Source organism: Euprymna scolopes, chromosome 6 (genome assembly GCF_053919585.1).
Source record: "Euprymna scolopes isolate OS-2025 chromosome 6, ASM5391958v1, whole genome shotgun sequence".
Taxonomy (NCBI): Eukaryota; Metazoa; Mollusca; class Cephalopoda; order Sepiida; family Sepiolidae; genus Euprymna; species Euprymna scolopes.
The window spans coordinates 76,684,997-76,806,892 of record NC_136487.1 but is presented as its reverse complement, the minus strand read 5'-3'; the positions used below and the strand labels follow the sequence as shown (position 1 = coordinate 76,806,892).

General features: G+C 35.7%; 1 protein-coding gene across 1 annotated transcript; it reads right to left on the bottom strand.

Moving 5' to 3' along the window:
* Positions 1 to 1,715: 1,715 nt before the first annotated feature.
* LOC145277715 (acylglycerol kinase, mitochondrial-like) lies at positions 1,716 to 61,649 on the bottom strand. Its single transcript, XM_080129413.1, has 14 exons — positions 61,318 to 61,649; positions 47,352 to 47,391; positions 42,898 to 42,977; positions 37,974 to 38,049; positions 36,239 to 36,337; positions 34,129 to 34,161; positions 31,241 to 31,335; positions 27,563 to 27,632; positions 24,771 to 24,850; positions 21,551 to 21,768; positions 18,154 to 18,257; positions 14,001 to 14,068; positions 7,779 to 7,875; positions 1,716 to 1,896 (listed from the first exon to the last, which is right to left on the bottom strand). Exons 1-14 carry the CDS (start codon positions 61,437 to 61,439, stop codon positions 1,747 to 1,749), a joined length of 1,332 nt encoding a protein of 443 aa, XP_079985539.1. The 5' UTR covers positions 61,440 to 61,649; the 3' UTR covers positions 1,716 to 1,746.
* Positions 61,650 to 121,896: the final 60,247 nt, after the last annotated feature.

Genomic DNA, 121,896 nt, shown 5'->3' with positions numbered 1-121,896 from the left:
CTGTTCTGTCTACTGCAAACCAGTCACCTCTCAAAACTTGTTTAGAATAACGAACCATCTGAAACTAAACATGGCTTACACTTCTAGAGTTCTGCCTCTAAACAAATCAATCCCTAGCTTCTAACATGTGGATCAATACTTCCATTTTTGTCTCTTCTATACTAAAAGAAATATTTACTTGCAATTTAGCTACACAAAAAAAAAAAAAAAAAAACAATATCGAAATCCATCCAATATAAAAAGTGCAGCATATATAAACAAAGAAAATTACTTGGCTGTAAGACAGTTTCAGGCTGTTTTTTTTTTTAGTAGAAATGTGCATAATAAATAATAGGACATATTTACGCCGATTTACAACATCTATAAAAGAACTAAAATTAGATGTTAACAAAACAAAGCTAAACTCCCAAATGACTAGAAATGTAATCTGAGCATGGGCTCAGTGCACGAGTTCTGGTCAAAAAATAAAATTTATAATTTTTCTTTCTCAACCAACTAAAACACTCTACGCCCAAATTTTCCACAAATTGTTCAGAACTGATCAGAAACCTTCTTAGGGTTATAAAGACGCCTAAGCAGAGGCCACACCACCTCAGACCACAATAACCCATGGATGTAGAAGCACCATTAATTAACATACTAAACAACCCTCATGATAGACGACCCAACAGTTCAGCAGTACTGCCAGCAAACCAATGCTGTTAACCTAATCAACTATGGTAGATGAGCCAACAATTCAGCAGCATTATCAACAGGGACTACTGACATCTCGACACTAAACTAAGAATATAAATTTAACCCCTTTGTATTTTTCCTTTGATCATAAACTTATTTATAATAGACACCTTAACATATATGTTGTATATCTTTTCATTCTTAGCAAATTACTTCATAGACTCTTCTCTATGCAATTTTGCATTGTATTGTTCCTTGACTCGTATTATTTGAATCATTCCGATTACTGTTCTCATCTTGAGTGTTATTCTCACAATGTTTCAGCAGATGTAACCTTCAACCTTCTTGAGGTGTACCTTGTCGAACTCAGGAATCTTTCTGTTGAAATTAGGAATCTATATGATATTTAACATATATCCTGGGTTATGCTGGCATGTTGGAAATTGGAGTTGCTGGCAGATTGGTTAGTGCAAAAACAGTTCAAGGGATTACGGTTGACGTATATCAAAGATGGTAGCTAGGGTCAACGATGACAAGCGAGGTGATTGAGTGCGTGTGACAGAAAAACGTTGCATGAAGAAGAAAGAGAGAAAAGATTTCTTTTCGTTTGTATGAAAAATGAGTCTGCCTTTTGATTTCATGCGAGCCAGACATAAGAGTTTGCCCTCCAGCTTTGGATGACTCAGAATGCGTCAAAGAAAAAGAGGCAAGGTAAGTCGAGCGGTTGACAATGCGATGCTTCCACCTCTGGTCACTCATTAGATGAATGAAGAGCCATGCCAGAAATCGGTGTTATGGCTTTCATAAGATGTTCCTTCCAGCATCAACCAAGACGGCAAAAAAAAGCATCCCCAGAGAAGACTATGAAACAGAAAAACAGGTATGATGACTTTATCGAAATACATCTGCACACACACTAGAAGTGACACGACCACATCTGTAGACATACATCAGCTCTTGTACATTTCCATTTTTAATTCATAGCTCGTTTAATATCTATTGTTTAATATCCAAAGCAAAATAATAAAATAAAACCAAAATGACTTTTATTATTGACTTTATTAACAAGCATTATATACTAGCATTGGTTCCTACTGCCAATGGCATCATATATGATGGATTCTGCCGCCAAAATATGTTGAGTTTGTTTCTCAAGAGCGTCATTTCGACTGGACAAGATTCAAATGCTTCTCCATCAACATTAAACCACATCTGTTCATCCTGGAAAAAAAAAAGGCGAAAAATCTTTGAATCTGAACACAAAAAAAAAAAAGATGGTACTTGTACAGTTTAACCAAGACATTAAAAAATTAAAATATCGAAAAAAAAGTTTAAATTGTATGTAGCCATTATGGAACGAAGTTCTCTGAAAAAACATTTCACTTAATTTCATCAAGTAGATTTTTTTTTTACAGAAAAAAAAAAAAAATTTGTTATGATACCGAGCCAAAGGTTGGATGTTTAGGAAGAAAAGCTAGTATTAAGTATGGGGAGGGGTGTTGGCGCTTTAACTGGAGTTATCTCCCCGTGGCATGTTCAATAAATTTCGTAAGGGCTGACTTCAATGTGCTCTCATAAAAACGTGTTTTTCCGCTGTAAAAAAAAAAACTAAGTTTTAAGTGAAATTTTTTTCGTAAACGGATACGTACAATATAACTTTTTTTGATATTTTCATTTTTTAGTGTCTTGACTAAACTGTACAAGTACCAAAAAAATAAATAAAAAAATAAAGTATTGTTTATTTATTTTATTTTATTTAATCTGTCAGATATGCAACACTTATCAGAAATGAGAATAAGAAATTTTATTTAAATATTAGGTCATTTGGTGTTGCCAAGTCATAAGATACGCTTAAATATGATATTTTAATGTGTGCAGATTTCATATTTATTATTATATAGCCAATTTTCTAATAATTATTATCTTGTACCCAATACATAGTGCTCCTCACATTACTTGGTCATAAAATATGCTTAAATATATTTTAACTCATGCAGATTTCATTTTTTTTTTTTTACATAAGCATCACCACTTATCAAGGCCAAGACGCAATGCGAGGATAAGAGCTAAAGAGTGCACAATAGAAATTAGACAACATAGTAATCGTTAGTAATGGACATTCAGTAAATTTGTTAACTTATATGGAACGGCTCATCAAAAAATTATTTACGTTAGACTTGCTTACATTATTTATTATTATAGAGCAAATACTCTGTTGATTATCATATTGTACCTAATATATAGTAGTGATTTCCAAAGTTTAAAAAAATTTTGGGTGCCATCAGCTAGAATCGAAACCAAAACATATAGCACTCCAGCCTTAGTCGTTAGGTTTGAAAAGTTTGCTAGAAATGACGTCATGACCACAAAATTTGAGACAATGACAAACAAATTCAAAGTTTTAGTACAATATTAGATTAATTTTGATTTTTAAAAATGTCTTCTTTTTTAAATCTAAAAGCATTAATTATCATGTTAATTATATTATCGTCTGTAAACAATTCGTTTAAAATTTTATTTTGCATTAATTCATCTCAGTAAGATGTAAAGTAGCTACTGTGATTAGGGGCCAGACTAATAGGAGCAGCCTAAGTGGAGAGTTGTGCAACGAGATGCCTGCTCACATTACATTTAAATTTCTGCATGTTGGTACAGTTAGAAAACAGGTAGCAGGGAAGGAATTCCAAAAGCTAACAGTTTTAGGAAAGAAAAGTAGAAAGCCTTCCAACATCTGGGATCTCTACGGTGAAAAGGCAGAATTGAGCTGCTTATCGGGTGTTTTTACATCGTTGGGGCACCAGAGCAGCAAGTTTGTCAGAGCACATTTCATTGAATTGTAAAAAGGGATGCAACATTGCGGCAATGAGACGGAGGACTAAACTTTTAAGATCTATTCTCAGACGTTGATTCTATTTCTTTTTTCTATTCCAGTTTACGACTGCATGGAATAGAATAAATACAGTTTTTAGTCATCTTATCCTCTACATTAAAGAGGATGGTTCTTATGAGGGCATCAGGAAATAATATCAACAAAAGAGGTGTACCCATCAATCTATCACCTGGCTGATTCTCCTGGGGGAGTATATATTATGTATATGTCTCTTTATATATATATATATGCATCTGTATCTAAATTTGTGTATCGCCTTTTTTTTATTGTTTTTTAAACATAGGCGTCACCATTTATCAAGGCTTGGAGGCCACTCAAGGATAAGGGTTATTAAGGGTACAGCAATCAATGGGATAATATTGTAGAAATCGTTAGTAATGGAAATTTGGTAGATTGGATTACTTAAGAGAGCGGTTCATCAAGAATTTGTTTATGTTGGACTTGAAGACAACCAGGTTGTAGTCAGCTGGGAAGCAGGCAAACTGAAGAGAATTCCACAGGCGAGCAGTTCTAAGAAAGCTTTGTAAATGAGATCTATGTTTTGATTTAGACATAGATAAAGAGTGGGGAAAATTATTGACAGTGGTTTCAGCTAGACGGGTGTTTTTCGTCTAGTGGTATAAAATGTTTTTCTTATGAATGTGTGTATACAGAGTGCATATGCGTTTGTATATGCATATCACAGTCATCTATATGATGTGTGTGTGTGTATGTATATATATATATATATATATATATATATATATATATATATATATATATATATATACGTGTGTTCATCTATTCTAGTTTTTCTCTTGTTTGTTGAACTAATGTGTATATAACACTTACAACAATGTTGACATGATTAGCAGATACAGTTTAACAACGGACATGTAACATTTGCTACGGAAAGAGATAAATAACACTTCTTTCGGGTTTAAACATTAGGCCAATCGGAGAAACATACCGTCTTTGGTCTTGTTTTGATTGATCCTCAGAAAAGCTGTCATGAAAACTCGTACAACTCGGAATCATGGTGGTACTTACAGCAGCTTTATTTACTGAATGTTTCCCCCATCTGAAAACTGCAAAGCTGGTCCTAGACTATTGCCATTACTGACCCCCTCTACTCGGAGCCATCACTGTCGGTGGACCGTCTTTCTATTCCTGGCCACCGACGCCATCTGCTGTCTCTCACTCCTGACTCTTAACTAAGATAGGATACGTGTCTTTCAAGCTTTACCTCTCAAAGTCCACGTCACTTTAAGTGACCTATACGCAATGCTACATCAGACTCTAGAAGTCAAACCTATTTTTAAATTATTGTTTGTGTTCTAACATTCTTTTCTAGTAAACATCTGAACATAAATAATTTTATCTGCAAATATGTAATTTGCTATAAGAGCAATCTTTCTAACAATCTTATTTTATAAAACATTAATAACAATGATAATAATCGTTGACTAGCACACCTTCGGCGTTGCCCGGCAAATATCTAACACTCTGTAAACAACCTGTTCCATGTTTTATTTTACTTTACTTTAAAACAAGGAATATATGTAAGGAACTACTGTAATTAGAAGCCAGATTTGTAGGGGCAGACTAGGTGGGGAGTTTTGCAGTAAGATGTTTGTTCATATTACATTTAAATTTTTGCAAGTTGATACTCATACAATTAGGAAAATAGGGAGCAGGGAGATCATTCTAAAAGTGAGGAAAGAAGGTATTACAGTAGAAAGCTTTACAGCATCTGAAAATATTATGCAAGTATAAATTATGTAGAATATCTGCACAAATATAATTACATGTAATCGTTAACTAAAGATAACCATCCCATAAGAAAACCGAAAAAACTAATAGAGAATTAATTAAAATTAATATTTAAAGGAATATGCAAATTAGCTAGATCTTTTGCAGATGAATGCAATTATATGAACCATATATTAGGTTGGTGCAAAAACCATATTGTTTTCTAACATGTTACTTTATATATGATTTCTGAATTAATTCATTGATATATATATATATATAGTCATGTTATATATTATTTTTAAGCTCTATTGAATCATGTTATTTGTTACCATTTTCAATCTCTTCATTCATTTTTTTGCAGGCTTTTTGACAGCATGGACAAAATTAAAATCCGTATGATTTTCTTGTTCGAGTTCAAACTAGGCCGAAAATCTGCTGAGACAGTTCGTAATATCAATGATGCGTTTGGCCCAGGAAGATGAAGACAGTCGTGACCGGCCGACTGCGGTTGATAACGAACATTTGAAAGCTTTAATTGAAGCCGATCCTCGCAAAACCACACGAGCAGTTGATGTTGAACTTGAGGTCGACCACTCAACAGTCATTCGCCATTTAAAGCAAATAGGGAAGTCAGAAAAGTTGGATAAATGGGTGCCGCATGAATTGAACGATAATCAAAAAAATTGTCATTTTGAAGTGTCCCCTAGGCTCCTTCTGCGCAACAAAAATGACCCATTTCTCGAGCGAATTCTGACGTATCATGAGAAGTGCATCCTCTACGACAACTGGCGACATTTGGCACAGTGGTTGGATGCTGGAGAAGCTCCACAACACTTCCCCAAGTCGAAATTACACCAAAAAAAGGTTATGATGACTGTTTGGTGGTCTGCGGCTGGTCTCATCCCTCACAGCTTCTCGAATCTGGGCGAAATGATTATAGCGAAGAAGTACTGCTGAAAAATTGATGAAATGCACCAGAAACTCCAACGTATGTGCCTGAGATTGAAGGGACCAATTCTCCATGACAACGCTCACCCACATGTTGCTCAATTAATTCTACAGAAGCTGAATAAATTGAACTACGAAACTGCCTCATCTACCATATTCACCGGACCTCTCGCCCACCGATTATCACTTTTTCAAGCATCTCTACAACTTCCTGTGCAAAAAATGCTTCAAAAGCTGAAATGATGCCAAATCAGCCTTCAATGACTTCATCACTTCCAGAACTCCGGATTTCTATGTTAATGGGATAAATAAACTTGTTTCTCATTGGCAAAAATATGCCGATTCTAATGGTTCTTATTTTGATTAATAAAGTTTATCATGAAAGGAGTTCTGATCTTTTGAAGTTGAATGTCAAAAAACGACTGTTTTTGCACCAACCTCATATAACAAAAATGTAGTATATATATATATATATAAGTGTGTGTGTGTGCAATATTTTTCATATATATGTATACAAAAAGTAAAACGATTTAGAAAAATTTATAGCAAGAGTATTTTTAAAAGATTCTTTCAAATATCTTATGCAAACATTATGCTGATGCAGCGGATAAAAGTAAGTTCATCAGAGTCCATTCCAGGGATGGAACATTGTAGCGATGGGACAGGGGTTGGAGCTTGTTAGACAGTGTATAACCTATTATTGGAAACTATTTTTGAACCCTGTCCAATAGAGAAAGAGACTAGTCGTTGATGCACTGGTCCATTTGTGGCAACAATATTCCATGCATGAGCGAATGGTGGCATGTGTGAGTATCTTTCTCATATGGTAGAGAGAGCCTACCTTTTTTGCAGCAGTTTTGGTACTACCACTTTGGAGAAGGTGGGGGACAGAGTTAACTTAGGGGTAATGTTAACAAATAAGTTACTCAGCACTCCCAAACTTAGGCTATCACCACAAATGTAGTTTAATGCCATAGAAAGGTGATATTTATTTTTGTATTGTATACTAAAGCAGAGCTAAAATTTCAGCGTCCATAGCTGGCTTGTGATCTCTTTTTTTCTTTTTTTTTTTTTTTTCTTTTTTTTTTTGAGATGTAAGGGCTACTGCAGATCCTGGGCCAGATTTCTAGGGACATCCTAAGTGGGGAGTTGTGCAGCAAGATGTTTGTTCATTTGTTCACATTACATCTAAATTTCTGCATGTAGGGAGACAGGGGGCAGGGAGGGAACTCCATAGGCTAGCAGTTTAAAGAAGATAAGCTACAAGAGTAGAAATCTCTGTGGTATCTGGGGTCCTCCACGGTGATGGAATGGGATTGTTGGATGGGTTAGGTGTATTCATGTTGAGGGACACCAGAGCAACAAGTTTGTTGGAGAACATTCCATTAAAGTACTTGTAAAACAAATGCAAGAATGTAACACTGTGGTGATGGGTCAGGGGCATGAGCTTGGGGGATAATGTGGGACCTATTAGATTAGAGATTCTGTTTTATCTTACAGGAAGAGACTACATAAAATTCTTCTCACTCACCTCTTTTTTCTCGGGTTTTAATCGAATTTTGTGGGCTTTTAAACGTTCATTTTGTTCAGTTCCAAACAGCAAACTCTTTGACTTGATTCGGCGCCACCTGGAAAAAAAAATTGAATAAGGACAAAAATTTTTGATAAGAGAGTGTTGTAGTTTGTTTGAAGCATTGCGCATAAAAACCTTTCCATCTATAAAACTTGATTATTATTAGTAAAAGAAAATCTTCCATTAGTTTCCTAAGTACAATCTATCTATATATAAAAGTAAGAATGTGTGTGTGAGGACAATTCTCAACCTATATACTCAACAAATATTTGATCCACAGACTTGAAATTTGGTAAATAAGGTATTCAGACGCGTGGAAAACTTTTTAATCAGTTTTCATCCAGAAAAAAGGGCTGCTAAGGGGTTGAAATTGAAAAAATGGTACATAGAGGAGGCAAAAAATTTTTATGTTTGTCAACCTGTTTGACGAACACGCATGCATGAATTATTTATGTGACAGGTTTCTTATGTAAAGAATAAGTAGGTTTGAAAACATTTTTTAAAGATCATATCAAGCTATTCTAATGGTTATTGTACTTGACTGCTGTCTTTAGGTTTTGGTTTTGATCTTAGCTTGAGTATTTTTTTTTTTTTTACTTATATGAAGTGAACTGTTTAGAAAAACATAATAATTGCATGCACATGTCTCAGTTTTTGTATGAATTAAAATATATTTATGCGTATTTTATGACCGGGCAACCTGCTAGTTAGTAAAAAAAAAATGAAACTATTTGTGTGTGGAAAACTGGTTCTTGTCTAGAATTTCGTCTATATTAAAAAAACAAAAATAAGAATAAAATCTGTATGGTGTAACGAAACGAAAATATTATATTCCAAAAATCATGTAAATTGATCAAACATTTTTTTATTTATAAAGAAGGTCAAATTTTATGAGTAACTGAGTTTGATAACCTGACAAGTTTCGATTATTGATTCCCAAGTCTGATTAATTGTCCCAATACGAATACATACTTTATTTTTATTTATTTTTTTTTTTTTTATTACATTTTCACCCCAAACAAGGCACATTGCCACTCAGGTGTAGGGGGTTACTATCAGGGTCAGCAACTACGGGGGCACTATGTAGGGATTTGGGCAGCAAGATGTCGGTTCACGTTGCACTTGAACTTCTGCATGTCAGTACAGTTAGGGAAGCATGATCCTGGAATGGAATTCCAGAGTCTAGCGGTTCTGGGGAAGAAACTACTGGAGTAGAAAGATCTTTTGCATCTAGGGATCTCTACTGTGTGGGGGTGGGATTTAGCTGCCTGTCGGGTTTGTCGAGGGTGTCTGCGTCGTGGGGGCACAAGTGTCTGCAGTTCGTCAGAGCATTCACCATTAAAATACTTGTAGAACAAGCAGAGGGATGCAACGTTTCGTCGATGGGACAGAGGCTGAAGCTTAGATGCCAGTTCAGGGCCTATCAGATTGGCGACTCTTTTTTTAACCCTGTCTAGGAGCGAGAGACTAGTAGTAGACGCACCAGCCCAGATGTGACAACAATACTCCATACATGGGCGAATGGTGGCCTTATAGAGATACAGGATACTTTCAGGTGTCAGTAGTTTTCTAGCACGGTAGAGAGAGCCTACCTTTTTTGCAGCGGCCCTGGCAATGTTTTCAATATAATTGTTCCAGCTCATGTTTCCTGTGAACGTTAGGCCAAGCAATTTGAAAGATGTACTCTCAGACAGGGAGTCACTGGCCATTGCTATTGGTGGCAGAGAAGGTTTCTTGTAGTTATTGAAGGAAACCAGTTTGGTTTTGGCAGCATTGAATGTGACCATCCATTTATGTCCCCATTCCACTACAGATTGGAGGTCATCCTCTAGTGTTTTTGTCATTTCTTTAGATATGTGTTCATTTGTTTTCCTATCATGCCTTTTATGGAGTGTAGTGTCATCAGCATATATACCCATCTCAGAGGCAGTTTTGTCGGGGAGGTCATTAATAAATATCAGGAACAATAGAGGTCCAAGAATAGACCCATGAGGCACTCCCGCATTTATATCACACTGTTTAGATGTTCGACCGTCGAGGACAACCTGGATTTTTCTCTTGTCTAAGAAGGATTCAATTATGCTAAGTATTCTACCAGTGATACCGTATGATTTAATTTTCCTGAGGAGACCCTTGTGCCATACCCTGTCAAAAGCCTTAGATATATCTAGAGCTACCGCTCTGCCCTCCCCCGCTTTGTCCAGTGAATGGTATATACGTTCAGAGATTACAGTGAGAATGTCAGCTGTGGAACGGGCTTGTCTAAATCCATATTGTTTGTCAGTCTGTAAGGTGCCGGACTAGAGCATGGTTAATTATGGTCTCAAATATTTTGGCGAAAAGTGGGAGGAGGCTAATGGGGTGATAATTTGATGGGTCAGTTCTTTCGCCAGAATTCTTGAATATTGGTACCACAGAAGCGGTTTTCCAACAGCCCGGAAAGCATGATTCATTAAGGCATTTGTTGAAGAGTTTGGAGAGAACTGGAGCTAATTCGGCTGAGCATTTTTTTAATAGCACAGCTGGGATGGGATCAGGTCCACATACTTTTGAAGTGTCAAGGGTTTTTATGATAGCATGTACCTGAGCAGGGGTGATTTTTAGATCGTCTAGCGTGGCGTCTGTCCGCAAAGGAAAGTCAGGCAGGGGGTGGTTGGTAGGGTCCAGTGTGGAGTTCGAGGCAAACCGGCTGGCAAGCATATTAGCTTTATCGGTTGCTGAGCAAACAACCTCATGATTGTTGGTTAGTGGGGGAATTGTTGATTGCCCATTGTTTACTACATTGTTGTAGATTTTCCAGAAGTCACGATTTCCTAATTTTTGTGCTTCGATGCGTTTTTTAGTGGTTTCAGTAAATTCTCTCTTGGCTGTCGCTATTTCTTTCTTAACGTTATTTCTCACTTCTATGTACTTCTGTTTGTTTGAACTGGACTTATGTCGGTTAAATCTGCGGTATGTATGCTGCCTTTGAGCAATGGCAGTTGCGCAAGTCGAAGTAAACCATTGGGGAGAGTGGGGCTTACTATAAAATTTCCGCACGGGAACATGTGCTTCCATTGCTGTTTTGAACCATTCAGTGGTCTCATTTGCGCACTGTTCGGCAGGAAGAGAAAAAATATTTCCCCATGGGGCATCTCTGATAAGATCTTTGATGGCTTCCCAGTCAGCCTTTTTAAAATATCTCGTTGTTTTGAGCACTGGCTCTTCAGTTTTGGGTCTAGAATTTAGGGCGATTTCTACCATTATCACTGCATGGTCAGCGTTCCCGAGTGAGCTGTTAGCATTTGTTGTATAATCCTCGGGAACTGTAGTCAGAAACAGATCTAGAAGTGATGCTTGTTGTTCTTGCTGGTCAGGGAAATGGGTTGGAAACGTAACCATTTGTGATAGAGAGTGAGATATAGCAAAACTATGTGTTGTGCTGCTCGCTGCATCCGTGTGAGTAGAGAATCCAAGCCAGTTTTTGTGGTGAACATTAAAGTCGCCAAATACATGGACTTGGGCGCTAGTGTCAAGGGAGAGTGCTGTGTCTATACTGTCGGAGACTTTGTTTATTATGGTGCAGTCCTGGGTCGAGGGAGAGCGGTAGAGAAAATACAAGTAGCTAATGTTGCGTTGTATGTTTAGTCTAAAGCACATAAAGGCTTGATCGTCCGTTTCTAGGTTTGTTGTATTACGAATGTAGACTCCAAGTCCGTGCATATGTCTGCTAGAGTCCTTACGGCAGAGTGGGAGATAGCCAGGCATGTTAAAGTAGTTAGAGGGGATGGAAGAGTGTAGGTTAGTCTCGCTTAGTGCTAAGATATCTAGGGTATTTGTTAGGAGAAATGCTTCAACATCAGCTAAATTAGTTCTAAGCCCACGGATGTTAGTGAATGCAAGCCTCAAGGGAGGAGGCAAGTTGAATTTGTTTGTCCCTAGGCCTGGTTTAAGCTTATTTTTAGATTTTAGTTTCATCATGTTTTTAAAGAGTTTCAGTTAGGTGAGGGGGATCTGAAGAAGAGGTTATGCAGGATATCAGACATGCAACACAAGTAGACAAATTGGCTGACCTTTCTTCAACTAGGACTGTGGCCTCGGGAAAGCCCATCGGGGATGAGTGCAGGGTCCCTTTCCATGCGTGACATGGCACTACAAACAACCCGATATTATACAACTGTTGATGGAGCAGCCGCTCTAAGCGCTACCAAAGAGTTAGAGCTCCTGTACTACCAGTCGGAAACAGCAGCCAGGAACTGTCAATCCGGTACCCTCAGCCCATCAGAAGAAGATCACCCCAATCTAATTGCACAGGCATGCATGGTACTCAAGCACTCCCAAGTGCCCAGTTATGAGGGGTGGGATGTGTCGGGAGTGGGGGAACGGCATTCAATGCCCTAGACAAGAAACAAGATCTACCACTAAATGTTTTGTTGATTCACCTGTGATAGTGTCTCTGCGCCTGACTAATAGGCAAAGAAGGAGTATGGAAGCCGGCGATAGACAGGGCCTATCTACTCCTTAAACAATTTAGGTTTGCAGACCGGTAATTTGTTTGAGTCACCAGCTCTAGGAAGGTTGTCGTCCAAGACTGGAGAGGCCTCCCTCCCCTTTGGTTTAGTTTCAGAGTTTTCCTTCTCCTAGACGGTGATCTGGGAAGATCTACTGGGTCCATCAGCCCTGAGAGGGTTTGCTCCGCGCCTGGGTCCTACTCCAGGTATTTCTGCGACTCCGCGTGGTTAGTTGGTGTTACAGGGTTAGCTTGTAAAGGTTATTTATCAATGAGTAGTTACACTCCTCAAATAGATTTAGGGGCATGCAGTGGAAGCGGTTTTGTGGGGAGGCTTGTTTGTTAATGTTACAGGGTTAGTTTGTAGAGGTTATATATTTAATGAATAGTTACACTCTTCAAAGTTATTTATGGGCATGCAGTAGGAGTAGTTTTGAGGGGAGGCTTGTTAGAGAAGCGTTAGTGCGGATTAGGACATTTACCTTAGGTTTTTTGTTTTTATTTTATAACTTTTGTTAGTTTGGGTTCCGGATAACGTAATAGTTTGAGTAGGTATTAGGAATGGAGCTAAGAAATTTTGCCCAGTCACTGTATATTTAGGTTTACGGAGGTTAGGGTGTAGGTGCAGTACACCCAGGGTGTAACTGGAGGTACATTTTAGGTTATGGTGTATTTCGTATGTATAATTAAGTAATATATATTTGGGCAAGTTTTCAGTAGATGCAAATAGGAGTTGTCAGTGTTTCCACTATTCAGGGGGAGATAGTTTCAGTTTTCATTTAAGAATCATAGCGAGTTTTGCATGGCAGTGAGTATCGGCTTGGTTTAGTGTTGTTTGTTGCAGAGCCGTCTAGGAAGAGGCAATTGCTATGTAACGAAGATCGGTTTGCATCCGAGTGCATACTTGGCTGGTAAGTACCTAATTGGATAGGAGTGACCTCTAATGTATAGCAATTTTATTTTTACCAACACCTGTCTTAGGTGATACTAAAGCTGAATATAATGGTTTATAGATATTTTTTTGATAGTTTTAAGCGGACACACACAGACAACCTATCTCTATAGTAGATATAGTTCACACAAAATTATAGAATATTAGCGAGGAGACCCAACTTTTCCGGTCGTAAAATATGCTTAAATATATGTTAATTCATGCAGATTTTGTATCTATTATTACAGAGCCAATTCTTTATTGAACTGATTTCAAAAGATGAAGAAAGTAAATGACTTGGGTGCTAACAGATAGAATCAAAACCAAAACATTTAGTGCTTCAGCCATATTACCTACCATTTGAGCTATCGAAAGATACATTTAAAATTAAACGACTTCAAGCAAGGAATAAATTTGTACGTGTGCATAAATAGAAATATGTTAGCAAGTTGAAATGAACATTTCAACTTGCTAACATATTGAAATGCGTCGAGAAGTTGAAATGAACATTTCAACTTCCCGACGCATTTCTGTATGTGCTATTCATCCATCCAAATCAAGATTTTACTTGTTATAAATAATCTTTGATGTATGATTACTGTTTCCTGTTAATTTCGGTGTTTAGGTTAAAGAGTTTATTGGTTAAATATTTTCACACATAGACACACACACGAGTACATGCACTATTTTATTTATATAGATGAGAATCCATTATGAGAACTGTGCAGCAACATTACAATTAATTGTATTAAAAACTCACCCTTCTCCAATAAATTCAGTTTTGTTTGGAGATGTTGGTCCGATTCCAATATTCAAGGATTTTTCAGTCTGAAAAAGAAAAACAAAGAAAGAGTGGTTTTAAAAAAATTGTGTTATGGTTTCAAGACAAAATAATATGAGCTGGAATACGTGTTTCTGGATGAGTTCATAACACTGAAGATGTTTTTATAACAAGTAAAAATACTGATATAATTAGTCAAAGTGGCTGGTCACTTTTAATGCATCCAAAACCAAGCTTCTATCTTTACATCATCAAAGCTCTGATCCCCCATCTGACATCAACTGAACTAGATGGCTCTCGTCTTGGAGAGGCTCCATGTTTTGACAAGCTTCTGGGTTTGACCTTTACTCCTGATCTGAAATGGAACACGTACATCAAATCTGTTGCCAGGAACGCTGGGAAAATGGTGGGATCCTTCTACCGCTCAAGAAGATATCTCACTACTGATGCAATTCTCTATCTGTATAAGAGCCAAGTACGTCCAAGGATGGAGTACTGTTGCCACATCTGGGCAGGAGCTGCTAAAACAGCCTATCCTGCCTTGACAGAGTACAAAATAGACTTCGTGGTTTATTGGGGAACGCCCTTTTCTCTTCCCTGCAACCTCTCTCCCACAGAAGAGACGTTGCGAGCCTGTCTTTGTTTTATCGCTATTTCCATGGCAGGTGCTCGTCTGAGTTCCAATCCCTCGTCCCCCCTCGCCACGAGAAACATCCGTCTGGCTGAAACTACTGTCAACAATTTTCCCCACTCTTTATCTGTGCCTAAATCCAAACGTAGATTCCATGAACAAAGCTTCTTTCTTAGAACTGCACGCCAGTGGAACTCTCTGCCACTTGCCTGTTTCCCACCTGACTACAACTTGGACGTCTTCAAGTCCAACATAAACAAACTGCTGACAAACTGCCGCCTTAAGTAAGATACTCTATCAAAACCCCCAATACTAATGATTACTACAATACTATCTCATTGATTACTGTACACGCAATAACCCTTATCCCTGAGTGGCCTTCGGGCCTTGATAAGTGGAAACCCCCATGTAAAAAAAAAAAAGAAAAGGATGATGACGTGTTTTTTTTGCGTCATATCATCCTTTTCAGCTCATTTAATACCAAATCAAGTTGAATTTATAAATCTTTAGATATTTTTATATAGATTAACTACTTTTAAAAAGTTCATTATTGTGTTACATTATGTTTGACTGAGGTCATTAAGTGCTGTAGGAAATGACAAAAGGTGGGGGACAAATGAAATAATATTTTTTTAAACAATGGTCAGTAAGTCGGACAAAGGAGTTAGGGTTAAGTTTAAATTCAGGTTGTGATAAATGATTGGGTAATCAAATGACCAGTAGGTAGAGAACAACAGACTAAGGATCGAACAATGCACTTGTAGGTATTTGAGGGAAGAAGGTTACTATGAATCAACAGAAAAATAGGAACGACACCTGACGGGGAGGCGGGGAGGGGCATCAGTCGGCCACTTAGTTAGTTGAAGCCTGAACTTTGAGGTTGGCAGTTAACTACAGTTGGTTGGTTGTTGGTTGGTTGTTTTTGTTTTACGGCATATCAACCTTTTTCAAATTATTTAATGCCGAATCTAGTTATTTTGAGGAACAATTTTTAATAGAGTATATTTGTTTTTTAAGTCGGATTCTATTTAACCCATAGTTGGGACCCTAACAGGTACTACCACTCCGGGCCAGAGTGGACCTGGGAGCAATGGCAATTAAAGGGTGGCTCCACACTCCCCAAGGCCCGCAAGGTGGTGCCTCACCATCGGATATAGTTTTAGGTCATATCCAGGACCAACTACAGTTGGAGACAGATCATGGCTTAGGCCAGGTCGGAAAAGCTTTGGGAGATCAAAATGTACTAACGGCAACAGACACACACACACAGTCCAACTCTCTATGCTTTTCTTGTTTCTCCATGTTTATTTTATTTTTATACTTGTGAACCCATCTGGTCCCCCCTACGACAGCCGCCGACGTGAGAGACTATAATGATATGGCCATAAGATGTGGTGATGAAGAATAAATCAATGGCACACAATGTTTGAGGTTGTCAGCCTGTCAAACGGGGTAGCATGTGGTGTCATATCTCTACTTTATTTTTTATAATAGTTTCTTCATTCTACTTGCTCTGTAGAACATTTCTCTAATAGATCAATGTATTCAATAAGAACATGCTTCGCTGCATATTGATTGTTTCTTCCCACTTGGAACTCGTATTTCTATGCATTCTTTTTGTGGTTCTGTTAGTCATAAATTTGGTTTTGTATCTTCATCATTCCTGCTCCCTACCCACAATGCAGTCCGATTTCGTATTACGCATGAAATCTGAAGAAAAACAATTTTTAAATGAGTAAATATGCATAATTAATGGATTTCCATAGATTTACAAGATGGCAGCATACATAATGATTGCTTTTTGCTATCACTCACAGCGCATAAAGTATTAAAATGCATTATTTTTTGTTTTATTTGCATTGTTCAGACTATTGCTCTCATCCTGATTATTATTCTTACAGCATTCCAACTGATGTAATCTACAACACTCTTCAGGTGTATATAAACACCAGATGTTATTAGTGAATGTTTGTTTTTGTTTGCTAACATCCTAGAGCCGTTAGAAATCAAATAGGAAAAGCATCCTTTTGTGTGTGTGTGTGTGTGTATATATATATATATATATATATATATATATATATACAGCACAATCACGTTGACACACTGGTTCTCACCAGATCCCCAAAGTTAAACAACGACAAGCCTAGCCAGTACCAGATGGGTAAGCATTTGAGAAGGCTAGGTGCTGTATGCATCATTTGACCCAACCATCTGTGATGGTTGAAAATTGCCTCAGTAACGGGTGAATTATAGCTGAATTAAAAAAGCTTTTATCATGTGAGCAATCCTGGGCAATAACCAGATGATCTTGCTGATCCAAACTGTTGGATTGGAAATGCAAAAAGAAAAAAAACATTTTTGGAAACATCAATAATAATCTTGTTTTGTGAAAGAAATCACTACGTAATGTTGAATAGAAATGTTTTGTCTTGGATATAACCGTGAGGTCAAAGCTTTTAGGATTTCGCCGTATGAAAAACTTGTGTGGAAAAGTAAATTTATGTGTGGAAAGTTACAAAATTAATATGCACAAGTGGATTGGTCAATTAGTCAATCAGGGCGAATTCAAGTTTGATGCAATGAAGATGGATTGGCTAGATGAGAAGCTCAGATTCCTCAAACCCTACACCGCCACCTTCCAATAAAAGGATGCGCAGAGAGGTTTTTTTGTCAGTCGAGAACAGGAATTCCCAGATAAGGTTGAGAATTGGAGCTGTCCCCATTCCCGGTTCATTGATTGTCAGAAAAAGAGACAATCGGTTGTCGCAAAAAGATTCTGTCGAATCACTGTTGAAACAGGCTGCTTGTTAAAAAAAAAATATTGCATATTCTTTTTTTTATTCTTCTGTTCATAGCGGTGTTGTTTTTGAAATGTTAAATATATATATATATATATATATATATATATATATATATATATATATATAAAATACTGACGAAGGAGTAATACTCCGAAATATATATTAAAAATAAACACTTGTTTATTTTCATAATTTTGCGTTGTAATTTGCCTCAAACGTTTTTTATACATATTTTATTTTAACATTCAAATTTCAATCAACACTTCTAACATGGATAAAAAACAAAAAACTACACTCGTTTTACAATTAATGTAGGCAGCCAAGCATATTCTTCCAGCATTTCAAAAACAATGCAGTTAACATCACGTGGACTCTTTATTCAACTTTCCTTCAATTTAACATCATGCCAAGGAAAAAGAGAACAACAAAAAAAAATACTGACAAGGGAGTGATACTCTAAAATATATACCATATATTTTTGCATATAAGATGACTCTTAAAGTTAAAAAGTCATCTTTAAAAACCAATATTTCTTAAGATATTGGGTGTTGCACTTTCTAGCCTAGGCTAAACAAACATGGTTTTGTGGTTTAGCAGTCATTTTATACAATCGATATATGATACATTTATTAAAATTTGGTTCAAAACTAACCTATGTTTTTTTTTTTATTTTTGTCTTATAAAAAAAACTCAAACTTACACTTTCATCATAATTGCTGGACATTACGGTCAGCTCAACTGTAGACAGTTCACGTTTCACCCAATCTTCTTCTGTTATTTGATAAATTTCTTCATAGTCTTCATCTAAACAAAAAAAAAAAAACATATTAATGTCTTGCAATGTTTAATTTACAGCACATGATGGGGGAAAAAACCAAAACAAAAAACATAGGGCTAAAAAGACATTCTTACATGTGACACTATTTCCGCATCGAATTTTCTTTTTTTTTTTTTTTTCAAAGTTTGCTGCAATTATAACTAATGATGTTACGATTCCACTTTTTTTCCAGATTATGATTCTTTTTAAATTTATAAATATCAAAAGTTGTTGCTTTTGCAAATTTTCAGATCACTGTCGTAAATTCTGCGTAATGTGCACATATATTTTCTCAAAAATAAAAATACAATGGCGGATTGAGGGGTGTGGTGGGGATGGGGGACAGATATTACAGGAATAAATATTTATGACTATTTTTCTCAGTTTTTCCTCATAATTGATTGAAAATAGTGATTTTAACAATTCATTGTGACATTTTCATCTATATTTTTCATTATCCACTCATGCTTTTACCTGTGCCATTTTTATTTGTGCCATTTAATCCAGTTCAAAATTTATCTGTCGTTATTATAATATATATATATATATATATATACTGGCTGGCAGCCCGATGTTGTCCAGTAATACAATACGCTTAATCATGATATTTTAATTTATGCAGATTGCGTATGTATTATTATAGAATCAATCTTCTATTGGATATTATATATTACGATGAATAATTATTAAATAATAATGATAATGTTGTTCATCAAATTCTGTCTGTATTTGTTTATAATATCATGTCAGCTGATATTTGGGCTTGATGATGAATACCCTGGACCAGTCACTTCTGATTAATGTTTAGTTTTAAAATATGCAAATGAACAAAGGATTGGCAGTGATTTTAAATGATACCTCTTCTTTTATTGTTAATGGAACTCATTAATAATTTTATGGTCTTTATCCACGAGGCTATCTCCCCACGTCCTCCACCCGGCTGGAAAAAACGTGTCGGTGGCCAGCTAAGAACGTGGCTCGGGACTATCAAAGCCGATGCTGAGCTTATTTCGGGCCCGCTCATCTATGGCCTGTCTCGTTGGAGACGTGACTGGCTGTTGCTCACTCGGGATCTTGCCTCCGATCGCCGGGCTTGGGCTGCAGCGATACGAGATGTGCATCTTCATGAAGCCGACTCAACTCCTCCAGGGTGAATGTCGTTTCACGTACAAGTAAGTATTAATAAGAAAAAAATTAAAATAAAATGGTGAGGTACACCCAGGCTTAAACAGGAGGGTATTCGATCTGTAGTCGAAGGCCCTACCACTGAGCCATATCTCCAGATTATAAGAAATCTGTTTTTTTGTTTTTTTTAAGAAGCAATGATTTGCTGAGATTTTATTTTCTCACTTGGCTGAGGTAGCATAAAATATTCCTTTGTACAAATTATTATTTTTATATATTTAACTATAAGAGAGAAAAGCTATTTTTAAGATTGTATTTTTTCAATTTTCAATACTTATCATATAAATTTCTGTACAAAACATATCTAAGAACACTGCCAGATGTATAAATTAGCTTTGTGTGAAATTTGCAAAAGATAAGCTCAACTGTTTCAGAACCTATGAGGAAGGAAATCACACACACACAAAGTGACTTTTATATAATAGCATATTATTATTAAAACAAAACATATATATACACACACATATATATATATATATATATAATAGCATATTATTATTACACACACACACACATATATATATATATATATATATATATATATATATATATATATATATATTGTAGTTTTACTGGTATTTTAAAAATAATTGATACTTATCATTTTATCATTAGTAGAAGCAATACAAAAAAAATAAACATTTGGAGAAATTTTGGAGGTGCAAGTACACTATAATAGTGAAATTTGACATTTTTAATATTGAATTTGAAGGCACACCAATAGTCTCTACTTAATTGTCATGTTACAGTAATGAATATATCCAAAACTTATGAAAAACGATAATGTAGAAAAAAATTATTAAACAAAACATTTTTTTGGACGAAAAGTAGCGAAAATATGAGTAAAATGTTTGTCTAAAAAAGACTCTGGAGAGTTCAAAAGAGGAGGTAAATAGTGTGTAACTATTGACAATTCCGGAGAACTTTTTAATAAATTATGTATTAACAATCATAAATATAAGTTACTTATCTTGTTTTTAGCATAACAGAGTTACTTCCCTTGTTAGTATGTCATGTGTTCCCAAAGCAATATAGTGTTTTTAGGATACAGATTGAAAACTTGTGGTTTCTTTTTTAATAATGCTGTAATGTTTAAGTACTTCTGACATGCCAATTAAGTAGATATCATTTTTTTTAGTTGAAATTAACACAAAAAATCAGTAGATACTATCATTTATTTTTCTTAATCAAACGTTTCGTTTTCTGAATTTCACTATCATAGTATACTTGTACCAATTCATCATTCTAACATTAATTTCAGCCTATTAGGTTGTAGCATAAGCTTTTCCAGTTTTTAAGGCACAATAAAAACAAAAGTATCCTATATCTTCACAAAGACATCATTTGCTCTATGCCTGGAGTATTGTTATTACATTTGGGCTGGTGCATCAATCACTACTCTCTTCCTTTCAGATATGGCCCAAAAATGCTCTTTTTTCTCATATTTTGAGGGTAGCTCCAAAAGTAAAGCCTCCTATTTTTTTTTAACTCACAAAGTTGAAGAGTTACAAAAACGGGAGTGGTATCATTAAAATGAGCGACCTTTTTTGTTCCAACATTTATTTATTTTTCACATAGTCACCACCATTCTCAATGCAATTTTGCCAGAAATTCAATGACGTATCTCTGCTTCTGATGCACGTCTATGATGGGTATTGCTTTCTTAGAGTTTCACACCATCAATATCTGCAATAGAGAGATGAAACTTTCAAGTCATAAATGCATAAGTTCATTCATCATAACAATGCAATTTTCAATCTCCTCTGATCCATTTGGGCAGAACAAAAAATAGGAGGCATTACTTTTGGAACAACCGTCGTACATTAACAGATTGCTTAGTTTTCATTTTCTTTTTCTATAAAATCTATGGAAATACAGACTTTTGCAACACCAAGTCGCCCTGCTAGTATAGAAGAGTATAATATTGTAGTCAATCTTGTAGCTAGACATAGGAATTAGGATTCATTATTACCATTAGAAGAAAAGTTATTGAATTACTGAATGGAATAAAGAATAAGTTGAAATCCTTAAGTTTAACTACCTTATTAGAGAAAAGAATGAGGGGTGACTAAACTAAAATCGACAAAATAATTACCTTTGGGAACCATTCTCGATTTGAAAAACAAACCGAACAATGACCACTTATTTCCTTTTTCCAGTTGCTTAGCCTTTTCTTCGGTAAGAACTCTCTTAACTTTTATGGGTGCAGTCGCTGGAATGTACTCCATATCTAGCTTCACATTGGGTGGCCATTGACCCATGCTTGCTCGTACATAGGTCCAACGTGACTTCAAGGGCCCAAAGTACCAGTACCTTGATGTGAAAGGGATTAGAATCAAAAAGTACATAAAAGAGTAAAGATCAAAAAGAGAAAACACAATTTAATTAGGAAACATAAGAGATACATTAACAGATTTATAAACCTGTATGCAAAGTAACCATAAAAAATTAATCAGTTATATCCTGACCAATGTTGCTGGCCTTAGAATTCCAAAAACATTCAACTCCGACTCCTGGGATTTCAAAAACATTCAACTCCAACTCCTGGGATTCCAAAAAACATTCAACTTCGACTCCTGGGATTCCAAAAACATTCAACTCCGACTCCTGCCATTCAAAATCATTCAACTCTGACTCCTAGCATTCAAAAAACATTCAACTCTGACTCCTAGCATTCAAAACGGATTCAACTCCGACTACTGGCATTCAAAAAACATTCAACTCTGAATCCTGGCATTCAAAAAACATTCAACTTTGACTCATGGCATTCAAAAAATATTCAATTCTGTCTCCTGGCATTCAAAAAACATTCAATTCCGACTCCTGGCATTCAAAAAACATTCAACTTCGATTCTTGGCATTCCAAAAATATTCAATTCCGACTCCTGGGATCCAAAAATTATTCAATTCCAACTCTTTGGGTTTAAAACTTATTTCATTTCAACTCTTGAAATTCGAAAAATATTGAACTCCAGCCTCCTTTTTTTTAAAGTCTTTCAATATTCACAATGAAAAGACTTTAAAATTTTTCAGTGAGTGATTCCTCTCACTATAGCTGGCGACAGATGATCACCCATGACCAAGGATTGTTGTTTGATAACTAGACAAATCACAGACATCCATAAGATTTCCAAATCAACTTTGGAAAATGCATAAACTCTGTTTTAATATCCACTTTAAAATAAATGAACAAACTTTTTGGTCAACTCAATACTAAAGCAGCATTAACATACATAGGTTTATAGGCATCTATAATATAAATCTCACTTCTCTGTTTAAATGTATGTATGTCTGCCTAAAACTTTCAACAGAGGCAACGGATTTTCACGAGATCGGTATCATTTTGAAGCTCGACCCTTCGGACGACAAATATTGAAAAATTGGCCAAAAACATTAATTCGTTCACCCTCAACTGGGCACTTTTCTACAGGAAGGAGTTGCTTTTTTTTGCCGATATTTTTGAAAGTCATCGCCTCTCTTCCATTGTCTAGTCTTAATTTAAACCTATGTCACTTCCAGTTTGGCAATGGGCACAACAGCTAACCTGTCACATTTTTTTTTTTCACTTTCTTTTCCTCCTTCATGGTACGGGTTCGAGCCTGCCTGCCTACTACCCCTTTTTTTTTTTTTTTTTTGCTCAACACACACCTCCAAACACCTTGGCAACGCTGAGCACCCAGACTAGTTAGTATATAAAAGTTAAGTTCAAGAAGTGAGGCCAAAACAAAACATGAATACATCCGATAAAAAAAAAAAATCCAGAACAGTAAATGACGAAAAGGCAGAAGTAGAAGGAACAAAGTGAAAAACCATGTAAAAAGAAAAAAGTGAAAAAAATCTAGGCCAATGAAATAGGTGGACATGACATCACTCATTCTTAGGCTGACGAGATTTTGAGAAAATAATCAGCATCGATAAAAGCTTGTATGAGACAAGACAAACTAAAAATGATCTAAGAAACTTATAATAAAGAAATGCACTTAAAATATTCCCTTGGAACTTTTAGCTATAAGGCAAGCATCTAGCTAAATTAATCCTTTATTCTTATATGCATGTGTTTCTTGAGTAGATTGCATGATGATTAATGTGAGAAATATACAGCCAACCTTTCTCAGTTCTTGGAGGAAAGCAATACACATGCACCCATGACGATGTCAAGCAGTACTGAATGTATGGATCTAAAGTTGATTAAATGACTTGTTGGAACTAAATGATTGTTTAGGATCATCTTTATCTTTAGCTCGGTCTTATAATGTTACATGTTATAAAACTGAGCTACTATTTAGGAGAAATGGAGAAACAAAATTATAGATTACTAGCAGTTCAGCCCAGACCAGCTTTGCTTGGGCCCTATGTACTGTTCATAACTTTATGTGCATATGTATATATTAAAAAGTTTGACTCATGTCCATGTAACCTACATTCAAAATTTCAAGTGTTTAGACCTAAAATTGGCAGAGGAGTTTGATAGAGCCTGCAAAGGGTAACTCTTTCAACTTTGACCTCTTGGCAGCAAAATTTTCCCCACAAAACTGATTAAAAAGCTTGCTGCATGTGTGAATACTCTTTATGTAAAATTTCAAATGTTTAGACCCAAAATTTGCTGAATAGTTTGCTAGAGGTCAAATCTTTTTAACTTTGACCCCTTTGGTTAGCAAAATTTTCATCCAAAAACCAATTAAAAAGCTTGCCCTATAACTGAATACACTTTACGTAACATTACAAATGTTTAATCCAAAAATTGGCTGAGAGGTTAAATTTCTTTAAACTTTGATCCCAATTTTGACCCCCTTAACATTTATTGTTTTGGGCTCAAATCAAGTTAAAAAGTTTAATCAATGTCCAAGGAACCTACATCTAAAATTTCAAGTGTTTGGACCCAATATTGGTGGAGAAGTTTGATAGAGTTTTCAAAAGTCAAATCGTTGAACTTTGACCCCTTGACAGCTAAATTTCTGGCCGAAAACTGACTAAAAAGATTTTCCCAAATCTCCATACCCCTTATGTCAAATCTTGAGTCTGTAGACTGAAAATTGACAGAGTAATTTGGTGGGAAAATGTACACACACAGACAGACACACACACACAATTTTACTTTTATAGATGTATGGATTGTGGCCTTCCATAACGAAAAAATGTTGGATTTTTATAAATAATTACTTATAGAGTACCTTGTAAAGCATGTCATGCCACTGGTTTTATGTTAAATATTACTTAGGTTTCTTTTTAACATTGTATGGAAGAAGACAAGGACATATATAGAAAAAAGGTAAAAGTAATAAAGAAACACCTTGGGAGCTAGAAGTGATACTCACTTAGATTTTCGTTCTTCAGCATCATTGTACGCTCCAAGCTGTAAACCAGACAATGCATATGTGTCTTTTCCATCTTCTGTCTAAAGAAAAATATAGATTCACATTATTTAAAATCGCTCCAGACAAGGCATGAAGTCACATGTAAAAAGTTGAAGGTCAAAAACTAGCCAATGAGGTGTTAGATGGAAAGATTCCGACCCAGAAAACAGCAATTCTTCCCCCTTTGTCAGAAACATTGCTCATGGAATGTGAGAACTATAGGACAAAATAAGAGAAGCGAGAGTTATGACTAGGGCAAGGATAACAAAATATTCTTTTCATTGTTTTGACTCTCGAGTGTGTGTATCCGCTGATATCTTATATGATTTTATATAGAGTGACGTGGTTCTTGGTTGATTAACTGTGTCTGTGTCGGATGTATACTCGAGAGTCAAAACAATGATAAAAATATTCTGTTGTCATAGGCCTAGTTATGACACTGATAAACGTAAACAACAGGTAAACATTCTACTCTCCTAAATAATATTTTTGCTAACTATTTACGTATGTAGTTATACCCTGCTGCAAATTGGTGTAAATAAAAGTTTTAATTTTCTGTGGCAGTGTCATTTGATGTAACAATGATGATGATGATGGAAAAAAAAAGACCATTGTTAAGAAAAGTTGTTATGGTATTGATTTAATACATACGCACACTTATTTGTGGATATTGATAAAGAAGAAATCTGTTTTCTTACATGATAATTTGTGTTGACATAAACAGCCAAAAAAAAAAAAAACAATAGCCGAAAACATTGACGTTTAGAATATAAAGATATTGCCACCCTGTCAGAAATAGTACCTTTTGGTGATTTGACAAGTTTCATCTGAATAGGCCATTCTTGTTAAGTAAAAAAGTTACCCAAATTCTTTGGTGATCAAAATTTATTGGTGAGACACCCGAAATATAGGCCAGATAGGAGTTTTTTTGGATAAGGAAAAACAATATGGTGGATACATATTATAGTGTCTATTAATTATTGTTTTTTTTTGTTTTTTTTTACATAGGCATCACTACATTATCAAGGCCAAGAGGCCACTCAAGGATAAGGGTTAAAGAGTGTACAGCAGAAATTGGACAATATAGTAATCATTAGTAATGAAAATTTGGTAAATTTGATAACTTATATGGAACGGCTCATCAAGAACTTATTTACGTTAGACTTGAAGACAACCATATTGTAGTCAGCCGGAAAGCAGGAAAACGGAAGACAATTCCACAGGCGTGCAGTTCTAATAAAAAAGCTTTGTTCATGGAATCTACGTTTAGGTTTAGGCACAGATAAAGAGTGGGGGGAATTATTGATAGTGTTTACAGCTAGACGAGTGTTTCTTGTGAAAGTTTGGTGAGGGGGAACCATAGATTGAAGCTCAGTCGAACACTTTCCATGAAAATAACGATACATCAGAGACAAACTCGCAACATCTCTTCTGTGAGATAGAGGTTGCAAGGAAGAGAAAAGGACATCTCCTACGAGGCTACGAAGTCTATTTTGAACTCTATCAAGGCAGGCCAAATCCTTTCTAGCAGCTCCTGCCCAGATGTGGCAACAGCAAATTATTGTTTGGGAATTTGATTATTAATCACTTGAGGCCCCTAGCACCGCTCTGCGACTTTTAGTTTCGGAGAGATAGAGTTTAAAAATAAGGAGACAGACAGACAGTGAGCTTTATAAATCAGATAAATAAAGGTGAATCTGCATAGCTAATTCCACCATCGTATCTTAATTTGTTTTAGCTATTTGTTTGTCTATCCGCTATACCTCTGCATTGGATTGCCTTTTTTAAAACTTCAATTTCTTTTATGATAAAAAAACTTTTTTTTTTAATTTTTATTTTGGAAATTCCTTATAGGACCGAAATTCTAGACTTAGAACATTTCAAACAATTTTCTTATCCAGAATTCCCCCTACATTAAAAAAAAAAAATTTAAAAAAATCTGTACGTCATACTCATGACAAAACGAAAATTAAATATTCCAAAAATCATATACATTGATCAAGTAGTTCTATTTTTTAAAGAAAATGATTTTTAAGTCATTTATAGGACTTCATAAATCCAGTATGAATTATTGTTGGGTTATCTCTATTTGTTTCTTGAAATTTTTTTTTCAAAAATAGCGAACGAGACAGTCACTCTTGGAATTTAAAAATTTTATCCTATTCAAAAATAAAACTAGTGACTTTTGGAATACAATATTTTCGTTTCGTCATGGGTACCTACATCATACAGATTTTTCTTCAATTTTGTTTTTTAATATAGGGGAAACTCTGGACAAGAACCAATGATTTTGTATCTTGTGATATTATTTTATACCTATTCTTTTTTTTTTTTTTTTAAATAGGAGTCACCACTTACCAAGGCCCAGAGGCCACTCGAGGATAAGGGTTATTGAGTGTACAGTAATTAATGGGAAAATATCGTAGTAATCGTTAGTAATGGAAATTTGGCAGACTGGATTACTTAAGTAGCGGTTCATCAAGATTTTGTTTATGTTAGACTTGAAGACAACCAAGTTGTAGTCACCTGGGAAGCAGGCAAATGGAAGAGAGTTCCACAGGCGTGCAGTTCTAAGAAAGAAGCTTTGTTCACGGAATCTACCTAGGCATAGTCAAAGAGTGGGAAAAATTATTGACAGTGGTTTCAGCTAGACGGGTGTTTTTCGTGAAAGATTGGCAAGGGGGGGGGCAGAGATTGGAGCTCAGACGAGCACTTGCCAGGGAAATAACGATAAAACAAAGACAAAAACTTACTTTAATTTCAAGAATATCAATTGGTTTAATTGTTGCTTCAACAATAGCCATAGCCGCATCCATAATGAATCTAAAGAAGAAAAAAAAGTAGAATTGTCTTAAATGAAAACTATTATAAATGGCAAAATGTCTAGATTCCAAATTCCAAGATGTTGTTCCTTTTACCATTTATTTCTTTTAGCATGTGAAAATGTTAAATTCCTGACAGCATCTGTTTCATAGTGCAGAAACAATCATATAATTATTATGTCAATGTTTTTTTAATATTTTCTGCTTTCACTCATCAGATAAAAATCAAAGATGACATAAACACCATAAAACACAATGCAACTAATCTTCGAGTTTTTTTCGGAATCATATAATCAAACCCAAATTCTTTTTTTGCTTCATTTTTAAAATTAACGAGTTCTTTTTATTCTATCGTTCTTTTTATTCTATCGTTCTTTTTGTCATTTATTTGTATATGCTCTGTAGTCATATTCAACATACATCACACTTTATAAATAAAAGGATTGATATAAATAAAGGGTGAAATATAATTGAATAAGTACATTTTTTCCATAAACATAGATATATATATATATATATATATATATATATATATATGTATATAATTTTGAGGTTAATTTTCAGAGGAAAGGTAACCAGTGAAGTATTATGAGGTTAATATAAGAGTGCTCAATACCGAGGTAGAGCAAGGTATATTTTTATTTGTTTTTACAGCTGACCAAAACATACTCATGACTGTGTAGGAATACATTACTGCTTACGTAAAAACAAATTATATATATATATATATATATATATATAGAGAGAGAGAGAGAGAGAGAGAGAGAGAGAGAGACATACATACTAGCAGGCTGTCTGGCATTGCCCAGTCATAAAATACACTTGAATAGGATATTTTAACTTATGCAGATTTATAATATTTATTATAGAGCTAATTCTCTATAGATTATTATATTGTACCAAATATATACTAGTGATTTCAAAAAGCAAAAAAAAAAAAAATGACTTGTGTGCTATCAATTAGAATTGAAATTAAAACATCCTGCATTATTCTACATTTATATATAAATGGCCTTGTCTAAGGAATGGTCTCTTCAAAACTCCTCTGTCAATTTCTAGTCTACAGACTTGAAATTTGATATATAGGAGATTTGGACCTGTGGAACAACTTTGATTTGGTCCTTAGTCAGTAAAAATAGCTGCTAAGGGGTTAAAATTGAAAAAATATTGAAACCTGGCATACTCAAGTCAATTGGAAGTGTTCTTCTATACATGTGCAAATATACATTTATAAGTTAACAAGTTTTTTTTTAGCTATTTAAATGTGTATGGATGTGGCTCAGAGGCTAAAGAATAAGGCTAGAGAGTTTTTTTGGTTTTGATGCTAGCGAATGATACAAGTCATATTTTTTTTTACTTTTGAAATCGTTACTATATATTGGGTAGAAAATAAATTGATAGAGTATTGGCTCTATAACAATAAATACGAAATCTGCATAAATTAAAATATCATATTTAAGCATATTTTACAAGTAGGCAATGATGAGCAGCCTGTTAGTACACACACAGTTTTACATTTGGATTTTACCGTCACTGGATTTTTTATCTTCCACCAGACTATCCATTCATGGGTAATCACCTTTTTCTTCACCATATTCCCTTTGCTTCACTGTTTTTGTTTTCAAGTAAGATCATTTACTTACTTGTTGTTTCATCAAATACTTCTGCATGCAAAATCCAATCCCGCATTTTGCTAATTTCTACCCTCTGATGAGAAGGAAAGTATTTCTTCGAAACTCCACGGATTAAGGACTATCCATTTATCTAGTGTTTCCTTTTCAGATTAAATATGTTTTTAACTCATTTCAAAGTGTTTTTTAACATATTTCATTAACTGTTTGCTCATAATATTGAGACGATTAATCGGAATCAGGAATCGGAAAAATGGGAAGATTTTGGGGTATCAGAACAATTGATGCCTATTTTTCAATGCCAAAACGATTCTTTTAATTGTCTTTTTTTATTTGATTTTGTTTAAAGTAAAATCTTCCATTGCTGGTAAAATATGATAAAATAATAAATAATTATTGATTTTAAAATACCAGTAAAGCTAAAATCATCCCCCACAAGTGTATTTTGACGTTTAGGAAAATATCTGAATATTTAACATGAGTTTTTACGAAAATCAGATTTATAAAGAATAGGAATCGGTAATTGTATCAGAATCGGGAATTTAGCACAAAATTGGTAATTGTATCGGAATCAGGAAACATATTGGATTCGTCCCATCACTAATATATATATATAATAAAATACGCATCAAATGCGCTTGAAAGCCAAATACAACATAATATTAGGAAAATAAACAAATATTTTACTTGTTTGAAATTATATATTTGTTTATTTTCCTAATATTATCTTGTATTTGGCTTTCAAGTGCACTTGATGTGTATTTTATTTTATTCAAATTAAAACGTCTCTATATGAACTCTCATTCTTTGACACACACACATATATATATATATATATATATATATATATATATATATATATTAGTGATGATGCAATCCCAATATTTTTCCCCCGTTTCTATACTAAATTCCCGATTTTGATTCTTTATAAATCTCTAACTATAAAATTATTATTTTGTCCCGATTACCAAAACACGTTAAATATGCATCATGTCAAACATAAACACATGTGGAGGGTGATTTATTGATTTTAGTTTTACTGGTAATTTAAAATTAATAAATATTTAATTTTTTGTTATCACTTCCAGTAGTGGAAAATAAAAAAAAAAAAAAAATATAAGGAATAATTTTTTGGCATCGGAAAATAGGTACAAATTTTTCCGTTTCCGATACTCCCAACAGTTCCGGTTTTTCCGATTCCAACTCCAATTAACCATTCCAACACTAATATATAAAGAAATAGAAAAAAAATTGATGAAAAATAAAATTGAATAAGTTACAATCTTTACTGATCCATCAAAAATTCAAACAAGGGAAAAAAATAAATAAAAATTTTTAATCCATGGTTTTTCAAAGATAAGCTCTTTGCATCAGAGGATAAATATTAGTAAAAAAAATACATTACTGATTAGCATGAATTTGCAAAGATATGAAAAAATATATAAAAAAATTTTTTTGGATGGAAATAAAAGGCATTTTCAATAGAACAACAGATAAAATCAATCAATCAATCAACTAACTAATCACTTAATCAATTGATTAATGAAATAGTAATCCGTGAAAGATAAAACAAAAATCTAGAATCAAAGTGTGAATAATTTCAAGTTTCAATAGATTTTACTGTCGTTTTAAAATCTTTGTTAAAATTTGAAAAATCAGATAATTAATGAAGTTGTATTCATTAATATCCATAATGAAGAGAATGTCATCCAATAAGTGTGAAGGGTCAATAACAGTCAACAAGTCCAAAGAAATTGTACTCCATAATGTCCAAAAAGTGTTCCAGTCGAAGAATTGGAGATCTGTTTAATTAAATAAAATGTTAAAATCATTTTCATCTTTAAGGGGAAGAGAGAAAAAGGCGAAGAAAAAGAGAAGAATAAAGAAAGAGAGGAAAAAAGAGAAAGAGGCACAGAAAAAGAAAGAGAGAGATAGAAATAGAGAGAAGGGGTTAATAGAGAACATGACAGTGACATACCTCACTTGATTAGGATCTTCACCAAAAAGCCGTGTGGCGAAGCGATTTGTCCGACCCAATGGTAAAACTCCAAGGGTAACATTGCGGCAAAAAGCCTGTTAAGAAAAATGTTAAAAATTAATCAATAGTAAATGAAATAAATCGAAAATAAAATTTAAAAAATTGATATAAAAAAAAACCTGTAGCTATTCTCTTTTGGAATACAAATTTCTGTCAAATCTATCAGCTTTTGGCGACTCAATCACAAAGTAATTTCTACCAATGTTAGAAAACAAACTTTCTTTCTTTATCCATATTGTTAGAATTTAATTTCTCTATCACTTCCAAAAGCAAATAAGTTTCACATGAACGTTTTAATTCAAAGTGTTTTCAACCAATGAAAATCATTTCAGAGTTCTAGTCTGTGTGTGTGTGTATATTTATGAGTTTACCTTCTAGATAGCTGAGTTCACAGGAGAAACAGCAGCAGGCTAAAGGAATTTAAGCATGAGGCATTCAAGTCCTGTAGGATAGGCGTTGGTTGTTGACATGGAGTCGAGACGTGCTAGAGGTGTTGTAACATGCTCATTATGCTCAAACCGTGTTCTTTACAGTTCAATGCTCTCTCAAACCCCCATGCCAGCTGGCACCATCAGAAAGGAACAACAAACAAAAATAAATAAATCTGACTGCTTTTTTTTTCTTTTTCAAAATAAGTCGTTTATTACCGTTTTTTTCCTTCTCCCCGTCATGACGCCAGCTTAGAAGTCTTTCACCTGGCAGCATTTCTCTTTCTTCCGACTGCACGCTGGCCACAGCCAGCCCATTCTTGCCTTCACTTTACACGTCCATCTCCTGTGTGCTCGTTTTTCTTTTTCTTAAGACACAAGTCTGAGCAGACTTGCCAATTTGCATATGCATTTAAACACTGCTCCTGCTGCTAATACAATTGCTTGCTATCCATTTATCAGCTGCTGCTGATATTTTCATACACACTCATATGCGCTCTGTTACAGTATCACTCGGAAGACTCTGACCAAGCCACTGTTTTAAAGGAGTTTCTAAGTTAAACTTGTTACTTTTGGAGTTTGAAACAATTTTCATTGGTTGAAAATACTTTGCGTTAAGATTCCTGTGAAAACTTACTTGTTTTGGGAAGTGACAAAGAAAGCAAATTCAAACAAACCAGAGAAGAAACGAAAGTAGCAATTAAAGAAATTTGCTATTCAGCATTCAAAACTCTTTTATGTTTTACGAATCCAAAGTAACCATAGCTCATATTTGACTATTTCATAAAGGGAGACAACTGAACGTACAACTTTACTACATTTCTGAAATTGAATCTACAAAAGAATACCGTTAATACACTAATGTTTAGTCAAAAGAATATTTTTAATAAACAAATAAAATAAATTAAATCAAACATTTGGCACTTATCCAATTTTAACTCAATATTAAAAATTGTTCATAAAAAAAACAAAACGACACAAAAATTTTATTATGTACTTTCTTGCCCCAGGCATCAAAGATCAAAGTATAGTATCTGTTCCGGCAGATGCTGCACTAAAAGACCATTGCCGTTGTGGCAATCAGTTTCTGGTCCATGTAGGGGCAACCCTATATACCAAGAGGCAGCAGTACCAACTCCCTCTCCCCTCCTCTCGGGAGAGCTGGCCCGCCTTTCCCCTCTCCCCACATTAAAAAATAGCTTCATGCCTAATTTACTCAGTGGGGAAGCAAATAAATACAGGTACTTTCGTGTTAGGTTTTAAAAAGACAGTGCACCAAAAATTATGCAGATTCATCAAGATTTTTTTAAATTTTTAAAACAATAAAAAAAAAAACACATTTTAATGACAAAATGTCTCATTGGACATTTTCTTAAAACTGTCACTGGTTATCTCCTCTTTAATTACCTTAGTTACACAGTCATAATAATAATACCAGCTAGAAATTGTTTACTGATCCAATTTTATTTTATAAAAACAAAAGAGTTTTTGTCCAGAATTCCTCCTTGTATTACAAAAACTAAAATCAAGAAAAATCTGTATAATGTACAAAAATATCATATTTCAAAAATCACATGAATTAATAAAGTTTATTTTTGAATGAGAAAATCAATTTTTATTATTGAAGGGCGGCTGTCTTGTCTGCCTTTTTTTAAAACAATCTAAACAAAAACAAAAAACAAAAAACCCAAAGGCATATGCTTCAGCAATTACAAACTAAGGTCTATGTTGTAATGCCTACGATTTCCCATTAATCACTTAAAAATGATTATCTGTATAAAAATAAAAGTACTGAATCAATTTATGTAGTTTGCATATATGATATTTTCATCTCATCATGGTTACATAAACCATACAAATTTTTATTTATTTTTGTTTTTTAATATAAGGTGAATTCTGAACAAAAACCAACAAAAATTGCTGGATGTCTTTGCGAAAATTTTGGTGCACAGCTTTTTTTTTTTTTTCTTTTTAACCTAATAGGTATGTACATAATAAAGATTTTGTGAAATTATAATTTTTAATATTTCGGTAAAACTGGATAAATACCAAACATTTTTCTTTTGTAAATTTTACCTGTGATTTATTATACAAAGAAAAATATTATTAAAAAAAATTCTAATTTGTATCCCTTGATTAAGTAATCAAACAAGAGTTATGGATTCTTTGGAACGCTAAAATACAAAAGAACGAAATCATTACTATTATTTGTATTTTGATCAAATTGAAGGAGTATATTTTATTTTGTTTGTAAAAATGTAAATGTAAAATGTTTCAGATTTTTTAATGGAAACTATTTTATTTTGAGACAGTATTCAGATTTTTGTGAGCATTTCATCCTATGAATCAGCAAAGCAGTCTTTCATACATATATAACATATATAATATATATCGACCTACCTTGTCTTTCTTTCGCATCATACCTGTCACTGTCTGCAAAATGAAAAATATCATAAAATGCAATCATTAAAAATCTATTCAAATTCAATCATAAAATATTTGTTAAAATATATTCATTAAAAATCTATTAAAATTTAATCCATTAAAAAACTATTAAAAATTTATTAAAATTTAATTAAAATGCAATCATAAGCAATCTATTAAAATGCAACCATTAAAAATTATTATCAATAATAGATTGTAACTATGTATGTTAATTGTCACACTCGTTGTGCTGGCCCAAAGTCGTTTAGTTCAGTCAATGTTGCAACTCCTAAAAAAAAAACAGCTCCAGTTAAAAACAATCAACAGGGGCTTATTTTTCTTTGGAGGTTAAAAAGGACACTCATTTTCTTAGATTAAATAGCAAACTTGCAAAATTAGATCTTTAATTTTCATCAACAAGAAAAAAAAAAAACACAAGACCAACTTGACACAATAGACCTTCCGTCTGAGGCCACAAAAATCAAACGCATCTGCATACATCAAATTCCAACTAACCGCATCACTCCTGGAAGGTCAACTCTAACAGCCCTTTTTTTTTACCCATCTCCTGGAATCATTTGACAGCTGGATTCTGGGTGGTCGAATAGTGACCACTAACAAGTGGTCACTTTGGGCCAGCACAACGAGTGTGACTAACAAGTGGTCACTATTCAACCACCAAGAAGCAGACTATTAGAGATATCCACCAGAGATAATGGCTACACAGTATCCATTCAACAGGAAATCTAGGAAGATTATTTTTTGCAAAAGCATATTCTGAATGGTTGCACCCCCACCAGAGATATTTTCAAATCTCTGTGCCCATTTCCTTTTTCTCTTGGTGAGACATCTATCAAGTGCAATGTTTACCATTCGTATACAGTCAGTACATTTTTACAGCAAGTGCTAGAGCCAAATCCATCCCTAGTATTAAACATTAAGCTTATAAATTGCCAGATTAAAAATTACTCTAGATTGTCCTGCTGGAAACAGCCAATCAGATAAAAATATTAAGAGATAGTGAAATTACTTGTAGGTTGAGAGATGAATAATCAGTTTGTGTGCAAGAAGTGGAAGATGATGAAGATGGATAAGAACTCGGATGGTAATGCTATTAAGGTTGTCAAGAAGTTCTGTTGGTACTCATCCAATTTACGATCCAATCTCTGGCAAGTTCATGTAAGCAGCTGGAAGATGCCAAAGCTATTAAACAATCAGCTGTCAGAAGATGATAATGAAAATGTGAAATTTATTAAATCAAAAAATTTCTTTTTAAACCGAAAATGATTTCAAACATGCTATGTCGATGTGAAATCTTCCTTTCTCCATGTTAAGAATGGCTTCCTAAATAAATGATATTTTTAACATGAGGGAAAAAGGGAATGATGCCAGTTTTGAATTTATTATATATATATATATATATATATCAGTGTTGGGATGATTAGACAGAATAATATAAAAAAAAAAAAAAAATCAAATCAAAATTTTTGGGGGTATCAAAATCTAAATAAATTTGTGCTTGTTTTCTGATGCTCAAAACAATTCTTTTTATTGCTTTTATTTCTTCGTTTTTGTTTAAAAACTTGATTTTCCATGGCTTGTACTGATAATAAAATAATAAATATTTATAGATTTTAGTTTAAAATCTATAGGTCACACCCATAAACCTACTTTTTACATTTGCAAGAATATATGCACACACTACATGGGGTTTTTTTTAACATTATCCGACCTCCCTTTCCACATATGCAGACACAAAATAAAACAATTCTATATTTAGAAATATGAAACAAATCAGAATCGGTAATTGTATCGGAATCAGGAAAAATATTGGAATTCTTCCATTACTAATATAAATATATACATAGTTTTTTTTTCACCTTAAACAAGGCATATTGCCATTTAGATATAAGGAGGCTAATATTTAGGATTGTGCCTAATGGGGCACAGTACCGAATTAACTAGCGAGATGTCTATGTATGTACGAACATTAACGAAGAATAAATTTTTTCATATTTTGAATGAATAGAACTTACGATGAACCCTTCATTTAAAAAAAAAAAAAATCTATAATATTCATACTTACTTCAAGCAGGGTTCCATCACCACCAGCCACGACGATGGCATCTGTCTCTCCATTCTCTAAAACGGTCAGGCATTGTTTGGCTTGACCTTCATACTCCAACTGAAAAAAAAAAGAAAAGAAATCAGAGACATGAGTAGCTGAAAACATTAAAATAAAAAAGGTTGACATTACTGTCGGTTTCCCAAACTGGGGGCCGCACAAAACAAGGAAAAACATGATCCAGTTCTTGTCTAGAATTCCCCCATGTTAAGATACAAAAATCTGCGGGATATATGTGCCCATAATAAAGTGAAAATATCATATTCCAAAAATTGCATAAATTAATCAAATAGTATTTAAAACTATGAAAATTATTTTTAAGTGATTAATGAAAATTTGTAGACATTAAAACAAAAATCTTGCAAGTTTTTATTATTTTTGAGTTGTCTCCCTTGTTTCTTGAGATTATTTTTAAGATGGCAATGCAAGACAGTTGCTTCTCTCTTACTCATAAAATTTGATTTTCTTGATTAAAAATAAAGCTACTTGATCAATTTACATCATTTTTGGAATATATTTTTGTTCCTCTGGAGAGGGAATGTTAAAATATAAGGAAATAGTTTGGAGAGAGGGGGTTAAGATATAACAAAACAGTTTGGAGAGAGTGGGTTAAGATACAAGAAAATAATCAGGTTAAATAGGAGGAACTAGCCTGCAGACCAGTAAGATTTGAGGAAATATGTTGGGGACTTGTAAGATAAAACAAGATATTACATTTCTGAATTTTAGAGATGAGGATTGGTTTCTGTATTCTTTGGAATCTTCTGACTACTGTTCTCATCTTGAGTGTCATTTTTACAACGTTTCGGTTGATGTAACCGCCAATCTTTTTCATGTGTATCTTGTTGAACTCGGGAATGTTTGTCGAACTTGGGAATCTGGACGGAATTTCAAACGGCAACCTTTATTTTACTTCACGGGGATAGCATGCTCTCGTTTTGTCAGCCATGACTGGATAGAGGTTCTAAGTAATCTGCAATTGCATTTTTCGATTTCCCACACTTGGAATTGAACCATTAATCTTCAGGAGAATATGAATTTACACTTGATTTTTTTCCAAGTACTCTAACCACTGCGCCATGGATCGACAAGAAATTCCATCCAGATTCCAGAGATTGACAGAAACATTCCCGAGTTCAACATGATACATCCGAAGAAGGTCAAAGTTTACATCCACCGAAATGTTGTGAAAATGATACTCAAAATGAGAACAGTAGTCGGAAGATTCCAAATGACATGTGAAACAAAATAGTTTGGCATCCATACAAAATAAAAATAAATATCTTGAGAACAGATAAAAATAGGAGAAATAATTTGAGAAATGCAAAATAAAATAAATATTATTTATTGTCGCAAAAGAAATCAAATGATTGATTTATTATTATTATTTATTATTTATTGAATGAATTATTTTTGTCTTTACTTAAAACTGATGAAACAGTTGAATTTGGAGTAAGATCTTTTTTTTTTTTTTCAACTGACTTTTCACCTCAGATTGTAACGACCATCATTTTTTAAATAAATCATCGCCATTTCTCTCAAATATTTATTAGCAACATTATGGACATTTTTAATTTTTTTGCTCAATTGCTTAATGAGACTCAGTTCATGTTTTTTCCTATGGCATATGTTGATTATAACAATCCTTGTGCCACCGACAAAACAAAATAAAAAAATAAAAAAATCGTTAAGATACCTTTACAACATCAACCTGGATACCAGCCAGATTTAAAATGGGAGCAGCATTTTTTTCAAAGAGCTTCACACCTTTACTGAAAAAGAAAAGAAAAAAAGTATACAATTACTAAATTGGTTAAGACTCCCAGCAGGTCATGGGTGACAGTATTAGAGCATGCTACACCCGTAGATTAAATAAAAGGTTCTATTGAAAACTCCATTCGGATTCTAGAGTTCAAGATACACCTATACAACCAAACGATGAGAAAATAATATTCAATATGAGAACAGTAATCCAAATAATCTGAATTACCAATCTTCATCTAAAAAATTCAACAATGTGAGGATTAGTAACAATGGCTGAGACTAGCCAGAAATTAGATTATTTAAAAAAAAAATAAGGATGAACAACATTTGAGATATAGATACAGGAAAACATTCACATATGCGTGCACGCGTCTACATATACATACATAAAAAATACACACACAGTCTCATAGATATGTATACATATGTTTATGCATATACACACAAACATATATATATATATATATATATATATACTCACAAACTTTAAATAGGTGTAAATATACCCAGTCATATATATATATATATATATATATATATATATATATATATATATATATGTATATATTGTACAATGTGCTCCAAAATTTATTTTTCTACATATTCACCACCATTCTCAATGCATTTTTGCCAGCAATGAACGATGGCTGTGTATGGGCATCTAGAGCACACTTTGCCATACAAGGGTCATAAAAAGTAAAGCCTCCCTTTTTTTTTTTACTCAAAACTTTGAAGAGATATGAAGATGGGAGTGGTGTGATTAAAACAAGTGATCTTTTATTAGTAATACACACGGACGAAAAAACGCTTTGGATAATCACAGATTTCAAGGTAGTTCTACTAAAATAGCCATATTTTTTAAACCAAAGCACTTCAAGTCTTCAAATTACTACTGTTTTGTTTGGAAATGAATATACTTTCAAATGAATTAATATGAATGTACATTATATATTTTAAGAGTTTTGAGCAAATAAAGTGATAAAAATGTGAACGTCATAAAATGGCGTTTTCGGTAAGGTTTTGTAATGACCCCCCCCCCCTGTTTTCTAAAGGTCCGTACCGTGATTGTATGAAGAATTTCGTCATGAAATTTGGGAATCAATAAGAAGAGGTGTTAATCTTAATACTGTCAAGTGTCCGAAATATTTTTGACCATTTCTTTTTTTGTCGTGTTAAAAATAAGACTTTAATATGCCGAGTATCGAACATTTTGAAAAAAAAATTCTTCGGACACCCAGTAGTAAGTAAATCAATCTTTTTACTATCTTTATCAATTAAAAGTATTATTTTATGTTGAGTAGGACCGCGGTAATTGATAATTTAAAAGGACCTACTCGAAAAAAAAAAATTGTTTCTATTTATCGAATTTGGTCAAATGAAGTTAATATTACTAGAAGCAGCAGCAGCTACAGCCTGTAGAATCAGCCATAGCACAGTGTATAAACAAACACGCGTTCTTTAATTTTTATTCAAGAACGAATTAAGAAAAACAAAATGAAACATAATGAAAATAATTAAGAAAAACAAAATGAAACAAAATGAAATATGAATATAAATGTTCTTATGTTTAATTAGAGCTATTTTGTTATCAGAATAACATTAGTTTAGAACTATTCGGTTTTCAGAATGTATAACAATCCCAACCAATTCGGCATTATGAATCTGTTGCAATTTCTCACATTTTTTCGTCAAATTTAAAAACATGGTTAAAAAAAACAAAATAAACTTTTGTAGATATATAGCTTGCATGCACTTTTATTCTTTAAATTAGTTTTGAACAGCGAATTAAAACAATGTTTTACTGCGAACAGCCACAAATGTTTTTTTTTCAAAATCAAAATAAGTATCAAAATCTCGTTTATACATAGATTCGAAAAAGTTGTCAAAAAACAAATATATAACAAATAAATGTTATCAAAGGCAAGATAAGTTACTTTTCTACCTAACTGGATAATTTTCTAGTGTTTTTATTTACTGTAACATGTTTATTCAGCTCGAAAAACGTACAGTGTTTACCGATGTAATGTATTGGAAAATTAAAAATGGCGCCCGGCCCGACTCTCTTTGACACGGTAAGTTTGAGAAAAGGAGTTAAAAATTAAAAAAAAAAAAAACTATACAAAATACTGTTAAAAACTCACCGAATATATGTCAGCCTATGTCACGGTAACATATATTGAGCGAATTTCTAGCAGTATTTTGTCTACTTTTTATTTTTAACTCTTTTCCCCAAACTTACCGTTTCAAGAGAGTCGGGCGGCGGGCGCCATTTAAAATTTTCCAAAACATCGGTAAACACTGTTTTCAAGCTGAATAAACATGTTACATTAAATAAAAACACTAAAAAATTATCCAGTTAGGTAGAAAAGTAACTTGCTTTTGATAACATTTATTTGTTATATATTTGTTTTTTTGACAACTTTTTCGAATCTATGTGTATAGTAATACAAACCCTCAAAATCTATATCAATATTCTTGAAATTTTAAAAGCAGTTAGAAAACACATCAAACTACAATTAGGAAGCTTTTTATTTCGTTAATTTTTTTTTCTACTTATTAAGCGAAAGATATTTTTACAACCTGCTCCAGCGTAGTATAAACGGCCTATGGAATTAACACCTTCAACCTCGAAAATAGAAATCAACAAATTTATGGAATTTTCTTTGAAATTTCGCAACGCAGTTTCTTATTAAATTAAAACTAAATATATAATATAAAGCCAATAATTATGAACCGCTAACAGTAAATATGAGTGATGAACGCTCTCTTTGAAAAAAAAGCTCTCTTAACTTCACCTCTAATCCAAATTATGTGTGGCAAGTCTCCTCCTAAAACACTCTTTAACCCTAACAATAACACTAAGTTCGAGTGGCAAGCCCCCCTCCCCCTCCAACAAAATACCTCTGTAAGCCACATACAAGCATCTAAAACAAACAAACAAAAAATAGATCCTTCCTTAAAGAAAATACACATAAAAATAAATTGGTTAACTGTCCTAAAATGCTAGAATGGCCAGGAAATGGTGAATTATTTTACATTAAATTTTTGTGAAACTAACCGCTCCCCCCTCTAATATTGTTTTTGTTAGCTTTGTCTCTGTCAAGTTTTCAGTATGCTCACACATAATTTTCCTTAGCCCTACAATTAATTCAAAGTCCGAATGGCAACCCTCCACATATTCTCATTGCATAGAAACCCTCTTAAAACTACACATAATCATCTTAAAAAAAAAAAAAAAGCATGCATATTTTCCCATAGAAAAAAAAACAGTTAACTGCCCTAAAATGCTAGAATGATCTGTAATAGGAAATTATTTTACATTCAATTCTAAAATAATTTGTTTATCTTTCATTAAAGTTTTTCATGGCATTTTATACATAATTTCCTAAAAAGTTAGAATCACATTTTGGAGGGGTGGTCAGAAGGAGTTGAGTGGGGTTAAACAAAAGGTGTTAATCTACAATAATACCAAAGAAATATTGCAATATATTCATTTTTAAATGGTCTTATGTTTAGATTTAAGTTTTTTTGTACATAAAGCACATTACAATTCAACTTTGAGTTCTCCAACTTCTTTTCTGTTTATGGATACATGGCATTTTTAAGGAATTGCTGCATATTTATGCACATTTACTGCAGATTATTTGGAAACCATAAACTTTGAGAGATTTTCAGTTGCATATTCTGATTCCTTGTACAAAAATACACTTATACAGTAAATTTCATTTTTTAGTCTTGTGTTTTAACAAAGATATGACATTTTTACTGAAAAAGTAGTGTAAAAAATGTGACGAAACGCATATGGTCTTAAAGAGGGGAAAATATCCAAACGTGTGAGGCACAAAAATAGCCATAACTTCCTTAATTTTAATCAGATTTTAAAAATTTAAAAAGATTCTTTCTTAGCTCATCAAGCTCTTTCTATGCATACCAATATTGAAATATTTCAAGCTATTTCAATTTTTTCATGTGTATTGCTACTTTTATGCTCCAGAATTTTTTTTTCTGCATAGTCACCATCATTCTCAATACACTTGTCAAGAATTCAATGACGCCTTGATGCTTCTGACATACGTCTATGACAGGGTTTGCTTTCTTAGAGTCTCACTATTAATATCTACAGTAAAGAGATGAAACTTTCAGGCTGTGAATGTGAATCCTTTATATGTAATAAATATAAAAACATATTTATGGTAATTAAGCTACATAGTAACAGTTGTGTTTTAGTCCTAATGGAAATAATCAGAAAAATGGCATGGATTTACATTTTAGGATCGTTTTCTTTATTTTTTTTTATTTTTGCAGAGAGGCTGCCGTCAAAATTCAGAGTAAACATTTTTTTTTTTTGTTTGAAAGAAATTAGAACTGAAAAGATATTACACTTTGAAATATTTATTTGTAAAAATATACAAAGTAGACTTTTTGCCCATTAAAAACACAAAAACATTATAGCCAATTGTATTAGAATGTGTGCTTTATGAGAAATTGATGGTTGAATATGGTTAAATTTGTGCTCATTTTTGCCTTAATTACTAATCCCTATTAATCCCTAACTTTGCATTGAATGGATACCATAATACTTAATTCACTGTACCTTATTATAATAAAGGTCTATACAAAATTTTAGCCAGACCAGTCCAGTAGTTTTGTAGTAGTAGACTTGATTCCTTGATTTGTTTTTCATTTCATGAGTCACTAATGATTACATTGGATGTTTAAAAGCTTTTAATAGACAGATCCACTGCAATGAAACCATGGTAACATCTCTGAAATTTGTAATGTATAGTTTTTAAATAAATAATTTGGGTCATTGGAAGAGGGAGTTAGTTCCATGAAAATCTTCTTAAACCACTTACCCACGACTAACTGCGGGGTTAAGGAACACAATCACTTTACGGGGCCGTTGAGTGAGCTGGATTGACTTCAAGCCATATTTCTGAAAAAAATAAAAACCAAAAAAAAAATAAAGGTACAACAAAAAATATTAACATTAATTTTATTTTTCATATTGACAATCCTAATAGTAGATCAATTTATGCATATACTACCCCTACTATATTAAAAACAAATTTTTTCAAGTCTTTTTTCAAAATACGAGCGCGATAGTCACTTTTCGGATGCTCATAAAATTAGATTTTTTTTTTTTATTTAAAAATAAAATTCCTTGATCAATGTACATGATTTTTAGAATATGATATTTTCATTTCATCAAGTGTATGTACATCATACATATTTTTCTTTATTTTTGTTTTTTAATATAGAGGGAATTCTAGAATAGAACTGGAAAATCTTTGAATGCAGAAACCAACCCACATACTATAAACATTGATGCATTAGTTATAAAGGAGTAGATGCTAGATAAAAATGGAAATTGACATACCCAAGTATTGTACCAATGCCGCTAAAGGAATAGGTATAAACTAGTATTGTTTAAATGTTTTGAATGGTTTTCTTTATCATTTAGCTATTTTCAAAACGTTTTGGCATTTATTTGGCCATTTTTAAGGAAATTTTGAACTGAACCAGTTATTCTCATTTATTTATACCATTTATATCATTGTTTTTGCAATATTGATGATTGAACACATTATATGGGGAAGCATTATACCAAAATGGTAGAGATAAAGCAATGTTCTTTCACCAGTATAATACCCTTATAAGGGTGCATATGTATATACATACCTTTATAAAATAACTATAAAACATAATTATCTTCAAGCACATGTATAACTGTCTATGGCTCATCAGTATGGCTAGACCTAATGAGATACGAAACCTGGAGCTTAATGACTGAAGCCTGGCATTCTACCATATGGCCACAAAAATTTGCTAGCAGTGAACAAGGAAAGATGGCAAAACTATGTACCATTTGATTAGCGCCGTGTTCATCCTCATTTATGATATCACCTAGCTTCAAAAATGGAGATTCCCTATTAAAAAACCCCAAAGATATTATGAAACAGTACACTAAGCATTTAACAAGTGGTTGACGAAGATGTCATGAACAGCCTACAAAAATCTATCAACCGTATGATGGTGATGGACAGACTCATCGTTTCTAAAATTTGTGATACAATGATGAAATACAATCGTTTGTTATACAATTATGGAAGTAAATATCAGGAAAGCACCTGGCCATGATGGCATCTCTGCAGAGGTTTTTCATTCTGGGGTTGATAAGATTGCTGGAGAATCTGATGTACGAAGGGATACCTTGTATCTCAGAATTGAATAGATACAATACTGATCTCTTTATACAAACAAAAGGAGCACAGTCTACTTGTTGCAATTATTGAGGTTATAAGCCTTTTTTAAGGTAGTGGGCAAAGTTTTCTGAAAGACCTTGCTTAACTGGCTCACTAAGTTGGTTTGTCCTTCAGTTATTCCACAATGCTGAAGTGGTTTTAAATCTGGTTTATAATAGAACTGATATTTGGATGGATTCAAAAGACTCTAATCATTGTGCAAAAAATATCAATGATTCAGATAATGTGAATCAACCCAAATATTAGTTCTGTTTTATAGATGGGACTGTGTTCTTTCTACTATTAGCTTGTTACCATGCTTATCCACAATTCTAAATCTAGATACTAAACATTCCATATTTTAAACTTCCTCAATATATATATATATATATATATATATATATATATATATATATATAATATAAAGCTGAATGTCTGTGTGTGTGTGGTGTGTGTGTCTGGTCACGAATAGGCTCCTATATGGTTGACTATTTTAAAAAACTGATTACATATAATGAATCAGTTTTTTTTTTTTGAATCGGTGGTTCATTAAAATTGTGCGGTCTGTGTCCGCGCCTGGTCCACAAAGTATGGAAATAAAAAATTAAAAATTAAAAAAAAATGTTTACAAGTGTTTTTGATATAGATATACATAATAATAATACACTTTGCACTTAATCTTTCACCTATTTCTTGCAGTCGTCTAGAAACAGTCTGTCTTGACACATTAACACATGAGCCCTTTTAATTTCTGTGCAAGACTTGAAACTGTAGAATATTGCTAGGGTGAGCCAGCTAATCCAATGAAGATGTTGTGCTGAATGGATGCGATAATTGACAGAGTGTAGTTCCTGGCAGGAGTCTAGAACAGTAAAACCCCTGAATGCCAGAGCAGCTGGCATTTGTAGAGTGGCACCTGCCCCTCCTGGCATGTTTAGCCAATCAGGCGCCTCAAAATAGAACAATCCACCATCCCTGACTAATTGTAGGCTGGTCCAATGGCAATTAGCATACCGCTAATTGCTACTGAATAAATATATTGAAATTAGTTAAATGGTCCATAATGGTGGAGAGGGAAGGTAAGCGCATTCTTGATTCTTGATTCTACAGAAACGGTCCTTCAATGACATACGCTGCATTATTCAATCTTCTCTTGCCAAAGTTTTGCGGGGTCTGCCGGTTTTAAAAGCACTAACTATTTTGCCAGTATCATTGTAGGATTTAACAACCCTGCTTACAACACTCTTGGAATGTTTCACTTTCTCTGAAATCTCTCTAATGGTGTGCTTTTCCTTGTGTAGCTTAACAATAGCTTGTCTCACAGAGTAATGAAGTTTTTGGTATTTTGCCATGGTGCCGGCTGATGCAACGTTTACAAATGACTAAGTAAGACTTATTCTTTAGAGGAAATAAAAAAATTTGAATATAGCATACTGTTTACATTGTTTTTCTCAATTTTATTCCTCACTTTTGGACGTTCCTATTTTGAAAATAAATATATAATTGTTACAATTCCTTTTCTATCCTTTGCAAATGATTCAAATTTTACTATGTTATTATGGATGATAACTTCACCTTTTCATAGTTGTTATTTCTAAAAAATATTAGGTTTTAAAATTTTGTCCCTTAGTTTTGGACGCTACTATATATATATATATATATATAATATTAAATGGAAGATAAGGAATAAAAGTAATATATAACTTTAACAATAAATAAAGAACAATACGGAAAATTGAAGGGGAAAATTAAGAAAAAGAAACTCTTTAGGCCGTGTCATTTCCAAGCTAAATGTTTCTCATGAGAAGAGAAGAAGAGCGAGAATTATACAAAATGCAAATATAGAAAAAACTTTCTTAATGACATTTAGATATAAAATCAGAATGAAGGAATAGGATAATATGGTGAATAGTAATAACATACAAAGGTAAATCGGAACTATTTTAATCATCTAAAGACTCATAAAAGAACGGTCCATAAAAAAGCAAATCATTTGATGCCCCAAGTGCTGCTCTGCGACTTTTAGTTTCAGAAGATATAGAGTTTGAAAATATGGAGACAGACAGATAGATATATATATATATATATATATATATATATCATAATTTAGAAATTTAAATTTTATGATTTGAAAAAGTTAAATTTCAAATATAGAATTTTTATTGTATACAAAACAAAGATTACAGTTTAATAAGTATATTTCCTTAACCCATGAGTTTTCGATGTTTATTCATCTCCTCAGAGGAAAAATATCAGCAAATATTATAAATGGTTTGCACCTTATTTGGTAAATGCAATAAACATAGAAAATGAAAAGGTTTTAAAGTTTTTAATCATTTTAGATAGATAGAATAAGGGAAATTAGATACTGATAGCAATTTTATTTAGCTGGGATTGTCTTATATAAAATATTACATCCAATAATATTTTGTAAGATAGATAATCACTGGATTTGCAGACCAGTAGATTTATTGCATTTCATTATTCTGAAGTGTATATATATATATATACACACACATGGAGTCTCCTGTCGATTTTGATGTATGAGCTTCACACAGCAAGTAAGTTGTTTGAAAGCTTTCCTTCTCCTAGATGCATGTTTTAACAAAGATTGAGGGTGCATCTCATCCAGTGGTTTTTACATGCATCCTCGGATACGAACCTGGAAATTTCTATGTCCTGGCGCAATACTTACAGCAACTAGTATTCTCAAATTTGGTACCAGGCTCATTGTTGCTTATTTTTGGTGCTCAAATGAAAACTGGTGTGTCCACATGATTTTACCATATATATATATATATATATAACAATTTTTTTGTTCTTTTTTATGCAACATGTTGTCCCTTAGTTGTAGTCTTCTTACCAAAAACTGAGAATATAGGTCCTATTCCAGTGGTACCTTGCTCTGGTATATATATATATATATATATGAATCATGAATTAATGCAGATCTATTTTACTTTATTGATTTGTTTTTTTAATCTGTATTTTAACTGGTCTCTAAACCATTATACGTTTCAAACTTACAAATGCATTCAAACAGTGAGAGAATAAGTAATACTTACCAATGCTTCTTGGCAATATTCTCTGCGTAAAGTTTCTATCCTGAGAAAAAAAATAAATAACTTTAATAAAAAAAAAATATGAATCATCAATTCGTGATAAATTTGATGATGAAAAGAATAAATGATTACACTTACATTGGTGCAATTCAAATAAAAAAGAATTAATGTAAAAATAATAGTTTTTATTATATATATATATATATATATATATATATATATATATATATATATATATATGTATATATATATATATATATATATATATATATATATATAGTGTAGTGTTAGGGCGATTAATTGGAATTGAGAATCGAAAACTCAGAACTTTTAGGGTATCAGAATAAAAAAAAAATTGTGCCTATTTCCTGATGCTCAAAACGATTCTTTTTATTTATTTAAAACTTAATTTTCTACGGCTCATATTAATGATGAAATGATTTATATATTAATACAATAGTGTGTGTGTTCTTTTTGTGTCACACTTACATTTTTTTTCTTCCAAATGACTGTTGTTTAATTGTTATGACCTTCCATCTCGTGTAATAAATAATTTTACCAAGAATTCTTCATAAGTTTTGGTTTCGGTTATAGCTGAAGGAACTCAAGTTATATATATATATATATATATATATATATATATATATATATACATACATACACACACACATTTTTTTTTGTAAGTTTTGGTTTCAGTTTCGATTCAAGCTGATGCACCCAAGTCATATGGATATTTTTTTTTATTTTTGCAATCACAACTTTATAATATATAAGAACCGATAGAAAAGTTTGTTTTTTTTACACAGTGGTCACCACTTATCAAGGCCCGGAAGCCATTCAGGGATAAGGGTTATTGCAAGTACATTACGTTAGTGTGGAGATTTGATGATTTACTCTATAATAATCAATACGCATTCTGCATAAGCATATTTTACAACCGGGCTATGCCAGGCGTCCCTTCTAGCTTAGATAAATACTTTTGCAGTTTTGACAAAAGAGCTACAATAATATCAGGGTGTCTCCATTTATGCTGAACATCCACAGAATGCCAACATCAATATATTACATATGAAAGAGTTTACTATGGAATTTCCACAGGTTCTGCTAGTAATATAATTATTGATTTTAAACTATTAATAAAACTAAAATTTATACATCATTCCCACAAGTGTATTTTTACGTTTACAAAAAATGTATGCACATATTACATGGGTTTTTGCAGTACCTCCCCCTTCCCAACAAGCTACTCTATATTTAGAAATTCCAAAAGAATCGGAATTAGTATTTAGAAAAAAATATCAGAATCGGGAAAAATATTGGAATCATCTTATCACCAATATAGTGGTATTTGTTTCACAAATGCTGCCAACCATAACAATTCAGCCTACGAATGCATTTTTCAAATAAATTTTGTTTTGAATCATTGACAATGTCTTGGTGCATAAAACAATCTTGCAAACATTTGCGATGTATGTTTGAATGCACAAGCACAAACTCATACGCTACGGATCCACAGAAACGTCTAATGGAGCATCAGTTTTACTTAGATTTGCATAGTGTGAACAATATTCACTGCTATGTTGTATGTATTTAGCTGATAAAAATAATAATGGTGTTCATGTTACTAATTCTTGGCAACCAGTATAATATGGTCAAAGCAATGATTTGTATCAAAGCTAAAAGATGTGCTAAAGATTATGTACATGAAGAAAAAAGTGCAATAAAAACAAAATTGATGTGCAATGAAGCAAAAATCTCAAGCATTAAAAGAAGTAAGGAAATTATTGTTGCTTTTTTTTTACTTCTTAGAAATTGGCTCTAAAACGTTCTCGGCCGTTGTTTTTCATCAAATCTTTCTTGGAGTTCATATATCAGATCCACTGCATTTTTTGCTTCTTGTAAAATCGGTTTTCAATATCTTGTAAAATCGGTTCTCAATATCTTGTAAAATCGGTTCTCAGTATCTTGTAAAATCGGTTCTCAGTATCTTGTAAAATCGGTTCTCAGTATCTTGTAAAATCGGTTCTCAATATCTTGTAAAATCGGTTCTTAGTATCTTGTAAAATCAGTTCTCAGTATCTTGTAAAACCGGTTCTCAATATCTTGTAAAATCGGTTTTCAGTATCTTGTAAAATCGGTTTTCAGTATCTTGTAAAATCGGTTCTCAGTATCTTGTAAAATCGGTTCTCAATATCTTGTAAAATCGGTTTTCAGTATCTTGTAAAATCGGTTCTCAATATCTTGTAAAATCGGTTCTCAATATCTTGTAAAATCGGTTTTCAGTATCTTGTAAAATCGGTTCTCAGTATCTTGTAAAATCGGTTCTCAGTATCTTGTAAAATCGGTTCTCAATATCTTGTAAAATCGGTTTTCAGTATCTTGTAAAATCGGTTCTCAATATCTTGTAAAATCGGTTCTCAATATCTTGTAAAATCGGTTCTCAGTATCTTGTAAAACCGGTTCTCAGTATCTTGTAAAATCGGTTCTCAGTATCTTGTAAAATCAGTTCTTAGTATCTTGTAAAATCGGTTCTTAGTATCTTGTAAAATCAGTTCTCAGTATCTTGTAAAATCGGTTCTCAATATCTTGTAAAATCGGTTCTCAGTATCTTGTAAAATCAGTTCTCAGTATCTTGTAAAATCGGTTCTCAATATCTTGTAAAATCGGTTCTCAGTATCTTGTAAAATCGGTTCTCAATATCTTGTAAAATCGGTTCTCAATATCTTGTAAAATCGGTTCTCAGTATCTTGTAAAATCGGTTCTCAGTATCTTGTAAAATCGGTTCTCAATATCTTGTAAAATCGGTTCTCAGTATCTTGTAAAATCGGTTCTCAGTATCTTGTAAAACCGGTTCTCAATATCTTGTAAAATCGGTTCTCAGTATCTTGTAAAATCGGTTCTCAATATCTTGTAAAATCGGTTCTCAGTATCTTGTAAAACCGGTTCTCAGTATCTTGTAAAACCGGTTCTCAATATCTTGTAAAACCGGTTCTCAGTATCTTGTAAAACCGGTTCTCAATATCTTGTAAAATCGGTTCTCAGTATCTTGTAAAACCGGTTCTCAATATCTTGTAAAATCGGTTCTCAGTATCTTGTAAAACCGGTTCTCAATATCTTGTAAAATCGGTTCTCAGTATCTTGTAAAATCAGTTCTCAGTATCTTGTAAAATCGGTTCTCAGTATCTTGTAAAATCGGTTCTCAATATCTTGTAAAATCGGTTCTCAATATCTTGTAAAATCGGTTCTCAGTATCTTGTAAAATCAGTTCTCAGTATCTTGTAAAATCGGTTCTCAGTATCTTGTAAAATCGGTTCTCAGTATCTTGTAAAATCGGTTCTCAATATCTTGTAAAATCGGTTCTCAATATCTTGTAAAATCAGTTCTCAGTATCTTGTAAAATCGGTTCTCAGTATCTTGTAAAATCAGTTCTTAGTATCTTGTAAAATCAGTTCTCAGTATCTTGTACAATCGGTTCTCAATATCTTGTAAAATCAGTTCTTAGTATCTTGTAAAATCGGTTCTCAGTATCTTGTAAAATCAGTTCTTAGTATCTTGTAAAACCGGTTCTCAATATCTTGTAAAATCGGTTCTCAGTATCTTGTAAAATCAGTTCTCAATATCTTGTAAAATCGGTTCTCAATATCTTGTAAAATCGGTTCTCAATATCTTGTAAAATCGGTTCTCAATATCTTGTAAAACCGGTTCTCAATATCTTGTAAAACCGGTTCTCAATATCTTGTAAAATCGGTTCTCAGTATCTTGTAAAACCGGTTCTCAATATATTGTAAAATCGGTTCTCAGTATCTTGTAAAACCGGTTCTCAATATCTTGTAAAATCGGTTCTCAGTATCTTGTAAAATCAGTTCTTAGTATCTTGTAAAATCGGTTCTCAGTATCTTGTAAAATCAGTTCTTAGTATCTTGTAAAATCGGTTCTTAGTATCTTGTAAAATCAGTTCTCAATATCTTGTAAAATCGGTTCTCAATATCTTGTAAAATCAGTTCTCAATATCTTGTAAAATCGGTTCTCAATATCTTGTAAAATCGGTTCTCAATATCTTGTAAAATCAGTTCTCAATTTCTTGTAAAATCAGTTCTCAGTATCTTGTAAAATCGGTTCTCAATATCTTGTAAAATCAGTTCTCAGTATCTTGTAAAATCAGTTCTCAGTATCTTGTAAAATCGGTTCTTAGTATCTTGTAAAATCAGTTCTTAGTATCTTGTAAAATCGGTTCTCAATATCTTGTAAAATCAGTTCTCAGTATCTTGTAAAACCGGTTCTTAGTATCTTGTAAAATCAGTTCTCAGTATCTTGTAAAATCGGTTCTTAGTATCTTGTAAAATCAGTTCTCAGTATCTTGTAAAATCGGTTCTCAATATCTTGTAAAATCAGTTCTCAGTATCTTGTAAAATCGGTTCTTAGTATCTTGTAAAATCGGTTCTTAGTATCTTGTAAAATCGGTTCTCAGTATCTTGTAAAACCGGTTCTCAATATCTTGTAAAACCGGTTCTCAATATCTTGTAAAATCGGTTCTCAGTATCTTGTAAAACCGGTTCTCAATATCTTGTAAAATCGGTTCTCAGTATCTTGTAAAACCGGTTCTCAATATCTTGTAAAATCGGTTCTCAGTATCTTGTAAAATCAGTTCTTAGTATCTTGTAAAATCGGTTCTCAGTATCTTGTAAAATCAGTTCTTAGTATCTTGTAAAATCGGTTCTTAGTATCTTGTAAAATCAGTTCTCAATATCTTGTAAAATCGGTTCTCAATATCTTGTAAAACCGGTTCTCAATATCTTGTAAAATCGGTTCTCAGTATCTTGTAAAATCAGTTCTCAATATCTTGTAAAATCAGTTCTCAATATCTTGTAAAATCGGTTCTCAATATCTTGTAAAATCAGTTCTCAGTATCTTGTAAAATCAGTTCTCAATATCTTGTAAAATCGGTTCTCAATATCTTGTAAAATCAGTTCTCAATATCTTGTAAAATCAGTTCTCAATATCTTGTAAAATCAGTTCTCAATATCTTGTAAAATCAGTTCTCAATATCTTGTAAAATCAGTTCTCAGTATCTTGTAAAATCAGTTCTCAATATCTTGTAAAATCGGTTCTCAATATCTTGTAAAATCAGTTCTCAATATCTTGTAAAATCATTTCTCAGTATCTTGTAAAATCAGTTCTCAATATCTTGTAAAATCGGTTCTCAATATCTTGTAAAATCGGTTCTCAATATCTTGTAAAATCAGTTCTCAGTATCTTGTAAAATCAGTTCTCAATATCTTGTAAAATCGGTTCTCAATATCTTGTAAAATCAGTTCTCAATATCTTGTAAAATCAGTTCTCAATATCTTGTAAAATCGGTTCTCAATATCTTGTAAAATCAGTTCTCAGTATCTTGTAAAATCAGTTCTCAATATCTTGTAAAATCGGTTCTCAGTATCTTGTAAAATCAGTTCTCAATGTCTTGTAAAATCGGTTCTCAATATCTTGTAAAATCGGTTCTCAATATCTTGTAAAATCAGTTCTCAATATCTTGTAAAATCAGTTCTCAGTATCTTGTAAAATCGGTTCTCAATATCTTGTAAAATCAGTTCTCAATATCTTGTAAAATCGGTTCTCAATATCTTGTAAAATCGGTTCTCAATATCTTGTAAAATCGGTTCTCAGTATCTTGTAAAACCGGTTCTCAATATCTTGTAAAATCGGTTCTCAGTATCTTGTAAAATCGGTTCTTAGTATCTTGTAAAATCAGTTCTCAGTATCTTGTAAAATCAGTTCTCAATATCTTGTAAAATCGGTTCTCAGTATCTTGTAAAATCGGTTCTCAGTATCTTTTAAAATCGGTTCTCAGTATCTTGTAAAATCGGTTCTTAGTATCTTGTAAAATCAGTTCTCAATATCTTGTAAAACCGGTTCTCAATATCTTGTAAAATCGGTTCTCAGTATCTTGTAAAATCGGTTCTTAGTATCTTGTAAAATCAGTTCTCAGTATCTTGTAAAATCAGTTCTCAATATCTTGTAAAATCGGTTCTCAGTATCTTGTAAAATCGGTTCTTAGTATCTTGTAAAATCAGTTCTCAATATCTTGTAAAATCAGTTCTCAATATCTTGTAAAATCGGTTCTCAGTATCTTGTAAAATCGGTTCTTAGTATCTTGTAAAATCAGTTCTCAGTATCTTGTAAAATCGGTTCTCAGTATCTTGTAAAATCGGTTCTCAGTATCTTGTAAAATCGGTTCTCAATATCTTGTAAAATCGGTTCTCAGTATCTTGTAAAATCAGTTCTCAATATCTTGTAAAATCAGTTCTCAATATCTTGTAAAATCAGTTCTCAATATCTTGTAAAATCAGTTCTCAATATCACTCCAAACACATTTTCACACCCGACGCTACTCTCTATCTTTACACGTCTGCTATCAGACCATGTATGGAGTACTGTTGTCATAATTGAGTTCGTCCTATTCGCGGGTTCTTGATAAGGTACAGAAATGTATCTGTAATTTCACTGTCTCCACTCTTTCTTTTTCTCTGCAACTTTTCTCTGACAGACGTTATGTTGTTAGTCTTTTCTATAAATACTATTATGTCATGTGTTCTTCAGAATTGTCTTAGTTCGTCAGGGCATTCACCATTAAAGTTAATTCCCTGCTTCCTTTGTTCCAGCTCGTTTAATTCATCTTTATATATATATATATGTATATATAACAGTAATATGCTTTTTACATAAATATTAACAATTATTTTTACACCCCTACAGACACTAGTGGTTTAACGCCTACACAATCATCAATGTAGGAAATTGGGAGATTCAAACCCAATCACAAAGTTGCTGATATTCTACCTCAAGGCTACCAGAAATTAACACAGAAATTAAGGGAAATTAGCTACATATACATAAACAATCAAAGTGTATTCAACAACAGAAAATCAGAATGTTACATTTTGTGCTTAGGTTGACTAAGTTTTCTTAATTCCATAAGGAAGGCTCAACTTTAGTTTCTTTAACGGGTTTTTTTATACCGATATTTTTTACATAAATATTAACAATTATTTTTATACCTACAGATACTTATGCGCACATCTCAACACCACACCCGCCCTCAATGTAAACAGTAAAATCTTCGAAAAATGTTAAATGATGTTCTAATTGGTAAATGTTGGTGCATTACTTACAGAAAAACGGTTAACTAAACTGCAGAAGCACCTATTAAGCCATATAAGTTCTATAATTGAATCCCCCTCTTGCAAAAAAAAGAACGAAAAACATAAAAATGTTTGGTGCTTATGTTTTTGTAAACCGCATTAAAACTATGTGAGACTGAGACAAAAAAAAAAAAAGAAGGTCCCCCAATTTGTTGTACTTTTCTTTAATTGTAAGTCATTAAAAAATGTCAATCCATAATTTTTTGATTGATACGCCATGTGAGAATGCAGTTCACTAGGTGAAGCAAGCCGTCGGATATTTTTTTAGTTTACCGACCCCTCGGCATTTACCTTTAATTTGTTGACTTTTATAGGTTTTCGGGTATGCTGAGAACGAATATCGCATTTATTTTTTGCGCAAACATGCAGTTATCCATATTTGAAGACATTCAGTATACAACATAATCCTTATCATTTTTGCTGGCGGCCATCTTGTTTCCTATTTAAGAAAAATGCTCAAAATTTCTGGGAATTTACCCCTTCCCCCACCAATAAACCTCACATTTTTTACACCAATGCCAGTGGTGGGGAGGGGGATTTCAGTTACATGTGGCATATTTAGCTCCTTTTGGCATTTTTTCGTTATTGGAAAACAAGATGGTCGCTATTAAAATGATAAGGATTACGTTGGATACTGAATGTCTTCAAATATGGATAACTGCGTGTTTGCGCAAAAAATAAATGTGATATTCGTTCTCAGCATACCCGAAAACCTTTAAAAGTCGATAAATTAAAGGTAAATGCCGAGGGGTCGGTAAACTAAAACTTTACCAGCCGTCGTTTATGCAGCAGCAGCGTGCTCGCGTGTAGCGTAAACGGAAGCTGCAAAATGGTGGAAAGTAGTTTGTGGGTTCAGGGGTTAATACCATGCAAACGGTAAATTTGCCCCAAGTTTAACTATCAGATTCGTTGCCAGCGACCTCAATTACCTATAAAAAAAACAAAGTTAAAAGCATTTAACCCCCATACCCACCACATCCCTTAAGTACCAGAACAACCCAAATGTGCTAGCTACTAGTCAGTTTTCGAGATGACCTCGGAAGAAAGGGTCGGTGCCTTCAGAGCTAAGTTAAAAACTTTATCCATAACTGTTGAAATGTATCTTGTCTTAATTTTGCCAATTTTTGTGTATTAATATATATATATATATATTTTATTTATTTATCTTTGTTCTCTTATTGCAATCTTACTAAAAATTGAAACTCCTTAACATTATTTATCATGTCTTATCACTCGTGTTTTAAACATTTTTTTGTTAAATACGCCTGGTATTACCCTAAAGTAGCCTTTAAATAAGATGCCCCCAATCTAAAAACATAAGCTGACCTCACAAGTTGCATTATTGAAACGTAATTATAGGTTTAATCTTGAAGGTTCTATCGCGAGGTACCAAAAGCAAAAAAAAAAACTTCCACGGATTAATATGGGAGGGGAGACTATCTTCAAATTCTATTCTAAACTGGGAATGGGCAAGGGACTTTACTAAGTAGATATAAATAAGTCCCTCTTACCATTTTTTTTTTTTTAATGGAGAGTAGATAATGCAGTGGATATGTTATCGGCAGCCCCAGTAACTCTCGCTTCTCCTTTTTTGTCCGTCAGTGCTCATTTCTAATGAGTGATGTTTCTGACAAAGGGTGAAGAAAAACCTGCTTCCCAGGTCGGTAGTACTTCGTGAACAGTAGCCTGAGATGTCGGAAATTTTCTGTCTCTATGTCTATCCTTGCGGCCATGTCACTAGTAAGGGTGCTGTAGGTAAACGTTTTCATCTGGGCTGAAGTTAACCGCCTGATAGTTAGGGACCCGAACCTTGGAATAACCACTAAGGAGGCTGTCCTATCAGCAGGTGCAAACTACTGGGGCTGCTGTATTGCCATTTGGTGAATGGATTCTGGACCATGCAGTAGTCTCTGGTGGCGCCTCTCGATGCCATACTAGTGGGTAATTGTTACGGCTTTACCTTATCATGTGCTACAAAAAAAAAAAAAAAAATTTTCCTGTCTTTCCTCTCTTACTTTCCCTCTCTGTTCTGCTCTACCAAGTATGCTGACCTGTTCCACAAACCCCAAAATCCTCAACATGAAATATCTCAACAAAAGAAAACACGAATAAACCTAGAACCCCATCCTCCGACGTAGACCCCTACTACCATGTCTCCTTCTCCAACATCAGGGGTCTACGTTCTAACCTTCCAGAGGTTGAAACCCAATTACAGGAGACGAAACCTGACATATTCTTTCTAAGCGAAACTGGAATAGGGCTGACCACCTCCCTAGATGAGTTCATAATTAACGGATACTCTAACTTAAAATCTAAATCTGACCTCCAAGATCGCCACGGGCATGGAATATGTGCCTACATCAAAGATGGCTTCCCACGTGGCAGGGATATCTTCAGAGAAGACCCTAATCTACCTTATATGTGCTTCCGGGTTGCACTTATTACACCACCGCATTTATATTTGCCCTCTATCGCCCCCACAACAGCGGAGTTACTGTCTTTAAGAGTATATCAGAAAAAATTGACCACATCCTGTCTGTTCATCCCTCGGCTAACATTCACATTTGCGGTGACTTCAATGTCCATAATGTGGAATGGTTGACCCACTCAAATAAGACTGATGATGAGGGGAGGTTCTGCCATTATTTTGCCATTGCCTATGACCTCACTCAGATTGTCTGTGAGCCCACCCGTGTGCCTGATACTACCGGTCAGTACGCAGCCTTCTAGACCTTTTTCTATCCACTTCCCCTGAGCTATGCTCATGTTCCATTCTATCTCCTCTGGGATCCTCCGACCACTGCGTCGTATCAGTTAAGATAAAAATGAAATATAATAAATCTACAGACGTACCTCTCCACCGTACTGTATACCGATACTCTATGGCGGACTGGGATAGCTTCCGTACATTCATATCTGATCTACCTCTCCATTCCATGATTAAAAAGGATGTGTCCTCTATAGTATCAGACCTGACCGAATGGTTACTTGTAGGCATAGACCAATTCATACCATCCAAAATATTCCAACAAAAACCTAACAGCCAGCCATGGTTCTCCCCTGAATGTGCTGCTGCCATTGCACACAGAAATCACTTTTTCCGTAGCTACCAACGTAATAGATGCACTGAAACTAAAGCTGCTTTCAGGACCGCTAGCAACCACTGTAAAAGAGTAATAAAAAATGCATGAGAACTATATGCTCAATCCGTTAAATCCAAAGTAGCTGAGCAGCGGCTTGGTTCCCACTAGTTCTGGCAAATAGCAAATAGGATCCTGAACAGAAACATGCAAATTCTACCCTGTGTGACGAAGGCCATCAACTCCCAATATTCCCTCCTATAACAGACAACACGCTATGCAACATACAAATATCTGTGCGTGAGGTCACCAAGCTAATCAAGAACCTTGACTCCAGTAAAGCAACTGGTCCCGACGGTATTCCAATTATAGTGTTAAAAAAATTACAACCAGAACTTGCCCCCATACTTATCACACTGTTTAAGCGTTGCCTTAAGGAGAAGTGCTTCCTAACACCCTGGAAAACCTCATCAGTATGCCCTGTATTTAAGAATTCAGGTGATAAGTCATCCCCCTCTCAGTACAGACCAATAAGTCTCCTGTGTGTCATGAGTAAGAAGGTGCTGGAATCCACAATAAATAGAGAAGTAGTCAACCACCTCAGCAGAAATAACCTTCTTAGCGACATGCAATATGGTTTCCGCTCTGCTAGATCTACAGCAGATGTGCTAACAGTTATATCTCATAGGATTAGCGAATCTCTCGACAAAGGCTTTATTTCTGGACATATCAAAGTCCTTCGATAAGTTTGGCATAAAGGCCTACTACACAAGATTTCCAGCTACGGTATAACTGGAAATGTGTTCTCGATCATTAAGTCATTTCTCTCAGATAGGCTCATAAGACTAGTGGTTGATGGGCAGAAATCAGAGGCCAACAGTATTAATACTGGAGTCCCTCAGGGGTCCATACTGGGCCCATCTCTCTTCCTGATCTACATCAATGATCTTCCAAAACACATACTAAAATCTTTCGTTGACATCTATGCTGATGACACGACCATCTATGGCAACACATCAAAGGTCGTAAATGATGATCTTCTCTCTGATTCTCTCTCCTCTGATCTTGAGCGCGTGGTACAGTGGGGAAAGAGGTGGCTGGTTACCTTTAATGCATCTAAGACCAAGCTCCTATCTCTACATCATAAACGCTCTGATCCCCATCTGGCATCAATTGAAATGGATGGCTCTCGTCTAAGGGAGGCCCCAGGTTTTGATAAGCTCCTGGGTTTGACATTTACACCTGATCTTAAATGGAACACATACATCAAGTCTGTGGCCAAGGTTGCTCGGAAAATGGTGGGATCCTTCTACCGCTCCAGAAGATATCTCACTAATAATGCAATTCTCTATCTATATAAGAGCCAAGTACGTCCAAAGATGGAGTACTGCTGCCACATCTGGGCGGGAGCTGCTAAAAACAGCCTATCCTGCCTTGACAGAGTACAAAATAGACTTCGTGGCTTGGTGGGGGATGCCCTTTTCTCTACTCTGCAACCTCTTTCCCACAGAAGAGACGTAGCGAGCCTGTCATTGTTCTATTGTTATTTCCATGGCAGTTGCTCGTCTGAGCTCCATTCTCTGGTCCCCCCTCGCCAATCTTTTTCAAAAAACACCCAACTAGCTGAAACCACCGTCAATAATTTTCCCCACTCCCTATCTATGCCTAAATCAAAACGTAGATACTATGAAGAAAGCTTCTTTCTTAGAACTGCACGCCTGTGGAACTCTGTTCCGCTTGCATGTTTCCCTCCCGACTTCAACCTTGATGTCTTCAAGTCCAACACAAAAAATTCCTGATGAACCGCCCCCCCCCCTAAGTAATGACACCTTACCAATACTATTGCTACACTATCCCTTTGATTACTGTACACACAATAACCCTTATCCCTGAGTGGCCATTGGGCCTTGATAAGTGGTGAACTCCATGTAAAAAAAAAAAAAAAAAAAATTAGAGTGGTCGGTGTTCTGTTGTAGCGTATCTGTATATGTACCAAAGTTTCTTGTCCAGAATCTCTACTATATTCAAAATCCAAAATTAAAAAAAAATCTGTATGATGTATGTGCCCGTGCCCGGATGAAACGAAAATATATTCCAAAAATCACATAATTTGATAATGTAGTTTTACTTTTAAATAAAATAAAATTTTATGAGTAATAAATAATTAAAAAAAAAACATCAGTCTTGTCCCCTATTTTGAAAACAAAAAGGGAGACAACTCAATTCAAACTTGCGAGATTTATCCTGTAGTGCCTACAAATTCCCATTAATCGCTTAAAGATGCTTAAGATAGTCGGCAGACCGATTTTTTTTTTAATATGTCGTTTTAAGCAAAAACAACATTACGTACGTAATTGGCATACCGAAAATAGTAATATATCCAAAAATTACGAAAATTTATCAAATAGAAAGTTATTTATAGTTAGAAGTAATTTTTACGGAAAATTGGGTACAATCGCATTTTTCTTAGACAGTGAAAAGTTCACACACAGAAGAAATAACTCGAAACGAATATTTTATATTTCTTGTTCACGCGTGTTTTTATTCATTTTAAGTCGTTCTTTTATTTTAAGTTTGAAACACATAGTGCCTGTGGTTTCTATGATATCATGTTTTCGTTCTTCAATCAACATCCGCTTCCAAACACAACTTTGAGACGCATTATTTGTATGACGGAAGCTGGTAAAAAAACAGTCAACATTACCCGGCGCTGAAATAATAACGTTATCTAGAAAGCCAACCTTAACACGAGGGGAAAGTGTTTTGTAGCTATTCTGTACTTTCACCTAACAATTTAATAAATTATCTGTTCTTCCACTTCAATTTCTTGTTCTCAGTCAGTGGAGGAGAAATCTTTCACGACTGAGACAATTTTTATTTTTGTTCCTTTTCTCCACGTTAAAAAAAACGACCCTGGTGTCTCTGTCCCGTAGGGAGGCATTAATAAACAAAAATACCGTAAAAATTGAATTTAACTTGAAAATACGGTATTATTATACAAACACCGTGACAGCGAATTAGTAAAATCTTTTACGTAGTATTCTGTTACGTTTCGGTGTGCTGCACACGAATCTGAAAACTGGGTTAGGGTTAGGGTACATTTTTTTCTACTAATTCGCTGTCACGGTATTTGTATAAATTTACCGAAAATACTACTTAAAAATTCACAAGCACCATTTTTCTTTTTTAAATCATATTATGTTATCTGACGTCAACAAGCTCTGCTATATGACCGACACTAATCTTTGATCCTAACCTGAAGATCAAAGGAGTCTAGAACATTTTAAACCAAAACATTCCATGATCCATAGTCGGATTTCCAACTCTTTTGCTGTATGAAGGATGTACTAAAATAAACGGACAGTTATTATTAGTTATGTTAGTTATATTTACGATTACCGTTTTTACTTCACTTCCGGTCGTCCCTCTCCATGTTAAAATGTTTTCTAAAAAAAAAAAACGTTATTATTTAGAAAAAAAACTCTTCTTAAAATGTAGAGAGGGGGTTTCTTTTTACCTATTCTGTACCTAACAATTTAATATACAAAATGTACAGTAAAAATCAATAACAAACGAGGGAGCAACCGGAAGTGTACTGGGAGCAGTAATCGTAAAGGTAGCCTTTTTGTTTTTAGATCATCAGAAATCATTATTTCAAACAAAAAAATGTAAAAGGTTTATCATACTAACTTGTACAACTCTGTTGCATACTGAGCGCCGTATCCAACCGCTATACATCCAACTATTGACTTTTTCCAATGAGTTCGAATAGTTTTGCCTGTCTTAACGATTCTAGACACGATCGATGCCATCACAGCCAAATCGTTATAAAAGAAACTTTGTTTAATTTAAGGACACACTTACACGAACATAACTTTTTAAAAATATATGAGAAATGTTTAAAAACGCGACATCATAACACGTGGGAAATCAAAGGGCACCGGTTTTAGAAATGTCCTTCAAAACTGTAACAAGGGCAGATAACTCCATCACCGCCTACTCACTATGCATCCTCGGATGACAGTTTTCAATTTAGCGACTTTCCCGCTAGACCTGGAGATTTCGTCTGAAATCTAGCGGGTAAATTTTAACCTAGTGGCTAGTTTTTTTTTGTTGTTTTTGTGGGGTTTTTTTTTCTGGAAAATATGGAGATTTTGTCACCACACACTCGCAATTTAGGATTAAAAAAAACATAGGTAAATATATAGTTTAGCGGCGTAAATTATTTGGCAAACAAAAATTTATAAAAACTATTTTTTTTTATATAAAACACATTATTAGATCCAAAGGCTGAAATAAAACCAAAAAGAATTTCATTTTTATTATTTTTTCATCATTTTTTATTAGACTAAATGTTGTGGTGAATAATACATAGCTTACCTGAGTGTAGCTGCCGGAGGTGAGGATGCTCTTCCAACAATCAAGAAGAACAATAGCCTTGTGGTTATTTATACTAATAGAGTAAGGAAATTGTTATAAAAACCTTCCTTCTTTGTGAAGAGTCACTTATTCCTTTTTTTTAATTATTATCACTCCTGAGTCTACGCTGCGATTATTTTGTAAGTCTGTTATCTCCTCTCTGTCTTTTTCCTCTTCTTCCTCTTCACTGAGCCGGATTTTTTTCTACACAATTTTTCCTCCCTCCTACTGTTTTTACTGTTATTTATAACAGTTTCGTGAACTTTTTTAACCGTTTTTTAAACGGTTTGGCTATGGCCGCTTCTGCGAGCCAGACGCCTGTTATCGTCAATATGGAGACGGAGAACGGCGCAGCTGCAAACCCGTGGACCAAACCCCCGAAAGTCGACATTGACATAGACCAGTTCATAGAGAAGGCAAAACAATGCCTAGACAAAGTCACCAACACCGGACTTATAGTCGACATACCGAAACTCGAAGAGATCAACAAGAGATGCCTTACACTATTCGTCGTGGATAGAAAGTCCAAAAAAGTAATACGAGCCTCAGTCGATATCATCCTAAACCTACTAGCTAACGCAGGATTGAGACCCTTACGCGTCATCAAATGTAAGGGGTACAACACGTGGAGCGCTCTCTTCAACACCGCGCAGGAGTGCCTCACTATTTCCCAAAAGGAAATCATCACCCAACAACACATCCTCAGAACAGAGTACATGGGCAAGAGACGCACCACAGTCTCGGTTTTCCACGTCCCGCACCACATTGACGGCGAACAACTTGGTGCCTTCTTCTTAAAATTCGGGGAGATGGTCCACGTGGAAGTGGATGAGTTCCACAGAGTATGGAGCTTTGACATACTCCTCAATAAAGAGGATTTTATGAGTATACCGTTCTTCTTAGAGGTTGGCGAAGAAAGACTACCGATAATAGTGGCCGGCAGACGTCCCACATGTTGGAACTGCGGGGAAATCGGACACCTAACATGTGAGTGTCCACTTAAAAAACCCCCACCAAACCAAAAGAAAACTACAGGCCAGCACTTAGGAACCAGCATGCCAAGTATTCCCAAACAGCCAGCTGACGAAGCGACCAACGACATCCTGAAAGGAGAACCCTGGCAGAACGCTCCCGGCAAAAAAAACCCTGGACGCATCTCCCTCGACCAGATGAGGGAGGAAGCCATGCTGCAGAAAGACCCTGGTAGGGAAAAGTACCTCGAAATCATAAACTTAAAAAAAAAACTGGACCTTCAAAAAAAACAAATACCTCAATCCCCATGTAAATCACCTCCACCCAAAAACTTGAAGCTAATCACTAGTTCCCCCTCTACATCCAAAACTCCTTCCCCGTTCAAAATGCCTCCTCCAGTCACATCTCCCGTCCCTCCAAAAACACCCAAACTAATACCACTAAGCCCCATTAAGAAAAACAAATCCTCTATTCCTGTCCTAGCTACCTCTAAGTCCCCTCACAATACCCCTCCCACTTCACCTGATAAAACCTCGACTAACCCTATTAACATGGAGACCACCCCCGCAATTGATATAAAGAAAAAAACCCTCTACCTCCCTGGAAAAGATATCTGTATATTAAATGCTGCTGCATTGAACAACAACAAAAATTTTAAAGGTGCTGACCTCAGCAAGTTAATCGATTTCAGGGAGATAGGGGGGAAGCTAATAGACACCCCCACCAATTTCCCCAATGCAAAACGGATTTTGACCGTTATTAGGAAGAAAGAAGAAGCCAAGGACCTATGGCAAATGCTGGAGGAGGCAAACAAGACCTTCAACCTTTTCCCTCCCATAGTAATATTCAAAGACTCTGACATAAAAAGCCTAAAAAAATGTTGTGTTGGGAGGGTCCCGGTAAAAATGCACCCCTCCCTGTATAGGATAGCAAAACTAACCTATCCTTTGCATGTCGGTGGTATCTCTCGTGACGGCCTCATCGATACTACGATGGGTACTTATTCCCTCACGAGAGCCGTCGGCATGCTCATGACCGCGATGTTCGTTCCTGGTTCCCAACCCTAAGGCACCACCATGGATCTCAACCTTGCTAGTTTAAATGTCCGAGGGCTAAGGGCCGACTCGCGCAAATGGTGCTTGAGTTTGGACCTGCAGCACCTCGGAGTGGATATCTGTTGTGTGCAGGAAACCCACCTTATTCCTGGTGACCATTTGGGTGCACTGTCTAAGACCTTTGAGGCTTACTCAGCGCACTATAATTCTCGCTCGAGAGGGGTTTCCTGGCTAGTTAAAAGGTCTCTAGATGCGTCGTGTGACCCGTGTTACTTGGATCCGGAGGGAAGACTATGTGTTTTGGATGCTACCATAAAGGGTAGGGCATTACGTCTTATTGGGGTTTATGCGCCCAATAGCCATTTTGAGCTGGCTGGTTTTTTTCGGCGGATCGAGCAGGTCATAGATGTTTCCAGAACGGTTATCTTAGCGGGAGACTGGAACGCCGTCTTGGATCCCGAGTTAGATCGATTTGGGTTAACATCTAGGGGAACTAACAGAGATCGGGATGCTGTTTTATTTTGTGAATTTGTGGATAAGTTTGATCTTATCGACAAATTCCGAAATGAAAAGCCCCGGGACTTAGTGTGGACTTGGACAGGTAGAGGCGGCTCCGATTCGATACAGCTCTCGAGCTATATCGACCGGTTCTTAGTTAGGCGAGTCGACGTAGGAGTATTGAATTGTCCAAGTTTCCACAATATAGTTTACTCGGATCACAGATTTGTTCGTGTACGGGTAAACTTAGATAGACCTAAGCCTAGATTAGCCGGTTACTGGAAGCTCAACACGTCGTTGTTCGATGTGAAGGGCTTCCGTGACGGGCTATTACTAACCCTACAGCGGGAATTGACAGGGGCAATTATTGGGAATAAGTGGTGGGTAAAAGTTAAGGAAGCCATTAGGTCCTTTGCTGCTGACTTTAGCAAAAGACTCAAACTAGATTCTAGGGCAGCTAAAGTGACACTAGAGTCTAGACTAGATCGGGCGGTGGAGGAGGGGGATAGTGCTAGCGTTAATATAATTAGGGCTCGGCTTGCCTCCCTTGCTGAAAAGGAGCACCAAGCCTTAGCGATTAGGGCTAGGTTAAAAAGAATGCCCCAGGAAGCAACAAACATGGCCGCTGAACTGCGTGCAGAGGAGCTTAGGCAAGCGGCTGATAGGCACATCGCTCGTGTCACATTGCCGGACGGACATACCGTGACCACAAACCAGGGTGTGCTGGAGGCGTTTAGATCCCATTTCCAGAAGCTTTTTTCCATGGAACCCGGTCTGTCATTAGAACAGTTCGACACCTATTTGGCTGACTTTTCTCACCTTTCGACGACCGAAGCGGCTAGGTGCGAAGGTGGCATAACGGAGGATGAAGTCATTGAAGCCTTAAAGCGGGTCGGCCTTAATAAGTCACCGAGGATCGATGGTCTTCCCTACGAAGTGTATTTGAGGTTGTCGCACATCTTTGTCCCCTTACTGACGGTTTTGTTTAACTCATGGTTTAGGAACGGCTCAATCCCCAAGTACTTTACCATGGGTGTGATAAAGTTTGTTCGTAAAAGCAAAGATGGTGGGGATGGGTTAGGTAATTTCAGGCCCTTAACGATGCTTAATGCTGAGTTAAAGATTTTGGCCAAGATTCTCGCAAATCGTCTGCAGCTTGTCCTGGCTCGTCTTATTAGCCCCGAGCAAACGTGTGCCGTGAAAGGCAGGACAATCCAGGATAACTTGCACTCGATACGCCTGATGATAGAAAAAGTTGACACTGAGGCCGCGCTGATCAATTTAGATCAGTCCAAAGCCTTCGATAGGGTTGACCATCGGTACTTGGGGGCTGTTTTATCAGCGGCCGGTTTTGGCCCGCAATTTCGCTCTTGGGTTCATCTTCTCTATGCTAACCCCACGGTGATGGTAGAAGTAAATGGGAAGAGGTCGAGACCCTTCAGTTTGTCACGTTCCATTCGTCAAGGGTGCCCGTTATCACCCATGCTATACGTGCTTGCGATCGAGCCATTTTTGCACAGGCTAAGGGTGAATCCGGTCCTACGCGGAATCACTTTGCCAGGTGTGGATGCCCAGGCGAAGTACTCCGCCTATGCCGACGACGTAACTGTGCTTGTAACGAGCAGTGCTGAGATTAGTGTCGTCGGTGTAGAAATCAGATTGTATGAAACGGTAACAGGGGCCAAAATTAACTGCGACAAGTCTTTGGGTTTGCGCATTGGTGCCTGGAGGGGTATGCCCCTTCAGGGGCCCTTTAGTTGGAGCGATGGGCCTTGCAAGATACTCGGCGTCTGGTTTGGTCCTGACCTCCAGCTGGAGAAAAATTGGTCGGAGGTTCTGAAAGCGGTACGGTCTGCAGCTTCACGGTGGATCAGTAGAAACCTTTCATTAAAGGGGCGAGAGGAGGTGTGTAATACCCACATCTATCCAATCGCTATTTATCATCTATCAGTGCTTCCAATCCCGTCAGATACACTGTTATATTTGCAGAAGGCTCTTTTCAACTTCTTATGGCTTGGAAGGGCCCCTAAGGTCTGTCGCGATGTCTGCTACCTCCATCCTTCTGAAGGCGGTCTAGGTATGCCAAACGTGGAGATTCGGCTATACACACTACGGCTCTACTACCTAGATCGAATGTGCACACAAGATAGGGAAAACGGTGGCCTCTGGATGGAGGACACCAAGAAAGCCTTCCCGGCTTTGAGCGGGGTGCACTACTCCGAGGGGGAGGCACACAGGTTGCCCCGAGGTGAATGTCCCTTCTATCGCGAGTGCCGGCGCGCACTGAAGTCCCTCTTAAGAGTGAAGGAAAGCCTCTCTAACACTCTGCTGTTGTCCCGAAAGGCATTATATCGGGTTTTAGTGAGGGGATCTGTAACGGATGTCATCGGTGGGAGGCTCCCTTTGACGAAGGAGCAGCTCTGCTCAATCTGGCCTTGGGCGCCTGGGTCAGGATGCCTCACTAACGACGAGGCTTCCTTGACCTGGCTGGTAATTCGGGATGCTCTCTGGGTCGGTAAGAGACTCCACTCAGCTGGCTTGGTGGACTCGCCTATTTGTAAACAGTGCGGCGATGAGGACGAGACTTTATGTCACGCCTTCGTTTATTGTCGCATCGTGACGCCGCTGATTGAGTTTGTTACAGGTCTCATGGTCTGCATACTGAACACATCCTCATTAACCTTGGTTCCTATTAATGTCTGTAGCAATTGGGCTCCGACAACGGATAGGCTCAGAAAAGATTTGTGTTTGACCTTGCTAGCTGTGATGAGAGGTGTTATCTGGAACACACGTATGAAAGGGGTCTATGGATCTGAGGACTTCGCTCCCCTCGACCTTATACGACTCTTCCGTCATTATTTGAAGGATCGTATCAAGGCCGAGAGAGTTAGACTCTCTCCGTCAGACTTTGTTGAAAGGTGGGTGTCAGTTGCGCATGTGTGTCGGGTGAGAGAAGCAAGTCTTGACTGGTTCTTGGATGTTCCTTAGGAAAAAGAATTTTGGTTGACAGGAACGAACGTCAGCCCTGACTCGTTTTTAGTCCAGAGTAGGTCACGATATAGGCAAGAGTAGGACCATTATTTCGGCTTCTTTGTTCATAACCTAGCTAGTGTGTGACAGCGATCATTAGGCCCCTTTTAAGTTTGTCCCTGTGGGTTTTTTTTTTTTTTTTTTAACCCCACTCCCCGTCCCCAATTGATTCGCCAGAGATGCGGGTTCCCTTTCGAAGTTTTCGTAAGAGGTGTTTTAAATAAAGCGTTCGGACCCGCATCACCCTTTCGACTGGCGAATCGGTGCATCTGCCATAGTTTAACAACGGGGGGGTCTTTTGTTACTAACATTGTAAATATTTCATTTGTATTTTGTATATACAATTTTTATCTTCCCAAACCCCCCTTTCTTATGGGTTTTAATTAGGTTATCATGGTATGATGTTCTTATGGTGATTGATGAAGGATGTATATGCTGATGGATGTATAGTATGAATGTGGTATTATGGTGTAAGTAGAGTGAAAGTAGGAACTAGTTAGGTTAGATTAGTTAGCACTAGTCAGAGAAGACCGTCCTTTCCCCTCCCCCATCTTCGGCCTTGTGCCAAATTTTTCTGATTTTTTACTTGTAAATTTTCTGAAAATAAATACCTTATTCCTTTATTTTTATGTTACTGTGGTTACAAGACCTGAGAAGAAGGTCGCGAAGAAGATTGTATTTTTTTCGCAACCTCACGTCACGTTAGCTACTCTCAGTTATATGACTTTTTTTTTCAACAATGTACGACAATCGAAGCCGCTGTATTGCTTTTAAAATTTGTTTTTTCTAAGGTTTGACTGATTGGCGTTTTTAAGGCCAAATTTGACATTTTTTACATTCTTTCATTACAAAAAAATATGGAGGCCAAAGACATAGTTCATGAAAGAACGTGAAAAAGCCAAATTTAGCCTTAAAAAAGCCAATCTGTCAAACCTAAGGCCAAATTTTAAAAGCAATATAGTAGCTTCAATTATAGTGTCTTTTTACTCTCAGCTGAAAGACACCATTGCAAACGTCCCTGCAGTGGATAAGCTAGTTCTCCTTAGTGACTTCAATGCCAGAGTGGGCCATAACTACAATACATGGAGCCCTGTTCTCGGAAAGTTTGGAAAGGGAAATCCCAATTCAAATGGAGAACTGCTGCTCTGTTTATGCATGGAGTTTGAACTGGCAATTACGAACTTCCAACATTCGGATAACCATTACTACTCCTGGGAACATCCCAGGGTACAGAGATGCTATCTCCTGGAATATGTTATCACAAGAAGGAAGGACCTCAAAGATGCTAAGAACACAGGAGCTATGCGAGGACCAGATTGCCAAACAGACCACTACCTAATCAAGACTATCTTCAAGTTCTCCATAAAACCTGTGTACAGCAGGGCAACAACGAAGCGCAAGAGAAGGCTAAACATATCAAAGCTCGGAGATAGAAAATGGCAAGATAGACTACAACTTGCAATCAACTCAGCATTAGAACAAACCACTGATGATTCTGATTCACCAAAACAAATGTGGGACTTGCTAAGCAGACCTGCATTCTCCGCTGCGGCAGAGGTACTTGGTTACACAAAAAAGTGGAATGCGGACTGGTTCAATGAGAATGATCAAGAGATTAGAGATGTAATAAATGAAAGAAACTAAGCATTAAAATCAAAGCTAAGCAACCCGACTAGAGTAAACCAGAAGAAGCTGAAACGAGTGAGGGCAGAAGTCCAGAAAAAACTAAGAGAAATGGAAAACACCTGGTGGCTGAAAAAGGCTGAAGATATGCAGAAGCAAGCGGAGGAAAACAATTCTACAGGTTTCTTCAGATCACTAGAGCCCAGATGACTAACACCTTTTATCAGAAGATGGAAACACTATATTGACCCAACCAAAACAGATAATTCAAAAATGGCAAGAGTACTTCGGCACCCTACAGAATGTATAATTCAATACGGATGAGGAGATCTTAAGCCAGAAAATAGTCTTCCCCCAGCAGATGGACCTGAATCACGCACCAACTCTTGGGGAAGTAAGAAAAGCAATTGACAAAACTAAAATGAACAAATCTCCAGAAATTGACGGCATACCAGCTAAAGTATACAAGTTCGGTGGAGAACAACTCATAAGAAAACTTCAACTAATAGCAAAATGCTGACAACAAGAAAGGCTGCCACAGGAATTCAAAGATGTCATGATCATCCCAATCTACAAAAACAAAGGTGATTACAAAGACTGCAGTTATTACCGAGGTATATCTTTGCTGATCATTGCTGAGAAAATAATGGCTACAGTGGGGCAAGCACAGCTAGCCAGACTTGCAGAAAGGGTTCTAACCAAATCATAGTGTGGATTCAGGCATGAAAGATCTACAATAGATATGATCTTCAGATTAAAAAAAAAAGCCATTGAACAGTACCGGGAGCTCTACATAGTCTTTGCTTCTGTAAAGCATTTAATACGGTTGACCGAAAAATGCCGTGGAAGGTCCTGAAAGTATTTGGATGCCTCGATCACTTTGTGTGAATTATCAAATAATTTCACGAAGGAATAAAAAGGAGAGTTGTAGTAAAGAATCTAGTAAATCATTTGTTTTTTTGTTTTTTTTCTTCGTTTTGAACACCATGTTTAAAAATTAAAAAAAAACACCATGTTTAAAAATTAAAAAAAAAACACCATGTTTAAAAATTAAAAAAAAAACACCATGTTTAAAAATTAAAAAAAAAACACCATGTTTAAAAATTAAAAAAAAAACACCATGTTTAAAAATTAAAAAAAAAACACCATGTTTAAAAATTAAAAAAAAAACACCATGTTTAAAAATTAAAAAAAAAACACCATGTTTAAAAATTAAAAAAAAAAACACCATGTTTAAAAATTAAAAAAAAACACCATGTTTAAAAATTAAAAAAAAAACACCATGTTTAAAAATTAAAAAAAAAACACCATGTTTAAAAATTAAAAAAAAAACACCATGTTTAAAAATTTTAAAAAAACACCATATTTAAAAATTAAAAAAAAAACACCATGTTTAAAAATTAAAAAAAAACACCATGTTTAAAAATTAAAAAAAAAACACCATGTTTAAAAATTAAAAAAAAAACACCATGTTTAAAAATTAAAAAAAAACACCATGTTTAAAAATTAAAAAAAAAACAAAAAACTTAGTTTTAGTATGCTAAAAGTATGCAGGTCAATATATAATTAAATTTTGTTTTTTTTTCTTGGAAATAAACAATGGCACCAAACAAGGATGCATACTGGCACACTGTTCACCCTATTTCTGACAGCCGTCCTAATACTGCTTCATCAAAGCATTGAAGAAGGTGTCTTCATCCACACACGCCCTGATGGGAAACTGTTCAACCTTGCAAGACTGAAGGCCAAGACCAAGACAAGGAAGGAGCTGATAACAGAACTACTGTTTGCAGACGACACTGCTCTGATAGCTCACAATCAAGCTCAGATGCAAAGGATAGTTGATACCTTCTCTCAAACAGCCAGGAAGATAGGCCTACAAATCAACATAGAGAAGACCGAAGTGATGTATCAGCCCTCACCAGATAACAACGACCTGCAAGAGCCTATAATAACAATTAACGGCAAGGTGCTAAAAGTTGTTGAAAACTTCAAATATATTGGAAGCACTCTAAGCACTGATAACCTTGCTGACAAGAAATAAGCTGCCGAATCCAAAGCGCATGTGCCTCCTTTGGCAAGCTAGAAAAGAGGCTCTCGACAAGGACCGGTATCCGGCTAGAAACGAAGTGCAGAGTCTACAAAACCATCGTCCTACCAGCCCTGCTGTACTCAGCAGAGACCTACACTCAGTATAGAGAACACGTAAGGAGATTGGAAGCCGTCCAACAGAGACACCTGAGAAGGATCATGAAGATCAAATGGAGTGACTACATACCAAACACGGAAGTTCTCAGGAGAGCAAACCTAGATAGCATGGAAGCTAACCTTGCTACTATGCAACTACAATGGACCGGGCACATTGTTAGAATGGAAGACAACTGAATTCCAAAGATGATCTTCTATGCGGAACTGGAAAATTGAACCCACAAGATAGGAGGTCAGAAGCTTCGCTACAAAGATGTAACAAAGCGGCACCTGAAGGCAATGAACATCAATGTCGAGAGTTGGGAGGGACAAGCTAAAGGAAGGAGTAGTTGGCGGAACAGTCTCCACAAAGGAAAGAAAGAAATAGAAAGATTGGAGAAGTCTTAGAGCTGAGACACTATAGACGACACAACCCTGGAACCCACATATGCAATGTCTGAAAGAGGACTATGCCAACACCGAAGGATAAAGCAGTGAGGCCCCGACTAGTCATCGTCAAGACTGACGGACTGCATGATGATTGTGATGATGATGACATTTAGTTTAATAAAAAATGACAAAAAAATAATAAAAATGAAATTCTTTCTGGTTTTATTTCAGCCTTTGGATCTAATAATGTGTTTTATATAAGAATAAATCGTTTTTATAAATTTTTGTTTGTCAAATAATTTACGCCACTAAACTACACATTTGCCAAAACATAAATAAAAGCATTTTAACATACTTTAAAACATAAACAAAACTCGGTATGTAGAAAAGTAGCTTTTATTGCCTTTGGTAGCAATTATTTGTTGACTATTTGTTTCTTTCACCATTTTTGCATTTTTAAAAATCGTTATAAAATCGATTTAGTAAATGTTTACATTAGGTTCACTTCCACAATTTTATTTAAAATGACGACTTTTAAAGGTTTTCGACTATGCTGAATAAGAAAATCTAATGTAAATCTTGCAGAGACAAGTAGTTTTCGAGATATAAAGATCTGTATTTGGCACTTTAATTTACTAGCCACTTACGTTTGTATGTGCACGTGATAAACAAATCTACTTCTAGTTTGCGGGTTGGTATGCTGACAACGAATATCAGTTAAATTTGAGTCACATATTTTTAAACCCCCCCCCCAATGGAGTGTTTATTCCAAAAGCCGTATTTAACATAGGGAGGTTGGGCGTGTCTATTCCGAAAGCCGTTCTTAACATCGGGAGGGTGAGGGTGTTTATTCCGAAAGCTGTTCTTAACATAAAATTACTCAAGGAAGTGAAAAAGTCGTAATTACTGTGTTTTACACGCATGCCCAGTACTAATTTCTCGGTTTAAAAAAAAAGTTGATTTGTTTTCGCTAGGTGGCAGTGTCGATCGCAGAAAAGTAGATTTGTTTATTGCACAAACATGGCGGCCAGTGAATTACAGTGCATAATACAGGTCTTTATATATATATCAAAAACTACTTGTCTCTGCCGAATTTAAACGAGATTTTCTTATTCAGCATAGTCGAAAACCATCAATGGTTGTCATTTCAAAGAAAATTGTGGAGGTGGACTCGACCTCATGTAAAGAAATGCCATCTATTTTGCTAATAGTTTTAATTCGGATCTAAAGCCTCACCTTAATTTAAAATAAGTATTTACTCACTTGATAAAAGTTAACATAGAAAAATTTAACCCTTGCAAAAAAAAAAAAAAAAAAAAGAAAACCCCCCAAAAACTTATACCGAACAGAGCAACGGAGCAGAATTTAATTATATATTGACCTGCATACTTTTAGCATACTGAAACTAAGTTTTTTTTTTTTGTTTTTTTTAAATTGTTAAACATGTTGTTCAAAACAAAAACAAAAAAAAAAAAAACAAGTAAAATAAAATATTGTACTTTTAGTGGATAAAAATATGCGTTCGATAAACAAACCAAAAACAAAGCTAAATAACAAAGAAATTTATTCACAAGAGAATCTCGTCGAAGATGTATTGTTGAAAGAAAAAAAAGAATTGTTACTATACGCAAGATCATTTCAACCAGTTTTCGTACTAGCCTTGACGTCACTTCAATAACCTCGGAACTGTCCTGAAATATTAGACCCTTTTTTTCACTGGGATAACATCTCGTCTCACTCGGTACTAAGAAGTGCAGCACTGCAGCACCCTTCTGGGCATTACCTCCTCTTTAAAGAAGGAAAGGATGATTGTCGGTTGCCTGAGGTCCTTCGACCAGAAAATGCCGACAGGTACATTCTTTGCTTTTTTTTCCATTTTTTTTACATAGGAATCACCACTTATCAAGGCCCGGTGGCCACTCGAGGATAAGGGTTAACGGGTATATATTAGTCATTGTGATTATAGCATAGTAAACATAAGTAGTGGGAATTTTGTAAATTGGATTGCTTTGGGGGACGTTTCATCAAGAACTTCTTTACATTGGACTTGAAGACAATCAGATTGTAGTCAGCTGGAAAGCAGGCAATCGGAAGAGAATTCCACAGGCGTGCAATTCTAAGAAAGAGGCTTTGTTTATGGAATCTGCATTTAGATTTAGGCACAGATAAAGAGTGTGGGAAATTATTGATAGTGGTTTTGGCTAGACGAGTGTTTTTCATGAAAGTTTTGCAAGGAAGGACCATAGATGGAAGCTCAGCTGAGCATTTGCCATGAAAATAATGATAAAGCAGAGACAGGCTCGCAACGTCTCTTCTGTGGGAAAAAGGTTGCAGGGAAGAGAAAAAGGCATCCGTCACTAAGCTACGGAGTCTATTTTGAACTCTGTCAAGGCAGTATAAGCTGCTTCTAACTCTTCCAGAATGGCCTTCCCTCGGGGGTAGTCGCTCCTTCCACACATGCATGTTGAACTAATTTCATGTCATTCCTTGCTATGGTAGGAAGTGGTAAATAGTGAATGTTTCGAATCTAGTAGTTTGTGTGTGTGTGTGTGTGTGTGTGTGTGTGTGTGTGTGTGTGTGTGTGTGTAAGCGTGTGTGTGTGCATGTGTGTTTATAATGAATATGTAGTTAAATAATAAATGATTAACTATTTTGTACTTGCAAAAATATAGTTTGTTAACTATCCAGTACTTTCATCTAACAATTTTTGTGGTTAAAGTTGTCACAGTGCTGTCCAAGTTCACAACTCCAAATTCACCACTATCTCTGAAAAAAAAAAGCTTTCTTGTTCAAGCTGGCAGCATCTCATTTGCATATACGGTAACAGGAAATCTCATTGCTTCACAAAATCCATCACCATCTTATCAAGACGCAGCAGCCATAGTTTGTTTTTACCCGTAACCAGACCTTATATGCTGCACAAAATTAAAAGATTGTACCAGTTTTTATTTGCTATTAGTGGTGACTAGGCATTTTATCACAGAAACAGAGTGCCAGGACAACCTGGTATGAGGATAATTTCCCTGAAAGGAAACCCTAACTGAATATTCAAAATCACATAGTATTTGCAGCACAAATAAGATCTCCTCGGTTCGGTATGACTAACAATACTGGCTTTTACAAAGAATGGTGCACCTTCTTCAAAGTGGTGTTACCTCAAGTAACAGCACGAAGCGAGATACTCCCCCAAACTAGATGAATTCTTGTCTTGGAATCCAATAAGACCAAGAAACCAAGAAGAAAGATATACTATAACATTTTTACATGGTCAATTAGGGAGAGGAAAATTAACTTCCCAACCCAAGCTGACCAGGAGGGTGCATCTCTTAGGACCGAGTCAGACCATATGTTATCCTTATAAAAAAAGGGTCTGATGTTTCAGGACAACTCCTAGGTTACTAGAGTGAAGTCAAGGCAAACTGTGACTAGTATGAAAACTGGCTGAAATGATCTTGCATATACAATGTTTTTTTCTTTCAACCTTTAAAAAGATGCTTCTTAAGTGAATAAAGTTCCTCGTTATTTAGATGTGCTTTGTTCTTTATTTGTTTGAGAGGTAAAGGAGGACTTTGATGGAATATATAAACATCTATGTATCTCAAATAGAGATCAAGTGTTAGCCCCAAGAATGGTGCCCCTTGATTTCTGAGAACTTTGATTGAAGTAATATTAAAACACAGAGAGAAAATAATGCATGTGGATATCAGTGACATTGGCTACTGCCTGTGTCAGTAAAAACAGTAGTAATTGTTTTTTCTTATGCATGATGTATGAGTGTGCTTGTGACGTGTAACTAAAATGTGTGAGTCAGTAATCAAACTTAATGAAACAGTTTGACTGACTTACTCTGCACTCAAAAATTTGCATTGTAGTAGATTCAAATAGGTTACTGGCAGATTTACGCCATTTATCAATGGTTATTTTCCCTAGTAATAGATGGAAGAAGATGCATTATTGTCATAGGAGAACTGTTTTTTTTTTTTTTTCAGTTTGAAGAGCGCACATCAGAAGGGGGAGATAATGCAATTGATCCCCTGCAAAGAAAAACTCACATGCATTCCAATAATGACTGTTCAAACAATGAATTTTAATCATTATTTATATTTTATTTGTTACAACCATTTAAAAATTTTGACTTTATTGTAAAAATTGTAAATTTTGAAAAAAAATTACATGTTAAAAAAAAGAAAATCCTGTGCAATTAGAATTTTAAAAATTTTACTTTAATTAAAGGATACTCTAACTTAACATCTAAATCTGACCCCCAAGATCGCCACGGGCATGGAATATGTACCTATATCAAAGATGGCTTTCCATGTGGTAGAGATATCTACAGAGAAGACCCTAATTTACCTTATATGTGCTTCCGGATTGCACTAGCTTACACCACTGCATTTATATTTGCCCTCTATCGGCCCTACAACAGTGGGGTTACTATCTTTAAGAGTATATCTGAGAAAATTGACCACATCCTATCTGCTCATCCTTCGGCTAACATTCACATTTGTGGTGACTTCAATGTCCATAATGTGGAATGGCTGACCCACTCAAATAAGACCGATGACGAGAGGAGGTTTTGTCATGATTTTCCTATTGCCCGATACACCCGGTCCGTATGCAAGCCTTCTAGACCTTTTCCTCACAACTTCCCCTGAGCTGTGTTCATGTTCCGTTCTATCTCCTCTGGGATCCTCTGACCACTCTGTTGTAGCAGTTAAGATAAAAATGAAATGTAATAAGTCTTCAGATGTACTTCTCCACCGTACTGTATATCGATACTCTATGGGTGACTGAGATAGCTTCCATACATTCATATCTGACCTACCTCTGCATTCCATGTTTAAAAAGTATGTATCCTCTATAGTATCAGACCTGACCGAATGGTTAATTGTAGGCATAGACCGATTCATACCATCCAAAAAATTCCAACAAAAACCTAACAGCCAGCTATGGTTCTCCTCTGAATGTACTGCTGCCATCACGCACAAAAATCACTTTTTCCATAGCTACCAACGTAATAGATGTACTGAGACTAAAGCTTCTTTCAGGACTGCCAGCAACCACTGTAAAAGAGTAATAAAAAATGCAAGAGAGCTATATGCTCAGTCTGTTAAATCCAAAGTAGCTGAGCAACGGCTTGGTTCCCACTAGTTCTGGCAAATAGCAAACAGGATCTTGAACAGAAGTGTGCGTTCTATCCCAACTATCATCAATGGACTTGAGGTAATCTCGTCAGCATCGGACAAGGCCAGACTATTTGGCAAGAACTTTGCAGCTAATTCTACCCTATGCGACAAAGGCCATCAACTCCCTGTATTTCCTCCTATAATAGACAACATGTTATGCAACATACAAATATCTGTGTGTGAGGTCGCCAAGCTAATCAAGAACCTTGATTCCAGTAAAGCAACTGGCCCTGACAGCATTCCAGTTATAGTGCTGAAAAAGCTCCAATCAGAACTTGGACTTACAAAATTGTTTAAGTGTTGCCTTTAGGAGAAGTGCTTTCCAACACCCTGGAAAACCTCATCAGTATGCCCTGTATTTAAGAATTCAGGTGAAAAGTCATCTCCCGCTCAGTACAGACCAATAAGTCTCCTGTGTGTCATGAGTAAGATGTTGGAATCCATATTAAATAAAGAAGTAGTCAACCACCTCAACATAAACAACCTTCTTAGTGACATGCAATATGGTTTCCGCTCTGCAAGATCTACAGCAGATGTGCTAACGGTTATATCACATAGGATTAGTGAATCTCTTGACAAAGGTTTCCTTTCCAGGGCAATTGCTCTTGACATATCGAAGGCCTTCGATAAGGTATGGCATAAGAACCTACTTTCCAGCTACGGTATTACTGGAAATGTTTTCTCAATCATTAAATAATTTCTCTCTGATAGGTTCATAAGAGTAGTGGTTGATGGGCAGAAATCAGAGGCCCACAGTATTAATGCTGGAGTCCCCCAGGGGTCCATCCTGGGCCCAACTCTCTTCCTGATCTACATCAATGATCTCCCAAAACACATACTTAAATAATTCGTTGACATCTATGCTGATGACATGACCGTAAATGACAAAGTTTTCTCTAATTCTCTCTCCTCTGATCTTGAGCGCGTGGTACAATGGGGGAAGAGGTGGTTGGTCACTTTTAATGCATCCAAAACCAAGCTTCTATCTTTACATCATCAATGCTCTGATCCCTATCTGGGATCAATTGAAATGGATGGCTCTCGTCTTGGGGAGGCTCCATGTTTTGACAAGCTTCTGGGTTTGACCTTTACTCCTGATCTGAAATGAAACATGTACATCAAATCTGTTACCAGGGACACTGGGAAAATGGTGGGATCCTTCTACCGCTCCAGAAGATATCTCACTACGGATGCAATTCTCTATCTGTATAAAAGCCAAGTACGTCCAAGGATGGAGTACTGCTGCCACATCTGGGCAGGAGCTGCTAAAAACAGCCTATCCATCCTTGATAGAGTACAAAATAGACTTTGTGGTTCAGTGGGGGATGCCCTTTTCTCTTCGCTGCAGCCTCTCTCCCACAAAAGAGACGTTGCAAGCCTGTCTTTGTTTTATCGTTATTTCCATGGCAAGTGCTCATCTGAGCTCCAATCTCTCGTCCCTCCTCGCCAATCTTTCACAAGAGACACCCGTCTGGCTGAAACTACTGTCAATAATTTTCCCCACTCTTTATCTGTGCCTAAATCCAAACGTAGATCGTGGAGAGAAACCACTGCACCATAAAGGCAGTTGCGGAAAGAGGAGGCACCTCACCTGAGCAAGCCGTCTACTGGTATAATATGTCGCCTAGATTGAGACAAGTGCCAGAGACGGTTCCACAACTGTCAACGTTCGCATATTCCTGATGACATCCCAGGGTTTAGCTGACAAGCAGAGAGGCAGAGGCCACAGGGACCATTAAACTCGGGGATGAGGTATGGGTGAAGCCACCGGGGGCGTGCTGCACCACACAATGGAGTAGAGGTTACGTGACTGGGAGGAACACTAGAAACAACATTGTGGTGGACGGAGTACGGAGGCATATTCTCGACATCAGACCAGTGGAAGGCGAAGCAATGGAGGGGAATGTGCAGCAACAGGAGGAGGACGAGACACCTCAGAGGCCAAGTAGAGAAAGGCGACCGCCACAGTGGATGAGAGACTATGAAATATGATCTTGAGATCAGGGAGGCATGTGATTAGAAGCTAAGAAAAAACAGAAGTCTTACCGTGGGTGCTCAGCGAGTGAGTTCAGGCAGAGAAAAGGAAAAACAAAGATGGCGGCCAGCATTTTATTACGTGCGTTCTCGCATAATCTTGTGTGCGCGTGAAGCTGGAAACTAAAAAACGAGCTTCATTTTTCGGTGCTGAGTGATTCCAGATCGGGCAGGAGAGTAGGCGCAACGGGAGTGGAGATACTTTCTGAAATTATAATTCTTTTTTGTGTGTTTGAGGTGACCCCCCCCCATTACAGAGGTTCAATCTATTTCGGCTATGGCCAACACTGGCACAAGCAACATGATTAAGCCTTTTAATGGCGACAGTGATGTGGTGGCGTGACTTAATATAGTGGACCTTGTGGCAAGGATTCAAAAGTTGGACGATGTGGCCACAGTAATAGCACTGTTTCTAGAAGGAGAAGCGCTGGCCCTCTATTTGGAGCTCAGTGAGTGAGAACAGGGTGATGCAGACGCCATCAAGGGTCGACTGATCAAAACTTTTGCAGAGGGGCCTTTCGAGGCCTTTAATAAGTTGAAGGAGAAGAGGTGGACTGGTGAATCTGTTGATGTCTATGCAAACGAGATAAGGAGATTGGTTGAGTTGTCAGGCATCAGAGGACACGCCACGAGTCATATAGTCAAAATGACATTCGTTACCAGGTTCTCAGAAGAGATATCGAAACGTTTGCAGCAGGTCCTGGGAGTGGAGACACTGGATGTGAGTGAGCTGCTCAAAACTGCAAAGATCTTGGTGAGCACCCAGCCCACAGAGTCTGGTGGGACAACAGCAATGGTACAACAGGATGTGGGCAGGAGTCTGCTAAACCCAAATGTGGGGACCACACATGAGAAGAGACTGTAGGAAGTTCTTGCAACGGACAGTATGTTACAAATGCAATCGGAGAGGCCATTTAGCGGTTAAATGCACGAGTTCGGGAAACTGGGAAGGGGAAGCCGACGCGCCAGCAGCCGCACCGATTCGGGAATAGTGGCGCACTCACAGCAGATGCCCAAGCAGAAGAAGATCGTGATGGAAGGACGGGGAGTTATGGCCCTGATCGACACTGGCTGTATCACTACATGGTGAACACAACCTTGGTCAGAAGATGGAAAGGGAAGGGTGAAGTAGTGACATTCGATGGATCGCGAGTGAAGTGTCGAGGGAGGAAGACCGTCACTATTGATATTGCTGAACACCGGATGAGGGTCCATGCAATTGTCACCGATCATCCAGTGCCTGGCGTCCAAGCCATCATTGGAATGGATGTTATATGCCGACTTGGAGGCGTTACCATCACATGCAACAACGTGAGGTTCGGACTAGCTGAGGGACCAACAAGGCCAGGGAGGAAACAAAAATGTTGATCAAAGCCAAATTCGATGGAGAGCAGTGGACGGTGGAGTAGGCATGGAAACATCAAGTGCCATCGCTGACAAACGGGGTGGCGTGCTATACTAATTCACTTAGAGGAGAGGCGAGAAAGGAGTTTGAACAAGAAGTGGACCGATGGATTGGGGAAGGTATACTGCTGCTTTGGATGGATGACATTGAGTCGGGCATTTTGCCATTGATGGCCGTTCTGCAACCAACTAAAGGGAAAGTAAGACTGGTCCTGGATTTCTGAGAGCTGGAGCAACATGTTGCGTGCAATACTGGAGGCGACACCGTAGATGTGTGCAGTGAGACCATTAGAGAATGAAGGCAGATGAATGGCGCGTCTATGTTGGTAGATCTAAAATCTTCCTATTTGCAACTCCACATCGCCAAGAAGCTCTGGAAATACCAGTTAGTCGGATACAAAGGCAAAAACCTACTGCCTTACGCGAGTGGGGTTCGGGTTGAATTCGGTACCCAAGATCATGTCAACTATCCTCAGGAAGATTCTGGAGACAATGGGAAAAGGAGATGGGGCAGTAAGTTCATACATAGACGACATTCTGGTGAATGAGACTCTGGTAACTGCCAAGGAGGCGGTAGCTCATTTAAAGAGGTTTGGGGGTTGGGTTGGTCGCTCAAGCGCCTGAAATATTAGACGGAGAGGCTGCTTTGGGGCTAAGGCTGAAACGAGGTGCATCAGGCAGCCTAGAGTTTCACAGGGGGAACGAGATCCTGCAACTGAAGCAAGAGCTCAACAGATGCAAACTTTTTTCCCTATGCAGGAAGTTGATCAGACATTACCCCGTTGCTAGCTGGCTTAGACTAGCATGCAGCTACATAAAGAGGCATGCCGAAGGAAGAGGATGGAATGATAAAGTGGGAGGAAGAAGGGTCGCCATGATGGAAGAGCTCTTGAAAGAAGCAGAATGGCAAGACCCAGTCCGGGGAACCTGGAACGTACCGCAAACATTATATGGAGTCGTGTGGTGTGATGCAAGCAGCATTGCAACAGGGGTCGTTTTAGAAGTTGGAGGAGTGATTGCAGAAGATGCGGCCTGGTTAAGGAAGAAAAATGATGTCAACCACATCAATGCAGTGGAATTAGATGTGGTAATCAAAGGGGTCAATCTGGTCTTGAAATGGAGACTGCGTGACATCTGCATCAAAACAGACTCTGCCACGGTGTTTGCTTGGCTAAAGTCCCTCATTTCCAACGAAAAAAGGATAAGAACGAAAGGGGCAACAGAGATGTTAATGAAGCGCAGGCTTGGGATGCTAGCTGAGCTGATGCAGGAGTTTTGTTTGAAGCTTCGTGTAGACATGGTGGCTTCTGAGAAGAACCGAGCAGATGCTCTCATGAGAATGAAGAAGAGTTGGCTTTTGCCAAAGAAAGATGTTGCTGCATCGGATCTAGATGATGTTGGCGTGCGAGAGGACGTGATACTTGGTGAAGAAAGTCGACCCGAGTGTCACCAAGGAGCAAGTGAGACAAGTGGTCAGGACATGCGACAGATGTCAGTCGATTGATCCTGCTCCAAGCACGCATGAAGCTGGTCAATTGGGGGTGAGTGGGACCTGGGAAAGACTGCTATGCGATGTCACCCATTACAGGGGTGGACTTTACCTAACCATGATTGACTGTGAGTCCGGGCGATTTGCCCTATGGAAGGAGCTACGTGGAGGAACAGGCAATGAAATAGCGGCAATCCTCGATGAGGTGTTTTTGGAGCGAGGTCCCATGGAAGAGTTGTTAACCGACAACGGGACTGCATTCAAGTCAGTAGCAGTGACGGAAGTAATGAGGAGGCGGAATATCCAACAATTTTTCAGAGCTGCCTACAGACCCAGTGGCAACGGGATCGTGGAGAGAAACCACTGCACCATAAAGGCAGTTGCGGAAAGAGGAGGCACCTCACCTGAGCAAGCCGTCTACTGGTATAATATGTCGCCTAGATTGAGACAAGTGCCAGAGACGGTTCCACAACTGTCAACGTTCGCATATTCCTGATGACATCCCAGGGTTTAGCCGACAAGCAGAGAGGCAGAGGCCACAGGGACCATTAAACTCGGGGATGAGGTATGGGTGAAGCCACCGGGGGCGTGCTGCTGCACCACACAATGGAGTAGAGGTTACGTGACTGGGAGGAACACTAGAAACAACATTGTGGTGGACGGAGTACGGAGGCATATTCTCGACATCAGACCAGTGGAAGGCGAAGCAATGGAGGGGAATGTGCAGCAACAGGAGGAGGACGAGACACCTCAGAGGCCAAGTAGAGAAAGGCGACCGCCACAGTGGATGAGAGACTATGAAATATGATCTTGAGATCAGGGAGGCATGTGATTAGAAGCTAAGAAAAAACAAGTCTTACCGTGGGTGCTCAGCGAGTGAGTTCAGGCCGAGAAAAGGAAAAACAAAGATGGCGGCCAGCATTTTATTACGTGTGTTCTCGCATAATCTTGTGTGCGCGTGAAGCTGGAAACTACAAAACAAGCTTCATTTCTCGGTGCTGAGCGATTCCAGATCGGGCAGGAGAGTAGGCACAACGGGAGTGGAGATACTTTCTGAAATTATAATCCTTTTTTGTGTGTTTGAGGTGACCCCCCCCCATTACGGAGGTTCAGATTATACGATTGATTGTCGTGCAAGTGCAAATTTGTGCATTTTTGGCATTTGCCACTTTCAGAATAACAAAAATACTTTTCATTTTATTTTAATTGCACATATAAAAAATTAATTTTTAAAGTAAGCGAAATATTTTATAATAATAAAGCATATCTTTATTTAAAATCTCGTGGTGAATTGAAAAAAAAAAAAAAAAAAAAAAAAAAAAGATGAATATATATAAATAGGATTTATTAAATCCGGTACCCCTCTTTTGGAGTACGGCGCTGATACAAGGGAAATAACTCTCGTTGACTAATAGTTTTTTTTCTTCAAGAGAGAATTTGGGACAGTAAAATAATACAACTTAAACGAAAATGCACTTATTATTGAAAAGAAAGACAATTCATTCATAGTTGTAAAGGAATTGGAAATATTCTTACAAAAAGAAAACAAAAAACAAAAACATAAAAAAACTGCTAGTGATGATATAGCGATTAGTCAACGCGAGTTATTTCCCTTGCATCAAAGACGTATTTACAAAACCTCCGTTTTGGCGTCAACTGCAAGAAACAAGTTTAGTAATAGCACTCTTTCTTAGATTACCCAGGCGCCACGCCTTCTCAAACATAAAGCAAACGTAGAACATGTTTTTTTTTTTTTTTTTTTTAATTGAATTGAGCTACGCAGGTATAGCCTTTAATTGGACGTATAAACATTTTTTAAAGTTCGAAAAAAAAAAAAATTACTTTCAAACATAATCATGTCCCCTGAATGTATTTAAAAATTACCTCCCTTAAGAAAAGCATAACAACAAAGCATTTAAATAATTTTATATATGTGTCAGCACGCATGCGCATGCGCGCGCACACACGCGCATATATATATATATATGTTTTTAACTCATTTCAAAGTGTTTTTTAACATATTTTATTAACTGTTTGCTCATATTAATTTCCTATTTGGTTTTATCGAGCTCTTATATCTGTCTGAGATAATTTTATAAATATTAATTCTTTAATATTTATAATTTACTTTAATTTTACCATCTTGGATCATTTTGGTAAATTCAATTGTAATTTTCATTTTATTATATATATATATATATATATATATATATATTCATGTCCGCGCGGGTGTAACCATCGTTTGTTGCAGGACTGGTGGTGTAGAAAGAAAAGGAAATGTGTGTTCATTTCACTATCGTTTGTTCGCGCGTGGGAAGAGAAGTGAGTAGTAGAAATGAGAATGATAGTCCAGCGTGTAGATAAAGACAAAGGATAGAGGGTTGACATCAGTTAGCAGTCAGCTATGCGGTGGTGTTCTCTGGGACAAGTTGTATATATAGAGAGAGAAAGAGTGAGAATGTCAATCCAGTTCATGGACAGAGAAAGTGTATAAAGTGTGCGTATGGTCTGTTAGCTTTTTGTCCCACATAGTGGCGTGAGGTACGTGTGTGCGCGCGCCTGCCGAAACGGCGGTGGCTGGTGCGCCGACCAACCACCTCGGAAAGGCAGGTCGGAAAAGGAAGAAGCCGCTTATTGCTCTTTCTTTTATAGGTGTTTCTGGTGGTATTTTGCGCATGTGTGGATTTCCTTTGAAAGGGGAAGTGATGTTGTCCATGCGTGCGTGTACGCGTGTGTGAGTATACACGTGAATGTGAGTGTATGTATGCGAATGTGAATATATGTATGTTTGTGTGCGCGTATGTATATGACAAGTAATATAGTTTGAAATGTGAACGCATGTTTCTGTGTGAGACTAGAAAAGGCTCGCGCAATACTCCCCTTCCTAGGGGGGAAAAAAAAATATATGCTGTGTATATATATTTATATATTTTTTTGTAAGTAATGTTTTCGGCAATTGACTTTTCATCTTGTTTTTTGCTGTTGTTTAAAACAAAACGTCAAAAACGGAGTGTGTTCGTAAAAAAAGTATTTACTTACGCATGGAAAAGGCGTTTACTCTTTTTTTAGGGTGATATTTATTTGGTTGTTTTTTGTGTGCTGACATGTGCAACGAGTTGCTTGGACAGTGAAATGAACTGTTCGTTTGGAAGGAAAATTTTTGTTTCGTGTTGATGGTGTCTTCACGAGTGATTCTGCGGGAGAGTGTGTATACATTGTTTGGATGAGCGCTAGTTGCACATTCGTTCGTGCTGAACGAGTTTCCAGTTGCCATTGTCTTAGCATGTGAGTCTGCGGTAGTGTGTGTACATTGTCTGTACGGGCGTTTGTTGTGCATTCATTCGTGGTTGCCAGCTGTCAACGAAACTTCCAAGTTGTGAGTTTATCAGCGTGCGTGGTGCATCTCAACTCGTATTGTTGATTCAACTTCTTCCTATGTGTTGATAGGGATGTCCTGTAATTGTTTCTTTGTTGTTGCGTCTGCTGTGTGGGAGAGAATGTGTATAGGCCTATGTGATTTTGCTCCTCGCGTTTGTTGCAGGGTAATGTCAGGAAACTGTGAAAGATACTTGTCGAGCTCGAATTTTTCTTTAAATTCGGTATGAAGTCGAAAGTTCCGTGTTTGTTTTCTGCCGAGTCTGACGAGGGGTTTTATCATTGTTGTTTGTAGTAGTTATTCCTGTTGGTAGGTGTTCACTTGTTTGTCTTTGTTGAAAAGTTCGTTTTTTTCTTTATCAAATAAAATGCGTGTCTCGCTTAAAAGAATTAATTTAAAAAAAGTAGGGTCACCATGTTTGTTCGTTTCACGTCAGTCGGGTGCCAGCTTGTTGTGGTGGTGAAAATTAGGACTAATGAATTGAATTGAGAAAGAGACGAAGTACGTGTTAAATTGAATTAAACAAACTAGGATTTATTTCGTGAAGAAACAAATGAAAGAAAAAGGTACTGCACGTGTTTAGTTTGGCGTGCGTCTCTCGTTGTTAGCTGGTGAGAAAGAGTCGATAATTTGCCGTGCGTCTCTCGTTGTTAGCTGGTAAGAGGGAAAGTTTATTGTTGTAGAGAGAGAGTGAGTGCGTGCATGAGTGTTTCGTTCAATCTCATCCATTCCATTTCATTTTAAATAAAGAGGTCTCCATTTCATGTTGCGGACCAGGATATATAAATACCCTAACTCGCTACAAGAAAAAAATAATGAAACGAATTGAATGAAGGAAAAAAAAAGAACGCAAATGCTGGAATAAAATAAACATTTCGTTTATTTTCTGTTGAGAAATGAAAGCTTTGGGTGTACACGTGTTCATTCAGCCGTTGACGACTACACGCGTGGAAGGAAAGGGGAATGCAATAGAGAAACGCGAAGTGGCAAGCCGGCCTGTAGAAAGAGAGGGTTAAGCTCAGTAGAGCGCCGTGCACATGTCTGTTTTGATGGACCAAAACGAAGGGGAGATAGAGTGAGAAAGTCAGTCCAGGTTATGGAGATAGAAAGCGTATAAAGTGTACATACTGTTTGTTATCTCGTGCCCCATATATAGTCGCAGGGGGGCGCGACGCGCGCGGGCACCCGAAAGGGGAGCGAATGGTCCGACGACCGCTCACGAGAGCTAAGTCGAAATGGAAGATGCTGCTTATTGCTCTTTCTTTTATAGGTGTTTCCGGTGGTCTTTTGCGCATGTGTGGATTTCCTTTGAAAGGGGAAGTGACGTTGTCCATGTGTGCATGTACGCATGTGTGAGTATACACGTGAATGTGAGTGTATGTACGCAAACGTGAATATATGTACGTGTGTGGACGTGGGCGCATATGTTTGTGTGCGCGTATGTATATGACAAGTAATATAACTTGAAATGTGAACGTGGGTTTTTTTGTGAGACTAGAAAAGGCTCGCGCACTTATATAATTGAATTGAGCTATGCAGGTATAGCTTTTAATTCGCCGCATAAACATTTTTTAAAGTTAAAAAAAAAATCACTTTCAAACATAATCATGTCCCCTGAATATATTTAAAAATTACCTCTCTTTAGAAAAGCATCAAAACAAAGCATTTAAATAATTTTATATATGTGTCAGCACGCATGCACATGCGTGTGTGCAAACACACACGCCTATACATACATACATATATATATATATATATATATATATATATATACACACACACATATATATATACACACATATATATATGTATATATATATATATATATGTATATATATATATATATGTATATATATATATATGTATATGTATATATATATATATATATATATATATAATTTAAACTTTAAATAAATAAATTTTTGTTTATTTAAAAAAATACAGATACGCACGTGGTCGTTCTTTCTAACCTCATATTTTGAATTCCGTTTTCTCCGTGCTCCTAAAAAGTGGATTACTACTAAACTTTATATATATGTATATATATATATATATATATATATATATATATATATATATATATATATATATATATATATATATATTAAGTTGAGAAGAAAGTTCTTGTAGAAATGACGTATTTTCAAATAAGTTTTTGTTAAAATACCTTTACTTTATATATCATTTTAAAGAGTGTTTTTCGCTCTATCGAATTGTTAAACTTACAGTTGGTTTATAACAATTGGTTTAGAACAATTTTGTTTTCTTTTCAGAACGTTGAATGCAAGATGGAAAAAAAGCAAATTCGCACAATTTTCCTATTTCAATTCAAGCTAGGTCGAAAAGCTGCTGAAACAGCTCGCGATATTGACGAAGCGTTTGACTCAGAAACCCACTACTGAACGCACAGCGCAGTGGTTGTTTAATTAATTTCGTGGCGGCGACGAGAGTCTTGAAGATGAGATACGTAGTGGTCGGCTATTGGATGTGTACAACGAACAATTAAGAGCCTTAGTCGAAGCCAATCCACGCACAACTGTTCGAGAACATGCTTCTGAATTATACATTAATGTATACGACGTTTTCCAACCACTTGAGAAAGTTATGAAAGATAAAAATCTTGATAAATGGGTACCCCATTAATGAAAGACAACGAAAAGAAACACCGTTATGCAGTATCATCTTCCCTTATTTCACGCAAAAGAACGGCCCATTCCTCAACCGGGATGTGACTTGTATTGAAAAGTGGGTTATTTACGAAAACTAGCGATGCTCTTCAGTGGTTTGTTACCGACGAAGCTCCATGGCACTTCCCGAAGCTAGATTTGCTCCCAAAAGAAGGTTATGATGACTGTTTTGTGGTCTGCAACCAGTTTCACCCATTACAATTTTTTGAATGCAGACGAAATCATTACGGCGAAGAAGTACTGTCAACAAATGGATGAAATGCATAAGAAAATTCAACAACAACAACCAGCATTAGTCGAAAGGCCCAATTCTGCTCCACAAAAATGCACGACCGCACGTTGCTAAACCAACCCTGCAGAAGTTGAACTAATTGAGTTACGAAACACTGCCTCATCCACCATACTTTCCAGACTTCTCACCTACCGACTACCACTTCTTCAAACATCTCCATATCTTTCTGTGTCAGAAATGCTTAAAAAACCTAAGCGATATAAAAAACACCGTTAACGATTTCATTGTCTCCAGAATGCAAGATTTTTACATTACTGGCATAAATACACTTGTTTCGCATTAGCAAAAGTGTCTTGATTCTGATTGTTCTAATTTCGACCAATAAATTTTTGTTTGAACCGAGATATGACCACCTGAATTTAAAAGTTAAAAGCAGCAATAACTTTCTTGTCAACTTTATATATATATATATATATATATATATATATATATATATATATATATATATATATATTGTATTTTGTGTACAGAAAGTTGTTAGATGAGACAAGTCATTGGTACCGTCAGTTTCAAGCACGATAATTAGGACCGTTTAAGATATCCATATCAAGATGAGATGAGTATTGGCTGAAGAGAGTTTGATATGGATATCTTAAACGGTCCTAATTATCGGGCTTGAAACCGACGGTACCAATGACTTGTCTCATCTAACACCTTTCTGTACACAAAATACAAAATATAAATACGCTCTTATTTTCGGATTTTACTTTTAATTGAGCACTCTGCTAGATTTCTTTTTCCAAAAAACTAATCATATATATATATATATATATATATATATATATATATATATATATATATATATATATATATATATATATATAAAGTATTTCCATGTGCTAGAACATTTTCATCTTGAATTGTACAAAATTATAAAGAATGTAAAAACTATGCATAAATATTACGTAATGTAAGAGTGAGATGAAGCCAATCATCTAATAAACCATAAAAATGTATAAGTAATTAATCAACGTCCGTTTTTGCAAAGGAATATGCAAATTAGTCAACTTTTATTCAGTCGTTCACATAGCCATGACTGAGAAGTTAATTTCAATAATTTTTAAATAAAAAAAAAAGTAGGCTTTTAATATCAATATCCGAGCAAGATAAAATGGCAAGTTCATAGGTACAGAGATTATTTCTTCCTTCTTAAGTTTATGCTTTAGTTTTTAATATATTTATTAACCCTTTTATTTTATCCAGCATTAATTGTTTTTTTTTTCTTCATTCTTTCTTCCTTTCTTTTTATGTTCTTACATTTCATTTTTATTATTTTTTTTTAATTATTTATTGCTTTCTTTCTTTTTATATCTAAAAAAATATTTATTTCATCATTCAAATACTACCGTGTTTAAATATATGGTTAAGTGTTTGTTCTAATCATTTACCGTTCACTCATTTTATGACCAAATATCCAACAATTTTTACAGCTCATACGTCACCTTCTCAGCTATATTTTGAAAAAGAAATGCCAATTTTCGTTCATTAAAACAAAAGTTATAAAAAAAAAATACTTGTGTTCAAAAGTCTTCAGAATAAGTAAGGAACGTGGGAGACAGTTCCTTCTGATTGGCTGTTGGTTACCACAGCAACTTTTTCAACATTGACGTTTTAGAAACGATTACTTCTGATTGGCTGTTAGTTGTCATAGCAACTTTTTCATTGTCGACACCTTCATAAATCATAGCGGGAATGTCGTTCACATGCCATCTTATTTGTGTTATATAGAGAGAATTAACAAAAGTGATGCTCTTTGCTGTGCTAGGGCTGATAATATTTCGCTTATGACGTCGACCGTTAATTCTGTTTCTCACTTTTTTGCCGAGATTGGGCTGATTATCTTTCGCCTACGACGTCGCCCGTTAATTCTGTTTCTCTCTTTTTTGTCCCATCTTTCTATTTACTTACTTAATTACATCTTTCATTTGATTTTTTTATTGGGTCAGTTTAAGAAGTTGGTAATAATGTTTTATGGATTGTTTACAATGCGTACGATATTGAACACACAAAAAAATATTACTTTAAAGCAAAGTCTGGAAAAATCATGGATTACATAGAAACATGCGAACATGAAAACTAATATGGTTAAAATAAAACTTAGGAAATTAAAAGGGCTAGTTGTTAAAACTGGAGAAGAAAAAGACAAAATATTCTAGTAAAAATATAATAAATTAATAGCTTAATATATTGCAGCATAAAGAATTTATATATAATGTTAAATTGATTTTTTTATTTTTATTTTAATGCTGCAATATTTTAAGTTGTAAATATATTATATTTGTTTACTAGAATGTTTGGTCTTTTTCTTTTCCAGTTTTAACAACTAGTCCTTTTACTTTTCTATGTTTAAGTTTAACCATATTACTTTCCATGCTAGTATTTTTCTATGTAATCTATGTTTTACTCTTTTATTTTATTTCTATTTATCTATTATTTTATTATTCATTTTTTCATGCCTTTGCGTTTTCTTTTTTTCTCTTTTTTATTTTTGCTTTTTTCTTTCGTTTTCTTAACTTAATTTTTTCTCATCTTTATTTTATGTCCTTAACTTTAATTTCACGTTTTTTTAAAAAAATTATTATTACTTCCTTTTTTAAGTTTTCTTCTAAATTTATTTACTGTTTTATATACTTTTTCGCTCTTTGATTTTCATTTTATTTATTTACTATTTTTTATTTCCTATTTATTATAATTTTAGTAATTATTTTATTAATTTATTGTTTTATCCTGTTTTTAATGCTATAGTTCCGTTAAAGGGCTACAAAGAAAAACGGGACTTCAAAATAAAGTAACAACATGTATTGCAAAGCATACAATAGGTGAGTTGTTTGTCGTAGCCGACGAAAGACCACCGGATATCGACTGGTTATTTATTTGTTCCCCACGAAACAAAATGTGACACAAGGTCGGTTTAATGTGGGAGATAACCAGCTCCCCCTCAAAAGGGGCATTCTGCAAAAAATAAAATTGCCTTAGTATAGAAGGGGTTCCCCTTCTATTGACTAAGGACAATTTGTGCAGCATCTGAGCAGACACTACACTTCAGCCACCAGTCCAGTACGAGTATCAGATATCGACTGACATCTTACCGCTTAGTCTTCCGGTATTTATTGAGATTGGAATAGTCTATTAATAGGTAACATAGGTTTTGTGATAAATTTAATTCTCACATCCCAATTTATTCCCTGACAGAGGCAAATGAATCCACAAATACAAAAGCCATACCTTTCAAACTCAAAATTTATTCAAAAGTAACAGCAATGAAAGTTTATTTGGTTCTGGTAATGTCCAATCGCAAAACGATGGCCAATTTTGCCTCCATAGCATGGAGCCGGTAGTATGAACTATTGTCGGAGTGTTAGTTCTTTGTTCCTCAAAAGGATCCATGTATATTCATGGTGGAATCGGTGGGAATGTTGGCGCCTATAATTAGACATAATGCAAGTCGCTTTGGACTCAAGTTGAATTGAGATAAGATCCAATATTTGGTAAATAAAACATGAAGAAATGTTCATGAATGTCATCCTGTAATTAAGATAATTTCAGCAATATAAAATTGTCTCTGCTTGTAGAGATGTGATCCTTCGTTCACCAACAGATTGGTGGCATAACATGAAGGAATTGACGTAGCTCCATTGTCATGTGGGAGCTGCTGAAAAGGAGTCCTTCCCTTTGCTGAGTTCTTGCGTGGACTGAAAAATAAAAGCATGATACAAAAAAGGGCGCAAAGCAATTCACTTGACTCATTCAAAATTAACCAATCACGGCCGACCACCAAACTGCGTGGGCGGCCTAAACAAGAAAGATGGCGAATGTAAATGGAATTTCTCACAATTTGTTCCGCCCCCCCCCCTCTCAATGTGATAAGTCCGAACGGTGTAACAGTATTTCTTTTTAATATCAATTGGCCGTAGACGGTATCAATGACCTCTATTTTGTGGGGGATTAATTTTTCAGGGCGAACTTTTTTCTTTTGAACTGAAAAAAAAAAAGAAAAAGCCCCTCCCCCCCCAAAAAAAACCCGTTTTATTTCCATTTTCTCACGTATTTAATAAAACTATTGATTACTTGTGTGGGTAGACTCCACTACAAGTAATTAAGGATCAATAAATCTACCTAGGACCCTGCTTGTAATAATCCATCAAACAAGGGGTGATATTGTCATAGGGAGTTTCCACTATTGTTGCTAACTCAATGACCTGTCTATTTTGAAGAGACGCAGTATTTCTTCCATATTGTGGAAAACCTGTTTGAGTATTATTCATTCGCTGCGTGTAATATCTTTGAGTTACGTTGACTGTTAGCAAATAATTTTCCAATACTAGAAAAAATAGAGTTGCGACTAGTACCTGTTGTGGTATAGCTGAAGTTTTCGTATCCGATTTAAAATTGCCCACAGTCGCATAGTTACTTAGAACTGGCTCGGTTGGCGAGTTTGTTATCATTGTAGGATTAGCGATCGATTACTCTGTTTTTGGTTTCTTGGTTTGTGGTTAGTCGCTGTTATTGTTAGGGAAGAGATACTTTTGTTCGGTTTACAATAGTTTATGCCTTCTGTTTGGCATACTGTGGCCTAGAACAAGAGAGGTTTCTTTTTAATTTGTTTTTCAAGGCATGAGCTTCTGTTGGACTTTTTAGTTTTGTTTTGCAAAAATTATTGATTGGTTGATTCAATCATTAAAATTCATGAATCTAAGCCGAGCTCTGTAGGTTAATGGTAATCCTTAATACATAAGCTTTTAATTTTTTGTCTTTCCCAATAATGCGACGTTCACTAGAAATTCACCTTCGAAGTTAATTTGATTATCGTTAACGGCCTTTGGTGTTTTGCGTGTTCTCAGCATTGTGAGCTTATTAAATTTCTCCCAGGTATTTTAATTTACTATCGAAAGGTTTGAACCCGAATCGAGTTGCATTTTTATTTCTTTATCATGAATTTTTATAGTCACATATTTTCGCAACCTTTCTTCATTATTTTTAGTCTCCGCCAAACACACTCGAAGTTTTTATTTAATTCTGCAATGATTACCTTTATGCTGTCTCTCTCTTTTTTTTTTTTTTACATATTACGGATATTTTTTGATAAATATGGACAGTTCTTAACCCGATGCAACTTACCACATCGATTACACGTAGACGGGATGGATCTTTATTTTAAATTCTCTCTTAAATATGTATCGATATGTGGGTCCATTTTCCCTAATTTGTGATTTATTTTTTACGTATTTTTTAAAAAATTGTCTGTCTGCTTTTTATATTTTCGCGACTTCAGGTTTAATATCCATCGATTTTTTAAAATTTCTATTTCTGGTAGTCTTCCATTAACTTTTGTAGGGTTAGGTTTAGTTCATTTTCTAATTTTGTTAGGACATTCCTCCTAATTTCCGCATCTCGACCAGAAGTCAATCCTTGTGCAAATACTCAGCATTTAAAATTGTCTGCACTGACGCCTGCAAGTTTGAATTCGTCGCAATGTTTATTTACCATGGCTACGTACGTTGCGAAATCATCCGCAAATTCAGACATTCAACGCTTCTGGAATAAAAAGATTTTCGGGCTAAATAGTTCTGTAAGGAGTTCCACCATTTCGGCGAAAGTTAATTCCGACGTTTTCCGTGGTGAAATAAAATACACAAACTTGTTATGCTCCGCCGTCTCTAGTTTCCGTAATAGTAAACGATACTAAAATAAATCTTTATACCGACGAAAATAAGCTTCCAATGATTTACCTTCAAATCCGGAGCAGAAATTACCAATCGCATTTCATATTGAATCTTATGAAAAAATCGGTATTATTATCGGTGGACGCATTATGTTTTATTACTTGAGTAAGCAGCTCTTTCATGTGCTGTTAATTTTCATATTGCTGGGCCTCATTAGTTGTTCTTGTCTTTTATCTAAGCGTTTCTGGTGATCAAATGATTGTTGTCGTTTTCTTTCTATTTGAGAGTTTCTGGAGTTTAAATAATTGTTGTTGATGTTGTTGTCTTTCCTCTGCGCACTGTTGCTTTTCAATTTGCAGTTTTAATAATTGTTCCAATGTACTTTGTAAAGGGTCCATTTTTGTATCATAAGTAAAATACTGAATTATGAGAAATTTAATAAAACAGTGTTTAGATTAACTAGATTTTAGTATTTTTAGAACAACTGGGGAGGGGAGGAACAGTATTTTGTTTCCTTTAATAACTTTGTAAACGAACGTTGAGCATAAAGTTTTAAATTCCAGAGAAAAATATTTTTTTTCAAAAGAATATTTTTTTCATAGACGAGACAAAATATAACAACAGAAATATTCAATATTTTTTCAAAGCAAATGTCTTTTCCCATAGAACAGAAAAATGTTGACCGTGGCGAAAACCGTATTTACTTTTTTTTGGTAAGTAAAAAAAAAAAAAAAGTTCACGGACACACTTATTTAATGACGCGAGAAAAACACGGATAATTTATATTCACTTTTGTATTTACGGGTGCGCCAAGATGTTCTGATAGTGCCGAGGAAAGAAAACAGAAATATAAAAATGTTCTCACTTTCTACGAGTTTGCAAGTGAAACTATTATGCCCACGCACTTATTTGGTTTTCGAGAGTTCTTTTTTCTTTCTTTCATCAATGTTTTTTTTCAACAATTGTTGGGTTTAATTCAGTTCTTTTGAATGCTGAGGGTATTTTAAATTCAAGTGACCTCTATGAGTTCAAAATCCGACGTCGCCACTGTTATAACCCTATTAAAGTGTTACAAGAAAAACAGAAGGTCAAAATAAAGTAACAACATGTATTGCAAAGCATAGAATTAATGGGTTGTTCATCGTAGCCGACGGCCGACTTAGGTTGGTTCACCAGATATCGACTGACACCTTGCGACTTTCGTCTTTCGGTATTTATTGAGATTGGAATAGTCTATTCGTAGGTAACATAGGTTTGTTCCGTCACAACAATGTATCTTCTACTAATTGTTTAATTAACTTGATTATATTATTTTATTTTTTCTATTTGTTCATTATTGTATTTATTATTTTATTTATTTATTTATTGATTTGATTTAATTATTTATTTATATTTTAGATATTTATATTATATCAATTGATTTTCTATTCATCTACTATTGCATTTATTTATTTGTTCTATTTTATTATTTTATTTATATTCTATTTAATTAAATTTACTTATTTGTTTTATATTTATTATTTTATTCATTTATTTATTAATCATTTTCTATTTATCTATGAACTCCTCTCTCTTTATCTCTCTTTCATAACACGTGATCCTGTTCGCCCAATCAGAGTATTTTTAGCAACTTCCAACCAACTCTCTCATCTGTAGCATGTTTTTTTTTTTTTCACTAATCATAAATATATTTTGTGAAAAACTTCTTCGGTTCCTTGTGTGAATACAGAATCTGTAAATTTGTTTGAGAATTTCTTTGTTCTGTTGTTGTTTAATAAGGAATAAAATGTGTAGCTTTGATGGAGTAAATTATACATTTTACGCTGGCCTGACCTAGTTCGAATCGGTTTCTTCAAAGGAGCCATTATTATGTGTTGTCTTATTACGCTCGGTAATGGTCTTTTTTCGGAAGCGGTTTACGTTTCCTGCAGTGTTCCAAAGATGTTTCTTGCCTCTTTTAGAACAATTATTGTATTATTTTATTTTTTCATATTTGTTCCATATTTGCCTCTATTTTGTTTCACTTCATATTTCCTTTCTCTTTTTCATTCCTTCCTTTTTACTTTCCCCATGTTATCGATGTGTAAATGAGTAGCAGGCCGCCCGGCAATGCCCAGTCGTAAAATACGCTTAAATATGATATTTTGGTTAATGCAGATTTCGTATTTATTATTATACTAGTCTGGGTGTCCGGCGTTGCCCGGGGGTTTGAAGGTGTGTGTTGAGCAAAAAAAAAAAAAGTGATAGTAGGCAGGCAGGCTCGAACCCGTATCGTGTAGGAGAAAAAAAACGTGACGTCTTTGCCGTTGCGCACATTGCCAAACCAGAAATGGCGAAGGTTTAAATTAAGGCTAGTCAATCGAACAGAGGGGATGACTTTCGAAAATATCGGCGAAAAAAGCGACCCCTCCTTGTAGAAAAGTGGCCAGTTGAGAGTGAAGGAATTAATGTTTTTGGCCAATTTTTCGATATTTGTCATCCGATGGGTCGAGCTCCAAAACAATACCGATCTCGTGAAAATCCGCCACCTCTGTGGAAAGTTTTAGGCATAAATGCATACACACATACATAAATACATTAAAACAGACAGGTGAGATTTATATTATAGATTATATTCGATCCAATATATAGTAATGATTTGAAAAGTTTTTAAAAATTACTCGTACCCCATCACTGAAAACGAGAGCAAAACGTTTAGCTCACGATTTACGTTTTCCTTTGACGTTAATGCCTGAGCTATGAAGACACGTTTGCTGCAAGGCTAAAAATTAAAACATAAATCAATAACTATTATTTCACGCATGCATATTCGTAATGCAGTCGATCGACCTTCACCTGGCAAATTCCATTTTTTTTTTTAATTTTCACACTTTTGCATCGATTTTCTCCCGGATAAAACCCAAATATAAAGTTTAGCATGGGGTTGAATACCCTATATATTACGTTTCATGTCTGTAGACAAAAAACTGACAGAGGAGTTTAATAGGCGAAATTTTTTAAACAAATATATGCTCGCATACATAAATATATATAAAAAGAGGTTTGTATTTACTATAAACTTTTAACGCAAATAATATGCATGTATAAATCATGTAGAATATCTGCATGAATATAATTACATGTAATAGTTAACTAAATATGTTCCTCCCATAAGAAAACCGAAAAACTAGGAGATAATTAAAATGAATGTTTAAAAGAACATGGAAATTAATTAGATCTTTTGCAGATGAATGCAAGTCCACGATCAATATATAACAAGTTGGGTAACTATGCATAAAACCAGACCCCAAGTTTAAAAAATGACGGCAGGTCTATTAATTGAGGTATGGAAGCACAAAATCGATACAATCCTTCCGCTATACTTAAAAACTGTTGACTTACATATTTGGGCAATATATAAACCTTTTTTTCTGTTAATATATTTTTTCTAACATATTTACGTTTTTGTTTCGTTTTCTTTTTTAAATGTAGTATATTTAAATATACTTTATTTGCATATACTTTATTTAAACGTGCGTAGTCTATTACGATCGTCACCGATTAAAAAAAATATTATTTCTTTAGTTAAATATATTTTATGTTTATTTTTTCACTCCCCTTATAATAAAAATATATAAAAATACGTGGTGTTTTTTATCAATTGATTTTTTTGGCGTTTTTTTTAATCCCATAGAAATACCTAAACAGTTTGACAAAATATAAATATCTTCTTTGAAAAGGATATGCAATAAGCAGTTTTGAAGAATAGCGGAAGTACTGTATCCATTTTTACTTCCACACCTCAATTGACAGGCATGCCGCCATCTTTGAAACATAGAGTCTCGTTTTATGTACAATTACTCAAAGTTGTATTTTCTTTTTAAATAGAAAAAAGGATTTTTAATATAAATATCAATACACATACACATTTTTTAAAGAGTATAGAGATCGGTCTCATTCAGTTTTACCTTTTGTTTCCCGTTTTAATTTTCTTTTATTTTTAGAAATCGTTTCTTTCTTTACGTTGTTTCTTTCCCCCTTCTTTCTTCCTGTTTTTTTTATTTATTTCAAATATTTATTTCTTTTTTTAAAGAATTTACTTTTTTCATTCTTAACATTCCTTCCTTCTTATTCTTTTACTTTTTACAAAGATTTCTTTTAGATTTTCTCTCTTTTTCTTAAAATTTCGTCCTTTATTATTCGCCCTTTCTTTTTCATAAAAGGTTTAGTTCTCAAATGACTCCTTTCTCATTCATCGTTTCCATTTACTTTTTATTTACGTTTTTTAATCTCTTTCCATTTTTTTAATCTCTTTCCATTTTTTTAAAAATATTTTCCTCCATTTACTTTTTCGCTCTTTCCTTCTTTTTTATATCCGTAAAGATTTTTTTCTTTCCTTTTTTATGTTTTTCTCATTTTCTTATTAATTATTTCTATTGTTCATAAAAAATCTTGCCTTTTTTGTTGTTATTTCTTTATTCTGTTTGTTTCTTTTTATGCCACTCTTTTTGCTTTTTTATTCCAATTTTTCTTTCATTTTGTCGTTCTTTCTTTCTTATTTCTTTAATATATTTTTTTTATATCTATCTCTTTCTTCTTTCTTTCTTTCTTTCTTTCTTTCTTTCATGTTTCCTTCCCTGTATCGTTTTTGTTCCTTTTCGTTCTTTTTCATGATTTCTTTCTGATAAACATGTATTCCTTCCATATATTTTCATTCCCTTTTTTCTTTTTCCCGCTTTCTTTCTTTCATGACATTTCGATTTGCAATATTGTTCCGCACCAAGTCATTCATTGATCGATAAATGAGAACTCCGGTCGTTATAACCGAGAGCATTCCCATTGTTTTCGTGCACTCACGCATAAAAGTAGTACGTTTTCCAATCATCATCATCAGCATCATCATCATCATCATCATCATCATCATCATCATCATCATCATCATCATCATCATCATCATCATCATCATCATCATCATCATCATCATCATCATCATCACCATCACCACCATCACCATCATCATCATCATCATCATCATCATCATCATCATCATCATCATCATCATCGAAAATTTTATACAACGACAGAACAGAATATAATTACCAATTTCACTATACTTGAATAAGGGAATGTAATGTCAATTTTAACACAATCATAACAGTACCGTCGGTTTCAAATCCAAATTAATTGTTTAAATTACAATCGTTTTAAAACAATTATGCTTTCTTCTCAGAACGTTAAATACAAGATGAAAAAAAAAGCAAATGCGCACAATTTTCTTATTTCCATTCAAGCTAACCCTAAAACCCGCTGAAACAGCTCGCAATATCACGAAGCGTTTTGTCCAGGAACCACTACTAAACGCACAGCAGAATGGTGATTTAAGAAATTTCGTGGTGGCGACGAGAGTCTTGAAGATGATGAGCATGGTGGCGACAAGAGTCGAAGATGATGAACGTCGTGGTCGGCCATTGGATCAATTAAGAGCTTTAGTCGAAACCAATCTACGCAGTTGCTCGAGAACTTGCTTCTGAATTAGACATAACGTACACGACGATTTCCAACCACTTGATAGAAATCGAAAAAACAAAAAAAAAAACTTGATAAATGTGTGCCTTACGAATTGAACGACAACCAAAAGAAACGTTGTTATGAAGTGTCATCTTCATTTCTTTTTCGGAACAAGAATGACCGGTTTTTAGACCGGGTTGTGACTTGCGATGAAAAGTGGGTTCTTTACGGTAACTGATGAAACTAAGTTCAGTGGTTAGGGGCCGACGAAGCTCCATGACGCTTCCCGAAGCCAGAGTTGCACCAAAAGAAGGTCATGCTGACTATTTGGTGGTCTGCAGCCAGTCTCATTCATTTCAGGTTTTGAAATGCAGGCGAAACCATTACGGCGGCGAAGTACTGCTAACAAATGAATGAAATGCACCACAAACTTTGACAAGAACACCTAGTATTAGTCAACAGAAAAGGCCCAATTCTCCTCCACAATAATGCACGATCACGCGTTGCTAAACCAACCCTGCATAAGCTGAACAAATTTGGTTACAAAACTCTGCCTCAGTCGCCGTACTCTCCAGACCTCTCACCTACCGGCCATCACTTTTTTAAGCATCTCAACAACTTTCTGCACCAGAAATGCTTAAAAAACCTAAGCGATATCAAAAACGCTTTCATCGACTTCATGGCCACCAGAACGCAATATTTTACATTACTGGCATAAATACATTTGTTCCGCGTTGGCAAAAGTGTGTTGATTTTGATGGTTCTAATTTCGATCAATAAATTTTTATTTGAGCCGAGATGCGTTCATTTGAATTTAAAAGTTAAAAACCGCAAAAAAACATTTTTTTTTTCAACCTGATATATGGATAAAAAAAATAATCAGCGAAAAGTGACGTGTACCAACGTAAAAACCATTTTAAATGACCCATGAAACTGAATAAAGTGTATTTTCATATACGTCTCGTAAGTTTTTATTTTTTTAAATTTTCTTCCTTTGAAGATTGTAACGCTGGGTATGGGGCAGCCAAACCAGCTGCTACGACGGGCGTGCAATAAGTAATGCCCCTGACCCACTCCCAGTTGTCTGATCTTACTGAAATTTTACATGTGCAATGATTTATATCTCTACGGGTTATGTGGCAAATTACAGCTCTGAACTAATTGTGGTTTCTGTTTTACAGACGTTTGAACCGAGTCAGGTGTGAAATGGAGCCTGTTGAATGTCGAGCAGTGATCCGGTTTTTGTATTTGAAAGGACGCACACCACAGGAGACTTTTGATGAAATGAAAGAAACTTATGACGATAATGCTCCATCATATAACCTTGTAAAACGCTGTCATCGTGAATTCAAACATGGCTGGAAGTTTCTGAAAACAGCTCCCAAACCTGGTCGCCCCCCTCCTGTCATTGATGAGGCATCTGTCCGTCAAGTTGAGGTTGCCATTTTGGAAGATCGATGCATTACTATTCGCCAAATAGCCCTAGATGTCAAGATTAGTGCAGGGTATGTGGAAGCTATCATTCATGACCATTTGCATATGCATAAGGTGTCTGCCAGATGGATTACCAGGTTATTCACACCATTCCAGAAGCGAGAACGCGTCGAGTGCTCGAGGATGAATTTGGAGATATGCCAAGAAGATGAGTCAAAGTTTTTCAAAAGGCTGATTACACAGGATGAAACCTGGGTCCATCACTATGATGCAGAGACCAAAGCCCAGTCAATGCAGTGAGAGCACTTGGACTCACCACCTCCAAAGAAGGCAAAGTGCAGCCCTCTGCTTTAAAGGTCATGCTCACAGTCTTCTGGGACCAGGACGGAGTAGTGATGACAGATTTCCTGGCAAAGGGTACGACAATTACAGGAGCCTATTATGCTTCACTTTTGAAGAAATTAAGGGAAGCTATCAAAATCAAGAGGCGGGGCAAGATCAGCAAAGGTACCCTCCTCCTGCAGGACAACGCCCCGGTCCACAACTCGCATGTCGCCAGATCAGAAGCACAGGCGTGTGGTTATGAAATCCTACCCCATCCTCCATACTCTCCTGACCTTGCACCCTCTGACTTTCACCTCTTCCCATCCATGAAGTTGTTTTTGAAAGGAAAGCGTCTCCAAGATGATGTAACCTTGATTTCTGAAGTCACGTCGTTGTTGGAGGACCAACCTGGGGTGTTCTACAAAAACGGTCTCCAGAGCTGCATCAAACGATGGGAGAAATGCATAACCCTGGGCGGGTCCTATGTAGAGAAAGACTAATAACTGTGCCAAGTTTCGTTGCTCTAATGCTATGGGAAGTGGGGCAGGGGCATTATTTATTGCACGCCCCTCGTAACATTGCCCTGCTTTTTATTGAAACCAACAGAGCTCTTTTTAGTATTCTCGTTGTTCCCTGAAGTGCAATTTTCTGGATCTCTTTTGCACTTGGTTGAGCAGGAATATTAGTAAGGTAGGACTTTATGTTCTTTTTCATAAGCCCTGTGGCACCTATAATAACTGGCATGATTGATACCTCTATAAGATTCCAGTTTCTTTTCATATCATACATGAGACCTTGATATTTGGTCTGTTTCTCCCTTTCGGCTCTGTTCAGACCTCCATCATTAGAGACACTTACTTCAACCAAGGTTGCAACTCTCTTTGACTTATTCCATATAACTATGTCAGGTTTCACAGCAGACTTTTTCTATGAACGTTTCTGTGTGAGTGAAGTGGAGTCGTTCATGTAGATGAATATTTGCGTGTGGTATAAGACATAAAGAACTCGATATACACCGAAACCGTCACACATATTTTAATACACAGTATAAAGCTGTTCTGCAGTGTTGAGCGACTGTGTAATTGGCTAAAACTGTAGGCGTACGAACCAAAATACAGCTGATAATTATTGTCTATGCGTCGGTGTTATCTGTTCGGAAATTAAATCAATACACTCAGTCCAACAAAAAGCATTTTACTCTTAGTATAAGGGAAAATAGGTGTGTCAAACTCGAGGCCCGCATACTGCATTCGGGTTGTCAGAGATTTAAATACAGCACCCGACAAACATATTTCAAAACTCATATCGTCGTTGGTGTAATATTTGTGAACATCTAGGTTTCTATTTACAATTGTCTTCTAATAAATAAATAAAATTAAATCAATCGTCTTTCGAAGTTAGACAGAGATAGCAATGCATCGGCCAAATTTTTGTATTAGTTTCTCTCGAAGATTAATTATTCAAGTAAGGAATACTAATATACTTTTGACATTTGCCTTACTCATCTAAAAAAAGCTTACGCTCTTGAAAACAAAATTTTGACGTTGCGCTTTATATTCTTATTACATGCGTTTACATTATAATTATTACACTTTTTTTACTGACACTTTCGTTTATTAATCAGATATTAATAAAAAAAAACCAACTAAATAATATTTTCATGCGTGATTCTATGTTTACCTTACATATAACCGAGAGCGAAAACTGATTGTCAATAATTTGTCTTTGACGACATTGTCATAAGAGCTACCATAAATAAGTTTCCAGACTTTTATGTCCAGGCATTTAAAATTGTTGTAAACTCTTGAAAATTTAGTATGCTATTACTGTACATCTTATGAGACAACTGACCTATTTTTATGATTTCAGGTTCAAATGAACAGCTACAGCAGGAATTAAAATACACTCTACTAAATCCCGATTGTCACAGCTGGTGAATTTCAAAAATGCAACCTGGACGTGATGACACTTTAGAAGAACCATATGCAATAAAATTCTGTTTTAAACTTGGAAGAAATGCCACAGAAACGTATGGGATGCTTCAGACTGTTTTTGGACTATCTTGCACGAATCGAGCAAACGTTTTTGAGTTGCATAAGAGATTCAAGGAAGGCAGGGAGTATGTGATGAATGATGAGAAGTGTGAGAGGATTAAGGAAGTCAGAATACCAGAATTGATCCGCCAAATAAGGAATTTAATCGAAAAGAACCGTCATGTGTTTATAGAGGTTATAAGTGCACAGTTTGATGTCAGTTTGGGAACTGTATACATAATTATTCGCAAGGAACTGAGGACGCAGGAGATTTGCGCGAAGTTTGTCTCAAGGGTGTTCAGAAAATATCAGAAACATGTCCTGACAGCAGGAAGATGGTCGATCTGATCAATTCAGATCCCGCAGTCTTGATGCTCTGATGACCTGCGATGAAAGCATGATCTACTGCTATGGCACAGAGACCAAAAGACATAGTTTTCAATGGAAGACAAAGCAAATCCACCCAGAAATTTATGGTGATCCCTTTTTTGACAGCACCGGTATGATCTACATGAACTGAGTCCCCACTGGACAAACAGTGAACAAGGTATACTATGTTATGGTTTAAGGAAGTTCAGGAAGAGATTCTGTTGGAATAGGCGAGCACTCTTCAAATCGGGTCAGTGGCATTTCCACCATGACAATGCACCAGTTCACAACTCCATCCTTGTCACAAAATATTTGTCTCAGTTTCTCACCCTCCTTATACTCCCTGCAACTTTTGGTTATTCCATAAGCTCAAAGAAAACCGTAGAGGCTGTCATTATGAGACAGAAAATAAAAGAGGACTTGTATGATGCCTTCCAGAAGTTGGTGGAACGATATAAGTGCATTGCAGCCGGAGGAGAATAGTTATATGTGTACTATCAATAAAAGTGCTCATATGAAAAAAGTCTGGAAACTTATTGAAGGCACCTCGTACATTAATTCTAAGGGAGCATACGGAATAAGTAATACAATTAAAAAAAAATGACGTTTCTGAATTTTTGAGATGAGGATTGGTTATTTTTATTATTATTCATCGGACTACTGTACTCATCTTGAGTGTGATTTTCACACGTTTCGGTCGATATAACCTCCGACCTTCTTCAGGTGTATCTTGTCGAACTCGGGAATGTTTCTGTCGAACTCGAGAATTTGGACGGAATTTCGAGCGGAACCCTTTATTTACTTCACGGGGATAGTGTGCTCTTGTTCCGTCAGCCATGACTGGATAGAGGTCCTAAGTAATTCGCAAATGTATTTTTTGGTCGCCCACACTGAGGATTGAACCTTTAACCTTCAGGAGAATATCACTTTTACAATTGATTTTTCCCAGTACTCTAACCACTGCGCCACGGGTTCGCAACGTTGTGAAAATCACACTCAAGATGAGAACAGTAGTGCGATGAATAATGATACAATTAGAAATAGTTTTAGATTTAAATAAATCGCAATACTTTTATTGTAATCTATTTTTCATTCAACCAAATAGAAAATAAACGAAAAGATACAAATATCTTATAAAAAAAGATCTTAACATTTTCACTTATCGCTTCCTTTTACCACCTCTGGTAATGGGTATATTTCTGTGCGTCATCCCTCAAACTCCCTAAAATCTGGAAAAAGGAAAGAGTAGTAGCCATTCTAAAACCTGGAAAAGACCTCACATCACCTAAGACAAAAAAAAAAGTGGTATTTAAATGCAAACCCAAACAAGACCCAGGTTTACGCCTTTCATCTAAATAATCACCAAGCAAATCGGAGACTAAGAGTCATGTGGAATGACAACATGCTTACACAATAACCTTTCCCAGTCTACTTGGGGGTAACTTTGGACAGAACACTCTCTTTTAGAAAACACATTACCAAATAAGCTTGCCACCAGCAATTGGGGTGCCGACCCAAAAACACTGAGGCAAACAGCTCTCGCACTGTGCCATTCCACAGCGGAGATTTGTGCCCCAGTATGGGCAAGATCATGCCATGCCCATAAAATTGATGTAGAGCTTAACAAGGCATACCGGACCATAACTGGTGCCGTAAGACCAACTCCCTTGCCAGCTCTATACTGCCTAACTGGTATTCCACCACCACATATCAGGCGAGAAGTCATCACCAGAATAGAACGGTACAAACAGCTTAACGACCACAGGCACTCACTGTTTGGCCACCAATCAGTGAGACAAAGACTAAAATCTCGCAGTAGCTTCATCAATATAGAGGAAATCGATCCCAGGCAAGCTGCCTCCTATAGAATGGCGAGACTATAACAGCAGGAATAAAAATGAAGCCCTACCAAACCCAAAAGAAACACTCCCCCAGGGTTCAAACCTTGGTAGAAAAAACTGTGTGACTCTAAATAGAGCCAGAGCCAAAGTAGGCAAAACAAAAGACAATCTCCACAAGTGGGGCCTAGACAGCTCACCTTTATGTCCATGTGGAGAGGTACAAACGATGCACCACCTTAGGGAAAACTGCCGATTGGGTTCTCATTGCTCAAACCAAGACCTTAAGGAGACAAACAGCACCACCATGCGATGGGTGGATTTCTATTGCGATAAGATATGATGATGACTTATCGCTTCGGCCATTTTGGTTTTGTTCACAGTGTTTACAAAGGCTAAGCGTTCGAACCCCAACAAGTCCGACTTAATTCTTTCTCTCATCTTTTCATATTTTGCTTTCAGGTTTAGGATATTAGTGGTAAGGATCTTGATATTATTAGGTCTTTTCTTTCTCATCGTAGTTCGCGAGGAACTCTGGGTGTTTTATTCTCTTTTCCTGTCATTGCTGGTGTTTCTCGGGTCTCTGTTCTCAGCCCAACAATGCTTTCTCAATGATTCCAGAGAATATTATTAAGAAAACTAACATCTGTTGATGACATCATTCTCTAATCTGGTGTTGCTTCTCGACAATCTCCATCAGATCGGCGGAAATATGAACTTAATCTAGAAGTTGACCTGGGTTCAGTTGTAAATTAAGTACGAAATAAAGTTGCTTCACATCTTATCTGGGATGATTAACATAAAAAAATGATTCAATTAAATTAACAATAATTTTTATCCTATGTTCTACATAGTTTAATTAATTCCGGAAATCACGATCAACTATACAGAAATAAAAAGTATTGTTTTACATTTTATTTCTTATCTTCTTCCGATAAAATCCTATTAGTACGAGGGACGTTCAAAAAATTAAGGTCCCCTATCTTTTTAAAACTAAAACATTACAACATTAAAGGTCTATGAAGACGGGAGTGATACCATTAACACGAGCGACCGTTTGTGCTTCAGAATTTACTTTTCTACATAGTCACCACGATTTTCAATATATATTTGCCAGCCACTTTTGATGCTTCAGTCGTAAAGGCCTGGAACGCACTTTATCACTACTATTTCTGTCGCCAATCTGAAATCGACGGACACATCTCCTAACTGTGCTGACATCAACTGCATAGACTTTGTAAATATTCAACAGGCGCCGGTTCTTGTTGATCGGTTCAATTCTGCATGAACAAATTCAACGACACATCCCTGCTTCTGACGCACGTTCATGACGGGGGTTTCTTTCTTAAAGTCTCACACCGTCAATATCTGCAACAGTGAAATATAACGTTTTTGAATTTTTGAGATGAGGATTGGTTATTCGTATTATTTAGGTTCATCGGACTACTGTTCTCATCTTGAGTGTAAAAATCACACTCAAGATGAGAACAGTAGTCCGATGAATCCAAATAATACGAATGAAATATAAATTTCAGGTCATGAATGCATAAGTTTAGTCACCATAACGATGCAATTTTTAATCCGCTCTAATCCACTCAAGCGGAATAAAAGAACAAAGGGCATTACTTTGGGAATTTCCCTTGTAATTAAGACGTTAAATGACGTTCTCAGGCCTCTAGTTCCCATGTTCCCAACAAGGTAGTCCCTGAAAACACCCAAATATCGGAATGAGTCTCAAATTTCTCAATCCACTTGTCAAATCGTTTTGTTATACTCCCTAGTACACGCACCACAACAGGTACAAATTCTAATTTCTTTTTTTTTTAATTGTATTTTCACCCCAAACAAGGCAAGTTCCACTTTGATGTAGATGGCTACTATCTGGGATATAAATTGCAAGGATACTATGTAGGGAGTTGAGCAGCAAGATATATGTTTGGCTTGGTAAAGCCTGATGGTAAAGTACGCTTAAATATGATATTTTTATTCCTGCAGATTTTGTATATATTATTATAAAGTTGATGTTCTATCGTTTGTTATATGTTATAAAGTTGCGATTTCAAAAATAAAAAAATATATTCGTATGACTTAGGTGCATTAGCTTGAATCGACACCGAAATAAAAGCTTATGATATATATATATATATATATATATATATATATATATATATATATATATATATAAACTTGAGTTCCTTCAGCCAGAATCGAAACTGAAACCAAAACTTATGAAGAATTCTTGATAAAAGTATTTATGACAAATAGTATATATAGTATAATAGAAGAACATAACAATTAAACGATCCGGATGTAAGCGTGACACACAAAAGAACACACACGCTATCGTATTAATATATAGATAATATAAAATAACGTAATATCATCAACATCGTCATCACAATAGTAGTAGTAGTAGTATCGCACTAGTTAATATTTAACTGAGAACTCTATTCGCTCCCTGCCTAGATCAAATAGTTTTTGTAATGAAACTGCATACCTAAATCAACAATATATATATATATATATATATATATATATATATATATATATATATATATATATATATATATATATATATATATAAACAAACCGATGGATAAGCAACTAATGGATGGTGGATCGGCATTGTCAGATGTTAGATCAATCATGTCTGCTTCATCTGATCATCCATTTAACTTCTGATAAAGGAAACAGAAAAACTAATCCTATTGACCATTATCGTAATTTTCTTGATCTGTTTCAAGATGGCGACGATTTTCTAGTCCAGCCTGTCAATTATTCCTGCTCAGATTTATTTCCAAAACACAAAAAACACCGGGCATTTTATTTACAATATTTTATTTGTTTGTTTAGTTCTTTTTGCTATTTTTTTTTGTTATTCTTTTTTTTTGTTATTCTTTTTTTTTTGTTATTCTTTTTTTTTTTTTTGTTATTCTTTTTTTTTTTGTTATTCTTCTTTGTCCTCGCTTTTGTTCTCGTTCATTTTTGTTGTGGTCTCTTCTCTGTTGCTTTATCTCTTTTTCCGTTTTCAACTTCCTCCTCGTCTTCCTCTTCATCCTACTTCTCCATTCTCCTCTTCCTCCTTCACTTCTTTCTCCCCCTTCTTCTTCTTCTTCTTCTTCTTCTTCTTCTTCTTCTTCTTCTTCTTCTTCTTCTTCTTCTTCTCAATCTCTTTTTTTCAACCTATTTTTCTTTCTTAGCTTCTCCGTTGATGTTTCTTAATCTTCTTTGTTGCTTCATATTCTCCTTTGTTTTTCTCATATTTTTCTCTTTTTTCTTTACCTATTTTTCTTCTTCTTCATTACTACTACTACTACTACTACTACTACTACTACTACTCACTAGGTGTTTTCACACAGGCTGCTATCACACATTTTTCGCCAAGAAAACTGTGGTGTTTTCTGGAGTCGGGACGACCACAAGTCTCCTCAGATTTCCAGTACTCTCCACCTCTTTCGATAACATTTGCATTACAAATTAATTTGCGTTATCGCAAAAGCCATTTACCATTGATTTCTCATTGGTCACGACCCTTGGTCTTCACTAGAATTTGAGTGACAATAAGCCTTGCCAAGGTCCCAGTCATCTTCGCACTCATCCAGTCGAGGTCTGGTTAGTGCTTTCCTTTCTTAGTCTTTCTATATCCCTTGATCCTCTTATTATTACGTTTATCTCGCTTAAGAATTGAAAAAGAACATTTTTTCCTGTTTTTCCCTTCCATTAAACATTCTTGTTGTTGCTATTATTATTATTATTATTATTATTATTATTATTATTATTATTATTATTATTAATCATTTTTTGCTGAGCCAGCATAATTTTCCTATTTTCCCATTTTCTAATCGCAATTTTGATATATGTTTAATGGCGGCTAGACAAACAAGAACCAATTCTTTATTTTCTTTCTAAACACACCAATGATAACACTGTCATGTTTCTTTTTTGCTTTTTCCTTTGAGAAAATCGTTCCACCTGTAATAACGAACCCCTTCAGCGAGCGCCAATTCATAATTCATAGCAACTAAATCCACATGGTTTATTTTATATGACTTCTTCCTTCACTCTCATAACCAGACACTCGTATATATAGGATGTACAGGCATTTGCCCTTTTAAATTACAAACCGAATACAGGGTGTCCAGACAGTCACTGAAGGATTATGAACTTAAATAGATTCTATATTTTTGATTATATCTTTCTATAAGTTAAACACAATCTGGCTAAATCATTGCGAAATTAAAAAAAAAAAATGCAAAATTCAAACACTCTTTATTTATGAATAATAATAACGTCTTAAATGTTGCCCATTTTCAGTTTCGCATATTTGTGCGCTCCCTAAAATATTATTCATGACAGATTGCGATTAAATCTAGAATATCTGGATTGCGATTTAACTCCCTTATTTCTTTCCTGATTTTTTCCTTCAATTCTTGCAGGGTTTGGGGTTTGTTTACATAGACTCTTTCTTTAAGATATCCCCACAAGAAAAGCTCAGGACTAGTCAAGCCTGGGAAACATATGCGAAGCAGAAAATGTCAATATTTAAAATACATTATTTTTCATAAATAAAGATGATTGAATTTTGCAATTTTGTTTAATTTCTCAATGTCTTAGTCAGATTTTATCAGAACTAAAGAAAGATATCATCAAAAATGAAGAATCTATTTAAGTTCAAAACTCTTTAGTGACTTTTTAGACACCCTGTATTAACATAATCGACGCTATTAAAGTCTCCAACAGATCTGTGAAGGACGGAGATACGTCATAACTTCATTTGGATTATTCAAACAGCTGATAACTTACATCGTGAGTGTTATTTTCACCTCTCGGCCGAGATAACCTCCAACCTTCAGCAGGTGTATCTCTCTAAACTCGGGAATCTTTCTGTCAAATACAGAATTTCGAATGGAACCCTTTATTTAATTCATGAGGTTAGCATGCTCTTGTTAGCAAGAATCCGTGGCGTAATTTTACTAAGTAAAATTCAGTTCCAAGAGACACTTTTCTGGAGGTTGAAGATGCAATCCTCAATGCAGGCGATAATAAAAATAAAATTGTGAATTACTTAAAACTCTGACCTAGTCAGGGATGACGGAACGAGAGCATACTACCCCGTGGATTAAATAAAGGTTTTCCGTCCGAAATTCTTTACAGAGTTGTGTGTTAGAGAAAATAATTTCAGAGTTCGACAAGGTATACCTGTAGAAGGTCGGACGTTACATAGGCCCAAACCTTGTGAAAATGACACTCGTTGAAAACAGTAGTCCAAACAATTCAAATAATATAAAATATCAGTCACCGTCGAAAAAAAAAAATCAGAAACACGTAATCACTCTATGCTATAAGAGGTTTTTTTTTTTTTTTTTTTTTTGCTGTCGCACCCTTGGCTTCTAGAATAGACTGCTAGAGATCCCTACCCCATAAAAACATGTAAGCCTTTTTTTTTTCGAAATGAAAGAAATAAAATTATATAAAAAAAAATCAGGTCAGTTCCGGTTGGATGTGATAAAAAGATGAGAATTACAAGATTAAGAACAGGTGCGAGAATCCAATATATAAAGAAGCGGCATTAGTTGATTCTTTCAAAGGATATATATATATATATATATATATATATATATATATATATATATATATATATATATATATATATATATATATATATATACTAGCAGTTCAGCCCGGCTTTGCTCGGGTCCTATGTACTGTTCATAACTTACCCTACTTGTGAATACACTTTATGTAGGATTTCAAATATTTAGACCAAGATTTGTCTGAGTAATTTCGTAGAGACTGCAGAGGTAAATTTTTTATAACTTGGACCCCAATTTTGACCCCTTAATATTTATTATTTTGGTCTCCAATTAAAATAAAAACTTTTACTCAAGTCCAAGTTACATACATCTAAAATTTCAAGTGTTTACGCCCAAAATTGGCGGATAAATTTCGTAGAATCTGCAAAGGTCAACTCTTTCAACTTTGACCTCTGGCAGTGAAAATTTCGCCCCAAAACTGATTAAAATGCTTGAATGCCCGTTATGTATAAATTAAACATTTTTAGAACCAAAATTGGCTTAGTTTGTTAGATACCGCAAAGGTCAAATCTTTGGAACTTTTTACCCCTTGGCAGGTCAAATTTTCGACTCAGACTGGTTAAAAAGCTTGCCCTATATCTGAATACATTTTATGTAAAATTTCAAATATTTACATCAGAAATTGGCTGACTAATTTGGTAGAGACTGCAGAGGTGAAATTTGTAAACACTTTGACCCCAATTTTAACCCCTTAACATTTAGTTTTTCGGCTTAAATCAAATTAAAAGTTTCATCCATGTCTAAGTAACCTACATCTAAAATTTCAAATGTTTAGACCAAAAATTGGTGGAGGAGTTTAGTAGAGTTTTCAAAGGTCAAATCGTTGAACTTTGACCCCTTGACAGCCAAATTTCTGACCGAAAACTGATTAAGAAGATTTTCCAAATCTCAATAACCCTTATGTCAAATCTCGAGTCTGTAGACTGAAAATTGACAAATTTATTTGGTAGGGAAATGTACACACATTCACATACACACAGATACACACACACAGAGACACGCATTTTCACTTATATATATACATACTAGCATGCATTACGGCATTGCCCGGTCGTAAAATACGCTTAAATATGATATTTTGATTAATGCAGATTTCGTATTTATTATTATTATTATTATTATTAATTTTTATTATTATTATTATTATTATTATTATATTGGATTCAATATATAGTAATGATTGAAAAAGTTTTTTAAAAAAATGACTCGTGCGCCACAATTGAGAATCGAAACCAGAATGTTTCGCTCGCGATTTACTTTTTCCGTTAACATTAATGTCTAAACTATGAAGACATGTTTGTTACAAGGTTAAAAATTAAAACATGTGCCAATAGCTACTACGTTACATATGCATATTCGTAATTCCGTCGTTCGACCTTCACCTAGTAAATGCCATTTCTGTAATTTTCACACTTTTGCACCGATTTTCCCCGCCTAAAGCCCAAATATGAATATATATGCCTGACAGTATCCTATACACCTACAAAGCCACCATTTGCACATGCACGGAATATTGTTGTCACGTATGAGTCGATGCATCAACCACTAAACTCTCTCTCTCTATTGAATATGATCCAGAAAAATGTCTTAAAGCTAATAAGTCACGCACTGTCAACCAAACTCCAACCTTTGTACTATCGCCGAACTCTCACATCATTGTGCTTGTACTATAATGGAAGTGCTTCAACGAATTTATAGGACTAGTGCCTCCATGGCGTAAATACTCTTGACTTGCCCGACAAGCAGCAAAATCACACACCTTCAGCGTTAAGTTATTCCCGATGCTGGAAAACATTTAGCTCTGAAGATTTCTTCTACCAAACTTTTAGAATTTGGAATTCAATCCCCGTTCCTTGCTTCCCCGTCTGTGCTAAGACGCAGAATTTTAAACGTAATGTAAACAGACATCTCGCTAATCAACTCTTTACTTAAAGTGTCCCTGTAGACACGGTCCATAATTCACGGTAGCCCCTTATGTCTCAGTGGCGATTTACCTTGTTTGGGATGAAAATGAGTAAAAAATAAAAAAAATAAAAATAAATAAATAAAAACAATATGATACGTGAATTAGTGTTACAAATGATGTACAACTCATAAACAATGTAATAAAATGCGGTCAAAATAACCTGTTGATCTACTTTCGATACGCCCTTTATATTTACTCGTTCGACATTACAAACATTCGGTACGTGATATTGTTATGTACTCTGAAACGCGATAGACCATCTTTCTTTTAGTCCTCTGCACGGAAAACCCCTGTTTGTGATATAATAATTACAGAACGAATTATATTTGTATAATACTTTTTATCCTGTTAAAAACGACCAAACTTATAGTCTGTTGACTTAGAACGAGTGTATATGTCAATTTTATGGTTGAATATGGCTAAATTTGCGCTAATGTTTGGATTAAACACTAATCTCTATTAATCCGCCCTTAGCATTCATCGTCCTAGCGTTTCGCTCCATTTCGAGATCAATTGTTGGGCAGTGGCCCAGGCATTTCTATAACCTGCGTGGAGCATGCCTGTAAGAATATGTGCAAGGGTCTGCACATCGGCGCCACAGGAACACCGAACGTCCTGTACACATCCTCACTTGTGCAGATTGTCTCGTGTTTTGGCAACCTTCAGTCAGACTCGGTTGAGTGTTAACCACTTTTCCTAGAAGAATTTAGAACATGTCGGGAGAGTTTCTTTTAGCGCCGATAGAGCGTCGTTGTTATTGTCTTCGACAGACTCATTCCACCGACGCAGACGAAAGGACGCTGGTGTTGTTCATCTAAAGCCTGTGACGATGACGAAGCTCTTGCAGGAAGGTAGTCGTTGCGGTACACGAGGACATATTGCAAACCTTCCCGTGTCGTCTTTGTAATCTTTTGGGAGACTGATTGCTGTACTATGCTGATCTCGGCGTAGCATGCATTGAACAGATACCATAATCCTGTCTTCACTACACCGTATAATAACAAATATCCGTACAAAATTTCAGTCAGATCAGCGCAGTAGTTTCCGAGAAGAAAGTGGAACATAAATACTAATCTTATTAATCCATATTAATCCCTAACTGTGCATCAAACCAATAATATAATGCACCGCTTACTGCACCTTATCATAACAAAGGTTCATACAAAATTTCAGCCAGATCGGCTCAGTGGTTTCCGAGAAAAGGTGGAACGGACAAACAGACAGACAGACTAAGAGAAATACAATATAAATTGTTTACAGACTACTATTCTCATCTTGATTGTTATTCTCATAACGTTTCGACCGATGTAACCTCCGGCCTTCTTTGGGTGTATGTTGACGATAGCTCTTACTGGTGAATAGTGGAAAGATTGTTTTTGCTCTTTTTCGTATTCAAAATATGATATTTGTTTATAAAATGAACAGGATATCGAGTTGTCTTCATTTTCATATTAATTTAATTATCGATTTGATATAATGCTTCTACAGTTTTCAAATGTGAATTGATAATATGTAATATCTGGATTGTTCGGAATAGAGTTGTCATCTTGGATGCTATTCCCACAACGTTCCAGCCGATGTAACCTATGTTATATTATCAACCCTCATCTTTTAAAAAAAGGTAAAAACGATTTATATCGTTTGTTTCGATCATTTTATTATTTTTCTGAGCTCAGAAAAAAATTATACACGAACAGTGGTATTCAATGTCCATATATTTTATATACCGAAATCCCGGTTGAATTGGGGTAAGCTGGGGACTTGTCAGGAGAGATTACTAAGTATACCTTGGAGAAAAGATGTGTAGGCTAGGTGAGAGAGAGAGAGAGAGAAGAGAGAGAGAGAGAGAGAGAGAGAGATTGGTCTAGTTCTATCACAAAGCGGTTTAGCAATGCGCGACCATATCAAGTTCGTATTCCACCATATTTCATATAAAGGGTATTCGTAATGTCTGGACGCACCGGTTGGGATTTATTTGCATATCACTGAAGTAACATGTGGCTTAGGGAAGGCGGGAAAAAGTATACCCCCCCCCGAGAGGGCACTATTTTGGACCAAAGTCAGCCAGAAGGGGATCCGTCAACAGGAGCACCTCAGTCGATCAACAATAAAATAACCATCCTTCCGAAGGTAGAGTTAATGCTTTTTTTTAAATTGTGTGGTGTACCTCCTAGTACCGTGATGTAGCTTATTCTAACAAAGGAGAGTTAGCCCCTTGGTTGCCGGAATGATGCCAAGCAAAATCACGGTTGGCATGACAACTGGCAAGCACACAATCATCGTATTAGTGGGGCAGGTTATCTCAATATTCCATAAGAATCTTTCACTTACTGATACAAGCACCAAGTGAAAGATTGTTTCAACAATCTGTCCCACTAATGCATCCAGATTTTACGGACAGCGTATATAAAATATATGGATCGCCAGCATTTCTATTATATAAAAAACAGACCCAAAGAAACATCTGTATGATATACGCACCCGTGACGGAACAAAAATAGCATATTCCAAATATCACGGAAGCAGTTTTATTTTTAAATAAGAAAATCAAATTTTATGGCTTATCGAGAAGAGATTGTGTTACACGCCATTTTGAAAACAATCTTAAAAACCAAGGGAGATAACTCAACATAATTCATATTTGCGAGATTTTTCATGTGGTGCCTACGAATTCCCATTAATCACTTTAAAATATTTCCCCTACATTAAAAATAAAAAATATTGAAAAATCTGCATAGTGTGCATACTCATGACGGAATGAAAAACTCGTATCGTATTCTAAAAATCACGTAAACTGATCAATTAGTTCACTATTAAATAAGAAAATCAAATTTTATGGCTAACCGAAGATAGAATGTGTGGCACGTGATTTTGAAAACAATCTATACAAAAACAAGGGAGATAACCCATAAAAATTAAAATATGCGAGGGTTTCTTGTAATTTTTACGAATTCCCATGAATTGCTTTAAATATTTTTTTTTTTATAAAAATAAAACTACGTAATCAAAGTACGTTATTTTTAGAATATGATATTTTGTTCCGTTGCGGGTATGTGGGCCGCACAGATTTTTCTTTGTTTTTGTTTAATAAAGAGAGAATTCTGGACAAGCACCGGGCCTCCTTTACCTAAATTACTTCTCCTCCATTTTAGTACTAACTAGCCGCAATGTCGTTTAAATTCGGTGATCAAACAGGAACTAGTGTGCCAATGTGATTATGCCGTATTTAAGATTGGCGCAACAACTAGGAGAGACAATAACAATATTGCAATTTGTTGTCTGTGACCATAATAGAACACAACATTACCTGAACCTAAACTCTCCCTTCTCCTCTTCTCTATTCGTTTTCATCCTATCACCTGATTAGAAATTGTCTCAGACGTTCTTATTGATTTTAGCCTTTGTGACAGGCAAATAGAAATATCATCGTTCACGAGGCTGACAAATGAAACACCTTTGATCTCGGACCAAAATCACTAAAGCTAAAGGAGAAACCGCGTGTCTATATTATTATACTAACGCCGAGTTTATCAACCTCAAGGTCATTTCCCCTATAAACGGCAATGCCACAAAATACACCCTAGAATATGCGTTACTTCTAAGACTGAGTTATGCTTGCAAAAATTCAATATAAATTCTTCTTATCAATGTAATAAAAGTGTCTGGCTCCCCTCAATAATTGCATATACAAAGTTCATTTTATAAGCAAAAAAGGATATTATTATTATTATTATTATTATTATTATTATTATTATTATTATTATTATTATTATTATTATTATTATTATTAATAATAATAATAATAATAATAATAATAATAAATCAAGAAAACAGTAAATGCAGACTCTGTCGACAAGGAGATGAAACGATAAACCATATAGTAAGTGAATGCAGCAAACTGGCCCAAAAGGAATACAAGAACAGACACGGCCAAGTGGGAAGGGTAGTAGACTGGGAATTATGCAAACAACTGCATCTCGAACACACAGACAAGTGGTACAAACATAAACTGGCAACAGTACTTGAAAACGAGAATCACAAAATCCTATGGGACATGGACATACGAACTGGTACACCCATCCAGGCAAGAAGACCGGATGTCGTAATAATTAACAAGAAAGAAAAGTCCTATCAAATCGTAGATTTTACTGTTCCAGCTGACCACAGGGTGAATGTCAAAGGAAAAGAGAAACGGGACAAATACACAGAGCTAGCCAGAGAGCTGAAAGGGATATGGAAGATGAAGAAAATAAAAAATAATGCCTATAATAGTGGGAGCACTAGGAACAATCCCGAAAAACTCTGAAAAAGGAATGGGAGAAATTGTAATCAGAGGAATGACTGGAAAAATATAACGAACAACAATAATGTAGATAGCTGAAACATTAAGGAAACCCCTTAAATGTGGAGACTAACACATATGAACCACTAGTAATTGGAAGAACTTAAACCCCTTACCTCGAATAATACTCATAAGTCGCCCCCCCCCGCCCGACCAACTGATGTATCTGTTCACCCATGCGCTACTTAAATAAGCAGAATTCACTATGGCCCGTAGACTATGTAGTCTTCGCCAACCACTGCAAACCGGATGTGGTAGGATAAGCGCAAAAAATGCCAGAATCACCTGAGGAAAAAAAAAAAAAAAAAAAGAATATCATGCTAGGATCGGCCGTCTTTCGAAATACACATGGTGATTTTTTTCTCGAATAAGTTATTATGGCAATAAGCCACCTCAAGGTCCCAGTACTGTTTGCACTCATCGAGCGGATGTCTGGCTAGTGCTTTCTCTCCTCAGTCTTTCCATCCTACTTGACTCTCATTATTTGGTGTGGTGCCAATTTATGGTGATACTCAAAGAAAAAAGGGGGAGCGGTGTCTTACAATTGTACAGTTTCGATTTTCATGAGTCCATGTTATGTTTCTTTGTGTTTTACATTAGTAGCCGTTTATGTGTCCCGTTTGTGTGTAGTTTATGCGTGGTGTTAGTCTCCACATTCAAGGTTTTCTTTAATATTTCTGCAGTTTTAATTCTTGAAATCCGTTGTATCTTCTCCGCCATCCCTCTGAATTCAATATTCTTTTGTCAAAGTTTTTTGGTGTCGTTCCTAGCGCTCCTGCTATTAGTGGTGTTATCTTTACTTTCTTCATTTTCCAGATCCTTTGGAGCTCTCTGGTCAGTTCCGTGTATTTGCTCCGCTTTTCAGTTTCCTTGATTCTCGCTGAAACGGCAAAATCTACAATATGGCAGGACTTTTCCTTCTTGTTAACTATTATGATATCCGGTCTTCTTGCTTAGATGGGTTTATCCGTTTGTATATTCATATCACATAGGATCTTGTGACTTTCATTTTCCAGTCGTGCTGCCGGTTTGTGTTTGTACCATTTTTCTATGTGTTCAAAATGCAGTTGCTTGCATAGTTGCCAATGTCCTGACTTCCCCACTTAATCGTGTCTATTTTTATAATATTTTACTGCATTCGCTTATTAGGTCGTTTATTGTTTCGCCTCTTTGTCCGCAGAGTCTGCATTTCTGTTTTCTTGAGTCTTGATCCTTGCTTTGATGTGGTTGGTTCTAATTGCGTTATCTTGTGTGGCTATTATTAGTGATTCAGTTTCCCTGTTTAGTTTCCCTTTCTGTAGCCATTTCCAAGTGTTAGTCTCTTTTTCTTTTTTCAATTCTTATGAATCATCCATGTAGCTGTTTCTATTCCCATTTTCCCCCCTTATCTTATTCCTCGTCTCTTTTTCTCTCTTGTCTGTTTCTTTCTTGTCTCTTGTCGCAGCAATTATTCTTTTGGTGTTCTGCATTATGTATTTTTCTAATTCTTTTTTGTGTTATTTACACAGTCTTTTATACAGACCAACCTTCTTCCTCCGTCTATCCTTTTCACATATAATCGGCCAGTATCATCCTCAGGGTATAGCGCATTGTTATGAGCTTCCTGGTATTCTGGTCGAGATTCCTTAGTTCTTATTTGGTTCAGCTTATAAATGGTCCAGTGTATCTTATTAGTGACACTACCCACGTGTTTATTCCTTTAGTTTAGTTTCGAGAAGTTTTCTTGTTCTTCTTAGGTATTCCTTTCCTATTTTCTCTTTCATTTCCGTTGCTTTGATGGCGTCTGCTTCCAGAACTCCCAAGTAGTTATAGCTATCATATTCGCCTAGTGCTCTAATTTCTGTTTGATAGGGCAGTACTATACCTTCTGTTGCTTTTAGTTTTCTCTTCCTCATGGTGAGCAGTGCGCACTTTTCCATACCGAAGTCCAAATGGATATATTGGCTAAAGATTCTGGTCGTGTGTATTAGTGTTCCTAGTGCTGTCTTTGTTTTGCAAACAGTTTCGGGTCATCCATGTACATTAGGTGATTCATTCTTTCTTCTGTGTTAGTAAATTTGTATCCGGCTTGCCATTTTCTTAGGATGTTGTTCAGGGGCATCATGGCTATAATAAACAGTAAAGTGATAGGGAATCACCTTGGAAGATCCTTCTTTGTATTTTTATTTCAGTTATGTATTATCCATCAGCTGTCAGTCCAAGTCTCCATGTTCTCATTGCATTTTTTATCAAATTGGTTGTGTTACCGTATCTTATATATCATCAGGCATTCTATTATCCATGCTTATGGGATTCTATCATATGCTTTCTTATAGCCTATCCATGCCATGGCTAAGTTCTTTTTTCTACTCTTGACCTCCTTCATAATCCTTTGGTCTACGTATAATAGGTCATGTGTTCCTCTTTTTCCTTTTTGGCATCCTTTCTGTTCCTCTGGGAGTAGTCCGAAGTTATGAAGTGATTGATGAATTTGTTCTCTCAGTTGCGCAGTAGTTTCCACATTGTAGGTAAACAGGTTATAGGTTTATATTTGCTGGGGATGATCCCCTTTTCTGTGTCTTTTTGATCCAGTGTGGTCCTACCTTTGATCATCCATTCTGGTACACATGCTTCATGGATGCATATTTTCAGTTACTGAACTAGCCTTTCATGTAGTGTTGTGAATTTCTTAAACCAATAGACGTGTATTCCGTTATGACCTGCTGCTCCACAGTTGGTGATTTTTCGTATGGTTGTCTCGAGGGTTTCCTTGTTGATTTCATTCTCTGTTCCTTCCTCGATTTGCTGTCATTCTTCTTTCATTTCTTTCAACAATTCTGCTTTTCTATTATGATCTTTTCGTTCTTCCCGTATCTGGCTCCAGTAGCCTTTTGTTTCCGTCGAGTCCAGTTGTTCTGTTTTCGTTTTTCTCCATTTACATTTTGGTAAAATTGGTTGTCGTTATATTAAAAGGTCCTGTTTTGCTTGCACTGTTCCGATTTGTATTGATATCGTCTTAATCTCGCTTCTTTTTCTGCTATTTTTTCCTTCACTTCTTCCTGTTTCTCTCATCGCTGGTCGCATTTCTACTTTTCCATCCTCTTCTAGTTATTCTCATCTTGTTTATCGCTTTGGCTTCTTTCTTTAGTTTGTTAATCTGGGTTTCCAGTCTCAATTTCCATCCAAGTTTGGTTGGCCCTTTTTCTTCCTCGTTTTTTTTTCTTTAAACTTTATACTTACTGTTTTGGCACCTGCATAGATTAAATGTTTAGGTCTTTAATGGTCTCTGTTGGGATGTATGGGAGGAGTTTATCCATCTTCTGTTTCAGTTTTTAGTTTTTTCCACTCTTGGTCTCTTCGGAATGGGAGCTTACTCCAAATAATTCATTTTCGTTAAGTTCTGTTATTTAGGTCTCAGTCTCCATGTTTCTTGTATTCAAACTTTGCAGTACTCCTGCCTCTGTAGTTCCTACGTTTGGAGTATCCTCGATGGGGCGTTTCTTTGTCTATTCCATCATTGTCTTTTATTGTATTTCATTCAGTTCTAGCTTTGAAAACCATCCTCTCTTGTGGATAAGTTTCGCTTGGGCAGCAATTCTTTGTTCTGATGTATGGTAGTGACTAAATATGTCCCATGACTGTTTCATCAAGTTGCGATATCCTGGCCATTTGGGGTGACTTCTGTAATAACATTTCATTACCAGTCTTTTTTTGTCCATTTCTTCCTGCGGTTTTTGGGTCGGTGTTAATTACTTTGGTTTTCTTGTGTTTTTCCTGTAATTTTTTGGTACCTGAAATTAGAAGGGATACTTACGTTTTCTCTGTCGGTGTTATTGTTTTTGAAATCAGAAGAGGAGCCAGCATTCACAGGATGACGACCGAATCCCCCATGCTGGTCACCGAAGAAGCACCTGCCGTTCATGACACCCAGATCTTTCATCTGGGTCCCGCGTTGCGTATTATTTGTGAGTTGCATATTTCATATCGTGGTGTGTGTGGCTGCATCAAGCCCAGAATTGTTTTACCTGCGGTTCTGTCACAAGGGATAGTGTTTACCTGTCACGTGGATGAGAAGCATTGTGCACTATAAAACGTACATGAAGAACATGAAGAAACGATACAAAGACGAGAACAAAAAAATGAATAAATAAAATGAATTCAAATAAAATAAAATATAAATAAATAAATAAAATAAATAAATAATAAACTAAGTATTGTACTTAGTATAAGTCAAAAGTCTAAATTTTTCTTCTGTAAGGGAAGTCTGAAGAAACGTCTCCCTTACACGATAGGGCGTAGTATTTTCCTTCGTTGGTAATTAGTTTTCCTTTTTTTTCTTTTATATTATTGCTTAGTGACTGAATTTATTTTTAGTAAGTGGCAGATTAAAATTTATAGACTGCACGACTAAATTAGAGTTAATATATGTAGTTAAGGTAGATATTCCTATACCTAGAACGAAATATGGTTATTAATGGTAATGTCACATAAAGAGAATTTAAAATGCATGAAATAAATACATAAACTATTTCTTACTTGCTTATTCGAGTAAACCAAAGAAAAAAGTCACTATGTGTATTTCGAAGGATGGCCAATCT

What these genes read in the sequence shown, in the direction of transcription:
- LOC145277715 (XM_080129413.1), bottom strand. Translation starts at nt 61,439, where the DNA reads ATGGCATCGATCGTGTCTAGAATCGTTAAGACAGGCAAAACTATTCGA. An exon ending in TATGCAACAGAGTTGTACAA is followed by an intron (nt 47,392 to 61,317) that starts GTTAGTATGATA and finishes TTTTTTTCTCAG; the next exon opens with GATAGAAACTTTACGCAGAG. An exon ending in ATCGAGAATGGTTCCCAAAG is followed by an intron (nt 18,258 to 21,550) that starts GTAATTATTTTG and finishes TTTTTTGTTTAG; the next exon opens with ATGAAGACTATGAAGAAATT.